Below are 131,997 nucleotides of genomic sequence, written 5' to 3' on the forward strand. Positions count from 1 at the left end.
CGTGCTCCTCCAATCAGGTTTCTGCTCTCCCACCTCCCGTGCTCCTCCAATCAGGTTTCTGCTCTCCCACCTCCCGTGCTCCTCCAATCAGGTTTCTGCTCTCCCACCTCCCGTGCTCCTCCAATCAGGTTTCTGCTCTCCCACCTCCCGTGCTCCTCCAATCAGGTTTCTGCTCTCCCACCTCCCGTGCTCCTCCAATCAGGTTTCTGCTCTCCCACCTCCCGTGCTCCTCCAATCAGGTTTCTGCTCTCCCACCTCCCGTGCTCCTCGATGCAGGTTTCTGCAAACAGATACACCCTCCGTGCTCCTCGAAGCCGGTTTCCACCCTGCATCCTATCTGGAAATCGCACCGTCTCGGATCGCAAAGACCCTGCAGCGGGTAGTGAGGTCAGCTGAGAAGATCATCAGGGTCTCTCTTCCCGCCATCACGGACATTTACACTACACGCTGCATCCGCAAAGGAAACAGCATTATGAAGGACCCCTCATACAAACTCTTCTCCCTCCTGCCATCTGTGAAAAGGCTCCGAAGCATTCAGGCTCTCACGACCAGACTTTGTCACAGTTTCTTCCCCCAAGCTATCAGACTCCTCAATACCCAGAGCCTGGACTGACACCTTACTGCCCTACTGTCCTGTTTATTATTTATTGTAATGCCTGCACTGTTTTGTGCACTTTATGCAGTCCTGGGTAGGTCTGTAGTCCAGTGTAGCTGTTTTTTTTCCTCTCTGTGTTGTTTTTTACGTAGTTCAGTATCATCTGGCAGATACACTCAGCTCCGCATTCACAGGGGATCCTGTAAACACCAGCCGGCAGTGTCCCAGGACACCTTTGACCAGTATAAGCTGTGGTTTGAGCTTCCCTACAGGTTTGTAGATGGTATTAATCCAATATTTCTTTGGGGTGGGGGTGGTAAAGGACCCCACTTGTGTACTTTAGGAAGCCCGTAAAGTTTTGGTGGAACCGGGGCCTGAGGCAGAAATGGCTTGCGTCTGTCTGATTTCTTCAGTAAAGCAGAGGTCCCCTTCGCAATCGAATGCCTGGATCTCGTTGTGGAACCCGGTAGGCGGGATCGCCCGGAATCCGTTGGGCTTTCCTGCGGTTGTCCTTCGAGGGCACTTCCCTTGCCCGCGCAAGGGATCGGCAATTGTCAGCCAGCACCGAATCTGCGTGTGAGTTTGTGCATTTCAGCTTCCTGGGTGTCAACCTCCCGGACGATCTCACCTGGTCCGAACAAGAGGGCAAGACAGCGGCTGCATTTCATTACCATTTTGATGACTAACCAGGACGATTGGACGATGGGGGCATAAACCCCACCGGACTAGACACGCCCAGGTGTCGTCCCCGAAGAAGATGGTGGAGTTTGTTATCGAGGCATCGGTTATAATCGCCACCTGTGCCCGGCTGGAAGCCCAAGAAGAGTTTACTCGTCTTTCCTTCGAGAGTAATAAGACCAATAAAATCGAAAGAGTACAGAGTAAGTTTACGAGGATGTTGCCAGGACTTGAGGGAAGGTTGAAGAGGTGAGGACTTTATTCCCTGGAGCGTAATAGGAGAATAAGGGGAGATTTGACAAAATTTGATTGGCGTACAGATAGGGTAAATGAAAACAGGCATCACCCACTGAGGCAGGGCGAGACTAGAGGTTATGGGTTAAGGGTGAAAGGTGGACTATTCAACAGGAACCTGAGGGGGGGTCTTCTACCCTCAGAGAGTGTGGAATAAGCTGCCAGCAGAAGCAGCGTACGGGTTTGATCGCAACGTTTAAGGGGAGTTTGGATAGGAACATGGATGTGTGGAGGGCTGCAGTTCAGGTCAATGGGGACTAGGCAGAATATTAGATGGGCTGAAGGGCCTGTTTCTGCTCCCAATGACTCAATTAAATAAATTAGCAAATGAGTAATTCTTTAGCTGGATTTTCAAAGGTACTGGATGAAGGTCTGGACTGGTGGCTGCTGGGTGCCGTCGCCATGACTACGGTTCAGTCGCAGACACAGGTACCTTTGTGAAACCCAGTACCTGGCTGTGCTTGTTCGGATGGGAGCGGCCGAGTTAACTCTCGACAAACCACCCAAACCTGGTTTGCATCCCGGCTCGTTACCGCTCCCTGACTGATCACACGTTTGCTCAGAGGCCTTGCTCGCCGGCGGTCGCGCAGGGCAGGCCCGGCGGCTGACGCAGTCGTCAGCTAGCGCCAGTCTGGGCTCGAATCCCGCCGCTGCGTGCAAGGGGACGGTCCGTTTCACGTTCCTGGGTGCCAGGATCTAACCTGGGCCTGACGTCTCCAAGCAGCTACAGAAAAGGCAAACAGCGGCCATATTGCAAGGGGAGTTTGAGGAGACTTGGTTTGTCACCTAAAACACTCACAAATTCCTACAGACGGAGAGCATTCTGACTGGCTGCATCACTGTCTGGTATGGAGGGGTGGGGTGGGCTACTGCACAGGAACGGAATAAGCTGCGGAGAGTTGTAAACTCAGTCAGCTCCATCACGGGCACCGGCCTCCGTGGTGTCCAAGATATCTTCAAGGAGCGGAGCCTCAGAAAGGCAGCGTTTGTCATTAAAGACCCCCTCCACCCAGAACATGCCCTGAAGGAGGTACAGGAGCCTGAAGGCACACAGTCAACGATTCAGGGACAGATTCTTCCCCTCTGCCATCAGGGAGGAGGTACAGGAGCCTGAAGACACACACTCAGCGATTCAGGAACAGCTTCTTCCCCTCTGCCATCAGGGAGGAGGTACAGGAGCCTGAAGACACACACTCAGCGATTCAGGAACAGCTTCTTCCCCTCTGCCATCAGGGAGGAGGTACAGGAGCCTGAACACACACACTCAACGATTCAGGAACAGCTTCTTCCCCTCTGCCATCAGGGAGGAGGTACAGGAGCCTGAAGACACACACTCAACGATTCAGGAACAGCTCTTTCCCCTCTGCCATCAGGGAGGAGGTACAGGAGCCTGAAGACACACACTCAACGATTCAGGAACAGCTTCTTCCCCTCTGCCATCAGGGAGGAGGTACAGGAGCCTGAAGACACACACTCAGCGATTCAGGAACAGCTTCTTCCCCTCTGCCATGAGGGAGGGAGTACAGGAGCCTGAAGACACACACTCAGCGATTCAGGAACAGCTTCTTCCCCTCTGCCATCAGGGAGGAGGTACAGGAGCCCGAAGACACACACTCAACGATTCAGGAACAGCTTCTTCCCCTCTGCCATCAGGGAGGAGGTACAGGAGCCCGAAGACACACACTCAACGATTCAGGAACAGCTTCTTCCCCTCTGCCATCAGGGAGGAGGTACAGGAGCCCGAAGACACACACTCAGTGATTCAGGAACAGCTTCTTCCCCTCTGCCATCAGGGAGGAGATACAGGACCCTGAAGACACACACTCAGCGATTCAGGAACAGCTTCTTCCCCTCTGCCATCAGGGAGGAGGTACAGCAGCCTGAAGACACACACTCAGCGATTCAGGAACAGCTTCTTCCCCTCTGCCATCAGGGAGGAGGTACAGGAGCCTGAACGCACACACTCAACGATTCAGGAACAGCTTCTTCCCCTCTGCCATCAGGGAGGAGGTACAGGAGCCTGAAGACACACACTCAACGATTCAGGAACAGCTCTTTCCCCTCTGCCATCAGGGAGGAGGTACAGGAGCCTGAAGACACACACTCAACGATTCAGGAACAGCTTCTTCCCCTCTGCCATCAGGGAGGAGGTACAGGAGCCCGAAGACACACACTCAACGATTCAGGAACAGCTTCTTCCCCTCTGCCATCAGGGAGGAGGTACAGGAGCCCGAAGACACACACTCAGCGATTCAGGAACAGCTTCTTCCCCTCTGCCATCAGGGAGGAGATACAGGACCCTGAAGACACACACTCAGCGATTCAGGAACAGCTTCTTCCCCTCTGCCATCAGGGAGGAGGTACAGCAGCCTGAAGACACACACTCAGCGATTCAGGAACAGCTTCTTCCCCTCTGCCATCAGGGAGGAGATACAGGAGCCTGAAGACACACACTCAGTGATTCAGGAACAGCTTCTTCCCCTCTGCCATCAGGGAGGGGGTACAGGAGCCTGAAGACACACACTCAATGATTCAGGAACAGCTTCTTCCCCTCTGCCATCAGGGCGGAGGTACAGGAGCCCGAAGACACACACTCAGCGATTCAGGAACAGCTTCTTCCCCTCTGCCATCAGGGAGGGGGTACAGGAGCCTGAAGACACACACTCAACGATTCAGGAACAGCTTCTTCCCCTCTGCCATCAGGGAGGAGGTACAGGAGCCTGAACGCACACACTCAACGATTCAGGAACAGCTTCTTCCCCTCTGCCATCAGGGAGGAGGTACAGGAGCCTGAAGACACACACTCAACGATTCAGGAACAGCTCTTTCCCCTCTGCCATCAGGGAGGAGGTACAGGAGCCTGAAGACACACACTCAACGATTCAGGAACAGCTTCTTCCCCTCTGCCATCAGGGAGGAGGTACAGGAGCCTGAAGACACACACTCAGCGATTCAGGAACAGCTTCTTCCCCTCTGCCACCAGGGAGGGGGTACAGGAGCCTGAAGACACACACTCAACGATTCAGGAACAGCTTCTTCCCCTCTGCCATCAGGGAGGAGGTACAGGAGCCTGAAGACACACACTCAGCGATTCAGGAACAGCTTCTTCCCCTCTGCCATGAGGGAGGGAGTACAGGAGCCTGAAGACACACACTCAGCGATTCAGGAACAGCTTCTTCCCCTCTGCCATCAGGGAGGAGGTACAGGAGCCCGAAGACACACACTCAACGATTCAGGAACAGCTTCTTCCCCTCTGCCATCAGGGAGGAGGTACAGGAGCCCGAAGACACACACTCAACGATTCAGGAACAGCTTCTTCCCCTCTGCCATCAGGGAGGAGGTACAGGAGCCCGAAGACACACACTCAGTGATTCAGGAACAGCTTCTTCCCCTCTGCCATCAGGGAGGAGATACAGGACCCTGAAGACACACACTCAGCGATTCAGGAACAGCTTCTTCCCCTCTGCCATCAGGGAGGAGGTACAGCAGCCTGAAGACACACACTCAGCGATTCAGGAACAGCTTCTTCCCCTCTGCCATCAGGGAGGAGATACAGGAGCCTGAAGACACACACTCAGTGATTCAGGAACAGCTTCTTCCCCTCTGCCATCAGGGAGGGGGTACAGGAGCCTGTAGACACACACTCAATGATTCAGGAACAGCTTCTTCCCCTCTGCCATCAGGGCGGAGGTACAGGAGCCCGAAGACACACACTCAGCGATTCAGGAACAGCTTCTTCCCCTCTGCCATCAGGGAGGGGGTACAGGAGCCTGAAGACACACACTCAACGATTCAGGAACAGCTTCTTCCCCTCTGCCATCAGGGAGGGGGTACAGGAGCCGGAAGACACACACTCAGCGATTCAGGAACAGCTTCTTCCCCTCTGCCATCAGGGAGGGGGTACAGGAGCCTGAAGACACACACTCAGTGATTCAGGAACAGCTTCTTCCCCTCTGCCGTCTGATTTCTGATTGGACACTGAACCCATGAACACTACCTCACCACTTTTTTATTTCTGTTTTGCACTATTTATTTAATTTAACTATTTTCTATATATACTCACTGCAATTGGTGATTTTTTTTCCTCCACATTATATCTTTCATCGTGTTCCTGCCGTAAAGTCAACAGAATTTCACAACGCGTGCTGGTGACATTGAACCCGGCTCCGATTCTGATCCCCCCCCCCATTCCGAAGGCGTGCAGGGTGGGTTTCGGTTTGGAACACAGAACGCAGATCACTGCAGCGCAGTGCGGGCCGCGTCGTTACGCCGACCTTCAAACTGACTCCGAGGTCAGCGCAACCCTGCGCTCCCTCGTGGCCCTCCATTTCCCTACCCCTTGGCACCGCTTTCCCCCAGGAGCCTCACGATCGCGCCTCCTGGTGCCAGCGAGCTTTGGGAACGCGACGTTGGCGCCAGATAAAGTTAGTCTGTCCGTCTACCTGTTAATCAGACGTGGGCCTCACTGCCGACACCTTAGCGCCACGCACATCTACCCCACCCGCTCAAAAACGAGGCGCCCCGTCCGCCAGGGCGGGCCGTGGACGTTGCATCCTCGCTGTCCAGGTACGCAGGCCCGTGTAGCGGGCTCCCCCTCTCCGCGCATCCGATGAACGGCGGAGACCGACGGGATTTGGCGCTGGTGAGTGTTGAACTCGGCGTTGGACTGCCCGAGGGGCTCCAGCTCCAGACTCTCCCCAAAGCCTCCCCCACGAACCTGTGGAATTTGCTGCCAGGTCATTCGGTATATTGAAGGCAGAGGCTGATAGATTCTTGGGCAGCCGGGGCATGAAGGGATACGGGGAGAAGGCAGGAGACTGGGTCGGAGAGGGAAAAATGGATCAGCCATGATGAAATGGCGGAGCAGACTCGATGGGCCAAATGGCCTAATTCTGCTCCTCTACCTCACGGTTGAAGGCAGCGGGGCTTTGAGATCGGAGTTTTCCCTCTCCTCGAGGAGCTGCCGAGCCCGGTCTGCCCGAAGCGACCCGCTTTGAGGCGCGTAACCCTTCTCCCGTCAGTAGAGCCGGTTCCACCGGGCTTGGTGGCTGAGCCACCCGCGGAGGCCGGGAGCTTTGTGTCTACTTCTGCACGCTGGCGATCAGGAAGTCGCTTTTCGTCGATTCTACCGTGAATGCCTGCAAGAAAATAAATCTCGGGGTGGTATATACAAAATACACAAGATGCCGGAGGAACTCCGCAGGCCGGGCAGCGTCTGCAGAAAAGAGTCAACTGTCGACATCTCGGGCCGAGGCCCTCCTTCAGGACTGGGCCCGAAACGTCGACAGTTCACTCTTTTCCATGGATTCTGCCTGACCTGGCGAGTTCCTTCAGGACTGGGCCCGAAACGTCGACAGTTCACTCTTTTCCACGGATTCTGCCTGACCTGGCCAGTTCCTTCAGGACTGGGCCCAAAACGTCGACAGTTCACTCTTTTCCACAGATTCTGCCTGACCTGGTGAGTTCCTTCAGGACTGGGCCCGAAACGTCAGTCAGTCCGGAGCTTCGAGCAGCGTCCAGTCAGAGATGGGAAAATGCAGCTCCTTTGGGAAGTCTGATCGAGGGGGGAAGGCAGTCCCGAGCTTCGAGCAGCGTCCAGTCAGAGATGGGGAAATGCAGCTCCTTCGGGAAGTCTGATCGAGGGGGGAAGGCAGTCCCGAGCTTCGAGCAGCGGCCAGTCAGAGATAGGGAAATGCAGCTCCTTCGAGAAGTCTGATCGAGGGGGCTTCGAGCAGTGGCCATTGTTGGAGCAGTCAGCTCCAGAGTGGAGTTCTGGGGCCTCTCGTTCTCTGAGCCCTCGGTTGGGAGAGGCTTCAGGCAGAGAAGGCAAAATAAAAGCACTGTGGGTGCAGATTCTTTTCCTTAGCCGGAGGCTACTGTTGCTCCTTCTTTACTGTTGTAGGATAGTGTAACGCTCCTCCTGAGAGATGTGGGAAGGTGGGGAGACCTCCAGAGTCCCTGGCGGCTACAACTGCGAGAAGCGCCTCCGGCTGCAGCTTCTAACAATCCGTGCGAGGTTGGAGCTGGATGAGCTCCGGATCAGTCAGGAGGCTGAGGGGGTGATAGGTAGGGTATATAGAGAGGCAGTTACACCCAAGGTGCAGGACACGGGAGACTGGGTGACAGTCAGGAACGGGAAAGGGGTAAAACAGCCATTGTATCACTTTGGATACCGTTGGGAGGGGGGTGACTTGGCCGAGGAAAGTCACAGTGGTTGGGTCTCTGTCACTGAGTCTGTCTCTGTGACTCAGAAGGGAAGCGGGGGGGGGGAAGAGTCACAGAGTGGTGATAGGAGATCCAGTAGATAGGGGAACGGACTGGAGGTTCTGTGGCCGAGAACGAGATTCCTGGATGGTATGCTGCCTCCCGGGTGCCAGGGTTTGGGATATCTCGGATAAAATCCTCAGCACTCTTAAGTGGGAGGGTGAACAGCCGGAGGCCGTGGCCCGTGTAGGTACCGTTGGTGGGTAGGGAGAGTGACGAGGTTCCGCAGAGGGAGTTCAGGGAGTCAGGTGCTAAGTTAAGGGGCAGGACCGCCAGGCTTGTGATCTCAGGATTGCAACCCGTGCCGTGTGCCAGTGAGGATAGAACGAGGAAGATGAACACGTGGCTAAGGAGTTGGTGTAGGAGGGAGGGCATCAGATTTTTGGATCACTGGCCTCTCTTCCAGGGATGTGGGACCTGTACAGGGGGGACGGTTTGCACCTGAACTGGAGGGGGAACTGATATCCCAGCGGGCAGGTTTGTTAACGCTGCACGGGGGTGGGGTTTAAACGCGAGTTGCAGGGGGGGTGGGACCCAGAGTGCCAGAACGGATTGTGGAGAGGCAGATGTCGGTGAGACCTCAGAGAGGGTCAGGAGTCGGGAAGGTCGAGCGTGGTGCGACTAGTGTCCCGAGGTGTGTACAGTTCAATGCAAGAAGTATCGTAGGAAAGGCGGGTGAGTCTGGAGCTTGGACCAATTATGACGTTGTAGCCTTAGACAGACTTGGTTGCAGGAGGGTCAGGACGGGCAGCTCAATGCTCAGGAGTTCATTTCAAGTCAGGTCAGGTCACCGTTTGTTGTCATTTCGACCATAACTGCTGGTGCAGTACACAGTAAAAATGAGGCAACGATTTTCAGGTCCATGGTGTTACATGACACAGTACAAAAACTAGACTGAACTACTTAAAAACAACACAGAGAGAAAAAAAAACTAGACTACAGACCTACCCAGGACTGCATAAAGTGCACAAAAACAGAGCAGGCGTTACAATAAATAATAAACAGGACAATAGGGCAGTAAGGTGTCAGTCCAGGCTCTGGGTATTGAGGAGTCTGATAGCTTGGGGGAAGAAACTGTTACATAGTCTGGTCGTGAGAGCCCGAATGCTCCGGTGCCTTTTCCCAGACGGCAGGAGGGAGAAGAGTTTGTATGAGGGGTGCGTGGGGTCCTTCATAATGCTGTTTGCTTTGCGGATGCAGCGTGTGGTGTAAATGTCTGTAATGGCGGGAAGAGAGACCCCGATGATCTTCTCAGCTGACCTCACTATCCGCTGCAGGGTCTTGTGATCCGAGACGGTGCAATTTCCGATCCAGGCAGTGATGCAGCTGCTCAGGATGCTCTCAATACAACCCCTGTAGAATGTGATGGGGGGGTGATTCACTGCTCTCAATACAACCCCTGTAGAATGTGATGGGGGGGAGATTCACTGCTCTCGATACAACCCCTGTAGAATGTGATGGGGATGGGGGTGGGGGGAGATTCACTGCTCTCGATACAACCCCTGCAGAATGTGATGAGGATGGGGGGGGGGGAGATTCACTGCTCTCGATACAACCCCTGTAGAATGTGATGGGGATGGGGGGGGAGATTCACTGCTCTCGATACAACCCCTGTAGAATGTGATGAGGATGGGGGGGGGGGAGATTCACTGCTCTCGATACAACCCCTGTAGAATGTGATGAGGATGGGGGGGGGGGAGATTCACTGCTCTCGATACAACCCCTGTAGAATGTGATGAGGATGGGGGGGGGGGGAGATTCACTGCTCTCGATACAACCCCTGTAGAATGTGATGAGGATGGGGGGGGAGATTCACTGCTCTCGATACAACCCCTGTAGAATGTGATGGGGATGGGGGGGGGGGGGGAGATTCACTGCTCTCGATACAACCCCTGTAGAATGTGATGGGGATGGGGGGGGAGATTCACTGCTCTCGATACAACCCCTGTAGAATGTGATGAGGATGGGGGGGGGGGAGATTCACTGCTCTCGATACAACCCCTGTAGAATGTGATGAGGATGGGGGGGGGGGGAGATTCACTGCTCTCGATACAACCCCTGTAGAATGTGATGAGGATGGGGGGGGAGATTCACTGCTCTCGATACAACCCCTGTAGAATGTGATGGGGATGGGGGGGGGGGGGGAGATTCACTGCTCTCGATACAACCCCTGTAGAATGTGATGGGGATGGGGGGGGAGATTCACTGCTCTCGATACAACCCCTGTAGAATGTGATGGGGATGGGGGGGGAGATTCACTGCTCTCGATACAACCCCTGTAGAATGTGATGGGGATGGGGGTGGGGGGAGATTCACTGCTCTCGATACAACCCCTGTAGAATGTGACGAGGATGGGGGGGGAGATTCACTGCTCTAGATACAACCCCTGTAGAATGTGATGGGGATGGGGGGGTGGGAGATGGACTTTCCTCAGCCTTTGCAGAAAGTAGAGACGCTGCTGGGCTTTCTTTGCTTTGGAGCTGGTGTTGAGGGACCAGGTGAGATTCTCCGCCAGGTGAACACCAAGAAATTTGGTGCTGGTAACGATCTCTACCGAGGAGCCGTTGGTCTGTTAATCTGTTGATTTAGACCAGAGAGAGTGGGGGGGATGAAGGGAGGAGGGGTGGCGTTACTAGCCAGAGAAGATGTCTCAGCAGTCCTCAGTCAGGACGAACAGGAAACTTGTCTGGTGAGGCGTTATGTGCGGACTTGAGAAATAAGAATCGTATGGGGCTGTATTACAGACCACCCAACAGTCCAGGGGGATTTAGAGGAACAAATCTGTAAAGAGATTACAGACTGTTTCAAGAAACATAAGGTTGTGTTGGCAGGTGGTTTGAACTTCCCAGCTTTTTGCCGGGGCTCGCAGACGGTAAAAGGTCTGGGTGGGAAAGAGGTTGTTCAGAGGGTGTTCAGGAAAGTTTTCGTAGTCAGTTCGTAGAAGACCCAGCGAGACGCTGGATCTGCTGTTTGGGAACGGGCGGGGCAGGTGACTGCAGTTACTGTAGGTGAGCACAATACCATTAGCCTGAAAGTAAATCTGCAAAGTGATTGGTCTGGTCCTCGGGCTGAGATTCTACACGAGAAAGGCCAATTTGGATGATATCGGAAAGGATCTGGCAAGAGAGGATTGGGACGGGCCGTTCTCTGGCAGGGGTAAGTGGGAGGCCTTCAAAAGTGAAATTTTGAGAGGACAAAGCTCATACGTGCCTGTCAGAATAAAACGCAGGGGTGACGACTGTAGGGAACCTTGGTCTTCAGGAGACATTGAGGCCCTGTTCAAGGAAAAAAGGAGTTGCATTGAAGGCATAGGCAGATGGAAACAAATGAGGTGCTTATGGGGTACAGGAAATGCACGGGAACGCTTAGGAAGGAAATCAGGAGGGCTAAGGGAAGGCACGGGGTTGCTCTAGCAGACGAGGTGAAGGAGAATCCTGAGAGATTCTACAGATCTGTTCAGAGCAAAAGGATCGCAAGGGATAAAATTTGTCCTCTGGAAGATCAGAGTGTGGTGCTAAAAGAGCTGGGTGAGATCTTAAATGGATTTTTGCATCTGGAGATAGGAGCGTGGGCTCAGGAAACTTCCACAGAGTCTGTAGAAGCGACGCAAAACTGCATCGACTTTTCATGGGCCTGGAGGAGGTGTTTGCTGTCTAGAGGCAAATCAGGGTGGAGAAACCCCCGGGGGCTGACAAGGTGTGCCCTCAGACCCTGCGTGAGGCAAGTGCAGGAATTGCCGGGGCCCCTGGCAGAGATACTTAAATCATCCTTAGCGACAGGTAAGCTGTGGGAAGATTAGACAATAGCTAATGTTCATCCACTGTTTAAGAGCTGCATAGAGCTGTTTTGCTCTATGAGAAAAACGGGAAATGATAGGCCGGTGGGCCTGACATCAGTTGTGTGGAAGTTATTGGAAGGTATTCTGTGGGACTGGATATATGAGTATTTGGATCGGCATGGACTGATTAGGGACAGTCAGCATGGTTTTGTGCGTGACAGATCATGTCTAACCAATCTTATAGAGGTTTTTGAGGAGATTACCGGGAAAATTGATGAAGACAAGGGAGTGGAGGTTGTCTACTTGGACTCTAGCGAGGCATTTGACAAGGTCCCACATCAGAGCTCAGTCAAGAAGGTTCAGTCACTCAAACTGGGATAATAAATTGGATGAGACATTGCCGGAGAGTGGTAGTAGAGAATTCCCTCTCTGACTGGCAGCCTGTGACTAGTGGAGTGCCACAGGGAACGGTACTGGGCCTGTTGTTGTTTGTCATCTGTATCAACGATCTGAATGATAATGTGGTTCACTGGATCAGTAAATTTGTGGATGACACCAAGATTGGGGGTGTATGGACAGTAGGGAAGACTATCAGAGCTTGCAGTGGGATCTGGACCAGCTGGAACAACGGGCTGGAAAATGGCAGGTGGAATTTAATGCAGACAAGTGAGAGGTTTTGCACCAGTAGGACCAACCTGGGTAGGTCTTACACTGAACGGTCGGGCACTGAGGAGTGCGATAGAACAGAGGGATCTGGGGATACAGGTGCATAACTTCTTGAAAGTGGCAGCAAAGGTAGACGGTTGTAAAGAAGGCACATTGGCCTTCATAAATCAAAGTATTGGGTACAGGAGATGGGATGTTATGTTGAAGTTGTACAAGACGTCGGTGAGGCCTAATTTGGAGTATTGTGTGCAGTTTTGGTCACCGACCTACAGGAAAGATGTAAACAAGGTTGAAAGAATACAGAGAAAATTTGCAGGGATGTTGCCGGGTTTGGGGGACCTGAGTTATAGGGAAAGATTGGACAGGTTAGGACTTTATTCCTTGGAATGTAGAAGACAGTGAGGAGATTTGATTGAGGTAATCAAAATTATGAGGGTAAATGCAAGCAGGTATTTTCCACTGAGGCTGGGTGGGCCTACAACCAGAGGTCGAGGGTTAAGGGTGAAAGGTGAAAAGTTTAAGGGGAACCTGAGGGGAAACTTTATTCACTTGGCGGGTGGTGAGAGCGTGGGAACGAGCTGCCAGCACAAGTGGTGCATGCGAGCCCGATTTCAACGTTTGAGAGAAGTTTGGTTAGGTATGTGGACGGTAGGGGTACGGAGGGCTGTGGTCCCGGTGGGAATGGGCTATGTAAATGGTTCGGCATGGACCAGATGGGCCGAAGGGCCTACTATTCTCTGACTCAATAATTGAACTATAATTGAAGCATTGAATTTCCATTTCTCTTAGTCAATCCGCGTTCCGCCTCAGCTATCTACCGAATGGAGGTTCTGACATGTCTTACAAGATGACAGAAGTATCCGAACTACCTCATCGATATAAACAAAAGACAGAGCTTTCAAGTCAGCAATTCCATCTCAAGTCATGTTATTCCAGTCAATGCTGGTGTGACATCTGTCATCCGTTGTTAACAGTTCGAGGGTGTTCTTGGCACAGGTACAAATCACCGACTGTTCAATAGTCAGAGAGCCTTCAGCTGAGGCTTGTGGGCATTATCGTATTCGGTCACCTTCAGCACGAGCGTCGACTTCTGTAACTTTTAGTAATTTCTCACCCCTCCCCTTTCTCTCGTTTACTGCTTCCCCCCTCTTGCCCCTTTTCTTCTCCCCTGCCCATCGCCTCCCTCTGGTGCCCCTCCTCCTTCCCTCTCTCCCACGGCCCACTCTCCTCTCCTATCAGATTCCTCCTTCCTCAGCCCTTCGCCTTTTCCACCAATCTCCTGCCAGCTTCTTACTTCACCCCCATCACCTGCTCTCATCTACCACTCGCCGGCTTGCCCTGCTCCGCTCCCCACCCCCCCACCGACCTTCTTATTCTATAGTAAAAAGGAAAGCATCTACAGATGGGGGTGGGCCCTGCTTCAAGGAGGTGACACCCGCCATCAACAACCCCCCCCCCCACCACCATCCGGGCCAGGACACCCTTCACTCAGCTCCCACTGGGCAGGAGGTGCAGAGGCCTGTACCCACACCACCAGGATCAGGAGCAGTGACTTCCCGATCTATTGACCCCACCATCCGGGCCAGGGGACCTTCACTCAGCTCCCACTGGGCAGGAGGTGCAGAGGCCTGACGACCCACACCACCAGGTTCAGGAGCAGTGACTTCCCGATCTACTGACCCCACCATCCGAGCCAGGACACCTTCACTCAGCTCCCACTGGGCAGGAGATGCAGAGGCCTGACGACCCACACCACCAGGTTCAAGAGCAGTGACTTCCCGATCTACTGACCCCACCATCCGGGCCAGGGGACCTTCACTCAGCTCCCACTGGGCAGGAGGTGCAGAGGCCTGACGACCCACACCACCAGGTTCAGGAGCAGTGACTTCCCGATCTACTGACCCCACCATCCGGGCCAGGACACCTTCACTCAGCTCCCACTGGGCAGGAGGTGCAGAGGCCTGTACCCACACCACCAGGTTCAGGAGCAGTGACTTCCCGATCTATTGACCCCACCATCCGGGCCAGGGGACCTTCACTCAGCTCCCACTGGGCAGGAGGTGCAGAGGCCTGTACCCACACCACCAGGTTCAGGAGCAGTGACTTCCCGATCTATTGACCCCACCATCCGGGCCAGGGCACCTTCACTCAGCTCCCACTGGGCAGGAGGTGCAGAGGCCTGACGTCCCACACCACCAGGTTCAGGAGCAGTGACTTCCCGATATACTGACCCCACCATCCGGGCCAGGACACCTTCGCTCAGCTCCCACTGGGCAGGAGGTGCAGAGGCCTGACGTCCCACACCACCAGGTTCAGGAGCAGTGACTTCCCGATCTATTGACCCCACCATCTGGGCCAGGCCACCTTGGCTCAGCTCCCACTGGGCAGGAGGTGCAGAGGCCTGTACCCACACCACCAGGTTCAGGAGCAGTGACTTCTCGATCTACTGACCCCACCATCCGGGCCAGGCCACCTTGGCTCAGCTCCCACTGGGCAGGAGGTGCAGAGGCCTATACCCACACCACCAGGATCAGGAGCAGTGACTTCCCGATCTATTGACCCCACCATCCGGGCCAGGCCACCTTCACTCAGCTCCCACTGGGCAGGAGGTGCAGAGGCCTGTACCCACACCACCAGGTTCAGGAGCAGTGACTTCCCGATCTACTGACCCCACCATCCGGGCCAGGCCACCTTGGCTCAGCTCCCACTGGGCAGGAGGTGCAGAGGCCTGTACCCACACCACCAGGTTCAGGAGCAGTGACTTCCCGATCTATTGACCCCACCATCTGGGTCAGGACACCTTCGCTCAGCTCCCACTGGGCAGGAGATGCAGAGGCCTGACGTCCCACGCCACCAGGTTCAGGAGCAGTGACTTCCCGATCTATTGACCCCACCATCCGGGCCAGGCCACCTTCGCTCAGCTCCCACTGGGCAGGAGATGCAGAGGCCTGACGTCCCACGCCACCAGGTTCAGGAGCAGTGACTTCCCGATATACTGACCCCACCATCCGGGCCAGGACACCTTCACTCAGCTCCCACTGGGCAGGAGGTGCAGAGGCCTGTACCCACACCACCAGGTTCAGGAGCAGTGACTTCCCGATCTATTGACCCCACCATCCGGGCCAGGCCACCTTCGCTCAGCTCCCACTGGGCAGGAGATGCAGAGGCCTGACGTCCCACGCCACCAGGTTCAGGAGCAGTGACTTCCCGATATACTGACCCCACCATCCGGGCCAGGCCACCTTCACTCAGCTCCCACTGGGCAGGAGGTGCAGAGGCCTGTACCCACACCACCAGGATCAGGAGCAGTGACTTCCCGATATACTGACCCCACCATCCAGGCCAGGCCACCTTCACTCAGCTCCCACTGGGCAGGAGGTGCAGAGGCCTGTACCCACACCACCAGGTTCAGGAGCAGTGACTTCCCGATCTACTGACCCCACCATCCGGGCCAGGCCACCTTGGCTCAGCTCCCACTGGGCAGGAGGTGCAGAGGCCTGTACCCACACCACCAGGTTCAGGAGCAGTGACTTCCCGATCTATTGACCCCACCATCCGGGTCAGGACACCTTCGCTCAGCTCCCACTGGGCAGGAGATGCAGAGGCCTGACGTCCCACGCCACCAGGTTCAGGAGCAGTGACTTCCCGATCTATTGACCCCACCATCCGGGCCAGGCCACCTTCGCTCAGCTCCCACTGGGCAGGAGATGCAGAGGCCTGACGTCCCACGCCACCAGGTTCAGGAGCAGTGACTTCCCGATATACTGACCCCACCATCCGGGCCAGGACACCTTCGCTCAGCTCCCACTGGGCAGGAGGTGCAGAGGCCTGACGTCCCACACCACCAGGTTCAGGAGCAGTGACTTCCCGATCTATTGACCCCACCATCTGGGCCAGGCCACCTTGGCTCAGCTCCCACTGGGCAGGAGGTGCAGAGGCCTGTACCCACACCACCAGGTTCAGGAGCAGTGACTTCTCGATCTACTGACCCCACCATCCGGGCCAGGCCACCTTGGCTCAGCTCCCACTGGGCAGGAGGTGCAGAGGCCTGTACCCACACCACCAGGATCAGGAGCAGTGACTTCCCGATCTATTGACCCCACCATCCGGGCCAGGCCACCTTCACTCAGCTCCCACTGGGCAGGAGGTGCAGAGGCCTGTACCCACACCACCAGGTTCAGGAGCAGTGACTTCCCGATCTACTGACCCCACCATCCGGGCCAGGCCACCTTGGCTCAGCTCCCACTGGGCAGGAGGTGCAGAGGCCTGTACCCACACCACCAGGTTCAGGAGCAGTGACTTCCCGATCTATTGACCCCACCATCCGGGTCAGGACACCTTCGCTCAGCTCCCACTGGGCAGGAGATGCAGAGGCCTGACGTCCCACGCCACCAGGTTCAGGAGCAGTGACTTCCCGATCTATTGACCCCACCATCCGGGCCAGGCCACCTTCGCTCAGCTCCCACTGGGCAGGAGATGCAGAGGCCTGACGTCCCACGCCACCAGGTTCAGGAGCAGTGACTTCCCGATATACTGACCCCACCATCCGGGCCAGGACACCTTCACTCAGCTCCCACTGGGCAGGAGGTGCAGAGGCCTGTACCCACACCACCAGGTTCAGGAGCAGTGACTTCCCGATCTATTGACCCCACCATCCGGGCCAGGCCACCTTCGCTCAGCTCCCACTGGGCAGGAGATGCAGGGGCCTGACGTCCCACGCCACCAGGTTCAGGAGCAGTGACTTCCCGATATACTGACCCCACCATCCGGGCCAGGCCACCTTCACTCAGCTCCCACTGGGCAGGAGGTGCAGAGGCCTGTACCCACACCACCAGGATCAGGAGCAGTGACTTCCCGATATACTGACCCCACCATCCAGGCCAGGCCACCTTCACTCAGCTCCCACTGGGCAGGAGGTGCAGAGGCCTGTACCCACACCACCAGGTTCAGGAGCAGTGACTTCCCGATCTACTGACCCCACCATCCGGGCCAGGCCACCTTGGCTCAGCTCCCACTGGGCAGGAGGTGCAGAGGCCTGTACCCACACCACCAGGTTCAGGAGCAGTGACTTCCCGATCTACTGACCCCACCATCCGGGCCAGGCCACCTTCGCTCAGCTCCCACTGGGCAGGAGATGCAGAGGCCTGACGTCCCACGCCACCAGGTTCAGGAGCAGTGACTTCCCGATATACTGACCCCACCATCCGGGCCAGGCCACCTTCACTCAGCTCCCACTGGGCAGGAGGTGCAGAGGCCTGTACCCACACCACCAGGATCAGGAGCAGTGACTTCCCGATATACTGACCCCACCATCCAGGCCAGGCCACCTTCACTCAGCTCCCACTGGGCAGGAGGTGCAGAGGCCTGTACCCACACCACCAGGTTCAGGAGCAGTGACTTCCCGATCTACTGACCCCACCATCCGGGCCAGGCCACCTTGGCTCAGCTCCCACTGGGCAGGAGGTGCAGAGGCCTGTACCCACACCACCAGGTTCAGGAGCAGTGACTTCCCGATCTATTGACCCCACCATCCAGGTCAGGACACCTTCGCTCAGCTCCCACTGGGCAGGAGATGCAGAGGCCTGACGTCCCACGCCACCAGGTTCAGGAGCAGTGACTTCCCGATCTATTGACCCCACCATCCGGGCCAGGCCACCTTCGCTCAGCTCCCACTGGGCAGGAGATGCAGAGGCCTGACGTCCCACGCCACCAGGTTCAGGAGCAGTGACTTCCCGATATACTGACCCCACCATCCGGGCCAGGACACCTTCGCTCAGCTCCCACTGGGCAGGAGATGCAGAGGCCTGACGTCCCACGCCACCAGGTTCAGGAGCAGTGACTTCCCGATCTATTGACCCCACCATCCGGGCCAGGCCACCTTCGCTCAGCTCCCACTGGGCAGGAGATGCAGAGGCCTGACGTCCCACGCCACCAGGTTCAGGAGCAGTGACTTCCCGATATACTGACCCCACCATCCGGGCCAGGCCACCTTCACTCAGCTCCCACTGGGCAGGAGGTGCAGAGGCCTGTACCCACACCACCAGGATCAGGAGCAGTGACTTCCCGATATACTGACCCCACCATCCAGGCCAGGCCACCTTCACTCAGCTCCCACTGGGCAGGAGGTGCAGAGGCCTGTACCCACACCACCAGGTTCAGGAGCAGTGACTTCCCGATCTACTGACCCCACCATCCGGGCCAGGCCACCTTGGCTCAGCTCCCACTGGGCAGGAGGTGCAGAGGCCTGTACCCACACCACCAGGTTCAGGAGCAGTGACTTCCCGATCTACTGACCCCACCATCCGGGCCAGGCCACCTTCACTCAGCTCCCACTGGGCAGGAGGTGCAGAGGCCTGTACCCACACCACCAGGATCAGGAGCAGTGACTTCCCGATATACTGACCCCACCATCCGGGCCAGGCCACCTTGGCTCAGCTCCCACTGGGCAGGAGGTGCAGAGGCCTGTACCCACACCACCAGGTTCAGGAGCAGTGACTTCCCGATCTACTGACCCCACCATCCGGGCCAGGACACCTTCACTCAGCTCCCACTGGGCAGGAGATGCAGAGGCCTGTACCCACACCACCAGGTTCAGGAGCAGTGACTTCCCGATCTACTGACCCCACCATCCGGGCCAGGCCACCTTCGCTCAGCTCCCACTGGGCAGGAGATGCAGAGGCCTGACGTCCCACGCCACCAGGTTCAGGAGCAGTGACTTCCCGATATACTGACCCCACCATCCGGGCCAGGCCACCTTCACTCAGCTCCCACTGGGCAGGAGGTGCAGAGGCCTGTACCCACACCACCAGGTTCAGGAGCAGTGACTTCCCGATCTACTGACCCCACCATCCGGGCCAGGCCACCTTGGCTCAGCTCCCACTGGGCAGGAGGTGCAGAGGCCTGTACCCACACCACCAGGTTCAGGAGCAGTGACATCCCGATCTACTGACCCCACCATCCGGGCCAGGCCACCTTCGCTCAGCTCCCACTGGGCAGGAGATGCAGAGGCCTGACGTCCCACGCCACCAGGTTCAGGAGCAGTGACTTCCCGATATACTGACCCCACCATCCAGGCCAGGCCACCTTCACTCAGCTCCCACTGGGCAGGAGGTGCAGAGGCCTGTACCCACACCACCAGGTTCAGGAGCAGTGACTTCCCGATCTACTGACCCCACCATCCGGGCCAGGCCACCTTGGCTCAGCTCCCACTGGGCAGGAGGTGCAGAGGCCTGTACCCACACCACCAGGATCAGGAGCAGTGACTTCCTGATCTACTGACCCCACCATCCGGGCCAGGCCACCTTCGCTCAGCTCCCACTGGGCAGGAGGTGCAGAGGCCTGACGACCCACACCACCAGGTTCAGGAGCAGTGACTTCCCGATATACTGACCCCACCATCCGGGCCAGGCCACCTTCACTCAGCTCCCACTGGGCAGGAGGTGCAGAGGCCTGACGACCCACACCACCAGGTTCAGGAGCAGTGACTTCCCGATCTATTGACCCCACCATCCGGGCCAGGCCACCTTCACTCAGCTCCCACTGGGCAGGAGGTGCAGAGGCCTGACGTCCCACGCCACCAGGTTCAGGAGCAGTGACTTCCCGATATACTGACCCCACCATCCGGGCCAGGCCACCTTCACTCAGCTCCCACTGGGCAGGAGGTGCAGAGGCCTGTACCCACACCACCAGGATCAGGAGCAGTGACTTCCCGATATACTGACCCCACCATCCAGGCCAGGCCACCTTCGCTCAGCTCCCACTGGGCAGGAGGTGCAGAGGCCTGACGTCCCACGCCACCAGGTTCAGGAGCAGTGACTTCCCGATATACTGACCCCACCATCCGGGCCAGGCCACCTTCACTCAGCTCCCACTGGGCAGGAGGTGCAGAGGCCTGACGTCCCACACCACCAGGTTCAGGAGCAGTGACTTCCCGATATACTGACCCCACCATCCGGGCCAGGCCACCTTCACTCAGCTCCCACTGGGCAGGAGATGCAGAGGCCTGACGACCCACACCACCAGGTTCAGGAGCAGTGACTTCCCGATCTATTGACCCCACCATCCGGGTCAGGCCACCTTCACTCAGCTCCCACTGGGCAGGAGATGCAGAGGCCTGACGTCCCACGCCACCAGGTTCAGGAGCAGTGACTTCCCGATATACTGACCCCACCATCCGGGCCAGGACACCTTCGCTCAGCTCCCACTGGGCAGGAGGTGCAGAGGCCTGTACCCACACCACCAGGTTCAGGAGCAGTGACTTCCCGATCTACTGACCCCACCATCCGGGCCAGGCCACCTTCACTCAGCTCCCACTGGGCAGGAGGTGCAGAGGCCTGTACCCACACCACCAGGTTCAGGAGCAGTAACTTCCCGATCTACTGACCCCACCATCCGGGCCAGGCCACCTTGGCTCAGCTCCCACTGGGCAGGAGATGCAGAGGCCTGACGTCCCACACCACCAGGTTCAGGAGCAGTGACTTCCCGATCTATTGACCCCACCATCCGGGCCAGGCCACCTTCGCTCAGCTCCCACTGGGCAGGAGATGCAGAGGCCTGACGTCCCACGCCACCAGGTTCAGGAGCAGTGACTTCCCGATATACTGACCCCACCATCCGGGCCAGGACACCTTCACTCAGCTCCCACTGGGCAGGAGGTGCAGAGGCCTGTACCCACACCACCAGGATCAGGAGCAGTGACTTCCCGATATACTGACCCCACCATCCAGGCCAGGCCACCTTCACTCAGCTCCCACTGGGCAGGAGGTGCAGAGGCCTGTACCCACACCACCAGGTTCAGGAGCAGTGACTTCCCGATCTATTGACCCCACCATCCGGGCCAGGCCACCTTGGCTCAGCTCCCACTGGGCAGGAGGTGCAGAGGCCTGTACCCACACCACCAGGATCAGGAGCAGTGACTTCCTGATCTACTGACCCCACCATCCGGGCCAGGCCACCTTCGCTCAGCTCCCACTGGGCAGGAGGTGCAGAGGCCTGACGACCCACACCACCAGGTTCAGGAGCAGTGACTTCCCGATATACTGACCCCACCATCCGGGCCAGGCCACCTTCACTCAGCTCCCACTGGGCAGGAGATGCAGAGGCCTGACGTCCCACACCACCAGGTTCAGGAGCAGTGACTTCCCGATCTATTGACCCCACCATCCGGGCCAGGCCACCTTCGCTCAGCTCCCACTGGGCAGGAGATGCAGAGGCCTGATGTCCCACGCCACCAGGTTCAGGAGCAGTGACTTCCCGATATACTGACCCCACCATCCGGGCCAGGACACCTTCACTCAGCTCCCACTGGGCAGGAGGTGCAGAGGCCTGTACCCACACCACCAGGATCAGGAGCAGTGACTTCCCGATATACTGACCCCACCATCCAGGCCAGGCCACCTTCGCTCAGCTCCCACTGGGCAGGAGGTGCAGAGGCCTGACGTCCCACGCCACCAGGTTCAGGAGCAGTGACTTCCCGATATACTGACCCCACCATCCGGGCCAGGCCACCTTCACTCAGCTCCCACTGGGCAGGAGGTGCAGAGGCCTGTACCCACACCACCAGGATCAGGAGCAGTGACTTCCCGATCTATTGACCCCACCATCCGGGCCAGGCCACCTTCACTCAGCTCCCACTGGGCAGGAGATGCAGAGGCCTGACGTCCCACGCCACCAGGTTCAGGAGCAGTGACTTCCCGATATACTGACCCCACCATCCGGGCCAGGACACCTTGGCTCAGCTCCCACTGGGCAGGAGGTGCAGAGGCCTGTACCCACACCACCAGGTTCAGGAGCAGTGACTTCCCGATCTATTGACCCCACCATCCGGGCCAGGCCACCTTCACTCAGCTCCCACTGGGCAGGAGATGCAGAGGCCTGACGTCCCACGCCACCAGGTTCAGGAGCAGTGACTTCCCGATATACTGACCCCACCATCCGGGCCAGGACACCTTCACTCAGCTCCCACTGGGCAGGAGGTGCAGAGGCCTGACGTCCCACACCACCAGGTTCAGGAGCAGTGACTTCCCGATATACTGACCCCACCATCCAGGCCAGGCCACCTTCACTCAGCTCCCACTGGGCAGGAGGTGCAGAGGCCTGTACCCACACCACCAGGATCAGGAGCAGTGACTTCCTGATCTACTGACCCCACCATCCGGGCCAGGCCACCTTCGCTCAGCTCCCACTGGGCAGGAGGTGCAGAGGCCTGACGACCCACACCACCAGGTTCAGGAGCAGTGACTTCCCGATATACTGACCCCACCATCCGGGCCAGGCCACCTTCACTCAGCTCCCACTGGGCAGGAGATGCAGAGGCCTGACGTCCCACACCACCAGGTTCAGGAGCAGTGACTTCCCGATCTATTGACCCCACCATCCGGGCCAGGCCACCTTCGCTCAGCTCCCACTGGGCAGGAGATGCAGAGGCCTGATGTCCCACGCCACCAGGTTCAGGAGCAGTGACTTCCCGATATACTGACCCCACCATCCGGGCCAGGACACCTTCACTCAGCTCCCACTGGGCAGGAGGTGCAGAGGCCTGTACCCACACCACCAGGATCAGGAGCAGTGACTTCCCGATATACTGACCCCATCATCCAGGCCAGGCCACCTTCGCTCAGCTCCCACTGGGCAGGAGGTGCAGAGGCCTGACGTCCCACGCCACCAGGTTCAGGAGCAGTGACTTCCCGATATACTGACCCCACCATCCGGGCCAGGACACCTTGGCTCAGCTCCCACTGGGCAGGAGGTGCAGAGGCCTGTACCCACACCACCAGGTTCAGGAGCAGTGACTTCCCGATCTATTGACCCCACCATCCGGGCCAGGCCACCTTCACTCAGCTCCCACTGGGCAGGAGATGCAGAGGCCTGACGTCCCACGCCACCAGGTTCAGGAGCAGTGACTTCCCGATATACTGACCCCACCATCCAGGCCAGGACACCTTCACTCAGCTCCCACTGGGCAGGAGGTGCAGAGGCCTGTACCCACACCACCAGGATCAGGAGCAGTGACTTCCCGATATACTGACCCCACCATCCGGGCCAGGCCACCTTGGCTCAGCTCCCACTGGGCAGGAGATGCAGAGGCCTGACGTCCCACGCCACCAGGTTCAGGAGCAGTGACTTCCCGATCTACTGACCCCACCATCCGGGCCAGGCCACCTTCACTCAGCTCCCACTGGGCAGGAGGTGCAGAGGCCTGTACCCACACCACCAGGTTCAGGAGCAGTAACTTCCCGATCTACTGACCCCACCATCCGGGCCAGGCCACCTTGGCTCAGCTCCCACTGGGCAGGAGGTGCAGAGGCCTGTACCCACACCACCAGGTTCAGGAGCAGTGACTTCCCGATCTATTGACCCCACCATCCGGGCCAGGCCACCTTCACTCAGCTCCCACTGGGCAGGAGGTGCAGAGGCCTGTACCCACACCACCAGGTTCAGGAGCAGTAACTTCCCGATCTACTGACCCCACCATCCGGGCCAGGCCACCTTGGCTCAGCTCCCACTGGGCAGGAGGTGCAGAGGCCTGTACCCACACCACCAGGTTCAGGAGCAGTAACTTCCCGATCTACTGACCCCACCATCCGGGCCAGGCCACCTTGGCTCAGCTCCCACTGGGCAGGAGGTGCAGAGGCCTGTACCCACACCACCAGGTTCAGGAGCAGTGACTTTCCGATCTACTGACCCCACCATCCGGGCCAGGCCACCTTCACTCAGCTCCCACTGGGCAGGAGGTGCAGAGGCCTGACGTCCCACACCACCAGGTTTGGCGCCTGCAGAGGGCTTAATGAACTCTTCAGGCCAAGTCCCTCCACCAGGATTGGAAAGGAGAGGAGTCGGGGAGGGTGAGGGGAGGACGAAGTTGGTGGTAGGTGGTGGAAGAGGGGCAGGGGTGAAGTGAGGAGCTGGGGAAGAGATCGAGGGCCAGGGAAGGGGGCGAGTCTGATGGGAGAGGACAGAAGACCAGGGAAGGGGGAGGAGTCAACCTTTCATCAGGACTGACGAAGATCTGAAAATCTGAAGATCAAATAATAGAAAGCGCAGGCTGTGCCCAGCGACCCAGATCGGTTACAAACACGGGAGATTCTGTGGAGCAACACACACACGCACAAAAAGCTGGAGGAACTCAACTCGGGAAGGAGTTTCAAACTTGTTTACCACCGCGCCCCCTCCCTGTCCAGAAGACCCTTGCGTTGCCCAAAGAGTTTTAGCTCTTCGAGTCGATGATCTCTCATCAGAACGCAGGAAAGCCAGGCACACGCATGTTTGAAATTGCAGAGAGGGGAGGAGGGCCGGGCAATACACAGGGGTGTGTATCGTTGGGTGGGGACCAGGAGAGGCTGGGTGACAGAGAGTTTATTGATGACAAGGAGGAGGTGACTGCAACTGCCAACGAACAAATGAACTGCCTGAGGGTGAAGTCAGCAGAGGGAGGGAGAGAGAGAGAAACAGACAGGGAGGGAGAGAGAGGGAGAGAGAGAGAAACAGACAGGGAGGGAGAGAGAGAGAAACAGACAGGGAGGGAGAGAGAGAGAAACAGACAGGGAGGGAGAGAGAGGGAGAGAGAAACAGACAGGGAGGGAGAGAGAGGGAGAGAGAGGGACACAGACAGGGAGGGAGAGAGAGGGAGAGAGAGAGAGAAACAGACAGGGAGGGAGAGAGAGGGAGAGAGAGAGAAACAGACAGGGAGGGAGAGAGAGGGAGAGAGAGGGAAACAGACAGGGAGGGAGAGAGAGGGAGAGAGAGGGAAACAGACAGGGAGAGGGAGAGAGGGAGAGAGAGAGAAACAGACAGGGAGGGAGAGAGAGAGAAACAGACAGGGAGGGAGAGAGAGGGAGGGAGAGAGGGAAACAGACAGGGAGGGAGAGAGAGGGAGAGAGAGGGAAACAGACAGGGAGAGGGAGAGAGGGAGAGAGAGAAACAGGGAGGGAGAGAGAGGGAAAGGGAGGGAGGGGGAGAGGGAGAGAGGGACAGACAGAGAGAGGGAAAGGGAGGGGGAGGGAGAGAGAGAGAAACAGGGAGGGAGAGAGAGGGAAAGGGAGGGAGGGAGAGAGGGAGAGAGGGACAGAGAGAGGGAGAGGGAGGGAGAGAGAGGGAGGGAGAGGGAGGGGAGAGGGAGAGAGGGGAGAGGGGGAGAGAGAGGGAGAGGTAGGGGAGAGGGAGTGAGAGGGAGAGAGAGAGGGAGAGAGAGAGAGGGAGAGGGAGTGAGAGGGAGAGAGGGGAGAGGGGGAGAGAGGGAGAGAGAGAGGGAGAGGGAGGGGAGAGGGAGTGAGAAGGTCAAACTGTAAACGCAGTGAAATTGGACCGCACGCTGTTATCCAAAATCGGAACTTAGAGAAAATGCTGGCTACGCCCATCGGATCGGATTAAGTTCAAACCCAAGAGATTCTGCACAGATGCTGGAAATCCAGAGCAACACACACACAGAGACACAGACAAAGGGCGGCACTCGACAGCACCGGCGACCCGGGTTCGAGTGCCACCGCTGCCCGTACGAAGTTCGTACATTCTCCCTCCCAGCCTATCCTGTGACCGCTCAGGTGCCCTCCCACAGTCCAACAACGTACGGTCGGAGGGTTAATCGGTCACTGTAGATTCTCCCGTCATTAGGCTGGGGTTAAGTCGGGGTGGCATGACATAATACTGAAGGAACTCAACGTCTGTGGAGAAGAATAGAGAGAATGAAGACCAAGTTTAATATGCCGTAAAATCTGTGGACGTCTGTGGAGAAGAATAGAGAGAATGAAGACCAAGTTTAATATGCTGTAAAATCTGTGGTCACGTACAGAATATAGTATTAATGGTAAGACTCTTGGCAGTGTGGAGGATCAGAGGGGTCTTGGGGTCTGAGTCCATAGGACTCTCAAAGCAGCTGCACAGGTTGACTCCACGGTTAAGAAGGCGTACGGTGTGTTGGCCTTCTGAAAGAATGAGATGAGGCAGACACACCCATGTGACCAATTAACCTTCTGGACCAATCAGATTAGGCAGTTACAGCCATGTGACCAATTAACCTGCTGGACCAATCAGATGAGGCAGTTACAGCCATGTGACCAATTAACCTGCTGGACCAATGAGAGGAAGCAATTACAGCCATGTGACCAATTAATCTTGGCAATGAGAAGTGGAGGGGAGGAAGATGTACAAGGTGGCAGGAGATAGGTGGAGCAGAGAAGGGGCGGGGAGGAAGACGTACAAGGTGGCAGGTGATAGGTGGAGCTGAGAAGGGGCGGGGAGGAAGACGTACAAGGTGGCAGGTGATAGGTGGAGCCGGGAGAGGGGGCGGGGAGGAAGACGTACAAGGTGGCAGGTGATAGGTGGAGCTGAGAAGGGGCGGGGAGGAAGACTTACAAGGTGGCAGGTGATAGGTGGAGCTGAGAAGGGGCGGGGAGGAAGACTTACAAGGTGGCAGGTGATAGGTGGAGCTGAGAAGGGGTGGGGAGGAAGACTTACAAGGTGGCATGTGATAGGTGGAGCTGGGAAGGGGCAGGGAGGAAGATGTACAAGGTGGCAGGTGATAGGTGGAGCTGGGAGAGGGGGCGGAAGGAGGTGCTGGGGGAAGAGGTAAAGGGTTGGAGAAGAGGAGTGTCAAATAGGAGAGGAGAGAAGACCAGGAAAGGGAGACAGGAGCACCACAGGGAGCGGATGGGCAGGTAAGGAAAGAGGGGGCTGCAGTAGCAGGTCTGGGCGAAGAGTCGAGGGGAGAAAAGACCGCGGGAGCTGTAAGGGAGAGTACCACGGACGATTCAGACTTTTTCAGGGTAGGCATCCCGCAAAGAGAGCGGCATCACAGACACAAGAAAACCTGCAGACGCCGGAAAGCTTTCGAATGATTGTACACACGAAACAGCGATTACGATGCATGCTAAGCTTGGCGATTACCTTGCAGACGATCGTCACCGGTCCAGGGGGAGAAGTGAGAGAGCGGTTGTCGCTGCTTCTCTCCGGCCGGGAGTGTTCGCGTTTCTGTAGGAACCGCTCGCTTAACTCGCTCCCCCGTCAGCGGGCCTGCGAATTCTATTGGCTTGTGCTCCTTTGGCACTTGAAGGGGGCAGTGGGAAGAGAACTGCCCTTCTCAAACTCACCATGCCTGCCTGCGCGGTGCTACGGTTAAACGCGAACGCTCCCGAGAGAAAGGCCAACAGCTGGGCACCGAGGGTGTCACCTCGATGGGCTTTGAAACGCCGGTATGCTAACGGCCAGGCTCAATGGACAGCCCAGAGGTCCAATATTCACATGGCAAAACAACCATATATATCTTGTATGCACACAGCACGGTACGGCCCGCGGTATAGCGGCATTAGTACCAGACTTCCAGGCAGATGGTCCCCGGTTCGAAACCAGCCGGCTCCTCGCACACTTTCCAACCGTGCTGGTGCCTCGGCCAAAAAATGCTCTGCAAATGGGGGGGATAATTGCCTGACGCACTGGAAGGAGCTGGAAGGAAAAGCAATGGTATGAATAATTGTTACATTACAGGACACGATCAAACGATTTACTAAATCGGATGTGACTTTGTGGTGGCCTCGATAGAGCTGAGGTGGAGAGTATGATTCCTGTAGTGGGGGAGTCTAGGACCAGAGGACACAGATAGAGTGGATGTGGAGAGGGTGTTTCCTATCGTGGGGGAGTCTAGGACCAGAGGACACAGATAGAGAGGATGTGGAGAGGATGTTGCCTATAGTGGGGGTGTCTAGGACCAGAGGACACAGATAGAGTGGATGTGGAGAGGATGTTTCCTATCGTGTGGGAGTCAAGGACCAGAGGACACAGATAGAGAGGATGTGGAGAGGATGTTTCCTATAGTGGGGGTGTCTAGGACCAGAGGACACAGATAGAGTGGATGTGGAGAGGATGGTTCCTATATTGGGGGAGTCTAGGACCAGAGGACACAGATAGAGTGGATGTGGAGAGGATGATTCCTATAGTGGGGGAGTCTAGGACCAGAGGACACAGAGTGTATGTGGAGAGGCTGTTTCCTATCGTGAGGGAGTCTAGGACCAGAGGACACAGATAGAGAGGATGTGGAGAGGATGTTTCCTATAGTGGGGGTGTCTAGGACCAGAGGACACAGATAGAGTGGATGTGGAGAGGATGGTTCCTATATTGGGGGAGTCTAGGACCAGAGGACACAGATAGAGTGGATGTGGAGAGGATGTTTCCTATAGTGGGGGAGTCTAGGACCAGAGGACACAGATAGAGTGGATGTGGAGAGTATGATTCCTGTAGTGGGGGAGTCTAGGACCAGAGGACACAGATAGAGTGGATGTGTAGAACATGTTTCCTATAGTGGGGGAGTCTAGGACCAGAGGAGACAGATAGAGTGGATGTGGAGAGGAAGTTTCCTATAGTGGAGGAGTCTGCGACCAGAGGACACAGATGGAGTGGATGTGGAGAGGATGTTTCCTATAGTGGGGGAGTCTAGGACCAGAGGTCACAGATAGAGTGGATGTGGAGAGGATGTTTCCTATAGTGGGGGAGTCTAGGACCAGAGGACACAGATAGAGTGGATGTGGAGAGGATGTTTCCGATAGTGGAGGAGTCTGCGACCAGAGGACACAGATAGAGTGGATGTGGAGAGGATGTTTCCTGTAGTGGGGGAGTCTAGGACCAGAGGACACCAATTGATTGGATGTTAAGAAGATGTTTCCTATGGTGGGGAAGTCTAGGAACAGAGAACACAGATAGAGTGGATGTGGAGAGGATGTTTCCTATAGTGGGGGAGTCTAGGACCAGAGGAGACAGATAGAGTGGATGTGGAGAGGATGTCTCCTCTAGTGGAGGAGTCTAGGACCACAGATAGAGTGGATGCGGAGAGGATGTTTCCCATAGTGGGGGAGTCTGCGACCAGAGGACACAGATGGAGTGGATGTGGAGAAGATGTATCTTGTAGTGGGGGACCAGAGGACAAAGATATAGTGGAAGTGGAGAGGATGTTTCCTGCAGTGAGGGAGTCTAGGACCAGAGAACACAGATAGAGTGGATGTGGAGAGGATGTTTCCTATAGTGGGGGAGTCTAGGACCAGAGGACACAGATAGAGTGGATGTGGAGAGGATGTTTCCTATAGTGTGGGAGTCTAGGACCAGAAGACACAGATAGAGTGGATGTGGAGAGGATGTTTCTGATAGTGTGGGAGTCTAGGACCACAGGACACCAATAGAGTGGATGCTGAGAGGATGTTTCCTGTGGTGGGGGAGTCTAGGACCAGAGGACACAGATAGTGTGGATGTGGAGAGGAAGTTTCTTGTAGTTTGTGTGTCTAGGACCAGAGGACACCGATAGAGTGGATGTGTAGAACATGTTTCCTATAGCGGGGGAGTCTAGGACCAGAGGACACAGATAGAGTGGATGTGGAGAGGATGTTTCCTATCGTGGGGGAGTCTAGGAACAGAGAACACAGATAGAGTGGATGTGGAGAGGATGTTTCCTGCAGTGGGGGAGTCTAGGACCAGAGGAGACAGATAGAGTGGATGCGGAGAGGATGTTTCCCATAGTGGGGGAGTCTGCGACCAGAGGACACAGATGGAGTGGATGTGGAGAAGATGTATCTTGTAGTGGGGGAATCTAGGACCAGAGGTCACAGATAGAGTGGATGTGGAGAGGATGTTTCCTATAGTGGGGGAGTCTAGGACCAGAGAACACAGATAGAGTGGATGTTGAGAAGATGTTTCCTCTAGTGGAGGAGTCTAGGACCAGAGGGCACAGATAGAGTGGATGTGGAGAGGATGATTCCTATAGTGGGGGAGTCTAGGACCAGAGGGCACAGATAGAGTGGATGTGGAGAGGGTTTCCTATAGTGGGGGACTCGAGGACCACAGATAGAGTGGATGTGGAGAGGATGTTTCCTGTGGTGGGGGAGTCTAGGACCAGAGGACACAGATAGCGTTGATGTGGAGAGGATGTTTCCTGTAGTGGGGGAGTCTTGGACCAGAGGGCACAGATAGAGTGGATGTGGAGAGGATGTTTCCTATAGTGGGGGAGTCTAGGACCAGAGGACACAGATAGCGTTGATGTGGAGAGGATGTTTCCTGTAGTGGGGGAGTCTAGGACCAGAGGGCACAGATAGAGTGGATGTGGAGAGGATGTTTCCTATAGTGGGGGAGTCTAGGACCAGAGGACACAGATAGCGTTGATGTGGAGAGGATATTTCCTGTAGTGGGGGAGTCTAGGACCAGAGGGCACAGATAGAGTGGATGTGGAGAGGATGTTTCCTATAGTGGGGGAGTCTAGGACCAGAGGACACAGATAGCGTTGATGTGGAGAGGATGTTTCCTGTAGTGGGGGAGTCTAGGACCAGAGGACACAGATAGAGTGGATGTGGAGTGGATGTTTCCTATAGTGGGGGAGTCCAGGACCAGAGGACACAGATAGAGTGGATGTGGAGAGGAAGTTTCCTATAGTGGGGGGAGTCTAGGACCAGAGGACAAGATAGAGAGGATGTGGAGTGGATGTTTCCTATAGTGGGGGACTCGAGGACCACAGATAGAGTGGATGTGGAGAGGATATTTCCTGTGGTGGGGGAGTCTAGGACCAGAGGACACAGATAGAGTGGATGTGGAGAGGATGTTTCCTATAGTGGGGGAGTATAGGACCAGAGGACACAGATAGAGTGGATGTGGAGAGGATGTTTCCTATAGTGGGGGAGTCTAGGACCAGAGGACACAGATAGAGTGGATGTGGAGAGGATGTTTCCTATAGTGTGGGAGTCTAGGACCAGAATACACAGATAGAGTGGATGTGGAGAGGATATTTCTGATAGTGTGGGAGTCTAGGACCACAGGACACCAATAGAGTGGATGCTGAGAGGATGTTTCCTGTGGTGGGGGAGTCTAGGACCAGAGGACACAGATGGAGTGGATGTTGAGAGGATGTTTCCTATAGTGGGGGTGTCTAGGACTAGAGGACACAGATAGAGTGGATGTGGAGAGGAAGTTTCCTGTGTGGCGGAGTCTAGGACCAGATGACACAGATAGTGTGGATGTGGAGAGGAAGTTTCTTGTAGTTTGTGTGTCTAGGACCAGAGGACACCGATAGAGTGGATGTGGAGAGGATGTTTCCTGTAGTGGGGGAATCTAGGACCAGAGGACACAGATAGAGAGGATGTGGAGAGGATGTTTCCTGTAGTGGGGGAATCTAGGACCAGAGGACACAGATAGAGAGGATGTGGAGAGGATGTTTCCTATACTAGGGGTGTCCAGGGCCAGAGGACACCGATAGAAAGGACGTAGGGAGTCTAGGACCAGAGGACACAGATAGAGAGGTTGTGGAGAGGATGTTTCCTATAGTGGGGGAGTCTAGGACCTGAGGACACAGATAGAGTGGATGTGGAGAGGATGTTTCCTGCAGTGGTGGATTCTGGGACCAGAGGACACTGACAGAGTGGATGTAGAGAGGATGTTTCCTGCAGTGTGAAAGTCTAGGACCAGAGGACACCAATTGATTGGATGTTAAGAAGATGTTTCCTGTGAGGGGGGGAGTCTAGGAACAGGGAACACAGATAGAGTGGATGTTTAGAGGATGTTTCCTGCAGTGGGGGAGTCTTGGACTAGAGGACACAGGTAGAGTGGATGCGGAGAGGATGTTTCCGGCAGTAGGGGAGTCTAGGACCAGAGGACCAAGATAGAGTGGATGTGGAGAGGATGTTTCCTATAGTGGGGGAGTCTAGGACCAGAGGGCACAGATAGAGTGGATGTGGAGAGGATGTTTCCTATAGTGGGGGAGTCTAGGACCAGAGGACACAGATAGCGTTGATGTGGAGAGGATGTTTCCTGTAGTGGGGGAGTCTAGGACCAGAGGACACAGATAGAGTGGATGTGGAGTGGATGTTTCCTATAGTGGGGGAGTCCAGGACCAGAGGACACAGATAGAGTGAATGTGGAGAGGAAGTTTCCTATAGTGGGGGGAGTCTAGGACCAGAGGACAAGATAGAGAGGATGTGGAGAAGATGTATCTTGTAGTGGGGGAATCTAGGACCAGAGGTCACAGATAGAGTGGATGTGGAGAGGATGTTTCCTATAGTGGGGGAGTCTAGGACCAGAGAACACAGATAGAGTGGATGTTGAGAAGATGTTTCCTCTAGTGGAGGAGTCTAGGACCAGAGGGCACAGATAGAGTGGATGTGGAGAGGATGTTTCCTATAGTGGGGGAGTCTAGGACCAGAGGGCACAGATAGAGTGGATGTGGAGAGGATGTTTCCTATAGTGGGGGAGTCTAGGACCAGAGGACACAGATAGCGTTGATGTGGAGAGGATGTTTCCTGTAGTGGGGGAGTCTAGGACCAGAGGACACAGATAGAGTGGATGTGGAGTGGATGTTTCCTATAGTGGGGGAGTCCAGGACCAGAGGACACAGATAGAGTGGATGTGGAGAGGAAGTTTCCTATAGTGGGGGGAGTCTAGGACCAGAGGACAAGATAGAGAGGATGTGGAGTGGATGTTTCCTATAGTGGGGGACTCGAGGACCACAGATAGAGTGGATGTGGAGAGGATATTTCCTGTGGTGGGGGAGTCTAGGACCAGAGGACACAGATAGAGTGGATGTGGAGAGGATGTTTCCTATAGTGGGGGAGTATAGGACCAGAGGACACAGATAGAGTGGATGTGGAGAGGATGTTTCCTATAGTGGGGGAGTCTAGGACCAGAGGACACAGATAGAGTGGATGTGGAGAGGATGTTTCCTATAGTGTGGGAGTCTAGGACCAGAATACACAGATAGAGTGGATGTGGAGAGGATATTTCTGATAGTGTGGGAGTCTAGGACCACAGGACACCAATAGAGTGGATGCTGAGAGGATGTTTCCTGTGGTGGGGGAGTCTAGGACCAGAGGACACAGATGGAGTGGATGTTGAGAGGATGTTTCCTATAGTGGGGGTGTCTAGGACTAGAGGACACAGATAGAGTGGATGTGGAGAGGAAGTTTCCTGTGTGGCGGAGTCTAGGACCAGATGACACAGATAGTGTGGATGTGGAGAGGAAGTTTCTTGTAGTTTGTGTGTCTAGGACCAGAGGACACCGATAGAGTGGATGTGGAGAGGATGTTTCCTGTAGTGGGGGAATCTAGGACCAGAGGACACAGATAGAGAGGATGTGGAGAGGATGTTTCCTGTAGTGGGGGAATCTAGGACCAGAGGACACAGATAGAGAGGATGTGGAGAGGATGTTTCCTATACTAGGGGTGTCCAGGGCCAGAGGACACCGATAGAAAGGACGTAGGGAGTCTAGGACCAGAGGACACAGATAGAGAGGTTGTGGAGAGGATGTTTCCTATAGTGGGGGAGTCTAGGACCTGAGGACACAGATAGAGTGGATGTGGAGAGGATGTTTCCTGCAGTGGTGGATTCTGGGACCAGAGGACACTGACAGAGTGGATGTAGAGAGGATGTTTCCTGCAGTGTGAAAGTCTAGGACCAGAGGACACCAATTGATTGGATGTTAAGAAGATGTTTCCTGTGATGGGGGAGTCTAGGAACAGGGAACACAGATAGAGTGGATGTTTAGAGGATGTTTCCTGCAGTGGGGGAGTCTTGGACTAGAGGACACAGGTAGAGTGGATGCGGAGAGGATGTTTCCGGCAGTAGGGGAGTCTAGGACCAGAGGACCAAGATAGAGTGGATGTGGAGAGGATGTTTCCTATAGTGGGGGAGTCTAGGACCAGAGGACACAGACAGAGTGGATGTGGAAAGGATATTTCCTGCAGTGTGAGAGTCCAGTAACAGAGGACACCAATAGAGTGGATGTTGAGAGGATGGTTCCTATGGTGGGGGAGTTTCGGACCAGAGAACCCAGCTAGAGTGGATGTGGAGAGGATGTTTCCTATGATGGGGGAGTCTAGGACCAGAGGACACCGATAGAGTAGATGTGGAGAGGATGATTCCTGTCGTGGGGTAGTCTAGGACCAGAGTACACAGACAGAGTGGATGTGGAGAGGATGTTTCCTATAGTGGGGGAGTCTAGGACCTGAGGACACAGATAGAGTGGATGTGGAGAGGATGTTTCCTGCAGTGGGGGATTCTGGGACCAGAGGACACTGAGAGAGTGGATGTAGAGAGGATGTTTCCTGTAGTGTGAAAGTCTAGGACCAGAGGACACCAATTGATTGGATGTTAAGAAGATGTTTCCTGTGGTGGGGAAGTCTAGGAACAGAGAACACAGATAGAGTGGATGTGGAGAGGATGTTTCCTCTAGTGGAGGAGTCTAGGACCACAGATAGAGTGGATGCGGAGAGGATGTTTCCCATAGTGGGGGAGTCTGCGACCAGAGGACACAGATAGAGTGGATGTGGAGAGGATGATTCCTATAGTGGGGGTCTAGGACCAGAGGACACAGAGTGTATGTGGAGAGGATATTTCCTATCGTGGGGGAGACTAGGACCAGAGGACACAGATAGAGTGGACGTGGAGAGGATGTTTCCTATAGTGTGGGAGTCTAGGACCAGAGAACACAGATAGAGAGGATGTGGAGAGGATGTTTCCTCTAGTGGGGGAGTCTAGGACCAGAGGACACAGATAGAATGGATGTGGAGAGGATGTTTCCGATAGTGTGGGAGTCTAGGACCAGAGGGCACAGATAGAGTGGATGTGGAGAGGAAGTTTCCTATAGTGGGGGAGTCTAGGACCAGAGGACACAGAGTGTATGTGGAGAGGATGTTTCCTATCGTGGGGGAGTCTAGGACCAGAGGACACAGATAGAGAGGATGTGGAGAGGATGTTTCCTATAGTGGGGGTGTCTAGGACCAGAGGACACAGATAGAGTGGATGTGGAGAGTATGATTCCTGTAGTGGTGGAGTCTAGGACCACAGGACACAGATAGAGTGGATGTGTAGAACATGTTTCCTATAGCGGGGGAGTCTAGGACCAGAGGACAAGATAGAGAGGATGTGGAGAGGATGTTTCCTGTAGTGAGGGAGTCTAGGACCAGAGGACAAAGATATAGTGGAAGTGGAGAGGATGTTTCCTGCAGTGAGGGAGTCTAGGACCAGAGAACACAGATAGAGTGGATGTGGAGAGGATGTTTCCTATAGTGGGGGAGTCTAGGACCAGAAGACACAGATAGAGTGGATGTGGAGAGGATGTTTCTGATAGTGTGGGAGTCTAGGACCACAGGACACCAATAGAGTGGATGCTGAGAGGATGTTTCCTGTGGTGGGGGAGTCTAGGACCAGAGGACACAGATAGTGTGGATGTGGAGAGGAAGTTTCTTGTAGTTTGTGTGTCTAGGACCAGAGGACACCGATAGAGTAGATGTGGACAGGATGTTTGCTATAGTGGGGGTGTCTAGAACAAGAGGACACCGATAGAGTGGATGTGGAGAGGATGTTTCCTGTGGTGGGGGCGTCTTGGACCAGAGTACACAGAGAGACTGGCTGTGGAGAGGATGTTTCCAGTAGAGGAGGAGTCTAAGACGAGAGGATACAGATAGATTGGATGTGCAGAGCATGTTTCCTACAGTTGGGGAGACTGCGACCAGAGGACACAGTTAGAGTGGATGTGGAGAGGATGTTTCCTGCAGTGGGGGATTCTGGGACCAGAGGACACTGAGAGAGTGGATGTAGAGAGGATGTTTCCTGTAGTGTGAAAGTCTAGGACCAGAGGACACCAATTGATTGGATGTTAAGAAGATGTTTCCTGTGGTGGGGAAGTCTAGGAACAGAGAACACAGATAGAGTGGATGTGTAGAACATGTTTCCTATAGCGGGGGAGTCTAGGACCAGAGGACACAGATAGAGTGGATGTGGAGAGGATGTTTCCTATCGTGGGGGAGTCTAGGAACAGAGAACACAGATAGAGTGGATGTGGAGAGGATGTTTCCTATAGTGTGGGAGTCTAGGACCACAGGACACCAATAGAGTGGATGTTGAGAGGATGTGTCCTGCAGTGGGGGAGTCCAGGACCAGAGAACACAGAGAGAGTGGATGTTGAGAAGATGTTTCCTCTAGAGGAAGAGTCTAGGACCAGAGGGCACAGATAGAGTGGATGTGGAGAGGATGATTCCTATAGTGGGGGAGTCTAGGACCAGAGAACACAGATAGAGTGGATGTTGAGAAGATGTTTCCTCTAGTGGAGGAGTCTAGGACCAGAGGGCACAGATAGAGTGGATGTGGAGAGGATGATTCCTATAGTGGGGGAGTCTAGGACCAGAGGGCACAGATAGAGTGGATGTGGAGAGGAAGTTTCCTATAGTGGGGGACTCGAGGACCACAGATAGAGTGGATGTGGAGAGGATGTTTCCTGTGGTGGGGGAGTCTAGGACCAGAGGACACAGATAGCGTTGATGTGGAGAGGATGTTTCCTGTAGTGGGGGAGACTTGGACCAGAGGGCACAGATAGAGTGGATGTGGAGAGGATGTTTCCTATAGTGGGGGAGTCTAGGACCAGAGGACACAGATAGCGTTGATGTGGAGAGGATGTTTCCTGTAGTGGGGGAGTCTAGGACCAGAGGGCACAGATAGAGTGGATGTGGAGAGGATGTTTCCTATAGTGGGGGAGTCTAGGACCAGAGGACACAGATAGCGTTGATGTGGAGAGGATGTTTCCTGTAGTGGGGGAGTCTAGGACCAGAGGGCACAGATAGAGTGGATGTGGAGAGGATGTTTCCTATAGTGGGGGAGTCTAGGACCAGAGGACACAGATAGCGTTGATGTGGAGAGGATGTTTCCTGTAGTGGGGGAGTCTAGGACCAGAGGACACAGATAGAGTTGATGTGGAGTGGATGTTTCCTATAGTGGGGGAGTCCAGGACCAGAGGACACAGATAGAGTGGATGTGGAGAGGAAGTTTCCTATAGTGGGGGGAGTCTAGGACCAGAGGACAAGATAGAGAGGATGTGGAGAGGATGTTTCCTATAGTGGGGGACTCGAGGACCACAGATAGAGTGGATGTGGAGAGGATGTTTCCTGTGGTGGGGGAGTCTAGGACCAGAGGACACAGATAGAGTGGATGTGGAGAGGATGTTTCCTATAGTGGGGGAGTATAGGACCAGAGGACACAGATAGAGTGGATGTGGAGAGGATGTTTCCTATAGTGGGGGAGTCTAGGACCAGAGGACACAGATAGAGTGGATGTGGAGAGGATGTTTCCTATAGTGTGGGAGTCTAGGACCAGAAGACACAGATAGAGTGGATGTGGAGAGGATATTTCTGATAGTGTGGGAGTCTAGGACCACAGGACACCAATAGAGTGGATGCTGAGAGGATGTTTCCTGTGGTGGGGGAGTCTAGGACCAGAGGACACAGATGGAGTGGATGTTGAGAGGATGTTTCCTATAGTGGGGGTGTCTAGGACTAGAGGACACAGATAGAGTGGATGTGGAGAGGAAGTTTCCTGTGTGGCGGAGTCTAGGACCAGATGACACAGATAGTGTGGATGTGGAGAGGAAGTTTCTTGTAGTTTGTGTGTCTAGGACCAGAGGACACCGATAGAGTGGATGTGGAGAGGATGTTTCCTGTAGTGGGGGAATCTAGGACCAGAGGACACAGATAGAGAGGATGTGGAGAGGATGTTTCCTGTAGTGGGGGAATCTAGGACCAGAGGACACAGATAGAGAGGATGTGGAGAGGATGTTTCCTATACTAGGGGTGTCCAGGGCCAGAGGACACCGATAGAAAGGACGTAGGGAGTCTAGGACCAGAGGACACAGATAGAGAGGTTGTGGAGAGGATGTTTCCTATAGTGGGGGAGTCTAGGACCTGAGGACACAGATAGAGTGGATGTGGAGAGGATGTTTCCTGCAGTGGTGGATTCTGGGACCAGAGGACACTGACAGAGTGGATGTAGAGAGGATGTTTCCTGCAGTGTGAAAGTCTAGGACCAGAGGACACCAATTGATTGGATGTTAAGAAGATGTTTCCTGTGATGGGGGAGTCTAGGAACAGGGAACACAGATAGAGTGGATGTTTAGAGGATGTTTCCTGCAGTGGGGGAGTCTTGGACTAGAGGACACAGGTAGAGTGGATGCGGAGAGGATGTTTCCTGCAGTAGGGGAGTCTAGGACCAGAGGACCAAGATAGAGTGGATGTGGAGAGGATGTTTCCTATAGTGGGGGAGTCTAGGACCAGAGGACACAGACAGAGTGGATGTGGAAAGGATATTTCCTGCAGTGTGAGAGTCCAGTAACAGAGGACACCAATAGAGTGGATGTTGAGAGGATGGTTCCTGTGGTGGGGGAGTTTCGGACCAGAGAACCCAGCTAGAGTGGATGTGGAGAGGATGTTTCCTATGATGGGGGAGTCTAGGACCAGAGGACACCGATGGAGTAGATGTGGAGAGGATGATTCCTGTCGTGGGGTAGTCTAGGACCAGAGTACACAGACAGAGTGGATGTGGAGAGGATGTTTCCTATAGTGGGGGAGTCTAGGACCTGAGGACACAGATAGAGTGGATGTGGAGAGGATGTTTCCTGCAGTGGGGGATTCTGGGACCAGAGGACACTGAGAGAGTGGATGTAGAGAGGATGTTTCCTGTAGTGTGAAAGTCTAGGACCAGAGGACACCAATTGATTGGATATTAAGAAGATGTTTCCTGTGGTGGGGAAGTCTAGGAACAGAGAACACAGATAGAGTGGATGTGGAGAGGATGTTTCCTCTAGTGGAGGAGTCTAGGACCACAGATAGAGTGGATGCGGAGAGGATGTTTCCCATAGTGGGGGAGTCTGCGACCAGAGGACACAGATAGAGTGGATGTGGAGAGGATGATTCCTATAGTGGGGGTCTAGGACCAGAGGACACAGAGTGTATGTGGAGAGGATATTTCCTATCGTGGGGGAGACTAGGACCAGAGGACACAGATAGAGTGGACGTGGAGAGGATGTTTCCTATAGTGTGGGAGTCTAGGACCAGAGAACACAGATAGAGAGGATGTGGAGAGGATGTTTCCTCTAGTGGGGGAGTCTAGGACCAGAGGACACAGATAGAATGGATGTGGAGAGGATGTTTCCGATAGTGTGGGAGTCTAGGACCAGAGGGCACAGATAGAGTGGATGTGGAGAGGAAGTTTCCTATAGTGGGGGAGTCTAGGACCAGAGGACACAGAGTGTATGTGGAGAGGATGTTTCCTATCGTGGGGGAGTCTAGGACCAGAGGACACAGATAGAGAGGATGTGGAGAGGATGTTTCCTATAGTGGGGGTGTCTAGGACCAGAGGACACAGATAGAGTGGATGTGGAGAGTATGATTCCTGTAGTGGTGGAGTCTAGGACCACAGGACACAGATAGAGTGGATGTGTAGAACATGTTTCCTATAGCGGGGGAGTCTAGGACCAGAGGACAAGATAGAGAGGATGTGGAGAGGATGTTTCCTGTAGTGAGGGAGTCTAGGACCAGAGGACAAAGATATAGTGGAAGTGGAGAGGATGTTTCCTGCAGTGAGGGAGTCTAGGACCAGAGAACACAGATAGAGTGGATGTGGAGAGGATGTTTCCTATAGTGGGGGAGTCTAGGACCAGAAGACACAGATAGAGTGGATGTGGAGAGGATGTTTCTGATAGTGTGGGAGTCTAGGACCACAGGACACCAATAGAGTGGATGCTGAGAGGATGTTTCCTGTGGTGGGGGAGTCTAGGACCAGAGGACACAGATAGTGTGGATGTGGAGAGGAAGTTTCTTGTAGTTTGTGTGTCTAGGACCAGAGGACACCGATAGAGTAGATGTGGACAGGATGTTTGCTATAGTGGGGGTGTCTAGAACAAGAGGACACCGATAGAGTGGATGTGGAGAGGATGTTTCCTGTGGTGGGGGCGTCTTGGACCAGAGTACACAGAGAGACTGGCTGTGGAGAGGATGTTTCCAGTAGAGGAGGAGTCTAAGACGAGAGGATACAGATAGATTGGATGTGCAGAGCATGTTTCCTACAGTTGGGGAGACTGCGACCAGAGGACACAGTTAGAGTGGATGTGGAGAGGATGTTTCCTGCAGTGGGGGATTCTGGGACCAGAGGACACTGAGAGAGTGGATGTAGAGAGGATGTTTCCTGTAGTGTGAAAGTCTAGGACCAGAGGACACCAATTGATTGGATGTTAAGAAGATGTTTCCTGTGGTGGGGAAGTCTAGGAACAGAGAACACAGATAGAGTGGATGTGTAGAACATGTTTCCTATAGCGGGGGAGTCTAGGACCAGAGGACACAGATAGAGTGGATGTGGAGAGGATGTTTCCTATCGTGGGGGAGTCTAGGAACAGAGAACACAGATAGAGTGGATGTGGAGAGGATGTTTCCTATAGTGTGGGAGTCTAGGACCACAGGACACCAATAGAGTGGATGTTGAGAGGATGTGTCCTGCAGTGGGGGAGTCCAGGACCAGAGAACACAGAGAGAGTGGATGTTGAGAAGATGTTTCCTCTAGAGGAAGAGTCTAGGACCAGAGGGCACAGATAGAGTGGATGTGGAGAGGATGATTCCTATAGTGGGGGAGTCTAGGACCAGAGAACACAGATAGAGTGGATGTTGAGAAGATGTTTCCTCTAGTGGAGGAGTCTAGGACCAGAGGGCACAGATAGAGTGGATGTGGAGAGGATGATTCCTATAGTGGGGGAGTCTAGGACCAGAGGGCACAGATAGAGTGGATGTGGAGAGGAAGTTTCCTATAGTGGGGGACTCGAGGACCACAGATAGAGTGGATGTGGAGAGGATGTTTCCTGTGGTGGGGGAGTCTAGGACCAGAGGACACAGATAGCGTTGATGTGGAGAGGATGTTTCCTGTAGTGGGGGAGACTTGGACCAGAGGGCACAGATAGAGTGGATGTGGAGAGGATGTTTCCTATAGTGGGGGAGTCTAGGACCAGAGGACACAGATAGCGTTGATGTGGAGAGGATGTTTCCTGTAGTGGGGGAGTCTAGGACCAGAGGGCACAGATAGAGTGGATGTGGAGAGGATGTTTCCTATAGTGGGGGAGTCTAGGACCAGAGGACACAGATAGCGTTGATGTGGAGAGGATGTTTCCTGTAGTGGGGGAGTCTAGGACCAGAGGGCACAGATAGAGTGGATGTGGAGAGGATGTTTCCTATAGTGGGGGAGTCTAGGACCAGAGGACACAGATAGCGTTGATGTGGAGAGGATGTTTCCTGTAGTGGGGGAGTCTAGGACCAGAGGACACAGATAGAGTTGATGTGGAGTGGATGTTTCCTATAGTGGGGGAGTCCAGGACCAGAGGACACAGATAGAGTGGATGTGGAGAGGAAGTTTCCTATAGTGGGGGGAGTCTAGGACCAGAGGACAAGATAGAGAGGATGTGGAGAGGATGTTTCCTATAGTGGGGGACTCGAGGACCACAGATAGAGTGGATGTGGAGAGGATGTTTCCTGTGGTGGGGGAGTCTAGGACCAGAGGACACAGATAGAGTGGATGTGGAGAGGATGTTTCCTATAGTGGGGGAGTATAGGACCAGAGGACACAGATAGAGTGGATGTGGAGAGGATGTTTCCTATAGTGGGGGAGTCTAGGACCAGAGGACACAGATAGAGTGGATGTGGAGAGGATGTTTCCTATAGTGTGGGAGTCTAGGACCAGAAGACACAGATAGAGTGGATGTGGAGAGGATATTTCTGATAGTGTGGGAGTCTAGGACCACAGGACACCAATAGAGTGGATGCTGAGAGGATGTTTCCTGTGGTGGGGGAGTCTAGGACCAGAGGACACAGATGGAGTGGATGTTGAGAGGATGTTTCCTATAGTGGGGGTGTCTAGGACTAGAGGACACAGATAGAGTGGATGTGGAGAGGAAGTTTCCTGTGTGGCGGAGTCTAGGACCAGATGACACAGATAGTGTGGATGTGGAGAGGAAGTTTCTTGTAGTTTGTGTGTCTAGGACCAGAGGACACCGATAGAGTGGATGTGGAGAGGATGTTTCCTGTAGTGGGGGAATCTAGGACCAGAGGACACAGATAGAGAGGATGTGGAGAGGATGTTTCCTGTAGTGGGGGAATCTAGGACCAGAGGACACAGATAGAGAGGATGTGGAGAGGATGTTTCCTATACTAGGGGTGTCCAGGGCCAGAGGACACCGATAGAAAGGACGTAGGGAGTCTAGGACCAGAGGACACAGATAGAGAGGTTGTGGAGAGGATGTTTCCTATAGTGGGGGAGTCTAGGACCTGAGGACACAGATAGAGTGGATGTGGAGAGGATGTTTCCTGCAGTGGTGGATTCTGGGACCAGAGGACACTGACAGAGTGGATGTAGAGAGGATGTTTCCTGCAGTGTGAAAGTCTAGGACCAGAGGACACCAATTGATTGGATGTTAAGAAGATGTTTCCTGTGATGGGGGAGTCTAGGAACAGGGAACACAGATAGAGTGGATGTTTAGAGGATGTTTCCTGCAGTGGGGGAGTCTTGGACTAGAGGACACAGGTAGAGTGGATGCGGAGAGGATGTTTCCTGCAGTAGGGGAGTCTAGGACCAGAGGACCAAGATAGAGTGGATGTGGAGAGGATGTTTCCTATAGTGGGGGAGTCTAGGACCAGAGGACACAGACAGAGTGGATGTGGAAAGGATATTTCCTGCAGTGTGAGAGTCCAGTAACAGAGGACACCAATAGAGTGGATGTTGAGAGGATGGTTCCTGTGGTGGGGGAGTTTCGGACCAGAGAACCCAGCTAGAGTGGATGTGGAGAGGATGTTTCCTATGATGGGGGAGTCTAGGACCAGAGGACACCGATGGAGTAGATGTGGAGAGGATGATTCCTGTCGTGGGGTAGTCTAGGACCAGAGTACACAGACAGAGTGGATGTGGAGAGGATGTTTCCTATAGTGGGGGAGTCTAGGACCTGAGGACACAGATAGAGTGGATGTGGAGAGGATGTTTCCTGCAGTGGGGGATTCTGGGACCAGAGGACACTGAGAGAGTGGATGTAGAGAGGATGTTTCCTGTAGTGTGAAAGTCTAGGACCAGAGGACACCAATTGATTGGATATTAAGAAGATGTTTCCTGTGGTGGGGAAGTCTAGGAACAGAGAACACAGATAGAGTGGATGTGGAGAGGATGTTTCCTCTAGTGGAGGAGTCTAGGACCACAGATAGAGTGGATGCGGAGAGGATGTTTCCCATAGTGGGGGAGTCTGCGACCAGAGGACACAGATAGAGTGGATGTGGAGAGGATGATTCCTATAGTGGGGGTCTAGGACCAGAGGACACAGAGTGTATGTGGAGAGGATATTTCCTATCGTGGGGGAGACTAGGACCAGAGGACACAGATAGAGTGGACGTGGAGAGGATGTTTCCTATAGTGTGGGAGTCTAGGACCAGAGAACACAGATAGAGAGGATGTGGAGAGGATGTTTCCTCTAGTGGGGGAGTCTAGGACCAGAGGACACAGATAGAATGGATGTGGAGAGGATGTTTCCGATAGCGTGGGAGTCTAGGACCAGAGGACACAGAGTGTATGTGGAGAGGATGTTTCCTATCGTGGGGGAGTCTAGGACCAGAGGACACAGATAGAGAGGATGTGGAGAGGATGTTTCCTATAGTGGGGGTGTCTAGGACCAGAGGACACAGATAGAGTGGATGTGGAGAGTATGATTCCTGTAGTGGTGGAGTCTAGGACCACAGGACACAGATAGAGTGGATGTGTAGAACATGTTTCCTATAGCGGGGGAGTCTAGGACCAGAGGACACAGATAGAGTGGATGTGGAGAGGATGTTTCCTGTAGTGAGGGAGTCTAGGACCAGAGGAGACAGAGTGTATGTGGAGAGGATGTTTCCTATCGTGGGGGAGTCTAGGACCAGAGGACACAGATAGAGAGGATGTGGAGAGGATGTTTCCTATAGTGGGGGAGTCTAGGACCAGAGGACACAGATAGAGAGGATGTGGAGAGGATGTTTCCTATAGTGGGGGTGTCTAGGACCAGAGGACACAGATAGAGTGGATGTGGAGAGGATGGTTCCTATATTGGGGGAGTCTAGGACCAGAGAACACAGATAGAGTGGATGTGGAGAGGATGTTTCCTATAGTGGGGGAGTCTAGGACCAGAGGACACAGATAGAGTGGATGTGGAGAGTATGATTCCTGTAGTGGTGGAGTCTCGGACCAGAGGACACAGATAGAGTGGATGTGTAGAACATGTTTCCTATAGCGGGGGAGTCTAGGACCAGAGGACACAGATAGAGTGGATGTGGAGAGGATGTTTCCTGTAGTGAGGGAGTCTAGGACCAGAGGAGACAGATAGAGTGGATGTGGAGAGGAAGTTTCCTGCAGTGGGGGATTCTGGGACCAGAGGACACTGAGAGAGTGGATGTAGAGAGGATGTTTCCTGTAGTGTGAAAGTCTAGGACCAGAGGACACCAATTGATTGGATGTTAAGAAGATGTTTCCTGTGGTGGGGAAGTCTAGGAACAGAGAACACAGATAGAGTGGATGTGGAGAGGATGTTTCCTCTAGTGGGGGAGTCTGCGACCAGAAGACACAGATAGTGTGGATGTGGAGAAGATGATTCCTATAGTGGGGGTCTAGGACCAGAGGACACAGAGTGTATGTGGAGAGGATATTTCCTATCGTGGGGGAGACTAGGACCAGAGGACACAGATAGAGTGGACGTGGAGAGGATGTTTCCTGTAGTGGGGGAGTCTAGGACCAGAGGTCACAAATAGAGTGGATGTGGAGAGGATGTTTCCTATAGTGTGGGAGTCTAGGACCAGAGAACACAGATAGAGTGGATGTGGAGAGGATGTTTCCTCTAGTGGAGGAGTCTAGGACCAGAGGACACAGATAGAGTGGATGTGGAGAGGATTTTTCCGATAGTGTGGGAGTCTAGGACCAGAGGGCACAGATAGAGTGGATGTGGAGAGGAAGTTTCCTATAGTGGGGGAGTCTAGGACCAGAGGACACAGAGTGTATGTGGAGAGGATGTTTCCTATAGTGGGGGTGTCTAGGACCAGAGGACACAGATAGAGTGGATGTGGAGAGGATGGTTCCTATATTGGGGGAGTCTAGGTCCAGAGAACACAGATAGAGTGGATGTGGAGAGGATGTTTCCTATAGTGGGGAAGTCTAGGACCAGAGGACCCAGATAGAGTGGATGTGGAGAGTATGATTCCTGTAGTGGTGGAGTCTAGGACCAGAGGACACAGATAGAGTGGATGTGTAGAACATGTTTCCTATAGCGGGGGAGTCTAGGACCAGAGGACACAGATAGAGTGGATGTGGAGAGGATGTTTCCTGTAGTGAGGGAGTCTAGGACCAGAGGAGACAGATAGAGTGGATGTGGAGAGGAAGTTTCCTATGGTGGGGGAGTCTAGGACCAGAGGACACAGATAGAGTGGATGTGGAGAGGATGATTCCTATAGTGGGGGAGTCTAGGACCAGAGGACACAGATAGAGTGGATGTGGAGAGGATGATTCCAATAGTGGGGGAGTCTAGGACCAGAGGAGACAGATAGAGTGGATGTGGAGAGGAAGTTTCCTATAGTGGAGGAGTCTGCGACCAGAGGACACAGTTGGAGTGGATGTGGAGAGGATGTTTCCTATAGTGGGGGAGTCTAGGACCAGAGGACACAGATAGAGTGGATGTGGAGAGGAAGTTTCCTATAGTGGAGGAGTCTGCGACCAGAGGACACAGATGGAGTGGATGTGGAGAGGATGTTTCCTATAGTGGGGGAGTCTAGGACCAGAGGTCACAGATAGAGTGGACGTGGAGAGGATGTTTCCTATAGTGGGGGAGTCTAGGACCAGAGGACACAGATAGAGTGGATGTGGAGAGGAAGTTCCCTATAGTATGAAAGTCTAGGACCAGAGTACACTGAGAGAGTGGATGTAGAGAGGATGTTTCCTGTAGTGTGAAAGTCTAGGACCAGATGACACCAATTGATTGGATGTTAAGAAGATGTTTCCTGTGGTGGGGAAGTCTAGGAACAGAGAACACAGATAGAGTGGATGTGGAGAGGATGTTTCCTCTAGTGGAGGAGTCTAGGACCACAGATGGAGTGGATGCGGTGAGGATGTTTCCCATAGTGGGGGAGTCTGCGACCAGAGGACACAGATGGAGTGGATGTGGAGAAGATGTATCTTGTAGTGGGGGAATCTAGGACCAGAGGTCACAGATAGAGTGGATGTGGAGAGGATGTTTCCTATAGTGTGGGAGTCTAGGACCACAGGACACCAATAGAGTGGATGTTGAGAGGATGTTTCCTGTGGTGGGGGAGATTAGGACCAGAGGACACAGATAGAGTGGACGTGGAGAGGATGTTTCCTGTAGTGGGGGAGTCTGGCACCAGAGGTCACAGATAGAGTGGATGTGGAGAGGATGTTTCCTATAGTGTGGGAGTCTAGGACCACAGGACACCAATAGAGTGGATGTTGAGAGGATGTTTCCTGCAGTGGGGGAGTCTAGGACCAGAGGACACAGAGAGAGTGGATGTTGAGAGGATGTTTCCGATAGTGTGGGAGTCTAGGACCAGAGGACACCAATAGATTGGATGTTGAGAGGATGTTTCCTGTGGTGGGGGAGTCCAGGACCAGAGGACACTGATAGACTGGATGTGGAGAGGATGTTTCCTGTAGTGAGGGAGTCTAGGACAAGAGGGCACACATAGAGTGGATGTGGAGAGGATGATTCCTATAGTGGGGGAGTCTAGGACCAGAGGGCACAGATAGATTGGATGTTGAGAGGAAGTTTCCTATAGTGGGGGAGTCTAGGACCAGAGGTCACAGATAGAGTGGATGTGGCGAGGATGATTCCTATAGTGGGGGAGTCTAGGACCATAGGACACAGATAGAGTGGATGTGTAGAACATGTTTCCTATCGTGGGGGAGTCTAGGACCAGAGGACACAGATAGAGTGGATGTGGAGAGGATGTTTCCTGTAGTGAGGGAGTCTAGGACCAGAGGAGACAGATAGAGTGGATGTGGAGAGGAAGTTTCCTATAGTGGGGGAGTCTAGGACCAGAGGACACAGATAGAGTGGATGTGGAGAGGATGATTCCTATAGTGGGGGAGTCTAGGACCAGAGGACACAGATAGAGTGGATGTGGAGAGGATGATTCCTATAGTGGGGGAGTCTAGGACCAGAGGACACAGATAGAGTGGATGTGGAGAGGATGTTTCCTATAGTGGGGGAGTCTAGGACCAGAGGAGACAGATAGAGTGGATGTGGAGAGGAAGATTCCTATAGTGGAGGAGTCTGCGACCAGAGGACACAGATGGAGTGGATGTGGAGAGGATGTTTCCTATAGTGGGGGAGTCTAGGACCAGAGGTCACAGATAGAGTGGACGTGGAGAGGATGTTTCCTATAGTGGGGGAGTCTAGGACCAGAGGACACAGATAGAGTGGATGTGGAGAGGAAGTTTCCTATAGTGTGAAAGTCTAGGACCAGAAAACACTGAGAGAGTGGATGTAGAGAGGATGTTTCCTGTAGTGTGAAAGTCTAGGACCAGAGGACACCTATTGATTGGATGTTAAGAAGATGTTTCCTGTGGTGGGGAAGTCTAGGAACAGAGAACACAGATAGAGTGGATGTGGAGAGGATGTTTCCTCTAGTGGAGGAGTCTAGGACCACAGATAGAGTGGATGCGGAGAGGATGTTTCCCATAGTGGGGGAGTATGCGACCAGAGGACACAGATGGAGTGGATGTGGAGAAGATGTATCTTGTAGTGGGGGAATCTAGGACCAGAGGTCACAGATAGAGTGGATGTGGAGAGGATGTTTCCTATACTGGGGGAGATTAGGACCAGAGGACACAGATAGAGTGGACGTGGAGAGGATGTTTCCTGTAGTGGGGGAGTCTAGGACCAGAGGTCACAGATAGAGTAGATGTGGAGAGGATGATTCCTGTCGTAGGGTAGTATAGGACCAGAGGACACCGATAGAGTGGATGTGGTGAGGATATTTCCTATACTTGGGGAGACTGCGACAAGAGGATACAGATAGAGTGGATGTGGAGAGGATGTTTCCTGCAGTGGGGGATTCTGCGACCAGAGGACACTGAGAGAGTGGATGTAGAGAGGATGTTTCCTGTAGTGTGAAAGTCTAGGACCAGAGGACACCAATTGATTGGATGTTAAGAAGATGTTTCCTGTGGTGGGGAAGTCTAGGAACAGAGAACACAGATAGAGTGGATGTGGAGAGGATGTTTCCTCTAGTGGAGGAGTCTAGGACCACAGATAGAGTGGATGCGGAGAGGATGTTTCCTATAGTGGGGGTCTAGGACCAGAGGACACAGAGTGTATGTGGAGAGGATATTTCCTAACGTGGGGGAGACTAGGACCAGAGGACACAGATAGAGTGGACGTGGTGAGGATGTTTCCTATAGTGTGGGAGTCTAGGACCAGAGAACACAGATAGAGAGGATGTGGAGAGGATGTTTCCGATAGTGTGGGAGTCTAGGACCAGAGGGCACAGATAGAGTGGATGTGGAGAGGAAGTTTCCTATAGTGGGGGAGTCTAGGACCAGAGGACACAGAGTGTATGTGGAGAGGATGTTTCCTATCGTGGGGGAGTCTAGGACCAGAGGACACAGATAGAGAGGATCTGGAGAGGATGTTTCCTATAGTGGGGGTGTCTAGGACCAGAGGACACAGATAGAGTGGATGTGGAGAGTATGATTCCTGTAGTGGTGGAGTCTAGGACCACAGGACACAGATAGAGTGGATGTGGAGAGGATGTTTCCTATAGTGGGGAAGTCTAGGACCAGAGGACACAGATAGAGTGGATGTGGAGAGTATGATTCCTGTAGTGGTGGAGTCTAGGACCAGAAGACACAGATAGAGTGGATGTGTAGAACATGTTTCCTATAGCGGGGGAGTCTAGGACCAGAGGACACAGATAGAGTGGATGTGGAGAGGATGTTTCCTGTAGTGAGGGAGTCTAGGACCAGAGGAGACAGATAGAGTGGATGTGGAGAGGAAGTTTCCTATAGTGGGGGAGTCTAGGACCAGAGGACACAGATAGAGTGGATGTGGAGAGGATGATTCCTATAGTGGGGGAGTCTAGGACCAGAGAACACAGAGAGAGTGGATGTTGAGAGGATTTTTCCGATAGTGTGGGAGTCTAGGACCAGAGGACACCAATAGATTGGATGTTGAGAGGATGTTTCCTGTGGTGGGGGAGTCCAGGACCTGAGGACACAGATAGAGTGGATGTGGAGAGGATGATTCCTGTAGTGGTGGAGTCTAGGACCAGAGGACACAGATAGAGTGGATGTGTAGAACATGTTTCCTATAGTGGGGGAGTCTAGGACCAGAGGACACAGATAGAGTGGATGCGGAGAGGATGTTTCCCATAGTGGGGGAGTATGCGACCAGAGGACACAGATGGAGTGGATGTGGAGAAGATGTATCTTGTAGTGGGGGAATCTAGGACCAGAGGTCACAGATAGAGTGGATGTGGAGAGGATGTTTCCTATACTGGGGGAGATTAGGACCAGAGGACACAGATAGAGTGGACGTGGAGAGGATGTTTCCTGTAGTGGGGGAGTCTAGGACCAGAGGTCACAGATAGAGTAGATGTGGAGAGGATGATTCCTGTCGTGGGGTAGTATAGGACCAGAGGACACCGATAGAGTGGATGTGGTGAGGATATTTCCTATACTTGGGGAGACTGCGACAAGAGGATACAGATAGAGTGGATGTGGAGAGGATGTTTCCTGCAGTGGGGGATTCTGCGACCAGAGGACACTGAGAGAGTGGATGTAGAGAGGATGTTTCCTGTAGTGTGAAAGTCTAGGACCAGAGGACACCAATTGATTGGATGTTAAGAAGATGTTTCCTGTGGTGGGGAAGTCTAGGAACAGAGAACTCAGATAGAGTGGATGTGGAGAGGATGTTTCCTCTAGTGGAGGAGTCTAGGACCACAGATAGAGTGGATGCGGAGAGGATGTTTCCTATAGTGGGGGTCTAGGACCAGAGGACACAGAGTGTATGTGGAGAGGATATTTCCTAACGTGGGGGAGACTAGGACCAGAGGACACAGATAGAGTGGACGTGGTGAGGATGTTTCCTATAGTGTGGGAGTCTAGGACCAGAGAACACAGATAGAGAGGATGTGGAGAGGATGTTTCCGATAGTGTGGGAGTCTAGGACCAGAGGGCACAGATAGAGTGGATGTGGAGAGGAAGTTTCCTATAGTGGGGGAGTCTAGGACCAGAGGACACAGAGTGTATGTGGAGAGGATGTTTCCTATCGTGGGGGAGTCTAGGACCAGAGGACACAGATAGAGAGGATCTGGAGAGGATGTTTCCTATAGTGGGGGTGTCTAGGACCAGAGGACACAGATAGAGTGGATGTGGAGAGTATGATTCCTGTAGTGGTGGAGTCTAGGACCACAGGACACAGATAGAGTGGATGTGGAGAGGATGTTTCCTATAGTGGGGAAGTCTAGGACCAGAGGACACAGATAGAGTGGATGTGGAGAGTATGATTCCTGTAGTGGTGGAGTCTAGGACCAGAAGACACAGATAGAGTGGATGTGTAGAACATGTTTCCTATAGCGGGGGAGTCTAGGACCAGAGGACACAGATAGACTGGATGTGGAGAGGATGTTTCCTGTAGTGAGGGAGTCTAGGACCAGAGGAGACAGATAGAGTGGATGTGGAGAGGAAGTTTCCTATAGTGGGGGAGTCTAGGACCAGAGGACACAGATAGAGTGGATGTGGAGAGGATGATTCCTATAGTGGGGGAGTCTAGGACCAGAGAACACAGAGAGAGTGGATGTTGAGAGGATTTTTCCGATAGTGTGGGAGTCTAGGACCAGAGGAAACCAATAGATTGGATGTTGAGAGGATGTTTCCTGTGGTGGGGGAGTCCAGGACCAGAGGACACAGATAGAGTGGATGTGGAGAGGATGATTCCTGTAGTGGTGGAGTCTAGGACCAGAGGACACAGATAGAGTGGATGTGTAGAACATGTTTCCTATAGTGGGGGAGTCTAGGACCAGAGGACACAGATAGAGTGGATGTGGAGAGGATGTTTCCTGTAGTGAGGGAGTCTAGGACCAGAGGAGACAGATAGAGTGGATGTGGAGAGGAAGTTTCCTATAGTGGGGGAGTCTAGGACCAGAGGACACAGATAGAGTGGATGTGGAGAGGATGATTCCTATAGTGGGGGAGTCTAGGACCAGAGGACACAGATAGAGTGGATGTGGAGAGGATTATTCCTATTGTGGGGGAGTCTAGGACCAGAGGAGACAGATAGAGTGGATGTGGAGACGAAGTTTCCTCTAGTGGAGGAGTCTGCGACCAGAGGACACAGATGGAGTGGATGTGGAGAGGATGTTTCCTATAGTGGGGGAGTCTAGGACCAGAGGAGACAGATAGAGTGGATGTGGAGAGGAAGTTTCCTATAGTGGAGGAGTCTGCGACCAGAGGACACAGATGGAGTGGATGTGGAGAGGATGTTTCCTATAGTGGGGGAGTCTAGGACCAGAGGTCACAGATAGAGTGGACGTGGAGAGGATGTTTCCTATAGTGGGGGAGTCTAGGACCAGAGGACACAGATAGAGTGGATGTGGAGAGGAAGTTTCCTATAGTGTGAAAGTGTAGGACCAGAGGACACTGAGAGATTGGATGTAGAGAGGATGTTTCCTGTAGTGTGAAAGTCTGGGACCAGAGGACACCAATTGATTGGATGTTAAGAAGATGTTTCCTGTGGTGGGGAAGTCTAGGAACAGAGAACACAGATAGAGTGGATGTGGAGAGGATGTTTCCTCTAGTGGAGGAGTGTAGGACCACAGATAGAGTGGATGCGGAGAGGATGTTTCCCATAGTGGGGGAGTCTGCGACCAGAGGACACAGATGGAGTGGATGTGGAGAAGATGTATCTTGTAGTGGGGGAATCTAGGACCAGAGGTCACGGATAGAGTGCATGTGGAGAGGATGTTTCCTGTGGTGGGGGAGATTAGGACCAGAGGACAGAGATAGAGTGGACGTGGAGAGGATGTTTCCTGTAGTGGGGGAGTCTAGGACCAGAGGTCACAGATAGAGTAGATGTGGAGAGGATGATTCCTGTCGTGGGGTAGTATAGGACCAGAGGACACCGAAAGAGTGGATGTGGTGAGGATATTTCCTATACTTGGGGAGACTGCGACAAGAGGATACAGATAGAGTGGATGTGGAGAGGATGTTTCCTGCAGTGTGGGATTCTGCGACCAGAGGACACTGAGAGAGTGGATGTAGAGAGGATGTTTCCTGTAGTGTGAAAGTCTAGGACCAGAGGACACCAATTGATTGGATGTTAAGAAGATGTTTCCTGTGGTGGGGAATTCTAGGAACAGAGAACACAGATAGAGTGGATGTGGAGAGGATGTTTCCTGTGGTGGGGGAGTCTAGGACCAGAGGACACAGATAGCGTGGATGTGGAGAGGATGTTTCCTGTAGTGGGGGAGTCTAGGACCAGAGGACACAGATGGAGAGGATGTGGAGAGGATGTTTCCTATAGTGGGGGACTCGAGGACCACAGATAGAGTGGATGTGGAGAGGATGTTTCCTGTGCTGGGGGAGTCTAGGACCAGAGGACACAGATAGAGTGGATGTGGAGAGGATGTTTCCTATAGTGGGGGAGTCTAGGACCAGAGGACACAGATAGAGAGGATGTGCAGAGGATGTTTCCTATAGTGGGGGACTCGAGGACCACAGAAAGAGTGGATGTGGAGAGGATGTTTCCTGTAGTGGGGGAGTCTAGGACCAGAGGACACAGATAGAGAGGATGTGGAGAGGATGTTTCCTATAGTGGGGGAGTCTAGTACCAGAGGTCACAGATAGAGTGGATGTGGAGAGGATGTTTCCTATAGTGGGGGAGTCTAGGACCCGAGGACACAGATAGAGTGGATGTGGAGAGGATGATTCTTGTAGTGGGGAAGTCTAGGACCAGAGGACAAAGATATAGTGGAAGTGGAGAGGATGTTTCCTGCAGTGAGGGAGTCTAGGACCAGAGAACACAGATAGAGTGGATGTGGAGAGGATGTTTCCTATAGTGGGGGAGTCTAGGACCAGAGGACACAGATAGAGTGGATGTGGAGAGGATGTTTCCTATAGTGTGGGAGTCTAGGACCAGAAGACACAGATAGAGTGGCTGTGGAGAGGATGTTTCTGATAGTGTGGGAGTCTAGGACCACAGGACACCAATAGAGTGGATGCTGAGAGGATGTTTCCTGTGGTGGGGGAGTCTAGGACCAGAGGACACAGATAGTGTGGATGTGGAGAGGATGTTTCCTGTAGTGGGGGAGTCTAGGACCAGAGGACACAGATAGAGAGGATGTGGAGAGGATGTTTCCTATAGTGGGGGACTCGAGGACCACAGATAGAGTGGATGTGGAGAGGATGTTTCCTGTGGTGGGGGAGTCTAGGACCAGAGGACACAGATGGAGTGGATGTTGAGAGGATGTTTCCTATAGTGGGGGTGTCTAGGACTAGAGGACACAGATAGAGTGGATGTGGAGAGGAAGTTTCCTGTGTGGCGGAGTCTAGGACCAGATGACACAGATAGTGTGGATGTGGAGAGGAAGTTTCTTGTAGTTTGAGTGTCTAGGACCAGAGGACACCGATAGAGTAGATGTGGACAGGATGTTTGCTATAGTGGGGGTGTCTAGAACAAGAGGACACCGATAGAGTGGATGTGGAGAGGATGTTTCCTGTGGTGGGGGCGTCTTGGACCAGAGTACACAGAGAGACTGGCTGTGGAGAGGATGTTTCCAGTAGAGGAGGAGTCTAAGACGAGAGATTACAGATAGATTGGATGTGCAGAGCATGTTTCCTACAGTTGGGGAGACTGCGACCAGAGGACACAGTTAGAGTGGATGTGGAGAGGATGTTTCCTGTAGTGGGGGAATCTAGGACCAGAGGACACAGATAGAGTGGATGTGGAGAGGATGTTTCCTGCAGTGGTGGAGTCTAGGACCAGAGGACACAGATAGAGAGGATGTGGAGAGGATGTTTCCTGCAGTGGTGGATTCTGGGACCAGAGGACACTGACAGAGTGGATGTAGAGAGGTTGTTTCCTGCAGTGTGAATGTCTAGGACCAGAGGACACCAATTGATTGGATGTTAAGAAGATGTTTCCTGTGATGGGGGAGTCTAGGAACAGGGAACACAGATAGAGTGGATGTGGAGAGGATGTTTCATGCAGTGGGGGAGTCTAGGACCAGAGGACACAGATAGAGTGGATGTTGAGAGGATGTTTCCTAACAGTGGGGGAGTCTTGGACTAGAGGACACAGGTAGAGTGGATGTGGAGAGGATGTTTCCTGCAGTAGGGGAGTCTAGGACCAGAGGACCAAGATAAAGTGGATGTGGAGAGGATGTTTCCTATAGTGGGGGAGTCTAGGACCAGAGGACAGAGACAGAGTGGATGTGGAAAGGACATTTCCTGCAGTGTGAGAGTCCAGTAACAGAGGACACCAATAGAGTGGATGTGGAGAGGATGTTTCCTGTGGTGGGGGAGTCTAGGACCTGAGGACACAGATAGAGTGGATGTGGAGAGGATGTTTCCTCTAGTGGAGGAGTCTAGGACCAGAGGACACAGATAGAGTGGATGCGGAGAGGATGTTTCCCATAGTGGGGGAGTCTGCGACCAGAGGACACAGATAGAGTGGATGTGGAGAGGATGATTCCCATAGTGGGGGTCTAGGACCAGAGGACACAGAGTGTATGTGGAGAGGATATTTCCTATCGTGGGGGAGACTAGGACCAGAGGACACAGATAGAGTGGACGTGGAGAGGATGTTTCCTGTAGTGGGGGAGTCTAGGACCAGAGGTCACAGATAGAGTGGATGTGGAGAGGATGTTTCCTATAGTGTGGGAGTCTAGGACCAGAGAACACAGATAGAGTGGATGTGGAGAGGATGTTTCCTCTAGTGGAGGAGTCTAGGACCAGAGGACACAGATAGAGTGGAGGTGGAGAGGATGTTTCCGATAGTGTGGGAGTCTAGGACCAGAGGGCACAGATAGAGTGGATGTGGAGAGGAAGTTTCCTATAGTGGGGGAGTCTAGGACCAGAGGACACAGAGTGTATGTGGTGAGGATGTTTCCTATCGTGGGGGAGTCTAGGACAAGAGGACACAGATAGAGAGGATGTGGAGAGGATGTTTCCTCTACTAGGGGTGTCCAGGGCCAGAGGACACCGATAGAAAGGACGTAGGGAGTCTAGGACCAGAGGACACAGATTGAGAGGTTGTGGAGAGGATGTTTCCTATAGTGGGGGAGTCTAGGACCTGAGGACACAGATAGAGTGGATGTGGAGAGGATGTTTCCTGCAGTGGTGGATTCTGGGACCAGAGGACACTGACAGAGTGGATGTAGAGAGGTTGTTTCCTGCAGTGTGAATGTCTAGGACCAGAGGACACCAATTGATTGGATGTTAAGAAGATGTTTCCTGTGATGGGGGAGTCTAGGAACAGGGAACACAGATAGAGTGGATGTGGAGAGGATGTTTCATGCAGTGGGGGTGTCTAGGACCAGAGGACACAGATAGAGTGGATGTTGAGAGGATGTTTCCTAACAGTGGGGGAGTCTTGGACTAGAGGACACAGGTAGAGTGGATGTGGAGAGGATGTTTCCTGCAGTAGGGGAGTCTAGGACCAGAGGACCAAGATAGAGTGGATGTGGAGAGGATGTTTCCTATAGTGGGGGAGTCTAGGACCAGAGGACAGAGACAGAGTGGATGTGGAAAGGACATTTCCTGCAGTGTGAGAGTCCAGTAACAGAGGACACCAATAGAGTGGATGTTGAGAGGATGGTTCCTGTCGTGGGGTAGTCTAGGTCCAGAGTACACAGACAGAGTGGATGTGGAGAGGATGTTTCCTATAGTGGGGGAGACTAGGACCTGAGGACACAGATAGAGTGGATGTGGAGAGGATGTTTCCTATAGTGGAGGAGTCTAGGACCAGAGGACACAGATAGAGTGGATGCGGAGAGGATGTTTCCCATAGTGGGGGAGTCTGCGACCAGAGGACACAGATAGAGTGGATGTGGAGAGGATGATTCCTATAGTGGGGGTCTAGGACCAGAGGACACAGAGTGTATGTGGAGAGGATATTTCCTATCGTGGGGGAGACTAGGACCAGAGGACACAGATAGAGTGGACGTGGAGAGGATGTTTCCTGTAGTGGGGGAGTCTAGGACCAGAGGTCACAGATAGAGTGGATGTGGAGAGGATGTTTCCTATAGTGTGGGAGTCTAGGACCAGAGAACACAGATAGAGTGGATGTGGAGAGGATGTTTCCTCTAGTGGAGGAGTCTAGGACCAGAGGACACAGATAGAGTGGATGTGGAGAGGATGTTTCCGATAGTGTGGGAGTCTAGGACCAGAGGGCACAGATAGAGTGGATGTGGAGAGGAAGTTTCCTATAGTGGGGGAGTCTAGGACCAGAGGACACAGAGTGTATGTGGTGAGGATGTTTCCTATCGTGGGGGAGTCTAGGACCAGAGGACACAGATAGAGAGGATGTGGAGAGGATGTTTCCTATAGTGGGGGTGTCTAGGACCAGAGGACACAGATAGAGTGGATGTGGAGAGGATGATTCCTATAGTGGGGGAGTCTAGGACCAGAGGAGACAGATAGAGTGGATGTGGAGAGGAAGTTTCCTATAGAGGAGGAGTCTGCGACCAGAGGACACAGATAGAGTGGATGTGGAGAGGATGTTCCCTATAGTGTGGGAGTCTAGGACCAGAGAACACAGATAGAGTGGATGTGGAGAGGATGTTTCCTCTAGTGGAGGAGTCTAGGACCAGAGGACACAGATAGAGTGGATGTGGAGAGGATGTTTCCGATAGTGTGGGAGTCTAGGACCAGAGGACACAGAGTGTATGTGGTGAGGATGTTTCCTATAGTGGGGGTGTCTAGGACCAGTGGACACAGATAGAGTGGATGTGGAGAGGATGATTCCTATAGTGGGGGAGTCTAGGACCAGAGGACACAGAGTGCATGTGGAGAGGATATTTCCTATCGTGGGGGAGTCTACGACCAGAGGACACAGATAGAGAGGATGTGGAGAGGATGTTTCCTATAGTGGGGGTGTCTAGGACCAGAGGACACAGATAGAGTGGATGTGGAGAGGATGGTTCCTATATTGAGGGAGTCTAGGACCAGAGAACACAGATAGAGTGGATGTGGAGAGGATGTTTCCTATAGTGGGGGAGTCTAGGACCAGAGGACACAGATAGAGTGGATGTGGAGAGTATGATTCCTGTAGTGGTGGAGTCTAGGACCAGAGGACACAGATAGAGTGGATGTGTAGAACATGTTTCCTATAGTGGGGGAGTCTAGGACCAGAGGACAGAGATAGAGTGGATGTGGAGAGGATGTTTCCTGTAGTGAGGGAGTCTAGGACCAGAGGAGACAGATAGAGTGGATGTGGAGAGGAAGTTTCCTATAGTGGGGGAGTCTAGGACCAGAGGACACAGATAGAGTGGATGTGGAGAGGATGATTCCTATAGTGGGGGAGTCTAGGACCAGAGGACACAGATAGAGTGGATGTGGAGCGGATGATTCCTATAGTGGGGGAGTCTAGGACCAGAGGAGACAGATAGAGTGGATGTGGAGAGGAAGTTTCCTATAGTGGAGGAGTCTGCGACCAGAGGACACAGGTGGAGTGGATGTGGAGAAGATGTTTCCTATAGTGGTGGAGTCTAGGACCAGAGGAGACAGATAGAGTGGATGTGGAGAGGAAGTTTCCTCTAGTGGAGGAGTCTAGGACCACGTATAGAGTGGATGCGGAGAGGATGTTTCCCGTAGTGGGGGTGTCTACGACCAGAGGACACAGATAGAGTGGACGTGGAGAGGATGTTTCCTGTAGTGGGGGAGTCTAGGACCAGAGGTCACAGATAGAGTGGATGTGGAGAGGATGTTTCCTATAGTGTGGGAGTCTAGGACCACAGGACACCAATTGATTGGATGTTAAGAAGATGTTTCCTGTGGTGGGGAATTCTAGGAACAGAGAACACAGATAGAGTGGATGTGGAGAGGATGTTTCCTGTGGTGGGGGAGTCTAGGACCAGAGGACACAGATAGCGTGGATGTGGAGAGGATGTTTCCTGTAGTGGGGGAGTCTAGGACCAGAGGACACAGATGGAGAGGATGTGGAGAGGATGTTTCCTATAGTGGGGGACTCGAGGACCACAGATAGAGTGGATGTGGAGAGGATGTTTCCTGTGGTGGGGGCGTCTTGGACCAGAGTACACAGAGAGACTGGCTGTGGAGAGGATGTTTCCAGTAGAGGAGGAGTCTAAGACGAGAGGTCACAGATAGATTGGAAGTGCAGAGCATGTTTCCTACAGTTGGGGAGACTGCGACCAGAGGACACAGTTAGAGTGGATGTGGAGAGGATGTTTCCTGTAGTGGGGGAATCTAGGACCAGAGGACACAGATAGAGAGGATGTGGAGAGGATGTTTCCTGCAGTGGTGGAGTCTAGGACCAGAGGACACAGATAGAGAGGATGTGGAGAGGATGTTTCCTGCAGTGGTGGATTCTGGGACCAGAGGACACTGACAGAGTGGATGTAGAGAGGTTGTTTCCTGCAGTGTGAATGTCTAGGACCAGAGGACACCAATTGATTGGATGTTAAGAAGATGTTTCCTGTGATGGGGGAGTCTAGGAACAGGGAACACAGATAGAGTGGATGTGGAGAGGATGTTTCATGCAGTGGGGGAGTCTAGGACCAGAGGACACAGATAGAGTGGATGTTGAGAGGATGTTTCCTAACAGTGGGGGAGTCTTGGACTAGAGGACACAGGTAGAGTGGATGTGGAGAGGATGTTTCCTGCAGTAGGGGAGTCTAGGACCAGAGGACCAAGATAAAGTGGATGTGGAGAGGATGTTTCCTATAGTGGGGGAGTCTAGGACCAGAGGACAGAGACAGAGTGGATGTGGAAAGGACATTTCCTGCAGTGTGAGAGTCCAGTAACAGAGGACACCAATAGAGTGGATGTGGAGAGGATGTTTCCTGTGGTGGGGGAGTCTAGGACCTGAGGACACAGATAGAGTGGATGTGGAGAGGATGTTTCCTCTAGTGGAGGAGTCTAGGACCAGAGGACACAGATAGAGTAGATGCGGAGAGGATGTTTCCCATAGTGGGGGAGTCTGCGACCAGAGGACACAGATAGAGTGGATGTGGAGAGGATGATTCCCATAGTGGGGGTCTAGGACCAGAGGACACAGAGTGTATGTGGAGAGGATATTTCCTATCGTGGGGGAGACTAGGACCAGAGGACACAGATAGAGTGGACGTGGAGAGGATGTTTCCTGTAGTGGGGGAGTCTAGGACCAGAGGTCACAGATAGAGTGGATGTGGAGAGGATGTTTCCTATAGTGTGGGAGTCTAGGACCAGAGAACACAGATAGAGTGGATGTGGAGAGGATGTTTCCTCTAGTGGAGGAGTCTAGGACCAGAGGACACAGATAGAGTGGAGGTGGAGAGGATGTTTCCGATAGTGTGGGAGTCTAGGACCAGAGGGCACAGATAGAGTGGATGTGGAGAGGAAGTTTCCTATAGTGGGGGAGTCTAGGACCAGAGGACACAGAGTGTATGTGGTGAGGATGTTTCCTATCGTGGGGGAGTCTAGGACAAGAGGACACAGATAGAGAGGATGTGGAGAGGATGTTTCCTCTACTAGGGGTGTCCAGGGCCAGAGGACACCGATAGAAAGGACGTAGGGAGTCTAGGACCAGAGGACACAGATTGAGAGGTTGTGGAGAGGATGTTTCCTATAGTGGGGGAGTCTAGGACCTGAGGACACAGATAGAGTGGATGTGGAGAGGATGTTTCCTGCAGTGGTGGATTCTGGGACCAGAGGACACTGACAGAGTGGATGTAGAGAGGTTGTTTCCTGCAGTGTGAATGTCTAGGACCAGAGGACACCAATTGATTGGATGTTAAGAAGATGTTTCCTGTGATGGGGGAGTCTAGGAACAGGGAACACAGATAGAGTGGATGTGGAGAGGATGTTTCATGCAGTGGGGGTGTCTAGGACCAGAGGACACAGATAGAGTGGATGTTGAGAGGATGTTTCCTAACAGTGGGGGAGTCTTGGACTAGAGGACACAGGTAGAGTGGATGTGGAGAGGATGTTTCCTGCAGTAGGGGAGTCTAGGACCAGAGGACCAAGATAGAGTGGATGTGGAGAGGATGTTTCCTATAGTGGGGGAGTCTAGGACCAGAGGACAGAGACAGAGTGGATGTGGAAAGGACATTTCCTGCAGTGTGAGAGTCCAGTAACAGAGGACACCAATAGAGTGGATGTTGAGAGGATGGTTCCTGTCGTGGGGTAGTCTAGGTCCAGAGTACACAGACAGAGTGGATGTGGAGAGGATGTTTCCTATAGTGGAGGAGTCTAGGACCAGAGGACACAGATAGAGTGGATGCGGAGAGGATGTTTCCCATAGTGGGGGAGTCTGCGACCAGAGGACACAGATAGAGTGGATGTGGAGAGGATGATTCCTATAGTGGGGGTCTAGGACCAGAGGACACAGAGTGTATGTGGAGAGGATATTTCCTATCGTGGGGGAGACTAGGACCAGAGGACACAGATAGAGTGGACGTGGAGAGGATGTTTCCTGTAGTGGGGGAGTCTAGGACCAGAGGTCACAGATAGAGTGGATGTGGAGAGGATGTTTCCTATAGTGTGGGAGTCTAGGACCAGAGAACACAGATAGAGTGGATGTGGAGAGGATGTTTCCTCTAGTGGAGGAGTCTAGGACCAGAGGACACAGATAGAGTGGATGTGGAGAGGATGTTTCCGATAGTGTGGGAGTCTAGGACCAGAGGGCACAGATAGAGTGGATGTGGAGAGGAAGTTTCCTATAGTGGGGGAGTCTAGGACCAGAGGACACAGAGTGTATGTGGTGAGGATGTTTCCTATCGTGGGGGAGTCTAGGACCAGAGGACACAGATAGAGAGGATGTGGAGAGGATGTTTCCTATAGTGGGGGTGTCTAGGACCAGAGGACACAGATAGAGTGGATGTGGAGAGGATGATTCCTATAGTGCGGGAGTCTAGGACCAGAGGAGACAGATAGAGTGGATGTGGAGAGGAAGTTTCCTATAGAGGAGGAGTCTGCGACCAGAGGACACAGATAGAGTGGATGTGGAGAGGATGTTTCCTATAGTGTGGGAGTCTAGGACCAGAGAACACAGATAGAGTGGATGTGGAGAGGATGTTTCCTCTAGTGGAGGAGTCTAGGACCAGAGGACACAGATAGAGTGGATGTGGAGAGGATGTTTCCGATAGTGTGGGAGTCTAGGACCAGAGGACACAGAGTGTATGTGGTGAGGATGTTTCCTATCGTGGGGGAGTCTAGGACCAGAGGACACAGATAGAGAGGATGTGGAGAGGATGTTTCCTATAGTGGGGGTGTCTAGGACCAGAGGACACAGATAGAGTGGATGTGGAGAGGATGATTCCTATAGTGGGGGAGTCTAGGACCAGAGGACACAGAGTGCATGTGGTGAGGATATTTCCTATCGTGGGGGAGTCTACGACCAGAGGACACAGATAGAGAGGATGTGGAGAGGATGTTTCCTATAGTGGGGGTGTCTAGGACCAGAGGACACAGATAGAGTGGATGTGGAGAGGATGGTTCCTATATTGAGGGAGTCTAGGACCAGAGAACACAGATAGAGTGGATGTGGAGAGGATGTTTCCTATAGTGGGGGAGTCTAGGACCAGAGGACACAGATAGAGTGGATGTGGAGAGTATGATTCCTGTAGTGGTGGAGTCTAGGACCAGAGGACACAGATAGAGTGGATGTGTAGAACATGTTTCCTATAGTGGGGGAGTCTAGGACCAGAGGACAGAGATAGAGTGGATGTGGAGAGGATGTTTCCTGTAGTGAGGGAGTCTAGGACCAGAGGAGACAGATAGAGTGGATTTGGAGAGGAAGTTTCCTATAGTGGGGGAGTCTAGGACCAGAGGACACAGATAGAGTGGATGTGGAGAGGATGATTCCTATAGTGGGGGAGTCTAGGACCAGAGGACACAGATAGAGTGGATGTGGAGAGGATGATTCCTATAGTGGGGGAGTCTAGGACCAGAGGAGACAGATAGAGTGGATGTGGAGAGGAAGTTTCCTATAGTGGAGGAGTCTGCGACCAGAGGACACAGGTGGAGTGGATGTGGAGAGGATGTTTCCTATAGTGGTGGAGTCTAGGACCAGAGGAGACAGATAGAGTGGATGTGGAGAGGATGTTTCCTATAGTGGGGGTGTCTAGGACCAGAGGACACAGATAGAGTGGATGTGGAGAGGATGGTTCCTATATTGAGGGAGTCTAGGACCAGAGAACACAGATAGAGTGGATGTGGAGAGGATGTTTCCTATAGTGGGGGAGTCTAGGACCAGAGGACACAGATAGAGTGGATGTGGAGAGTATGATTCCTGTAGTGGTGGAGTCTAGGACCAGAGGACACAGATAGAGTGGATGTGTAGAACATGTTTCCTATAGTGGGGGAGTCTAGGACCAGAGGACACAGATAGAGTGGATGTGGAGAGGATGATTCCTATAGTGGGGGAGTCTAGGACCAGAGGAGACAGATAGAGTGGATGTGGAGAGGAAGTTTCCTATAGTGGAGGAGTCTGCGACCAGAGGACACAGATAGAGTGGATGTGGAGAGGATGTTTCCTATAGTGTGGGAGTCTAGGACCACAGGACACCAATAGAGTGGATGTTGAGAGGATGTTTCCTGCAGTGGGGGAGTCTAGGACCAGAGAACACAGAGAGAGTGGATGTGTAGAACATGTTTCCTATAGTGGGGGAGTCTAGGACCAGAGGACACAGATAGAGTGGATGTGGAGAGGATGATTCCTATAGTGGGGGAGTCTAGGACCAGAGGAGACAGATAGAGTGGATGTGGAGAGGAAGTTTCCTATAGTGGAGGAGTCTGCGACCAGAGGACACAGATAGAGTGGATGTGGAGAGGATGTTTCCTATAGTGTGGGAGTCTAGGACCACAGGACACCAATAGAGTGGATGTTGAGAGGATGTTTCCTGCAGTGGGGGAGTCTAGGACCAGAGAACACAGAGAGAGTGGATGTTGAGAGGACGTTTCCGATAGTGTGGGAGTCTAGGACCAGAGGACACCAACAGAGTGGATGTTGAGAGGATGTTTCCTGCAGTGGGGGAGCCTAGGACCAGAGGGCACAGATAGAGTGGATGTGGAGAGGAAGTTTCTTGTAGTTTGGGTGTCTAGGACCAGAGGACACCGATAGAGTAGATGTGGACAGGATGTTTGCTATAGTGGGGGTGTCTAGAACAAGAGGACACCGATAGAGTGGATGTGGAGAGGATGTTTCCTGTGGTGGGGGCGTCTTGGACCAGAGTACACAGAGAGACTGGCTGTGGAGAGGATGATTCCTATAGTGGGGGAGTCTAGGACCAGAGGAGACAGATAGAGTGGATGTGGAGAGGAAGTTTCCTATAGTGGAGGAGTCTGCGACCAGAGGACACAGGTGGAGTGGATGTGGAGACGATGTTTCCTATAGTGGTGGAGTCTAGGACCAGAGGAGACAGATAGAGTGGATGTGGAGAGGAAGTTTCCTATAGTGGAGGAGTCTGCGACCAGAAGACACAGATGGAGTGGATGTGGAGAGGATGCTTCCTATAGTGGGGGAGTCTAGGACCAGAGGTCACAGATAGAGTGGACGTGGAGAGGATGTTTCCTATAGTGGGGGAGTCTAGGACCAGAGGACACAGATAGAGTGGATGTGGAGAGGAAGTTTCCTAGAGTGTGAAAGTCTAGGACCAGAGGACACCAATTGATTGGATGTTAAGAAGATGTTTCCTGTGGTGGGGAAGTCTAGGAACAGAGAACACAGATAGAGTGGATGTGGAGAGGATGTTTCCTCTAGTGGAGGAGTCTAGGACCACGTATAGAGTGGATGCGGAGAGGATGTTTCCCGTAGTGGGGGAGTCTGCGACCAGAGGACACAGATAGAGTGGACGTGGAGAGGATGTTTCCTGTAGTGGGGGAGTCTAGGACCAGAGGTCACAGATAGAGTGGATGTGGAGAGGATGTTTCCTATAGTGTGGGAGTCTAGGACCACAGGACACCAATAGAGTGGATGTTGAGAGGATGTTTCCTGCAGTGGGGGAGTCTAGGACCAGAGAACACAGAGAGAGTGGATGTTGAGAGGACGTTTCCGATAGTGTGGGAGTCTAGGACCAGAGGACACCAACAGAGTGGATGTTGAGAGGATGTTTCCTGCAGTGGGGGAGCCTAGGACCAGAGAACACAGATAAAGTGGATGTGGAGAGGATGTTTCCTCTAGTGGAGGAGTTTAGGACCACAGATGGAGTGGATGTGGAGAAGATGTATCTTGTAGTCGGGGAATCTAGGACCACAGGACACCAATAGAGTGGATGTTGAGAGGATGTTTCCTCTAGTGGGGGAGTCTAGGACCAGAGGACACAGATAGAGAGGATGTGGAGAGGATGTTTCCTATAGTGGGGGACTCGAGGACCACAGATAGAGTGGATGTTGAGAGGATGTTTCCTATAGTGGGGGTGTCTAGGACTAGAGGACACAGATAGAGTGGATGTGGAGAGGAAGTTTCCTGTGTGGCGGAGTCTAGGACCAGATGACACAGATAGTGTGGATGTGGAGAGGAAGTTTCTTGTAGTTTGTGTGTCTAGGACCAGAGGACACCGATAGAGTAGATGTGGACAGGATGTTTGCTATAGTGGGGGTGTCTAGAACAAGAGGACACCGATAGAGTGGATGTGGAGAGGATGTTTCCTGTGGTGGGGGCGTCTTGGACCAGAGTACACAGAGAGACTGGCTGTGGAGAGGATGTTTCCAGTAGAGGAGGAGTCTAAGACGAGAGGATACAGATCGATTGGATGTGCAGAGCATGTTTCCTACAGTTGGGGAGACTGCGACCAGAGGACACAGTTAGAGTGGATGTGGAGAGGATGTTTCCTGTAGTGGGGGAATCTAGGACCAGAGGACACAGATAGAGAGGATGTGGAGAGGATGTTTCCTGTACTAGGGGTGTCCAGGGCCAGAGGACACTGATAGAAAGGACGTAGGGAGTCTAGGACCAGAGGACACAGATAGAGAGGTTGTGGAGAGGATGTTTCCTATAGTGGAGTAGGACCAGAGGACACAGATAGAGAGGTTGTGGAGAGGATGTTTCCTATAGTGGGGGAGTCTAGGACCTGAGGACACAGATAGAGTGGATGTGGAGAGGATGTTTCCTGCAGTGGTGGATTCTGGGACCAGAGGACACTGACAGAGTGGATGTAGAGAGGATGTTTCCTGCAGTGTGAAAGTCTAGGACCAGAGGACACCAATTGATTGGATGTTAAGAAGATGTTTCCTGTGATGGGGGAGTCTAGGAACAGGGAACACAGATAGAGTGGATGTGGAGAGGATGTTTCATGCAGTGGGGGAGTCTTGGACTAGAGGACACAGGTAGAGTGGATGTGGAGAGGATGTTTCCTGCAGTAGGGGAGTCTAGGACCAGAGGACCAAGATAGAGTGGATGTGGAAAGGATGTTTCCTATAGTGGGGGAGTCTAGGACCAGAGGACAGAGACAGAGTGGATGTGGAAAGGATATTTCCTGCAGTGTGAGAGTCCAGTAACAGAGGACACCAATAGAGTGGATGTTGAGAGGATGGTTCCTGTGGTGGGGGAGTTTCGGACCAGAGAACCCAGCTAGAGTGGATGTGGAGAGGATGTTTCCTATGATGGGGGAGTCTAAGACCAGAGGACACCGATAGAGTAGATGTGGAGAGGATGATTCCTGTCGTGGGGTAGTCTAGGACCAGAGTACACAGACAGAGTGGATGTGGAGAGGATGTTTCCTATAGTGGGGGAGTCTAGGACCTGAGGACACAGATAGAGTGGATGTGGAGAGGATGTTTCCTCTAGTGGAGGAGTCTAGGAGCAGAGGACACAGATAGAGTGGATGCGGAGAGGATGTTTCCCATAGTGGGGGAGTCTGCGACCAGAGGACACAGATAGAGTGGATGTGGAGAGGATGATTCCTATAGTGGGGGTCTAGGACCAGAGGACACAGAGTGTATGTGGACAGGATATTTCCTATCGTGCGGGAGACTAGGACCAGAGGACACAGATAGAGTGGATGTGGAGAATATGTTTCCTGTAGTGGGGGAGTCTAGGACCAGAGGTCACAGATAGAGTGGATGTGGAGAGGATGTTTCCTATAGTGGGGGAGTCTAGGACCAGAGGACACAGATAGAGTGGATGTGGAGAGGTTGTTTCCTATAGTGTGGGAGTCTAGGACCAGAGAACACAGATAGAGTGGATGTGGAGAGGATGTTTCCTCTAGTGGAGGAGTCTAGGACCAGAGGACACAGATAGAGTGGATGTGGAGAGGATGTTTCCGATAGTGTGGGAGTCTAGGACCAGAGGGCACAGATAGAGTGGATGTGGAGAGAATGTTTCCTGTAGTGAGGGTGTCTAGGACCATAGGAGACAGATAGAGTGGATGTGGAGAGGAAGTTTCCTATAGTGGGGGAGTCTAGGACCAGAGGACACAGATAGAGTGGATGTGGAGAGGATGATTCCTATAGTGGGGGAGTCTAGGACCAGAGGACACAGATAGAGTGGATGTGGAGAGGATGATTCCTATAGTGGGGGAGTCTAGGACCAGAGGAGACAGATAGAGTGGATGTGGAGAGGAAGTTTCCTATAGTGGAGGAGACTGCGACCAGAGGACACAGATGGACTGGATGTGGAGAGGATGTTTCCTATAGTGGGGGAGTCTAGGACCAGAGGAGACAGATAGAGTGGATGTGGAGAGGAAGTTTCCTATAGTGGGGGAGTCTAGGACCAGAGGACACAGATAGAGTGGATGTGGAGAGGATGATTCCTATAGTGGGGGAGTCTAGGACCAGAGGACACAGATAGAGTGGATGTGGAGAGGATGATTCCTATAGTGGGGGAGTCTAGGACCAGAGGAGACAGATAGAGTGGATGTGGAGAGGAAGTTTCCTATAGTGGAGGAGTCTGCGACCAGAGGACACAGGTGGAGTGGATGTGGAGAGGATGTTTCCTATAGTGGTGGAGTCTAGGACCAGAGGAGACAGATAGAGTGGATGTGGAGAGGAAGTTTCCTATAGTGGAGGAGTCTGCGACCAGAGGACACAGATGGAGTGGATGTGGAGAGGATGCTTCCTATAGTGGGGGAGTCTAGGACCAGAGGTCACAGATAGAGTGGACGTGGAGAGGATGTTTCCTATAGTGGGGGAGTCTAGGACCAGAGGACACAGATAGAGTGGATGTGGAGAGGAAGTTTCCTAGAGTGTGAAAGTCTAGGACCAGAGGACACTGAGAGAGTGGATGTAGAGAGGATGTTTCCTGTAGTGTGAAAGTCTAGGACCAGAGGACACCAATTGATTGGATGTTAAGAAGATGTTTCCTGTGGTGGGGAAGTCTAGGAACAGAGAACACAGATAGAGTGGATGTGGAGAGGATGTTTCCTCTAGTGGAGGAGTCTAGGACCACGTATAGAGTGGATGCGGAGAGGATGTTTCCCGTAGTGGGGGTGTCTACGACCAGAGGACACAGATGGAGTGGATGTGGAGAAGATGTATCTTGTAGTGGGGGAATCTAGGACCACAGGACACCAATAGAGTGGATGTTGAGAGGACGTTTCCTGTGGTGGGGGAGATTAGGACCAGAGGACACAGATAGAGTGGACGTGGAGAGGATGTTTCCTGTAGTGGGGGAGTCTAGGACCAGAGTTCACAGATAGAGTGGATGTGGAGAGGATGTTTCCTATAGTGTGGGAGTCTAGGACCACAGGACACCAATAGAGTGGATGTTGAGAGGATGTTTCCTGCAGTGGGGGAGTCTAGGACCAGAGAACACAGAGAGAGTGGATGTTGAGAGGACGTTTCCGATAGTGTGGGAGTCTAGGACCAGAGGACACCAACAGAGTGGATGTTGAGAGGATGTTTCCTGCAGTGGGGGAGCCTAGGACCAGAGAACACAGATAAAGTGGATGTGGAGAGGATGTTTCCTCTAGTGGAGGAGTCTAGGACCACAGATGGAGTGGATGTGGAGAAGATGTATCTTGTAGTCGGGGAATCTAGGACCACAGGACACCAATAGAGTGGATGTTGAGAGGACGTTTCCTGTGGTGGGGGAGATTAGGACCAGAGGACACAGATAGAGTGGACGTGGAGAGGATGTTTCCTGTAGTGGGGGAATCTAGGACCAGAGGTCACAGATAGAGTGGATGTGGAGAGGATGTTTCCTATAGTGTGGGAGTCTAGGACCACAGGACACCAATAGAGTGGATGTTGAGAGGATGTTTCCTCTAGTGGGGGAGTCTAGGACCAGAGGACACAGATAGAGAGGATGTGGAGAGGATGTTTCCTATAGTGGGGGACTCGAGGACCACAGATAGAGTGGATGTTGAGAGGATGTTTCCTATAGTGGGGGTGTCTAGGACTAGAGGACACAGATAGAGTGGATGTGGAGAGGAAGTTTCCTGTGTGGCGGAGTCTAGGACCAGATGACACAGATAGTGTGGATGTGGAGAGGAAGTTTCTTGTAGTTTGTGTGTCTAGGACCAGAGGACACCGATAGAGTAGATGTGGACAGGATGTTTGCTATAGTGGGGGTGTCTAGAACAAGAGGACACCGATAGAGTGGATGTGGAGAGGATGTTTCCTGTGGTGGGGGCGTCTTCGACCAGAGTACACAGAGAGACTGGCTGTGGAGAGGATGTTTCCAGTAGAGGAGGTGTCTAAGACGAGAGGATACAGATCGATTGGATGTGCAGAGCATGTTTCCTACAGTTGGGGAGACTGCGACCAGAGGACACAGTTAGAGTGGATGTGGAGAGGATGTTTCCTGTAGTGGGGGAATCTAGGACCAGAGGACACAGATAGAGAGGATGTGGAGAGGATGTTTCCTATACTAGGGGTGTCCAGGGCCAGAGGACACTGATAGAAAGGACGTAGGGAGTCTAGGACCAGAGGACACAGATAGAGAGGTTGTGGAGAGGATGTTTCCTATAGTGGAGTAGGACCAGAGGACACAGATAGAGAGGTTGTGGAGAGGATGTTTCCTATAGTGGGGGAGTCTAGGACCTGAGGACACAGATAGAGTGGATGTGGAGAGGATGTTTCCTGCAGTGGTGGATTCTGGGACCAGAGGACACTGACAGAGTGGATGTAGAGAGGATGTTTCCTGCAGTGTGAATGTCTAGGACCAGAGGACACCAATTGATTGGATGTTAAGAAGATGTTTCCTGTGATGGGGGAGTCTAGGAACAGGGAACACAGATAGAGTGGATGTGGAGAGGATGTTTCATGCAGTGGGGGAGTCTTGGACTAGAGGACACAGGTAGAGTGGATGTGGAGAGGATGTTTCCTGCAGTAGGGGAGTCTAGGACCAGAGGACCAAGATAGAGTGGATGTGGAAAGGATGTTTCCTATAGTGGGGGAGTCTAGGACCAGAGGACAGAGACAGAGTGGATGTGGAAAGGATATTTCCTGCAGTGTGAGAGTCCAGTAACAGAGGACACCAATAGAGTGGATGTTGAGAGGATGGTTCCTGTGGTGGGGGAGTTTCGGACCAGAGAACCCAGGTAGAGTGGATGTGGAGAGGATGTTTCCTATGATGGGGGAGTCTAAGACCAGAGGACACCGATAGAGTAGATGTGGAGAGGATGATTCCTGTCGTGGGGTAGGCTAGGACCAGAGTACACAGACAGAGTGGATGTGGAGAGGATGTTTCCTATAGTGGGGGAGTCTAGGACCTGAGGACACAGATAGAGTGGATGTGAAGAGGATGTTTCCTCTAGTGGAGGAGTCTAGGAGCAGAGGACACAGATAGAGTGGATGCGGAGAGGATGTTTCCCATAGTGGGGGAGTCTGCGACCAGAGGACACAGATAGAGTGGATGTGGAGAGGATGATTCCTATAGTGGGGGTCTAGGACCAGAGGACACAGAGTGTATGTGGACAGGATATTTCCTATCGTGCGGGAGACTAGGACCAGAGGACACAGATAGAGTGGACGTGGAGAATATGTTTCCTGTAGTGGGGGAGTCTAGGACCAGAGGTCACAGATAGAGTGGATGTGGAGAGGATGTTTCCTATAGTGTGGGAGTCTAGGACCAGAGAACACAGATAGAGTGGATGTGGAGAGGATGTTTCCTCTAGTGGAGGAGTCTAGGACCAGAGGACACAGATAGAGTGGATGTGGAGAGGATGTTTCCGATAGTGTGGGAGTCTAGGACCAGAGGGCACAGATAGAGTGGATGTGGAGAGAATGTTTCCTGTAGTGAGGGAGTCTAGGACCATAGGAGACAGATAGAGTGGATGTGGAGAGGAAGTTTCCTATAGTGGGGGAGTCTAGGACCAGAGGACACAGATAGAGTGGATGTGGAGAGGATGATTCCTATAGTGGGGGAGTCTAGGACCAGAGGACACAGATAGAGAGGATGTGGAGAGGATGATTCCTATAGTGGGGGAGTCTAGGACCAGAGGAGACAGATAGAGTGGATGTGGAGAGGAAGTTTCCTATAGTGGAGGAGACTGCGACCAGAGGACACAGATGGAGTGGATGTGGAGAGGATGTTTCCTATAGTGGGGGAGTCTAGGACCAGAGGAGACAGATAGAGTGGATGTGGAGAGGAAGTTTCCTATAGTGGAGGAGTCTGCGACCAGAGGACACAGATGGAGTGGATGTGGAGAGGATGCTTCCTATTGCGGGGGAGTCTAGGACCAGAGGTCACAGATAGAGTGGACGTGGAGAGGATGTTTCCTATAGTGGGGGAGTCTAGGACCAGAGGACACAGATAGAGTGGATGTGGAGAGGAAGTTTCCTATAGTGTGAAAGTCTAGGACCAGAGGACACTGAGAGAGTGGATGTAGAGAGGATGTTTCCTGTAGTGTGAAAGTCTAGGACCAGAGGACACCAATTGATTGGATGTTAAGAAGATGTTTCCTGTGGTGGGGAAGTCTAGGAACAGAGAACACAGACAGAGTGGATGTGGAGAGGATGTTTCCTCTAGTGGAGGAGTCTAGGACCACAGATAGAGTGGATGCGGAGAGGATGTTTCCCATAGTGGGGGAGTCTGCGACCAGAGGACACAGATAGAGAGGTTGTGGAGAGGATGTTTCCTATAGTGGAGTAGGACCAGAGGACACAGATAGAGAGGTTGTGGAGAGGATGTTTCCTATAGTGGGGGAGTCTAGGACCTGAGGACACAGATAGAGTGGATGTGGAGAGGATGTTTCCTGCAGTGGTGGATTCTGGGACCAGAGGACACTGACAGAGTGGATGTAGAGAGGATGTTTCCTGCAGTGTGAAAGTCTAGGACCAGAGGACACCAATTGATTGGATGTTAAGAAGATGTTTCCTGTGATGGGGGAGTCTAGGAACAGGGAACACAGATAGAGTGGATGTGGAGAGGATGTTTCATGCAGTGGGGGAGTCTTGGACTAGAGGACACAGGTAGAGTGGATGTGGAGAGGATGTTTCCCATAGTGGGGGAGTCTGCGACCAGAGGACACAGATAGAGAGGTTGTGGAGAGGATGTTTCCTATAGTGGAGTAGGACCAGAGGACACAGATAGAGAGGTTGTGGAGAGGATGTTTCCTATAGTGGGGGAGTCTAGGACCTGAGGACACAGATAGAGTGGACGTGGAGAGGATGTTTCCTGTAGTGGGGGAGTCTAGGACCAGAGGTCACAGATAGAGTGGATGTGGAGAGGATGTTTCCTATAGTGTGGGAGTCTAGGACCACAGGACACCAATAGAGTGGATGTTGAGAGGATGTTTCCTGCAGTGGGGGAGTCTAGGACCAGAGAACACAGAGAGAGTGGATGTTGAGAGGATGTTTCCGATAGTGTGGGAGTCTAGGACCAGAGGACACCAATAGAGTGGATGTTGAGAGGATGTTTCCTGTGGTGGGGTAGTCCAGGACCAGAGGACACAGATAGAGTGGATGTGGAGAGGATGTTTCCTGTAGTGGGGGAGTTTAGCACCAGAGGACACAGATAGAGTGGATGTGGAGAGGATGATTCCTATAGTGGGGGAGTCTAGGACCAGAGGGCACAGATAGAGTGGATGTGGAGAGGATGATTCCTATAGTGGGGGAGTCTAGGACCAGAGGGCACAGATAGAGTGGATGTGGAGAGGAAGTTTCTTGTAGTTTGGGTGTCTAGGACCAGAGGACACCGATAGAGTAGATGTGGACAGGATGTTTGCTATAGTGGGGGTGTCTAGAACAAGAGGACACCGATAGAGTGGATGTGGAGAGGATGTTTCCTGTGGTGGGGGCGTCTTGGACCAGAGTACACAGAGAGACTGGCTGTGGAGAGGATGTTTCCAGTAGAGGAGGAGTCTAAGACGAGAGGTCACAGATAGATTGGAAGTGCAGAGCATGTTTCCTACAGTTGGGGAGACTGCGACCAGAGGACACAGTTAGAGTGGATGTGGAGAGGATGTTTCCTGTAGTGGGGGAATCTAGGACCAGAGGACACAGATAGAGAGGATGTGGAGAGGATGTTTCCTATACTAGGGGTGTCCAGGGCCAGAGGACACCGATAGAAAGGACGTAGGGAGTCTAGGACCAGAGGACACAGATAGAGAGGTTGTGGAGAGGATGTTTCCTATAGTGGGGGAGTCTAGGACCTGAGGACACAGATAGAGTGGATGTGGAGAGGATGTTTCCTGCAGTGTGAAAGTCTAGGACCAGAGGACACCAATTGATTGGATGTTAAGAAGATGTTTCCTGTGATGGGGGAGTCTAGGAACAGGGAACACAGATAGAGTGGATGTGGAGAGGATGTTTCATGCAGTGGTGGAGTCTAGGACCAGAGGACACAGATAGAGTGGATGTTGAGAGGATGTTTTCTGCAGTGGGGGAGTCTTGGACTAGAGGACACAGGTAGAGTGGATGTGGAGAGGATGTTTCCTGCAGTAGGGGAGTCTAGGACCAGAGGACCAAGATAGAGTGGATGGGGAGAGGATGTTTCCTATAGTGGGGGAGTCTAGGACCAGAGGACACAGACAGAGTGGATGTGGAAAGGATATTTCCTGCAGTGTGAGAGTCCAGTAACAGAGGACACCAATAGAGTGGATGTTGAGAGGATGGTTCCTGTGGTGGGGGAGTTTCGGACAAGAGAACCCAGGTAGAGTGCATGTGGAGAGGATGTTTCCTATGATGGGGGAGTCTAGGACCAGAGTACACAGACAGAGTGGATGTGGAGAGGATGTTTCCTATAGTGGGGGAGTCTAGGACCAGAGTACACAGACAGAGTGGATGTGGAGAGGATGTTTCCTCTAGTGGAGGAGTCTAGGACCAGAGGACACAGATAGAGTGGATGCGGAGAGGATGTTTCCCATAGTGGGGCAGTCTGCGACCAGAGGACACAGGTAGAGTGGATGTGGAGAGGATGATTCCTATAGTGGGGGTCTAGGACCAGAGGACACAGAGTGTATGTGGAGAGGATATTTCCTATCGTGGGGGAGACTAGGACCAGAGGACACAGATAGAGTGGACGTGGAGAGGATGTTTCCTGTGTTGGGGGAGTCTAGGACCAGAGGACACAGATAGAGTGGATGTGGAGAGGATGTTTCCTCTAGTGGAGGAGTCTAGGACCAGAGGACACAGATAGAATGGATGTGGAGAGGATGTTTCCGATAGTGTGGGTGTCTAGGACCAGAGGGCACAGATAGAGTGCTTGTGGAGAGGAAGATTCCTATAGTGGGGGAGTCTAGGACCAGAGGACACAGAGTGTATGTGGTGAGGATGTTTCCTATCGTGGGGGAGTCTAGGACCAGAGGACACAGATAGAGAGGATGTGGAGAGGATGTTTCCTATAGTGGGGGTGTCTAGGACCAGAGGACACAGATAGAGTGGATGTGGAGAGGATGATTCCTATAGTGGGGGAGTCTAGGACCAGAGGACACAGAGTTATGTGTAGAGGATATTTCCTATCGTGGGGGAATCTAGGACCAGAGGACACAGATAGAGAGGATGTGGAGAGGATGTTTCCTATAGTGGGGGTGCCTAGGGCCAGAGGACACAGATAGAGTGGATGTGGAGAGGATGGTTCCTATATTGGGGGAGTCTAGGACCAGAGAACACAGATAGAGTGGATGTGGAGAGGATGTTTCCTATAGTGGGGGAGTCTAGGACCAGAGGACACTGATAGAGTGGATGTGGAGAGGATGTTTCCTATAGTGGGGGAGTCTAGGACCAGAGGACACTGATGGAGTGGATGTGGAGAGTATGATTCCTGTAGTGGTGGAGTCTAGGACCAGAGGACACAGATAGAGTGGATGTGTAGAACATGTTTCCTATAGTGGGGGAGTCTAGGACCAGAGGACACAATAGAGTGGATGTGGAGAGGATGTTTCCTGTAGTGAGGGAGTCTAGGACCAGAGGAGACAGATAGAGTGGATGTGGAGAGGAAGTTTCCTATAGTGGGGGAGTCTAGGACCAGAGGACACAGATAGAGTGGATCTGGAGAGGATGATTCCTATAGTGGGGGAGTCTAGGACCAGAGGAGACAGATAGAGTGGATGTGGAGAGGAAGTTTCCTATAGTGGAGGAGTCTGCGACCAGAGGACACAGATGGATTGGATGTGGAGAGGATGCTTCCTATAGTGGGGGAGTCTAGGACCAGTGGACACAGATAGAGTGGATGTGGAGAGGAAGTTTCCTATAGTGTGAAAGTCTAGGACCAGAGGACACTGAGAGAGTGGATGTAGAGAGGATGTTTCTTGTAGTGTGAAAGTCTAGGACCAGAGGACACCAATTGATTGGATGTTAAGAAGATGTTTCCTGTGGTGGGGAAGTCTAGGACCAGAGGTCACAGATAGAGTGGACGTGGAGAGGATGTTTCCTATAGTGGGGGAGTCTAGGACCAGAGGACACAGATAGAGTGGATGTGGAGAGGAAGTTTCCTATAGTTTGAAAGTCTAGGACCAGAGGACACAGATAGAGTGGATGTGGAGAGGATGATTCCTATAGTGGGGGTCTAGGACCAGAGGACACAGAGTGTATGTGGAGAGGATATTTCCTATCGTGGGGGAGACTAGGACCAGAGGACACAGATAGAGTGGACGTGGAGAGGATGTTTCCTGTGGTGGGGGAGTCTAGGACCAGAGGACACAGATAGAGTGGATGTGGAGAGGATGTTTCCTCTAGTGGAGGAGTCTAGGACCAGAGGACACAGATAGAGTGGATGTGGAGAGGATGTTTCCGATAGTGTGGGTGTCTAGGACCAGAGGGCACAGATAGAGTGCTTGTGGAGAGGAAGTTTCCCATAGTGGGGCAGTCTGCGACCAGAGGACACAGGTAGAGTGGATGTGGAGAGGATGATTCCTATAGTGGGGGTCTAGGACCAGAGGACACAGAGTGTATGTGGAGAGGATATTTCCTATCGTGGGGGAGACTAGGACCAGAGGACACAGATAGAGTGGACGTGGAGAGGATGTTTCCTGTGTTGGGGGAGTCTAGGACCAGAGGACACAGATAGAGTGGATGTGGAGAGGATGTTTCCTCTAGTGGAGGAGTCTAGGACCAGAGGACACAGATAGAATGGATGTGGAGAGGATGTTTCCGATAGTGTGGGTGTCTAGGACCAGAGGGCACAGATAGAGTGCTTGTGGAGAGGAAGTTTCCTATAGTGGGGGAGTCTAGGACCAGAGGACACAGAGTGTATGTGGTGAGGATGTTTCCTATCGTGGGGGAGTCTAGGACCAGAGGACACAGATAGAGAGGATGTGGAGAGGATGTTTCCTATAGTGGGGGTGTCTAGGACCAGAGGACACAGATAGAGTGGATGTGGAGAGGATGATTCCTATAGTGGGGGAGTCTAGGACCAGAGGACACAGAGTTATGTGTAGAGGATATTTCCTATCGTGGGGGAGTCTAGGACCAGAGGACACAGATAGAGAGGATGTGGAGAGGATGTTTCCTATAGTGGGGGTGCCTAGGGCCAGAGGACACAGATAGAGTGGATGTGGAGAGGATGGTTCCTATATTGGGGGAGTCTAGGACCAGAGAACACAGATAGAGTGGATGTGGAGAGGATGTTTCCTATAGTGGGGGAGTCTAGGACCAGAGGACACTGATAGAGTGGATGTTGAGAGGATGTTTCCTATAGTGGGGGAGTCTAGGACCAGAGGACACTGATGGAGTGGATGTGGAGAGTATGATTCCTGTAGTGGTGGAGTCTAGGACCAGAGGACACAGATAGAGTGGATGTGTAGAACATGTTTCCTATAGTGGGGGAGTCTAGGACCAGAGGACACAATAGAGTGGATGTGGAGAGGATGTTTCCTGTAGTGAGGGAGTCTAGGACCAGAGGAGACAGATAGAGTGGATGTGGAGAGGAAGTTTCCTATAGTGGGGTATTTTGCACCAGAGGACCGAGACAGAGAGGATGTGGAGAGAATGTTTCCTATAGTGGGGGTGTCGAGGACCAGAGGACATCGATAGAGTAGATGTGGAGAGGATGTTTACTGTCGTGGGGTATTCTAGGTGCCGAGGACACGGATAGAGTGGATGTGGAGAGGATGTTTCCTACAGTGGGGGAGTCTAGGAACAGAGGGCACAGATAGAGTGGATGTGGAGAGGATGTTTCCTATAGTGGGGGAATCTAGGACCAGAGGACACATATAGAGTGGATATGGAGAGGATGTTTCCAGTAGTGGGAGAGTCTAGGACCAGAGGACACAGACAGAGTGGATATGGAGGGGATGTTTCCAGTAGTGGGAGAGTCTAGGACCACAGGACGCCGATAGAGTTGATGTGGAGAGGATGTTTCCTATAGTGTGGGAGTCTGCGTCCAGACAACACAGCGTGGATGTGGACAGGATGTTTCCTATAGTGGGGGACTCTAGGACCAGATTACCCAGATAGAGTGGATATGGAGAGGATGTTTTCGATAGTGGGGGAGTCTGCGACCAGACGACACAGAGTGGGTGTGGGGAGGATGTTTCCTATAGTGGGAGTCTAGGACCAGAGGACACAGATAGAGTTGGTGTGCAGAGGATGTTTCCTATAGTGGGGAGTCTTGGATCAGACGACACAGACAGAGTGGATGTGGAGAAGCTGCTTCCTATAGTGGGGCCGTCTGCGACCAGTCGACACAGATAGAGTGGATTTGAGAGAATGTTTCCTATAGTGGGGGAGTTTAGGTCCAGAGGACACAGATAGAGTGGATGTGGAGAGGATGTTTCCTAAAGTGGGGGAATCTAGGACCAGACGACACAGAGTGGCTGTGGAGAGGATGTTTCCTATAGTGGGGGAGTCTAGGACCAGAGGACACAGATAGAGTGGATGTGGAGAGGGTGTTTCCTATAGTGGCGGAATCTAGGACTAGAGGGCACAGATAGAGTGGATGTAGAGAGGATGTTTCCTGTGGTGGGAGAGTCTAGGACCAGAGGACACAGACAGTGTGGATGTGGAGAGGATGTTTCTTATAGTGGAGGAATCTAGGACCAATGGACACAGATAGAGTGGATATGGAGAGGGTGTTTCCTATAGTGGGGGTGTCTAGGACCAGAGGACACAGATAGAGTGGGTGTGCAGAGGCTGTCTCCTATAGTTCGTGAGTGTAGGACCAGAGCGCACAGAAAACGTGGATGTGGAGAGGGTGTTTCCTATACTGTGGGAGTCTAGGAATAGAGGACACCAACAGAGTGGCTGTGGAGAGGATGTTTCCTATAGTGGGGGAGTCTAGGAATACAGGACACAGATAGAGTGGATGTGGAGAGGATGTTTCCTGTGGTGGGAGAGTCTAGGACCAGAGGACACAGACAGTGTGGATGTGGAGAGGATGTTTCTTATAGTGGAGGAATCTAGGACCAATGGACACAGATAGAGTGGATATGGAGAGGGTGTTTCCTGTAGTGTGGGAGCCTAGGACCAGAGGACACAGATAGAGTGGATGTGGAGAGGATGTTTCCTAAAATGGGGGAGTCTAGGACCAGAGGACACAGATACAGTGGATGTGGAGAGGATGTTTCCTATAGTGGGGGAGTCTAGGAATACAGGACACAGATAGAGTTGATGTGGAGAGGATGTTTACTGTAGTGGGGGAGTTCTAGTACCAGAGGACACAGACAGAGTGGATGTGGAGAGGAGGTTTCCTATACTGGGGGAGTCTAGGACCAGAGGACACAGACAGAGTGGATGTGTAGAGGATGTTTCCTATAGTGGGGGAGTCTGCGACCGAACGAATCAGAGTGGATCTGATGAGGATGTTTACTGTGGTGGGGGTTTCTAGGACCGGATTACCCAGATAGAGTCGATATGGAGAGGATGTTTTCGATAGTGGGGGAGTCTAGGACCCGAGGACACAGACAGAGTGGATATGGAGAGGATTTTTCAGATAGTGGGAGAGTCTAGGACCAGAGGACACAGACAGAGTGGATGTGGAGAGGCTGTTTTCTATAGTGGCGGAATCTAGGACCAGAGGGCACAGATAGAGTGGATATGGAGAGGATGTTTCCTATAGTGGGAGTGCCTAGGACCAGTGGACACAAATAGAGTGGATGTGGAGAGAATGTTTCCTATAGTGGGGGAGTCTACGACCAGAGGACACCGATAGAGTGGATGTGGAGAGGATGTTTCCTGTAGTGGGGGAGTCTAGGACCCGAGGACACAGACAGAGTGGATGTGGCGAGGATGATTCCTATAGTGGGGGTCTAGGACCAGAGGACACAGAGTGTATGTGGAGAGGATATTTCCTATCGTGGGGGAGACTAGGACCAGAGGACACAGATAGAGTGGACGTGGAGAGGATGTTTCCTATAGTGGGGTAATCTAGGACCAGAGGACACAGACAGAGTTGAAGTGGAGTGGATGTTTCCTATAGTGAGGGAATCTAGGACCAGAGGACACAGACAGAGTGGATATGGAGGGGATGTTTCCTGTAGTGGCTGAGTCTAGGACCAGAGAACACAGATAGAGTGGATGTAGAGAGGATGTTTCCTATAGTGGGGGAGTCTAGGACCAGAGGACAAAGATAGAGTGGATGTGGAGAGGATGTTTACTGTAGTGGGGGAGTTCTAGTACCAGAGGACACAGACAGAGTGGAAGTGGAGAGGAGGTTTCCTATACTGGGGGAGTCTAGGACCAGAGGACACAGACAGAGTGGATGTGTAGAGGATGTTTCCTATAGTGGGGGAGTCTGCGACCGAACGAATCAGAGTGGATCTGATGAGGATGTTTACTGTGGTGGGGGTTTCTAGGACCGGATTACACAGATAGAGTCGATATGGAGAGGGTGTTTTCGATAGTGGGGGTGTCTAGGACCAGAGGACACCGATAGAGTGGATGTGGAGAGGATGTTTCCTGTAGTGGGGGAGTCTAGGACCCGAGGACACAGACAGAGTGGATGTGGAGAGGCTGTTTTCTATAGTGGCGGAATCTAGGACCAGAGGGCACAGATAGAGTGGATATGGAGAGGATTTTTCAGATAGTGGGAGAGTCTAGGACCAGAGGACACAGACAGAGTGGATGTGGAGAGGCTGTTTTCTATAGTGGCGGAATCTAGGACCAGAGGGCACAGATAGAGTGGATATGGAGAGGATGTTTCCTATAGTGGGAGTGTCTAGGACCAGTGGACACAAATAGAGTGGATGTTGAGAGGATGTTTCCTATAGTGGGGGAGTCTACGACCAGAGGACACAGATAGAGTGGATATGGAGAGGATGTTTCCAATATTGGGGGAGTCTAGGACCAGAGGACACAAATAGAGTGGATGTGGAGAGGATGTTTCCTATAGTGCGGGAGTCTAGGACCAGAGGACACAAATAGAGTGGATGTGGAGAGGATGTTTCAGATAGTGGGAGAGTCTAGGACCAGAGGACACAGACAGAGTGGATGTGGAGAGGATGTTTCCTTTAGTGGGGGAGTCTGGGACTGGAGGACACAGACAGAGTGGATATGGAGAGGATGTTTCAGATAGTGGGAGAGTCTAGGACCAGAGGACACAGACAGAGTGGATGTGGAGAGACTGTTTCCAATAGTGAGGGAATCTAGGACCAGTGGACACAGATAGAGTGGAAATGGAGAGGATGTTTACAATAGTTGGGGTGTCTAGGACCAGAGGACACAAATAGAGTGGATGTTGAGAGGATGTTTCCTATAGTGGCTGAGTCTAGGACCAGAGAACACAGATAGAGTGGATGTGGAGAGGATGTTTCCTATAGAGTGGGGGGGGGGAGTCTAGGACCAGAGGACACAGACAGAGTGGATGTGGAGAGGATGTTTCCTTTAGTGGGGGAGTCTAGGACCAGAGGACACAGATAGAGTGGATGTGGAGAGGATGTTTCCTATAGTGGGGTAATCTAGGACCAGAGGACACAGACAGAGTTGAAGTGGAGTGGATGTTTCCTATAGTGAGGGAATCTAGGACCAGAGGACACAGACAGAGTGGATATGGAGGGGATGTTTCCTGTAGTGGCTGAGTCTAGGACCAGAGAACACAGATAGAGTTGATGTGGAGAGGATGTTTCCTATAGTGGGGGAGTCTAGGACCAGAGGACACAGATAGAGTGGAAGTGGAGAGGATGTTTCCGATAGTGTGGGTGTCTAGGACCAGAGGGCACAGATAGAGTGCTTGTGGAGAGGAAGTTTCCTATAGTGGGGGAGTCTAGGACCAGAGGACACAGAGTGTATGTGGTGAGGATGTTTCCTATCGTGGGGGAGTCTAGGACCAGAGGACACAGATAGAGTGGATGTGGAGAGGATGTTTCCTATAGAGTGGGGGGGGGGGGAGTCTAGGACCAGACGAGACAGAGTGGATGTGGAGAGGATATTTCCTTTAGTGGGGGAGTCTAGGACCAGAGGACACAGATAGAGTGGATGTGGAGAGGAAGTATCCTGTAGTGTGGGAGCCAAGGACCGGAGTGCACAGATAGAGTGGACGTGGAGAGGATGTTTCCTATAGTGGGGTATTTTGCACCAGAGGACCGAGACAGAGAGGATGTGGAGAGAATGTTTCCTATAGTGGGGGTGTCGAGGACCAGAGGACATCGATAGAGTAGATGTGGAGAGGATGTTTACTGTCGTGGGGTATTCTAGGTGCCGAGGACACGGATAGAGTGGATGTGGAGAGGATGTTTCCTACAGTGGGGGAGTCTAGGAACAGAGGGCACAGATAGAGTGGATGTGGAGAGGATGTTTCCTATAGTGGGGGAATCTAGGACCAGAGGACACATATAGAGTGGATATGGAGAGGATGTTTCCAGTAGTGGGAGAGTCTAGGACCAGAGGACACAGACAGAGTGGATATGGAGGGGATGTTTCCAGTAGTGGGAGAGTCTAGGACCACAGGACGCCGATAGAGTTGATGTGGAGAGGATGTTTCCTATAGTGTGGGAGTCTGCGTCCAGACAACACAGCGTGGATGTGGACAGGATGTTTCCTATAGTGGGGGACTCTAGGACCAGATTACCCAGATAGAGTGGATATGGAGAGGATGTTTTCGATAGTGGGGGAGTCTGCGACCAGACGACACAGAGTGGGTGTGGGGAGGATGTTTCCTATAGTGGGAGTCTAGGACCAGAGGACACAGATAGAGTTGGTGTGCAGTGGATGTTTCCTATAGTGGGGAGTCTTGGATCAGACGACACAGACAGAGTGGATGTGGAGAAGCTGCTTCCTATAGTGGGGCCGTCTGCGACCAGTCGACACAGATAGAGTGGATTTGAGAGAATGTTTCCTATAGTGGGGGAGTTTAGGTCCAGAGGACACAGATAGAGTGGATGTGGAGAGGATGTTTCCTAAAGTGGGGGAATCTAGGACCAGACGACACAGAGTGGCTGTGGAGAGGATGTTTCCTATAGTGGGGGAGTCTAGGACCAGAGGACACAGATAGAGTGGATGTGGAGAGGGTGTTTCCTATAGTGGCGGAATCTAGGACTAGAGGGCACAGATAGAGTGGATGTAGAGAGGATGTTTCCTGTGGTGGGAGAGTCTAGGACCAGAGGACACAGACAGTGTGGATGTGGAGAGGATGTTTCTTATAGTGGAGGAATCTAGGACCAATGGACACAGATAGAGTGGATATGGAGAGGGTGTTTCCTATAGTGGGGGTGTCTAGGACCAGAGGACACAGATAGAGTGGGTGTGCAGAGGCTGTCTCCTATAGTTCGTGAGTGTAGGACCAGAGCGCACAGAAAACGTGGATGTGGAGAGGGTGTTTCCTATACTGTGGGAGTCTAGGAATAGAGGACACCAACAGAGTGGCTGTGGAGAGGATGTTTCCTATAGTGGGGGAGTCTAGGAATACAGGACACAGATAGAGTGGATGTGGAGAGGATGTTTCCTGTGGTGGGAGAGTCTAGGACCAGAGGACACAGACAGTGTGGATGTGGAGAGGATGTTTCTTATAGTGGAGGAATCTAGGACCAATGGACACAGATAGAGTGGATATGGAGAGGGTGTTTCCTGTAGTGTGGGAGCCTAGGACCAGAGGACACAGATAGAGTGGATGTGGAGAGGATGTTTCCTAAAATGGGGGAGTCTAGGACCAGAGGACACAGATACAGTGGATGTGGAGAGGATGTTTCCTATAGTGGGGGAGTCTAGGAATACAGGACACAGATAGAGTTGATGTGGAGAGGATGTTTACTGTAGTGGGGGAGTTCTAGTACCAGAGGACACAGACAGAGTGGATGTGGAGAGGAGGTTTCCTATACTGGGGGAGTCTAGGACCAGAGGACACAGACAGAGTGGATGTGTAGAGGATGTTTCCTATAGTGGGGGAGTCTGCGACCGAACGAATCAGAGTGGATCTGATGAGGATGTTTACTGTGGTGGGGGTTTCTAGGACCGGATTACCCAGATAGAGTCGATATGGAGAGGATGTTTTCGATAGTGGGGGAGTCTAGGACCCGAGGACACAGACAGAGTGGATATGGAGAGGATTTTTCAGATAGTGGGAGTGTCTAGGACCAGAGGACACAGACAGAGTGGATGTGGAGAGGCTGTTTTCTATAGTGGCGGAATCTAGGACCAGAGGGCACAGATAGAGTGGATATGGAGAGGATGTTTCCTATAGTGGGAGTGCCTAGGACCAGTGGACACAAATAGAGTGGATGTGGAGAGAATGTTTCCTATAGTGGGGGAGTCTACGACCAGAGGACACAGATAGAGTGGATATGGAGAGGATGTTTCCAATAGTGGGGGAGTCTAGGACCAGAGGACACAGATAGAGTGGATGTGGAGAGGATGTTTCAGATAGTGGGAGAGTCTAGGACCAGAGGACACAGACAGAGTGGATGTGGAGAGGATGTTTCCTGTATTGGGGTATTTTGCTCCAGAGGACAGAGATAGAGAGGATGTGGAGAGGATGTTTCCTATAGTGGGGAACTCTAGGACCAGAGGACACAGATAGAGTGGATGTGGAGAGGATGTTTCCTATAGTGAGGGAATCTAGGACCAGAGGACACAGACAGAGTGGATATGGAGAGGATGTTTCAGATAGTGGGAGAGTCTAGGACCAGAGGTCACAGATAGAGTGGATGTGGAGAGGCTGTTTCCAATAGTAGCGGAATCTAGGACCAGAGGGCACAGATAGAGTGGATGTGGAGAGGCTGTTTCCAATAGTGGCGGAATCTAGGACCAGTGGACACAGATAGAGTGGAAATGGAGAGGATGTTTACAATAGTTGGGGTGTCTAGGACCAGAGGACACAAATAGAGTGGATGTTGAGAGGATGTTTCCTATAGTGGGGGAGTCTGCGACCAGACGACACAGAGTGGATGTGGAGAGAATGTTTCCTATATTGGGGGAGTCTACGACCAGAGGACACAGATAGAGTGTATATGGAGAGGATGTTTCCAATAGTGGGGGAGTCTAGGACCAGAGGACACAATTAGAGTGGATGTGGAGAGGATGTTTCCTATAGTGGGGTAATCTAGGACCAGAGGACACAGACAGAGTTGAAGTGGAGTGGATGTTTCCTATAGTGGGGGAATCTAGGACCAGAGGACACAGACAGAGTGGATATGGAGGGGATGTTTCCTGTAGTGGCTGAGTCTAGGACCAGAGAACACAGATAGAGTGGATGTGGAGAGGATGTTTCCTATACTGGGGGAGTCTAGGACCAGAGGACACAGACAGAGTGGATGTGGAGAGGATGTTTCCTATAGTGGGGGAGTCTAGGACCAGAGGACACAGATAGAGTGGATGTGGAGAGGATGTTTCCTATAGAGTGGGGGGGGGGAGTCTAGGACCAGACGAGACAGAGTGGATGTGGAGAGGATATTTCCTTTAGTGGGGGAGTCTAGGACCAGAGGACACAGATAGAGTGGATGTGGAGAGGATGTTTCCTATAGTGGGGGAGTCTAAGACCAGAGGACACAGATAGAGTGGATGTGGAGAGGAAGTATCCTGTAGTGTGGGAGCCAAGGACCGGAGTGCACAGATAGAGTGGACGTGGAGAGGATGTTTCCTATAGTGGGGTATTTTGCACCAGAGGACAGAGACAGAGAGGATGTGGAGAGGATGTTTCCTATAGTGGGGGTGTCGAGGACCAGAGGACATCGATAGAGTAGATGTGGAGAGGATGTTTACTGTCGTGGGGTATTCTAGGTGCCGAGGACACGGATAGAGTGGATGTGGAGAGGATGTTTCTTATAATGGGGGAGTCTGCGACCAGACGACACAGAGTGGATGTGGAGAGGATGTTTCCTATAGTGGGGGAGACTCGGAACAGAGGGCACAGATAGAGTGGATGTGGAGAGGATGTTTCCTATAGTGGGGGAATCTAGGACCAGAGGACACATATAGTGTGGATATGGAGAGGATGTTTCCAGTAGTGGGAGAGTCTAGGACCAGAGGACACAGACAGAGTGGGTGTGCAGAGGCTGTCTCCTATAGTTGGTGAGTGTAGGACCAGAGGGCACAGAAAACGTGGATGTGGAGAGGGTGTTTCCTATACTGTGGGAGTCTAGGAATAGAGGACACCAACAGAGTGGCTGTGGAGAGGATGTTTCCTATAGTGGGGGAGTCTAGGAATACAGGACACAGATAGAGTGGATGTGGAGAGGATGTTTCCTAAAATGGGGGAGTCTAGGACCAGAGGACACAGATACAGTGGATGTGGAGTGGATGTTTCCTATAGTGGGGGAGTCTAGGAATACAGGACACAGATAGAGTGGATGTGGAGAGGATGTTTCCTATAGTGGGGGTGTCTAGGACCAGAGGACGTCGGTAGAGTAGATGTGGAGAGGATGTTTCCTGTCATGGGGTATTCTAGGTGCATAGGACACCGATAGAGTGGAAGTGGAGAGGATGTTTCCTATAGTGGGGGAGTCTACGACCAGAGGACACAGATAGAGTGGATGTGGAGAGGATGTTTCCTATAGTGGGGGAGTCTAGGTCCAGAGAACACTGATAGAGTGGATGTGGAGAGGATGTTTCCTGTATTGGGGTATTTTGCTCCAGAGGACAGAGATAGAGAGGATGTGGAGAGGATGTTTCCTATAGTGGGGGACTCTAGGACCAGAGGACACAGATAGAGTGGATGTGGAGAGGATGTTTCCTATAGTGGGGTAATCTAAGACCAGAGGACACAGACAGAGTGGATGTGGTGAGGATGTTTCCTGTGGTGGGGGTTTCTAGGACCGGATTACCCAGATAGAGTCGATATGGAGAGGATGTTTTCGATAGTGAGGGTGTCTAGGACCAGAGGACACCGATAGAGTGGATGTGGAGAGGATGTTTCCTGTAGTGGGGGAGTCTAGGACCCGAGGACACAGATAGAGTGGATGTGGAGAGGATGGTTCCTGCAGTGGGGGAGTCTGGGACCAGAGGACACAGACAGAGTGGATATGGAGAGGATGTTTCAGATAGTGGGAGAGTCTAGGACCAGAGGACACAGATAGAGTGAATGTGGAGAGGATGTTTCCTATAGTGGGGGAGTCTGCGACCAAAGGACACCGATAGAGTGGATGTGGTGAGGATGTTTCCTATAGTGGGAGTGCCTAGGACCAGTGGACACAGATAGAGTGGAAATGGAGAGGATGTTTACAATAGTTGGGGAGTCTAGGACCAGAGGACACAAATAGAGTGGATGTTGAGAGGATGTTTCCTATAGTGGGGGAGTCTGCGACCAGACGACACAGATAGAGTGGATGTGGAGAGGATGTTTCCTATAGTGGGGTAATCTAGGACCAGAGGACACAGACAGAGTGGATGTGGAGAGAATGTTTCCTATAGTGGGGGAGTCTACGACCAGAGGACACAGATAGAGTGGATATGGAGAGGATGTTTCCAATAGTGGGGGAGTCTAGGACCAGAGGACACAATTAGAGTGGATGTGGAGAGGATGTTTCCTATAGTGGGGTAATCTAGGACCAGAGGACACAGACAGAGTGGATATGGAGAGGATGTTTCCTGTAGTGGCTGAGTCTAGGACCAGAGAACACAGATAGAGTGGATGTGGAGAGGATATTTCCTATAGAGTGGGGGGGGGGAGTCTAGGACCAGAGGACACAGACAGAGTGGATGTGGAGAGGATGTTTCCTATAGTGGGGGAGTCTAGGACCAGAGGACACAGATAGAGTGGATGTGGAGAGGATGTTTCCTATAGAGTGGGGGGGGGGGGAGTCTAGGACCAGACGAGACAGAGTGGATGTGGAGAGGATGTTTCCAATAGTGGGGGAGTCTAGGACCAGAGGACACAGATAGAGTGGATATGGAGAGGATGTTTCAGATAGTGGGAGAGTCTAGGACCAGAGGACACAGATAGAGTGGATGTGGAGAGGATGTTTCCTGCAGTTGGGTATTTTGCACCAGAGGACAGAGACAGAGAGGATGTGGAGAGGATGTTTCCTATAGTGTGGGAGGCAAGGACCGGAGTGCACAGATAGAGTGGATGTGGAGAGGATGTTTCCTATAATGGGGGAGTCTGCGACCAGACGACACAGATAGAGTGGATGTTGAGAGGATGTTTCCTATAGTGGGGGAGTCTAGGACCAGAGGACACAGAGTGGATGTGGAGAGGATGTTTCCTATAGTGGGGGAGTCTAGGACCACAGGACGCCGATAGAGTTGATGTGGAGAGGATGTTTCCTATAGTGGGGGAGTCTGCGTCCAGACAACACAGAGTGGATGTGGACAGGATGTTTCCTATAGTGGGGGACTCTAGGACCAGAGGACACAGATAGAGTGGATGTGGAGAGGGTGTTTCCTATAGTGTGGGTTTCTAGGACCAGATTACCCAGATAGAGTGGATATGGAGAGGATGTTTTCGATAGTGGGGGAGTCTGCGACCAGACGACACAGAGTGGGTGTGGGGAGGATGTTTCCTATAGTGGGAGTCTAGGACCAGAGGACACAGATAGAGTTGGTGTGCAAAGGATGTTTCCTATAGTGGGGAGTCTTGGATTAGACGACACAGACAGAGTGGATGTGGAGAAGCTGCTTCCTATAGTGGGGCCGTCTGCGACCAGTCGACACAGATAGAGTGGATTTGAGAGAATGTTTCCTATAGTGGGGGAGTTTAGGTCCAGAGGACACAGATAGAGTGGATGTGGAGAGGATGTTTCCTAAAGTGGGGGAATCTAGGACCAGACGACACAGAGTGGCTGTGGAGAGGATGTTTCCTATAGTGGGGGAGTCTAGGACCAGAGGACACAGACAGTGTGGATGTGGAGAGGATGTTTCTTATAGTGGAGGAGTCTAGGACCAGAGGGCACATAAAACGTGGATGTGGAGAGGATGTTTCCTATAGTGGGGGAGTCTAGGACCAGAGGACACAGACAGTGTGGATGTGGAGAGGATGTTTCTTATAGTGGAGGAGTCTAGGACCAGAGGGCACATAAAACGTGGATTTGAGAGAATGTTTCCTATAGTGGGAGAGTTTAGGTCCAGAGGACACAGATAGAGTGGATGTGGAGAGGATGTTTCCTAAAGTGGGGGAATCTAGGACCAGACGACACAGAGTGGCTGTGGAGAGGATGTTTCCTATAGTGGGGGAGTCTAGGACCAGAGGGCACATAAAACGTGGATGTGGAGAGGATGTTTCCTATAGTGGGTGTGTCTAGGACCAGAGGACGTCGGTAGAGTAGATGTGGAGAGGATGTTTCCTGTCGTGGGGTATTCTAGGTGCATAGGACACCGATAGAGTGGAGGTGGCAGGATGTTTCCTATATTGGGGGAGTCTAGGACCAGAGGACACAGACAGAGTGGATGTGGAGAGGATGTTTCCTGTGGTGGGGGAGTCTAGGACCAGAATACACAGATAGAGTGGATCTGGAGAGGATGTTTCCTATAGTGTGGGAGTCTGCGACCAGACGACACAGATAGAGTGGATGTTGAGAGGATGTTTCCAGTATTGGGAGAGTCTAGGACCAGAGGACACAGACAGTGTGGATATGGAGGGGATGTTTCCAGTAGTGGGAGAGTCTAGGACCAGAGGACACAGACAGAGTGGATATGGAGGGGATGTTTCCAGTAGTGGGAGAGTCTAGTACCAGAGACAACAGACAGTGTGGATGTTTCCTATAGTGGGGGACTCTAGGACCAGAGGACACAGATAGAGAGGATATGGAGAGGATGTCTTCGATAGTGGGGGAGTCTGCGACCAGACGACACAGAGTGGGTGTGGAGAGGATGTTTCCTATAGTGGGGGAGTCTAGGACCACAGATAGAGTGGGTGTGCAGAGGATGTTTCCTATAGTGGGGAGTCTTGAATCAGACGACACAGACAGAGTGGATGTGGAGAGGATGTTTCCAGTAGTGGCGGAGTCTAGGACCAGAGGACACAGACAGAGTGGATGTGGAGAGGATGTTTCATATAGTGGGGTATTCTAGAACCAGAGGACACAGATACAGTGGATGTGGAGAGTATGTTTCCTATAGTGGGGGAGTCTAAGACCAGAGGACACAGATGGAGTGGATGTGGAGAGGATGTTTCCTGTAGTGGGAGAGTCTAGGACCAGAGGACACAGATAGAGTGGATGTGGAGAGGATGTTTCCTGTAGAGGGGGATTCTAGGACCAGAGGACAAAGATAGAGAGGACGTGGAGAGGATGATTCCTATAGAGGAGGAGTCTAGGTCCAGAGGACACGGATAGAGTGGATGTGGAGAGAATGTTTCCTGTAGTGTTGGAGCCTAGTACGAGAGGACACCGATAGAGTGGATGTGGAGAGGATGTTTCCAATACTGGGGTATTTTGCACCAGAGGACAGAGATAGAGAGGATGTGGAGAGGATGTTTCCTATAGTGGGGGTGTCTAGGACCAGAGGACACAGATAGAGTGGATGTTGAGAGGGTGTTTCCTGTGGTGGGGGAGTTTAGGACCAGAGGACACAGACAGAGTGGATGTGGAGAGGATGTTTCCTATGGTCGGGGAGTCTGCGACCAGACGACGCAGATAGAGTGGATGTGGAGAGGATGTTTCCTATAGCTGGGGAGTCAACGACCAGACGACACAGAGTGGATGTGGAGAGAATGTTTCCTATAGTGGGGGAATCTAGGACCAGAGGACACCGACAGTGTTGATGTGGAGAGGATGTTTCCTATAGTGGGGGAGTCTGCGACCAGACGACTCAGAGTGGATGTGGTGAGGATGTTTCCTGTGGTGGGGGTTTCTAGGACCGGATTACCCAGATAGAGTGGATATGGAGAGGATTTTTTCGATAGTGAGGGTGTCTAGGACCAGAGGACACAGACAGAGTGGATGTGGAGAGGATGTTCCCTGTGGTGGGGGAGTCCGGGACCAGAGGGCACCGATAGTGTGGATGTGGAGAGGGTGTTTCCTGGGGTGGGGGAGTCTAGGACCAGATGGCACAGATAGAGTGGATGTGGAGAGGAAGTTTCCTATAGTGGAGGAGTCTGCGACCAGAGGACTCCGATAGAGTGGATATGGAGAGGATGTTTCCAATACTGGGGTATTTTGCACCAGAGGACAGAGATAGAGAGGATGTGGAGAGGATGTTTCCTATAGTGGGGGTGTCTAGGACCAGAGGACACAGATAGAGTGGATGTTGAGAGGGTGTTTCCTGTGGTGGGGGAGTTTAGGACCAGAGGACACAGACAGAGTGGATGTGGAGAGGAAGTTTCCTATAGTGGAGGAGTCTGCGACCAGACGACACAGATAGAGTGGATGTTGAGAGGGTGTTTCCTGTGGTGGGGGAGTCTAGGACCAGAGGACACAGATAGAGTGGATGTGGAGAGGATGTTTCCTATAGTGGGGGAATCTAGGACCAGAGGGCACAGATAGAGTGGATGTGGAGAGGATGTTTCCAGTAGTGGGAGAGTCTAGGACCAGAGGACACAGACAGAGTGGATATGGAGAGGATGTTTCCAATACTGGGGTATTTTGCACCAGAGGACAGAGATAGAGAGGATGTGGAGAGGATGTTTCCTATAGTGGGGGTGTCTAGGACCAGAGGACACAGATAGAGTGGATGTTGAGAGGGTGTTTCCTGTGGTGGGGGAGTCTGCGACCAGACGACACAGATAGAGTGGATGTGGAGAGGATGTTTCCTATAGTGGGGGAGTCAACGACCAGACGACACAGAGTGGATGTGGAGAGAATGTTTCCTATAGTGGGGGAATCTAGGACCAGAGGACACCGACAGTGTTGATGTGGAGAGGATGTTTCCTATAGTGAGGGAGTCTAGGACCAGAGGATACAGATAGATTGGATGTGGAGAGGATGTTTCATATAGTGGGGGAGTCTGCGACCAGACGACACAGATAGAGTGGATGTTGAGAGGGTGTTTCCTGTGGTGGGGGAGTCTAGGACCAGAGGACACAGATAGAGTGGATGTGGAGAGGATGTTTCCTATAGTGGGGGAATCTAGGACCAGAGGGCACAGATAGAGTGGATGTGGAGAGGATGTTTCCAGTAGTGGGAGAGTCTAGGACCAGAGGACACAGACAGAGTGGATATGGAGGGGATGTTTCCAGTAGTGGGAGAGTCTAGGACCAGAGACAACAGGCAGTGTGGATGTGGAGAGGATATTTCCTGTGGTGTGGGAGTCTAGGACCACAGGACGCTGATAGAGTTGATGTGGAGAGGATGTTTCCTATAGTGGGGGAGACTGCGACCAGACAACACAGAGTGGATGTGGACAGGATGTTTCCTATAGTGGGGGACTCTAGGACCTGAGGACACAAATAGAGTGGATGCGGAGAGGGTGTTTCCTATAGTGTGGGTTTCTAGGAACAGATTACCCAGGTAGAGTGGATATGGAGAGCATGTTTTCGATAGTGGGGGAGTCTGCGACCAGACGACACAGAGTGGGTGTGGAGAGGATGTTTCCTATAGTGGGAGTCTAGGACCAGAGGACACAGATAGAGTTGGTGTGCAGAGGATGTTTCCTATAGTGGGGAGTCTTGGATCAGACGACACAGACAGAGGGGATGTGGAGAAGCTGCTTCCTATAGTGGGGCCGTCTGCGACCAGTCGACACAGATAGAGTGGATTTGAGAGGATGTTTCCTATAGTGGGGGAGACTAGGACCAGAGGACACAGATAGAGTGGATGTGGAGAGGGTGTTTCCTATAGTGGGGGAGTTTAGGTCCAGAGGACACAGATAGAGTGGATGTGGAGAGGATGTTTCCTATAGTGGGGGAGTCTAGGACCAGAGGACACAGATAGAGAAGATGTGGAGAGGATGTTTCCTGTAGTGGGGTATTCTAGAACCAGAGGACACAGATAGAGTGGATGTGGAGAGGATGTTTCCTATAGTGGGGGAGTCTAAGACCAGAGGACACAGATGGAGTGGATGTGGAGAGGATGTTTCCTGTAGTGGGAGAGTCTAGGACCAGAGGACACGGATAGAGTGGATGTGGAGAGGATGCTTCCTGTAGAGGGGGATTCTAGGACCAGAGGACAAAGATAGAGAGGACGTGGAGAGGATGATTCCTATAGAGGAGGAGTCTAGGTCCAGAGGACACGGATAGAGTGGATGTGGAGAGAATGTTTCCTGTAGTGTTGGAGCCTAGGACGAGAGGACACAGACAGAGTGGATGTGGAGAGGATGTTTCCTATGGTCGGGGAGTCTGCGACCAGACGACACAGATAGAGTGGATGTGGAGAGGATGTTTCCTATAGTGGGGGAGTCACCGACTAGACGACACAGAGTGGATGTGGAGAGAATGTTTCCTATAGTGGGGGAATCTAGGACCAGAGGACACCGACAGTGTTGATGTGGAGAGGATGTTTCCTATAGTGGGGGAGTCTGCGACCAGACGACTCAGAGTGGATGTGGTGAGGATGTTTCCTGTGGTGGGGGTTTCTAGGACCGGATTACCCAGATAGAGTGGATATGGAGAGGATTTTTTCGATAGTGAGGGTGTCTAGGACCAGAGGACACAGACAGAGTGGATGTGGAGAGGATGTTCCCTGTGGTGGGGGAGTCCGGGACCAGAGGGCACCGATAGTGTGGATGTGGAGAGGGTGTTTCCTGGGGTGGGGGAGTCTAGGACCAGAGGACACAGATAGAGTGGATGTGGAGAGGATGTTTCCTGTAGTGGGGGAGTCTTGGACCAGAGGACTCCGATAGAGTGGATATGGAGAGGATGTTTCCAATACTGGGGTATTTTGCACCAGAGGACAGAGATAGAGAGGATGTGGAGAGGATGTTTCCTATAGTGGGGGTGTCTAGGACCAGAGGAAACAGATAGAGTGGATGTTGAGAGGGTGTTTCCTGTGGTGGGGGAGTTTAGGACCAGAGGACACAGACAGAGTGGATGTGGAGAGGATGTTTCCTATGGTCGGGGAGTCTGCGACCAGACGACACAGATAGAGTGGATGTGGAGAGGATGTTTCCTATAGTGGGGGAGTCAACGACCAGACGACACAGAGTGGATGTGGAGAGAATGTTTCCTATAGTGGGGGAATCTAGGACCAGAGGACACCGACAGTGTTGATGTGGAGAGGATGTTTCCTATAGTGAGGGAGTCTAGGACCAGAGGATACAGATAGATTGGATGTGGAGAGGATGTTTCATATAGTGGGGGAGTCTGCGACCAGACGACACAGATAGAGTGGATGTTGAGAGGGTGTTTCCTGTGGTGGGGGAGTCTAGGACCAGAGGACACTGATAGAGTGGATGTGGAGAGGATGTTTCCTATAGTGGGGGAATCTAGGACCAGAGTGCACAGATAGAGTGGATGTGGAGAGGATGTTTCCAGTAGTGGGAGAGTCTAGGACCAGAGGACACAGACAGAGTGGATATGGAGGGGATGTTTCCAGTAGTGGGAGAGTCTAGGACCAGAGACAACAGGCAGTGTGGATGTGGAGAGGATATTTCCTGTGGTGTGGGAGTCTAGGACCACAGGACGCTGATAGAGTTGATGTGGAGAGGATGTTTCCTATAGTGGGGGAGACTGCGACCAGACAACACAGAGTGGATGTGGACAGGATGTTTCCTATAGTGGGGGACTCTAGGACCTGAGGACACAAATAGAGTGGATGCGGAGAGGGTGTTTCCTATAGTGTGGGTTTCTAGGAACAGATTACCCAGGTAGAGTGGATATGGAGAGCATGTTTTCGATAGTGGGGGAGTCTGCGACCAGATGACACAGAGTGGGTGTGGAGAGGATGTTTCCTATAGTGGGAGTCTAGGACCAGAGGACACAGATAGAGTTGGTGTGCAGAGGATGTTTCCTATAGTGGGGAGTCTTGGATCAGACGACACAGACAGAGGGGATGTGGAGAAGCTGCTTCCTATAGTGGGGCCGTCTGTGACCAGTCGACACAGATAGAGTGGATTTGAGAGGATGTTTCCTATAGTGGGGGAGACTAGGACCAGAGGACACAGATAGAGTGGATGTGGAGAGGGTGTTTCCTATAGTGGGGGAGTTTAGGTCCAGAGGACACAGATAGAGTGGATGTGGAGAGGATGTTTCCTAAAGTGGGGGAATCTAGGACCAGACGACACAGAGTGGCTGTGGAGAGGATGTTTCCTATAGTGGGGGAGTCTAGGACCAGAGGACACAGATAGAGTGGATGTGGAGAGGGTGCTTCCTATAGTGGCGGAATTTAGGACTAGAGGACTCAGATAGACTGGATGTGGAGAGGATGTTTCCTATAGTGGGGGAGTCTAAGACCAGAGGACACAGATGGAGTGGATGTGGAGAGGATGTTTCCTATAGTGGGGGAGTCTAGGACCAGAGGACTCAGATAGAGAAGATGTGGAGAGGATGTTTCCTGTAGTGGGGTATTCTAGAACCAGAGGACACAGATAGAGTGGATGTGGAGAGGATGTTTCCTATAGTGGGGGAGTCTAAGACCAGAGGACACAGATGGAGTGGATGTGGAGAGGATGTTTCCTGTAGTGGGAGAGTCTAGGACCAGAGGACACAGATAGAGTGGATGTGGAGAGGATGCTTCCTGTAGAGGTGGATTCTAGGACCAGAGGACACGGATAGAGTGGATGTGGAGAGAATGTTTCCTGTAGTGTTGGAGCCTAGGACGAGAGGACACCGATAGAGTGGATGTGGAGAGGATGTTTCCAATACTGGGGTATTTTGCACCAGAGGACAGAGATAGAGAGGATGTGGAGAGGATGTTTCCTATAGTGGGGGTGTCTAGGACCAGAGGACACAGATAGAGTGGATGTTGAGAGGGTGTTTCCTGTGGTGGGGGAGTTTAGGACCAGAGGACACAGACAGAGTGGATGTGGAGAGGATGTTTCCTATGGTCGGGGAGTCTGCGACCAGACGACACAGATAGAGTGGATGTGGAGAGGATGTTTCCTATAGTGGGGGAGTCAACGACTAGACGACGCAGAGTGGATGTGGAGAGAATGTTTCCTATAGTGGGGGAATCTAGGACCAGAGGACACCGACAGTGTTGATGTGGAGAGGATGTTTCCTATAGTGGGGGAGTCTGCGACCAGACGACTCAGAGTGGATGTGGTGAGGATGTTTCCTGTGGTGGGGGTTTCTAGGACCGGATTACCCAGATAGAGTGGATATGGAGAGGATTTTTTCGATAGTGAGGGTGTCTAGGACCAGAGGACACAGACAGAGTGGATGTGGAGAGGATGTTCCCTGTGGTGGGGGAGTCCGGGACCAGAGGGCACCGATAGTGTGGATGTGGAGAGGGTGTTTCCTGGGGTGGGGGAGTCTAGGACCAGATGGCACAGATAGAGTGGATGTGGAGAGGATGTTTCCTGTAGTGGGGGAGTCTTGGACCAGAGGACTCCGATAGAGTGGATATGGAGAGGATGTTTCCAATACTGGGGTATTTTGCACCAGAGGACAGAGATAGAGAGGATGTGGAGAGGATGTTTCCTATAGTGGGGGTGTCTAGGACCAGAGGACACAGATAGAGTGGATGTTGAGAGGGTGTTTCCTGTGGTGGGGGAGTTTAGGACCAGAGGACACAGACAGAGTGGATGTGGAGAGGAAGTTTCCTATAGTGGAGGAGTCTGCGACCAGAGGACTCCGATAGAGTGGATATGGAGAGGATGTTCCCTGTGGTGGGGGAGTCCGGGACCAGAGGGCACCGATGGTGTGGATGTGGCGAGTGTGTTTCCTGGGGTGGGGGAGTCTAGGACCAGATGGCACAGATAGAGTTGATGTGGAGAGGATGTTTCCTGTAGTGGGGGATTCTAGGACCAGAGGACACAGTTTGAGTGGATGTGGAGAGGGTGTTTCCTATAGTGGCGGAATCTAGGAACAGAGGGCACAGATAGAGTGGATGTGGAGAGGATGTTTCCTATAGTGGGGGAATCTAGGACCAGAGGTCACAGATAGAGTGGATATGGAGAGGATGTTTTCAGTAGTGGGAGAGTCTAGGACCAGAGGACACAGACAGAGTGGATGTGGAGAGGATATTTCCTGTGGTGTGGTAGTCTAGGTCCAGAGGACAGAGACAGAGTGGATGTGGAGAAGATGTTTCCTATAGTGGGGGAGTCTGCGACCTGACGACACAGATAGAGTGGATGTGTCGAGGATGTTTCCTATAGTGGGCGGGGGGGGAGTCTAGGACCAGACGACACAGAGTGGATGTGGAGAGGATGTTTCCTATAGTGGGGGAGTCTAGGACCAGATGACACAGAGTGGATATGGAGAGGATGTTTCCTATAGTGGGGGAGTCTAGGACCAGAGGACACAGAGTGGATGTGGAGAGGATGTTTCCTATAGTGGGGGAGTCTAGGACCAGAGGACACAGACAGAGTGGATGTGGAGTGGGTGTTTCCTATAGTGTGGGTTTCTAGGACCAGATTACCCAGATAGAGTGGGTGTGGAGAGGATGTTTCCTATAGTGGGGGAGTCTAGGACCAGATGTCACAGATAGAGTTGATGTGGAGAGGATGTTTCCTGTAGTGGGGGATTCTAGGACCAGACAACAGTTTGAGTGGATGTGGAGAGGATGTTTCCAGTAGTGGGAGAGTCTAGGACCAGAGGACACAGACAGAGTGGATATGGAGGGGATGTTTCCAGTAGTGGGAGAGTCTAGGACCAGAGACAACAGGCAGTGTGGATGTGGAGAGGATATTTCCTGTGGTGTGGGAGTCTAGGACCACAGGACGCTGATAGAGTTGATGTGGAGAGGATGTTTCCTATAGTGGGGGAGACTGCGACCAGACAACACAGAGTGGATGTGGACAGGATGTTTCCTATAGTGGGGGACTCTAGGACCTGAGGACACAAATAGAGTGGATGCGGAGAGGGTGTTTCCTATAGTGTGGGTTTCTAGGAACAGATTACCCAGGTAGAGTGGATATGGAGAGCATGTTTTCGATAGTGGGGGAGTCTGCGACCAGATGACACAGAGTGGGTGTGGAGAGGATGTTTCCTATAGTGGGAGTCTAGGACCAGAGGACACAGATAGAGTTGGTGTGCAGAGGATGTTTCCTATAGTGGGGAGTCTTGGATCAGACGACACAGACAGAGGGGATGTGGAGAAGCTGCTTCCTATAGTGGGGCCGTCTGTGACCAGTCGACACAGATGGAGTGGATGTGGAGAGGATGTTTCCTATAGTGGGGGAGTCTAGGACCAGAGGACTCAGATAGAGAAGATGTGGAGAGGATGTTTCCTGTAGTGGGGTATTCTAGAACCAGAGGACACAGATAGAGTGGATGTGGAGAGGATGTTTCCTATAGTGGGGTATTTTGCACCAGAGGACAGAGATAGAGAGGATGTGGAGAGGATGTTTCCTATAGTGGGGGTGTCTAGGACCAGAGGAAACAGATAGAGTGGATGTTGAGAGGGTGTTTCCTGTGGTGGGGGAGTTTAGGACCAGAGGACACAGACAGAGTGGATGTGGAGAGGATGTTTCCTATGGTCGGGGAGTCTGCGACCAGACGACACAGATAGAGTGGATGTGGAGAGGATGTTTCCTATAGTGGGGGAGTCAACGACCAGACGACACAGAGTGGATGTGGAGAGAATGTTTCCTATAGTGGGGGAATCTAGGACCAGAGGACACCGACAGTGTTGATGTGGAGAGGATGTTTCCTATAGTGAGGGAGTCTAGGACCAGAGGATACAGATAGATTGGATGTGGAGAGGATGTTTCATATAGTGGGGGAGTCTGCGACCAGACGACACAGATAGAGTGGATGTTGAGAGGGTGTTTCCTGTGGTGGGGGAGTCTAGGACCAGAGGACACTGATAGAGTGGATGTGGAGAGGATGTTTCCTATAGTGGGGGAATCTAGGACCAGAGTGCACAGATAGAGTGGATGTGGAGAGGATGTTTCCAGTAGTGGGAGAGTCTAGGACCAGAGGACACAGACAGAGTGGATATGGAGGGGATGTTTCCAGTAGTGGGAGAGTCTAGGACCAGAGACAACAGGCAGTGTGGATGTGGAGAGGATATTTCCTGTGGTGTGGGAGTCTAGGACCACAGGACGCTGATAGAGTTGATGTGGAGAGGATGTTTCCTATAGTGGGGGAGACTGCGACCAGACAACACAGAGTGGATGTGGACAGGATGTTTCCTATAGTGGGGGACTCTAGGACCTGAGGACACAAATAGAGTGGATGCGGAGAGGGTGTTTCCTATAGTGTGGGTTTCTAGGAACAGATTACCCAGGTAGAGTGGATATGGAGAGCATGTTTTCGATAGTGGGGGAGTCTGCGACCAGATGACACAGAGTGGGTGTGGAGAGGATGTTTCCTATAGTGGGAGTCTAGGACCAGAGGACACAGATAGAGTTGGTGTGCAGAGGATGTTTCCTATAGTGGGGAGTCTTGGATCAGACGACACAGACAGAGGGGATGTGGAGAAGCTGCTTCCTATAGTGGGGCCGTCTGTGACCAGTCGACACAGATAGAGTGGATTTGAGAGGATGTTTCCTATAGTGGGGGAGACTAGGACCAGAGGACACAGATAGAGTGGATGTGGAGAGGGTGTTTCCTATAGTGGGGGAGTTTAGGTCCAGAGGACACAGATAGAGTGGATGTGGAGAGGATGTTTCCTAAAGTGGGGGAATCTAGGACCAGACGACACAGAGTGGCTGTGGAGAGGATGTTTCCTATAGTGGGGGAGTCTAGGACCAGAGGACACAGATAGAGTGGATGTGGAGAGGGTGCTTCCTATAGTGGCGGAATTTAGGACTAGAGGACTCAGATAGACTGGATGTGGAGAGGATGTTTCCTATAGTGGGGGAGTCTAAGACCAGAGGACACAGATGGAGTGGATGTGGAGAGGATGTTTCCTATAGTGGGGGAGTCTAGGACCAGAGGACTCAGATAGAGAAGATGTGGAGAGGATGTTTCCTGTAGTGGGGTATTCTAGAACCAGAGGACACAGATAGAGTGGATGTGGAGAGGATGTTTCCTATAGTGGGGGAGTCTAAGACCAGAGGACACAGATGGAGTGGATGTGGAGAGGATGTTTCCTGTAGTGGGAGAGTCTAGGACCAGAGGACACAGATAGAGTGGATGTGGAGAGGATGCTTCCTGTAGAGGTGGATTCTAGGACCAGAGGACACGGATAGAGTGGATGTGGAGAGAATGTTTCCTGTAGTGTTGGAGCCTAGGACGAGAGGACACCGATAGAGTGGATGTGGAGAGGATGTTTCCAATACTGGGGTATTTTGCACCAGAGGACAGAGATAGAGAGGATGTGGAGAGGATGTTTCCTATAGTGGGGGTGTCTAGGACCAGAGGACACAGATAGAGTGGATGTTGAGAGGGTGTTTCCTGTGGTGGGGGAGTTTAGGACCAGAGGACACAGACAGAGTGGATGTGGAGAGGATGTTTCCTATGGTCGGGGAGTCTGCGACCAGACGACACAGATAGAGTGGATGTGGAGAGGATGTTTCCTATAGTGGGGGAGTCAACGACTAGACGACGCAGAGTGGATGTGGAGAGAATGTTTCCTATAGTGGGGGAATCTAGGACCAGAGGACACCGACAGTGTTGATGTGGAGAGGATGTTTCCTATAGTGGGGGAGTCTGCGACCAGACGACTCAGAGTGGATGTGGTGAGGATGTTTCCTGTGGTGGGGGTTTCTAGGACCGGATTACCCAGATAGAGTGGATATGGAGAGGATTTTTTCGATAGTGAGGGTGTCTAGGACCAGAGGACACAGACAGAGTGGATGTGGAGAGGATGTTCCCTGTGGTGGGGGAGTCCGGGACCAGAGGGCACCGATAGTGTGGATGTGGAGAGGGTGTTTCCTGGGGTGGGGGAGTCTAGGACCAGATGGCACAGATAGAGTGGATGTGGAGAGGATGTTTCCTGTAGTGGGGGAGTCTTGGACCAGAGGACTCCGATAGAGTGGATATGGAGAGGATGTTTCCAATACTGGGGTATTTTGCACCAGAGGACAGAGATAGAGAGGATGTGGAGAGGATGTTTCCTATAGTGGGGGTGTCTAGGACCAGAGGACACAGATAGAGTGGATGTTGAGAGGGTGTTTCCTGTGGTGGGGGAGTTTAGGACCAGAGGACACAGACAGAGTGGATGTGGAGAGGAAGTTTCCTATAGTGGAGGAGTCTGCGACCAGAGGACTCCGATAGAGTGGATATGGAGAGGATGTTCCCTGTGGTGGGGGAGTCCGGGACCAGAGGGCACCGATGGTGTGGATGTGGCGAGTGTGTTTCCTGGGGTGGGGGAGTCTAGGACCAGATGGCACAGATAGAGTTGATGTGGAGAGGATGTTTCCTGTAGTGGGGGATTCTAGGACCAGAGGACACAGTTTGAGTGGATGTGGAGAGGGTGTTTCCTATAGTGGCGGAATCTAGGAACAGAGGGCACAGATAGAGTGGATGTGGAGAGGATGTTTCCTATAGTGGGGGAATCTAGGACCAGAGGTCACAGATAGAGTGGATATGGAGAGGATGTTTTCAGTAGTGGGAGAGTCTAGGACCAGAGGACACAGACAGAGTGGATGTGGAGAGGATATTTCCTGTGGTGTGGTAGTCTAGGTCCAGAGGACAGAGACAGAGTGGATGTGGAGAAGATGTTTCCTATAGTGGGGGAGTCTGCGACCTGACGACACAGATAGAGTGGATGTGTCGAGGATGTTTCCTATAGTGGGCGGGGGGGGAGTCTAGGACCAGACGACACAGAGTGGATGTGGAGAGGATGTTTCCTATAGTGGGGGAGTCTAGGACCAGATGACACAGAGTGGATATGGAGAGGATGTTTCCTATAGTGGGGGAGTCTAGGACCAGAGGACACAGAGTGGATGTGGAGAGGATGTTTCCTATAGTGGGGGAGTCTAGGACCAGAGGACACAGACAGAGTGGATGTGGAGTGGGTGTTTCCTATAGTGTGGGTTTCTAGGACCAGATTACCCAGATAGAGTGGGTGTGGAGAGGATGTTTCCTATAGTGGGGGAGTCTAGGACCAGATGTCACAGATAGAGTTGATGTGGAGAGGATGTTTCCTGTAGTGGGGGATTCTAGGACCAGACAACAGTTTGAGTGGATGTGGAGAGGATGTTTCCAGTAGTGGGAGAGTCTAGGACCAGAGGACACAGACAGAGTGGATATGGAGGGGATGTTTCCAGTAGTGGGAGAGTCTAGGACCAGAGACAACAGGCAGTGTGGATGTGGAGAGGATATTTCCTGTGGTGTGGGAGTCTAGGACCACAGGACGCTGATAGAGTTGATGTGGAGAGGATGTTTCCTATAGTGGGGGAGACTGCGACCAGACAACACAGAGTGGATGTGGACAGGATGTTTCCTATAGTGGGGGACTCTAGGACCTGAGGACACAAATAGAGTGGATGCGGAGAGGGTGTTTCCTATAGTGTGGGTTTCTAGGAACAGATTACCCAGGTAGAGTGGATATGGAGAGCATGTTTTCGATAGTGGGGGAGTCTGCGACCAGATGACACAGAGTGGGTGTGGAGAGGATGTTTCCTATAGTGGGAGTCTAGGACCAGAGGACACAGATAGAGTTGGTGTGCAGAGGATGTTTCCTATAGTGGGGAGTCTTGGATCAGACGACACAGACAGAGGGGATGTGGAGAAGCTGCTTCCTATAGTGGGGCCGTCTGTGACCAGTCGACACAGATGGAGTGGATGTGGAGAGGATGTTTCCTATAGTGGGGGAGTCTAGGACCAGAGGACTCAGATAGAGAAGATGTGGAGAGGATGTTTCCTGTAGTGGGGTATTCTAGAACCAGAGGACACAGATAGAGTGGATGTGGAGAGGATGTTTCCTATAGTGGGGGAGTCTAAGACCAGAGGACACAGATGGAGTGGATGTGGAGAGGATGTTTCCTGTAGTGGGAGAGTCTAGGACCAGAGGACACAGATAGAGTGGATGTGGAGAGGATGCTTCCTGTAGAGGTGGATTCTAGGACCAGAGGACACGGATAGAGTGGATGTGGAGAGAATGTTTCCTGTAGTGTTGGAGCCTAGGACGAGAGGACACCGATAGAGTGGATGTGGAGAGGATGTTTCCAATACTGGGGTATTTTGCACCAGAGGACAGAGATAGAGAGGATGTGGAGAGGATGTTTCCTATAGTGGGGGTGTCTAGGACCAGAGGACACAGATAGAGTGGATGTTGAGAGGGTGTTTCCTGTGGTGGGGGAGTTTAGGACCAGAGGACACAGACAGAGTGGATGTGGAGAGGATGTTTCCTATGGTCGGGGAGTCTGCGACCAGACGACACAGATAGAGTGGATGTGGAGAGGATGTTTCCTATAGTGGGGGAGTCAACGACTAGACGACGCAGAGTGGATGTGGAGAGAATGTTTCCTATAGTGGGGGAATCTAGGACCAGAGGACACCGACAGTGTTGATGTGGAGAGGATGTTTCCTATAGTGGGGGAGTCTGCGACCAGACGACTCAGAGTGGATGTGGTGAGGATGTTTCCTGTGGTGGGGGTTTCTAGGACCGGATTACCCAGATAGAGTGGATATGGAGAGGATTTTTTCGATAGTGAGGGTGTCTAGGACCAGAGGACACAGACAGAGTGGATGTGGAGAGGATGTTCCCTGTGGTGGGGGAGTCCGGGACCAGAGGGCACCGATAGTGTGGATGTGGAGAGGGTGTTTCCTGGGGTGGGGGAGTCTAGGACCAGATGGCACAGATAGAGTGGATGTGGAGAGGATGTTTCCTGTAGTGGGGGAGTCTTGGACCAGAGGACTCCGATAGAGTGGATATGGAGAGGATGTTTCCAATACTGGGGTATTTTGCACCAGAGGACAGAGATAGAGAGGATGTGGAGAGGATGTTTCCTATAGTGGGGGTGTCTAGGACCAGAGGACACAGATAGAGTGGATGTTGAGAGGGTGTTTCCTGTGGTGGGGGAGTTTAGGACCAGAGGACACAGACAGAGTGGATGTGGAGAGGAAGTTTCCTATAGTGGAGGAGTCTGCGACCAGAGGACTCCGATAGAGTGGATATGGAGAGGATGTTCCCTGTGGTGGGGGAGTCCGGGACCAGAGGGCACCGATGGTGTGGATGTGGCGAGTGTGTTTCCTGGGGTGGGGGAGTCTAGGACCAGATGGCACAGATAGAGTTGATGTGGAGAGGATGTTTCCTGTAGTGGGGGATTCTAGGATCAGAGGACACAGTTTGAGTGGATGTGGAGAGGGTGTTTCCTATAGTGGCGGAATCTAGGAACAGAGGGCACAGATAGAGTGGATGTGGAGAGGATGTTTCCTATAGTGGGGGAATCTAGGACCAGAGGTCACAGATAGAGTGGATATGGAGAGGATGTTTTCAGTAGTGGGAGAGTCTAGGACCAGAGGACACAGACAGAGTGGATGTGGAGAGGATATTTCCTGTGGTGTGGTAGTCTAGGTCCAGAGGACAGAGACAGAGTGGATGTGGAGAAGATGTTTCCTATAGTGGGGGAGTCTGCGACCTGACGACACAGATAGAGTGGATGTGTCGAGGATGTTTCCTATAGTGGGCGGGGGGGGAGTCTAGGACCAGACGACACAGAGTGGATGTGGAGAGGATGTTTCCTATAGTGGGGGAGTCTAGGACCAGATGACACAGAGTGGATATGGAGAGGATGTTTCCTATAGTGGGGGAGTCTAGGACCAGAGGACACAGAGTGGATGTGGAGAGGATGTTTCCTATAGTGGGGGAGTCTAGGACCAGAGGACACAGACAGAGTGGATGTGGAGTGGGTGTTTCCTATAGTGTGGGTTTCTAGGACCAGATTACCCAGATAGAGTGGGTGTGGAGAGGATGTTTCCTATAGTGGGGGAGTCTAGGACCAGATGGCACAGATAGAGTTGATGTGGAGAGGATGTTTCCTGTAGTGGGGGATTCTAGGACCAGACAACAGTTTGAGTGGATGTGGAGAGGGTGTTTCCTATAGTGGCGGAATCTAGGAACAGAGGGCACAGATAGAGTGGATGTGGAGAGGATGTTTCCTATAGTGGGGGAGTCTAGGACCAGAGGACACAGAGTGGATGTGGAGAGGATGTTTCCTATAGTGGGGGAGTCTAGGACCAGAGGACACAGACAGAGTGGATGTGGAGAGGGTGTTTCCTATAGTGTGGGTTTCTAGGACCAGATTACCCAGATAGAGTGGGTATGGAGAGGATGTTTCCTATAGTGGGAGAGTCTAGAACCAGAGGATACAGATAGAGTGGGTGTGGAGAGGATGTTTCCTATAGTGAGGGAGTCTAGGACCAGAGGATACAGATAGATTGGGTGTGGAGAGGATGTTTCCTATAGTGAGGGAGTCTAGAACCAGAGGATACAGATAGATTGGATGTGGAGAGGATGTTTCCTATAGTGAGGGAGTCTAGGACCAGAAGATACAGATAGATTGGATGTGGAGAGGATGTTTCCTATACTGGGGGTGTCTAGTACCAGAGGAGACAGATAGAGTGGATGTGGAGAGGAAGTTTCCTATAGTGGAGGAGTCTGCGACCAGAGGACACAGATGGAGTGGATGTGGAGAGGATGTTTCCTATAGTGGGGGAGTCTAGGACCAGAGGAGACAGATAGAGTGGATGTGGAGAGGAAGTTTCCTATAGTGGAGGAGTCTGCGACCAGAGGACACAGATGGAGTGGATGTGGAGAGGATGTTTCCTATAGTGGGGGAGTCTAGGACCAGATGACACAGAGTGGATATGGAGAGGATGTTTCCTATAGTGGGGGAGTCTAGGACCAGAGGACACAGAGTGGATGTGGAGAGGATGTTTCCTATAGTGGGGGAGTCTAGGACCAGAGGACACAGACAGAGTGGATGTGGAGAGGGTGTTTCCTATAGTGTGGGTTTCTAGGACCAGATTACCCAGATAGAGTGGGTGTGGAGAGGATGTTTCCTATAGTGGGGGAGTCTAGGACCAGATGGCACAGATAGCGTTGATGTGGAGAGGATGTTTCCTGTAGTGGGGGATTCTAGGACCAGAGGACACAGTTTGAGTGGATGTGGAGAGGGTGTTTCCTATAGTGGCGGAATCTAGGAACAGAGGGCACAGATAGAGTGGATGTGGAGAGGATGTTTCCTATAGTGGGGGAGTCTAGGACCAGAGGACACAGAGTGGATGTGGAGAGGATGTTTCCTATAGTGGGGGAGTCTAGGACCAGAGGACACAGACAGAGTGGATGTGGAGAGGGTGTTTCCTGTAGTGTGGGTTTCTAGGACCAGATTACCCAGATAGAGTGGGTGTGGAGAGGATGTTTCCTATAGTGGGAGAGTCTAGAACCAGAGGATACAGATAGAGTGGGTGTGGAGAAGATGTTTCCTATAGTGGGGGAGTCTAGGACCAGAGGATACAGATAGATTGGATGTGGAGAGGATTTTCCTATAGTGGGAGAGTCTAGAACCAGAGGATACAGATAGAGTGGGTGTGGAGAGGATGTTTCCTATAGTGAGGGAGTCTAGGACCAGAGGATACAGATAGATTGGATGTGGAGAGGATGTTTCCTATAGTGGGAGAGTCTAGAACCAGAGGATACAGATAGATTGGATGTGAAGAGGATGTTTCCTATAGTGAGGGAGTCTAGGACCAGAGGATACAGATAGATTGGATGTGGAGAGGATGTTTCCTATAGTGAGGGAGTCTAGGACCAGAGGATACAGATAGATTGGATGTGGAGAGGATGTTTCCTATACTGGGGGTGTCTAGTACCAGAGAACACCGATAGAGTGGATGTGGAGAGGATGTTTCCTATAGTGGGGGAGTCTGCGACCAGTGGACAGAAATAGAGTGGATGTGGAGAGGATGTTTCCTGTGGCAGGGGGGTCTGCGACCAGACGACACAGAGTGGATGTGGAGAGGATGTTTCCTATACTGGGGGTGTCTAGTACCAGAGGAGACAGATAGAGTGGATGTGGAGAGGAAGTTTCCTATAGTGGAGGAGTCTGCGACCAGAGGACACAGATGGAGTGGATGTGGAGAGGATGTTTCCTATAGTGGGGGAGTCTAGGACCAGAGGAGACAGATAGAGTGGATGTGGAGAGGAAGTTTCCTATAGTGGAGGAGTCTGCGACCAGAGGACACAGATGGAGTGGATGTGGAGAGGATGTTTCCTATAGTGGGGGAGTCTAGGACCAGAGGACACAGAGTGGATGTGGAGAGGATGTTTCCTATAGTGGGGGAGTCTAGGACCAGAGGACACAGACAGAGTGGATGTGGAGAGGGTGTTTCCTGTAGTGTGGGTTTCTAGGACCAGATTACCCAGATAGAGTGGGTGTGGAGAGGATGTTTCCTATAGTGGGAGAGTCTAGGACCAGAGGACACAGAGTGGATGTGGAGAGGATGTTTCCTATAGTGGGGGAGTCTAGGACCAGAGGACACAGACAGAGTGGATGTGGAGAGGGTGTTTCCTGTAGTGTGGGTTTCTAGGACCAGATTACCCAGATAGAGTGGGTGTGGAGAGGATGTTTCCTATAGTGGGAGAGTCTAGAACCAGAGGATACAGATAGAGTGGGTGTGGAGAAGATGTTTCCTATAGTGGGGGAGTCTAGGACCAGAGGATACAGATAGATTGGATGTGGAGAGGATTTTCCTATAGTGGGAGAGTCTAGAACCAGTGGATACAGATAGAGTGGGTGTGGAGAGGATGTTTCCTATAGTGAGGGAGTCTAGGACCAGAGGATACAGATAGATTGGATGTGGAGAGGATGTTTCCTATAGTGGGAGAGTCTAGAACCAGAGGATACAGATAGATTGGATGTGGAGAGGATGTTTCCTATAGTGAGGGAGTCTAGGACCAGAGGATACAGATAGATTGGATGTGGAGAGGATGTTTCCTATAGTGAGGGAGTCTAGGACCAGAGGATACAGATAGATTGGATGTGGAGAGGATGTTTCCTATACTGGGGGTGTCTAGTACCAGAGAACACCGATAGAGTGGATGTGGAGAGGATGTTTCCTATAGTGGGGGAGTCTGCGACCAGTGGACAGAAATAGAGTGGATGTGGAGAGGATGTTTCCTGTGGCAGGGGGGTCTGCGACCAGACGACACAGAGTGGATGTGTAGAGGATGTTTCCTATAGTGGGGGAATCTAGGACCAGAGGACACAGATAGAGTGTATGTGGTGAAGATGTTTCCTATTGTGGGGGAGTCTAGGACCAGAGGACAGATAGAGTGGATGTGGAGAGTATGTTTCCTATAGCGGGGGAATTTTGGACCAGAGGACACAGATAGAGTGGATGTGGAGAGGGTGTTTCCTATAGTGGGGTATCTAGGACCGGAGGGCCCAGACAGAGTGGATGTGGAGAGGATGTTTCCTGTAGGGGGGGAATCTAGGACCAGAGGACACAGACAGAGTGGATGTGGAGAGGATGTTTCCTATAGTGGGGGAGTCTAGGACCAGACGACACAGAGTGGATGTGGAGAGTATGTTTCCTATATTGGGGTATCTAGGACCGGAGGGCACAGACAGGGTGGATGTGGAGAGGATGTTTCCTGTAGTGGGGGAGTCTAGGATCAGAGGACACAGATAGAGTGGATGTGCAGAGGATGTTTCCTATAGTGAGAGAGTCTAGAACCAGAGGATACAGAGAGATTGGATGTGGAGAGGATGTTTCCTGTGGCAGGGGGGTCTGCGACCAGACGACACAGAGTGGCTGTGGAGAGCATGTTTCCTATAGTGGGGGAGTCTAGGACCAGAGGACACAGATAGAGTGTATGTGGTGAAGATGTTTCCTATTGTGGTGGAGTCTAGGACCAGAGGACAGATAGAGTGGATGTGGAGAGTATGTTTCCTATAGCGGGGGATTCTAGGACCAGAGGGCACCGTTAGAGTGGATGTGGTCTCAGAATAGAGGGGCATCCTTTCCGAATGGAGACGAGGAGGGATTTCTCGAGCCAGGGCACGGTGGACATGTGGAACTCCCTGCCATGGCCAGCGGCCGGGTCAATGGGTTTGTTTAAACCGGAGGTTGATAGGGTAACTGGGAGGAGGCAGGAGAATGGGGTTGAGAGGGGTGATACGTCAGCCACGATGGAATGGGGGAGCATGCTCGACGGGCTGAATGGCCTAATTGCTCTCCTATCCCTGATGACCTGTGGCGAGCGGGAGAATGTGCAACGCGCCCGATCTGGAGGCGGAGTGGGCCACAGCAGCGGAATAGCAGGAATGCACATCCGTCGCCCCTGGTTTAGCGGTGTGTCTCCGTTAACAATAAATGTACTTTAAACTTTCAGCTTCATAACCCGGCTTTTCCGATCGTGCCAAGTTTAAGCTGCCTGGTTCTGAGCATGCTAGCCCAGGGGTTCATTTCGCCATCCTGCCTGAGTGCTGCTCCCTGCAACTCACAGGCTTTCTTTAAACTGCGGACTGTCCAGCACTCCGGTGGAGGGGGGGCATACAGCTGAGATGGTGGACGTGCCTGCATTCCTCAACGAATTCCTGCATCGAAAGCCACTCCCTTCTGGGCCGAGTGAGCCTCTGCTCTCCGGCCCCCCGACAGAATCCAGTTGTGCATTCCTGGCTCCTGAATCAGCGAGGCTGGGAGGGGCTGCGAGCCGCCCAGCTTCCCTCGGTGATTCAGTGGAAAAAATGCTGTGTTATCTGCCTTCCGCAACCTTAGTCACTGGCGTTTCCTTCGAGGGGAGCTCTGCTCCCTGCTCCCTCGCTGTGCCTGCTGCATCCCTCTGAAAGTGTGGCCCTTTCTGCTCCACAGTGAATGGGAGGCTGAGGCCAGGAAACCCCTTCCTCTGATGGGAAGCTGCCTCCATTTTCTTCTCTCTCTGTCTCCCTCTCTCTCTCTATATATATCTCACTCTCTCTCTTTCACTCTAACTGTATTTCTCTCTCACTCTCACTCTATCTCTCACTGTCTCTCTCTATCTATCTCTCACTGTTTCTATTTCTCTCTCTATCTCTATTTCTCTCTCCCTCTCTCTATTTCTCTCTCTCTCTCTCTCTCTCATTCTATCTCTCTCTCTCTCTCTCACCCTCGCTCTCTCGTTCATTAATCAGAATCGTCAGCTAAAAGTTTACCACTTACACTCAATTTAAGGCCGTAAGTCATGGGAGCTTGATTCGGCCACTCGGCCCATCGTTGCCCGTGGCTGGTTTAGACCAGAGAGCACAGACACGGGAGCTGAACCAGGCCACTCGGCCCATCGTTGCCCGTGGCTGGTTTAGACCAGAGAGCACATACATGGGAGCTGAACCAGGCCACTCGGCCCATCGTTGCCCGTGGCTGGTACAGACCAGAGACCAGAGACACGGGAGCTGAACCAGGCCACTCGGCCCATCGTTGCCCGTGGCTGGTTTAGACCAGAGACCACAGACACAGGAGCTGAACCAGGCCACCCGGCCCATCATTGCCCGTGGCTGGTTTAGACCAGAGACCAGAGACACGGGAGCTGAACCAGGCCACTCGGCCCATCGTTGCCCGTGGCTGGTTTAGACCAGAGACCAGAGACACGGGAGCTGAACCAGGCCACCCAGCCCATCGTTGCCCGTGGCTGGTTTAGACCAGAGACCACAGACATGGGAGCTGAACCAGGCCACTCGGCCCATCGTTGCCCGTGGCTGGTTTAGACCAGAGACCAGAGACACGGGAGCTGAACCAGGCCACCCAGCCCATCGTTGCCCGTGGCTGGTTTAGACCAGAGACCACAGACACGGGAGCTGAACCAGGCCACCCAGCCCATCGTTGCCCGTGGCTGGTTTAGACCAGAGACCAGAGACACGGGAGCTGAACCAGGCCACTCGGCCCATCGTTGCCCGTGGCTGGTTTAGACCAGAGAGCACAGACACGGGAGCTGAACCAGGCCACTCGGCCCATCGTTGCCCGTGGCTGGTTTAGACCAGAGAGCACAGACACGGGAGCTGAACCAGGCCACTTGGCCCATCGTTGCCCGTGGCTGGTTTAGACCAGAGAGCACAGACAGGGGAGCTGAACCAGGCCACTCGGCCCATTGTTGCCCGTGGCTGGTTTAGACCAGAGAGCACAGACAGGGGAGCTGAACCAGGCCACTCGGCCCATCGTTGCCCGTGGCTGGTTCAGACCAGAGACCAGAGACATGGGAGCTGAACCAGTCCACTCGGCCCATTGTTGCCCGTGGCTGGTTTAGACCAGAGACCAGAGACACGGGAGCTGAACAAGGCCACCCAGCCCATCGTTGCCCGTGGCTGGTTCAGACCAGAGACACGGGAGCTGAACCAGGCCACTCGGCCCATCGTTGCCCGTGGCTGGTTCAGACCAGAGACCAGAGACACGGGAGCTGAACCAGGCCACCCAGCCCATCGTTGCCCGTGGCTGGTTCAGACCAGAGACACGGGAGCTGAACCAGGCCACTCGGCCCATCGTTGCCCGTGGCTGGTTTAGACCAGAGACCAGAGACACGGGAGCTGAACCAGGCCACCCGGCCCATCATTGCCCGTGGCTGGTTCAGACCAGAGACCAGAGACACGGGAGCTGAACCAGGCCACTCGGCCCATCGTTGCCCGTGGCTGGTTTAGACCAGAGACCAGAGACACGGGAGCTGAACCAGGCCACCCAGCCCATCGTTGCCCGTGGCTGGTTCAGACCAGAGACCAGAGACACGGGAGCTGAACCAGGCCACTCGGCCCATCGTTGCCCGTGGCTGGTTCAGACCAGAGACCAGAGACACGGGAGCTGAACCAGGCCACCCAGCCCATCGTTGCCCGTGGCTGGTTCAGACCAGAGACCAGAGACACGGGAGCTGAACCAGGCCACTCGGCCCATCGTTGCCCGTGGCTGGTTCAGACCAGAGACCAGAGACACGGGAGCTGAACCAGGCCACTCGGCCCATCGTTGCCCGTGGCTGGTTCAGACCAGAGACCAGAGACACGGGAGCTGAACCAGGCCACTCGGCCCATCGTTGCCCGTGGCTGGTTCAGACCAGAAACCAGACACACGGGAGCTGAACCAGGCCACTCGGCCCATCGTTGCCCGTGGCTGGTTTAGACCAGAGACCAGAGACACGGGAGCTGAACCAGGCCACCTGGCCCATCATTGCCCGTGGCTGGTTTAGACCAGAGACCAGAGACACGGGAGCTGAACCAGGCCACCCGGCCCATCGTTGCCCGTGGCTGGTTTAGACCAGAGAGCACATACATGGGAGCTGAACCAGGCCACTCGGCCCATCGAGCCTGCTCTGACATTCCATCATGGCTGGCTTATTATTCCCATTCTCCCGCCTTCCCCCTGCCCCTGACTAAATAAGAACTGATCAACCTCAGTTTTAAATACACCCACTGACTCGCCCTCGGAACCAGCTCCACAGTCTCACCACCTGAAGGAACTCCTCCCTGTCTCTCCTCTGAAGGGAAGCCCCTGTATTCTGTGCCCTCTTGGTGCTTGACTCCCCGCCCGCCCCCTCTCCTCTGAAGGGACATCCTCTCCACATCCACTCCTTCCGGGCTTCCTAATTTTCAGTGAGGCTCCACCCCGCCCCTCATTCTTCTGATCTCCAGCGAGTACAGGCCTGGAGCCATCCCGATCGGTTAACCCTTCTGTTCCCGGGATCGTTCTCTCCGGTGCCAGCTCATTCTCTCTCACCTTTCTAGGCTTTCTGAGGAGATGTGCAACCCCCCCCCCCCACCCTCACTCTAACCATCTTTCTGCGGGAAGCGCCATCGAGGACGTCCTGTCTGGCACGAAGGTTGCGAGGTAGGGGACCGCCAGGTCTCTGGTATCCGCCGGGGCCTCCCTTCCCCACCGTTAGTGACATTTTCCGGGAACGAGTCCGAAGAAACTGCGAGGGTTCCCCCGCCACCCGTCCCATGATCTCTTTTGACCCAGGAGCATCGGGACTGGGACCGCCAGGCCGGCTAACAGCTCCCCCCACCCCCCCCGGGCGGTGAGGCCAATGAGTGCCCTCCAGCCTCGTCGCTGGGGTAACGAGCTGTTCACCGGTTACCTGCGGCGTGAGCTTCGCCTGGCGTCTTGGAGAGCATCTTGCCAGCTGACCGGTGGTAACATCTCGTTGGCTGTCACTAACGCACCGTGGGCACAGCTGTGATCCGGGCGTGTCTACACGTTGAACACAGGCCAGGCCATTCGGCCCACCGTGTCTGTGCTGAGCCAGCTAAAATTCAAAACCACCCAAACACTAACCCCTCCCACCTACACCATGTCCACATCCCTCCATTTTCCTCACATCCATCTGCTGATCCAAACGTCTCCTAAAAGCCTCCAATGTATTTGCCTCCACCACCAGGCCAGGCATCCTGAATAAAAAAAATTTACCCCTCACATCCCCCCCCCCCTCACCTTCAATGCATGCCCTCTGGTATTAGACATTCCAACCCTGGGGAACAGATACTCCCTGTCCACTCTATCGATGCCTCTCATCATCGTGTAAACCTCTACCAGATCTCCCCTCAGCCTCCGACACTCCGGAGAAAACAGCCCAGGCTTGTCCAGCCTCTCCCAATAGCACAGGCCCTCCTGGTAAATCTCTCCTGCATATATATAAATATAGACATGACATCTGTTCACAGTACTCCAAACGCAGTCTGGCCAATGCCCCTTACCTCTTCTCACCTGAAGACTACTTCCCCCTGGCCCACCCTCCTCTCCCGTCAGATTCCGTCCTCTCCAGCCCTTGACCTTTCCCACCCACCGGGCTTCACCCATCACCGTCCAGCTATCCTCCTTCCCCTCCTCCTCCACCTTTTTATTCTGGCCTCTCCCCCCCTTCCTTCTCGGTCCCGATGAAGGGTGTCGGCCCGAAATGTCGACTGTTTATTGCCCTCCACAGACGCTGCCCGACCTGCTGAGTCCCTCCAGCATTTTGTGTGTGTGTGTGTGTCTCTGGATTTCCAGCGTCTGCAGGCTTTCCCCTGTTTATAATACCTCATAACTCCTCAGTTGTTGACAGCCCTGAACTTTCTCTGTGACTCCACACTCTGTGTGATCTTGCTGTAAGTGTGCCTGGCTTTCATCTGCAGCACACACATCTTTAATATCTCCATTTTTCCCTTTTCATGGTTCTTCTGAAAACCCTGACCTGGAGTTACACGCTGACTGTGGTTCTTTGCGGGAATGGGACCCGCTCTCGGCACGCCGAGGGCTCGGCCTAAGAGTTGGGCTCGCCTTTGGAGGCCTGGGACCTCGGGGCCCTGGAGACGGGCGGATCGAGGGTCGGTGTGTCGTCGGGGGAGTCGGAAGATCTATGGCTGTGTGTCCGGAGACCTGAGTTCTTCGGGCACAGAGCTCGAAAACAGCGAAGGAACTGACTTTTAACATCGTAAGCCAGCGAGCTGATTGTTACGTCTCACCTCTCGCTGTGAAACGGGGGCACCATGCTCCCTTATTAGGGAGAGAGAGAGAGAGAGAGAGAGAGCCTGTGGTATGTTGAATACTGGGTGAACAATGTAGTCTTTGGGATAACTGCATCTGAGTCTTTACCGTTGCTTTGTCACCCTTGAGTGCTCAGTGGCGGGTGCTGATGTAGTTTTTTCCGGGGGGAGGGGGGATCGTTGCTTGCTGCCGTTTACTCGCGGGAGGGAGGGGAGCTGGGAGGGGACTTTGGGTTTGTCGTTCCTCTGTTTTCGTGGATGGTTGCGAAGAAAAAGCATTTCAGGATGTATATTGTATACATTTCTCTGACAGTAAACGCGCCTTTGAAAGCTTTGGAAATGCCAGAGGAACTCAGCAGGCCGGGCGGCTCCCGTGGAAAGCGGTGAACAGCCGACGTTTCGGGCCGGGACCCTTCCCCAGCCGCTGGGAGGGAAGATGAGGAGTCAGAGCTCGAAGGTGAGGGGAGGGGAGGACGAAGTAGGAGGTGGTAGGTGACGGGGGATGGAGGGGGAGGGGTGGTCAATCAGTAAAAGAGATACAGGGTTGGAGAGAGGGAGAGAGAAATAATATAGGAAATTGAGAATGTGTGGAAGTTGGGGGGAAATGGGACTAATGATGTGATCACTCGAGTTGAGTGCACTGGCGGGTCCTCGGACCGGCGCGAGATTCACACGACCGGGATGTCGGGGTGGACTCGCTGACCGGAGGACTTTGCTGAACGTGGGGAGGCCGACGCACGGGCAGGCTCCTCACCGTCCCCGGCAGGCCGGGGCATGGAGTGCCTCCCTGCGCCGTTCTCTTCCACTGCCTCCACCGCTGAGGTGTGGGTCGAATGGCTGTCTCCCCGGACCCTCCCCCTGGGTGACCCTGTCAGGGGCTGCCTGGATCCCCAGAGCTCACAACCCTCTCCACCTCGGAGAAGGGTCATCGTGGGAATGGTTGCTGTTGAAGGGCCTGTTTCTGTGAATGGCTCTGTTGCCCCCCCCCCTCCAATTTCCTCTCCAGTTCTGACAAAGGGTCTGGGCCCAAACCATTTATTCCCCTCCTCCCCTGCCGCCTGACCTGGTGAGATCCTCCTACATTTAGAAAAGTATAGCAAACAGGCCCTTCGGCGCACCTGATGTACGCCAAACCATTTAAACCGCCCACTCCCATCGACCTACACTGCACCCCTACCATCCACCTACCGATCCAAACTTCTCTTAAACGGGGAAATCGAGTTTGCCTCCTCTGGGCAGCTTGTCCTACACTCTCACCACCCTCTGAGTGAAGAAGTTTCCCCTCAGGTCCCCCTTAACCTCCTCACCTTTCACCTTAACCCGTGACCTCTGGCTGTCGTCTCGGTGGAAAAAGCCTGCTTTCATTTGCCCTATCTATATACCCCTTCTGTGTGATCTCCGGCACTCTGCAGAACCTTTTGCGCCCTTTACCGTCACCGATATTCACCGTGAAATCTCCTGGTCAGTGACAACAGGAGCGACAGATTACGATGAGTTGCAATAAATAATCAATGATGATCAAAAATCAATCAATAAATAGATCAATAAATGCAGAAGCTGAATAACGAGCCGTGGGTTCCCGGACCGTTCGGAAATCTGACGGCGGAGAGGAAGAAGATCCGGCATTCCTCTGAGGCGATTTTGTGGAACGGTGAGATCTTCTTGGTGTTAACATTTAATTCCAAATCTTCATCACACCAGCAGAGTTTGAGGAGAGTCAGCCAGCCCCAGCATGGACCGTGAGGTGATGCCTCCAAACGGGGGGAACGAGAGGGGGGTGTCGAGGGAAGATGGCGCCAGTGGTTTTTGCAGACCCAGGCGACTACTTTCAGTTTATCCACGACACGGATTATTCCTCCTTCCTTACAGCTCTCTTTCCTGTCCTGTTGTGGTCAGGGTTCTGTCTCGGCTCTTGATCTACACTTCAGACCGCGGATCCCCCCCCCAGCTCCCGCAAGCGGAGGGTTTCTCGGAATGCCCTGGAAGGCATGTGCCTTCGAGGAGCAGGTCGTCTCCGGCTCCGCGGGAGACTGAAACATCGCGACAGCGGGCGATCCCTCGCTCCCTCCGGTTTAATGGTGAGCGAGAGCCTGTTGGTCCTCCGATCGGGGAGGCGGGGCAGAAGACCGTAACCTGGGAACCGCGAGCTGCTGGTCTCCACTCTCGCGCTCTCTCTCGGGCTTTGTACTTTCTATCATCCACTCCATGGGGTTCCTTGTTTTGCGGCTGCCTGTGAAGAGTAAGAATTTCAGGTTGTACACTGATATAGAACAAAGGACATAGAAACATGGAAACAGAAACCCTACAGCACAATACAGGCCCTTCGGCCCACAAAGTTGTGCCGAACACGTCCCTACCTTAGAAATTACTAGGCTTACCCATAGTCCTCTATTTTATTAAGCTCCATGTACCTATCGAAAAGCTTCTTAAAAGACCCTATCGTATCCGCCTCCATCACCGTCGCCGGCAGCCCATTCCACACACTCACCACTCTCTGAGTAAAAAACTTACCCCTGACATCTCCTCTGTACCTACTCCCCAGCACCTTAAACCTGTGTCCTCTTGTGGCAACCATTTCAGCCCTGGGAAAAAGCCTCTGACTATCCACACCATCAATGCCTCTCATCATCTTGTACACCCCTATCAGGTCACCTCTCATCCTCCGTCGCTCCAAGGAGAAAAGGCCGAGTTCACTCAACCTATTCTCATAAGGCATGCTCCCCAATCCGGGCAACATCCTTGTAAATCTCCTCTGCACCCTTTCTATGGCTTCCACATCCTTCCTGTAGTGAGGCGACCAGAACTGAGCACAGTACCCCAAGTGGGGTCTGACCAGGGTCCTATATAGCTGCAACATTACCTCTCGGCTCCTAAACTCAATCCCATGATTGATGAAGGCCAATACACCGTATGCCTTCTGAACCACAGAGTTAACCTGCGCAGCAGCTTTGAGTGTCCTATGGACTCGGACCCCAAGATCCCTCTGATCCTCCACACTGCCAAGAGTCTTACCATTAATACTATATTCTGCCATCATATTTGACCTACCAAAATGAACCACTTCACACTTACCTGGGTTGAAATCCACCTGCCACTTCTCAGCCCAGTTTTGCATCCTATCAGTGTCCCGTTGTAACCTCTGACAGCCCTCCACACTATCCACAACATCTCCAACCTTTGTGTCATCAGCAAACTTACTAACCCATCCCTCCACTTCCTCATCCAGGTCATTTATAAAAAGTAAGGGTCCCAGAACAGATCCCTGAGGCACTCCACTGGTCACCAACCTCCATGCAGAATATGACCTGTCTACAACCACTCTTTGCCTTCTGTGGGCAAGCCATTTCTGGATCCACAAAGCAATGTCCCCTTGGATCCCATGCCTCCTTACTTTCTCAATAAGCCTTGCATGGGCTACCTTATCAAATACCTTGCTGAAATCCATATACACTGCATCTACAGCTCTACCTTCATCAATGTGTTTAGTCACATCCTCAAAGGACCCGACGGAAAACCCCGGCGATTCTGGACGATGTTTCTCACCCTCTGCACGCCACCTTGGCTGAACGGAGGAACACTTTCAGTGACAGACTGAGACAACTGCGCTGCTCCAAAGAGCGATATACGAGGTCATTCCTACCCTCGACCGTCGGGCTCGATAATGAGCCGACCTACAGCCGGGGAAGTGATGACCCCCCCCCCCTCCTGTTAGACTGTCTGAGGTAACTTATATTTAACTCTTTCTTACTTTTCTTCTAATATTTGTATACCAGTGCACTTGTAACGCTACTGTGACATTTTAATTTCCTTTGTGATCAATAAAGTTTTATATATGTAAATATTGCCTATTATATCTTAGATTATACGTATGTAGTTCTGCGCTGCAAAACAATACATTTTTATGATATTTACAAATTTTATAAAAAAGTACAGCACAGTACGGGCCCTTCGGCCCACAATGTTGTGCTAACCCTTAAACTCTGGCTCCCATATATCCCCCCACATTAAATTCCTCCATATACCTGTCTACCATTTTAATGTGCTTTATGTTCCTATGACTCTGCCTGTAGTTTAAACGGCTCAGCAGGGACGAGATGGGCTGCAGAGTGAAGAATTAACCTGTTTGCCGGAAGTTTCTTCACAAGCTGTTCGACAGTCAAAATGAAAGTGCAAATCTTTGCAGTAAAGCATTGTAACCAGTTTCTCTTTCTTTGTGCTCTGAGCTGGACCTTCTCCAGTTGGAAGGGCCGGTCCTGCAGCTCACCAGCATTTTCCCAGAGGGAGAATTTCAAAGATGTCACACCCCTTTCAAAGATGTTTGCATTGGGCTGTGGAATTGTTTTTCTCATTCGTAGTTTCACCTTTCCTGAAACTTGAATGTAGTTTTGTATGATGAAACGCAAGAGATTTTGCATGGGATGGTGCGGAGGGAGATTCACTCTGTGTCTGACCCCGGGAGTATGTGATGGGACGGTGTGGAGGGAGATTCACTCTGTGTCTGACCCCGGGAGTGTGCGATGGGACGGTGCAGAGGGAGATTCACTCTGTGTCTGACCCCGGGAGTGTGCGATGGGACGGTGCGGAGGGAGATTCACTCTGTGTCTGACCCCGGGAGTGTGTGATGGGACGGTGTGGAGGGAGATTCACTCTGTGTCTGACCCCGGGAGTGTGTGATGGGACGGTGTGGAGGGAGATTCACTCTGTGTCTGACCCCGGGAGTGTGTGATGGGACGGTGTGGAGGGAGATTCACTGTGTGTCTGACCCTGGGAGTGTGTGATGGGACGGTGTGGAGGGAGCTTCACTCTGTGTGTGACCCCGGGTGTGTGCGATGGGACAGTGTGGAGGGAGCTTCACTCTGTGTCTGACCCCGGGAATGTGTGATGGGACGGTGTGGAGGGAGTTTCACTCTGTGTCTGACTCCGGGAGTGTGTGATGGGACGGTGTGGAGGGAGATTCACTCTGTGTCTGACTCCGGGAGTGTGTGATGGGACAATGTGGAGGGAGATTCACTCTGTGTCTGACCCCGGGAGTGTGTGATGGGACGGTGTGGAGGGAGCTTCACTCTGTGTCTGACCCCGTGAGTGTGTGATGGGACGGTGTGGAGGGAGATTCACTCTGTGTTTGACCCCGGGTGTGTGTGATGGGACGGTGTGGAGGGAGCTTCACTCTGTGTCTGACCCCGGGAGTGTGTGATGGGACGGTGTGGAGGGAGATTCACTCTGTGTCTGACCCCGGGTGTGTGCGATGGGACGGTGCAGAGGGAGATTCACTCTGTGTCTGACCCCGGGAGTGTGCGATGGGACGGTGTGGAGGGAGCTTCACTCTGTGTCTGACCCCGGGAGTGTGTGATGGGACAGTGTGGAGGGAGCTTCACTCTGTGTCTGACCCCGGGAGTGTGTGATGGGACAGTGTGGAGGGAGCTTCACTCTGTGTCTGACCCCGGGAGTGTGCGATGGGACGGTGCAGAGGGAGATTCACTCTGTGTCTGACCCCGGGAGTGTGCGATGGGACGGTGTGGAGGGAGCTTCACTCTGTGTCTGACCCCGGGAGTGTGTGATGGGACGGTGTGGAGGGAGATTCACTCTGTGTCTGACCCCGGGAGTGTGTGATGGGACGGTGTGGAGGGAGATTCACTGTGTGTCTGACCCCGGGAGTGTGTGATGGGACGGTGTGGAGGGAGTTTCACTCTGTGTCTGAGTCCGGGAGTGTGTGATGGGACGGTGTGGAGGGAGATTCACTCTGTGTCTGACTCCGGGAGTGTGTGATGGGACAATGTGGAGGGAGATTCACTCTGTGTCTGACCCCGGGAGTGTGTGATGGGACGGTGTGGAGGGAGATTCACTCTGTGTCTGACCCCGGGAGTGTGTGATGGGATGGTGTGGAGGGAGATTCAGTCTGTGTCTGAGCCCGGGAGTGTATAATGGGACGGTGTGGAGGGAGCTTCACTCTGTGTCTGACCCCGGGAGTGTGTGATGGGACGGTGTGGAGGGAGATTCACTCTGTGTCTGACCCCAGGAGTGTGTTATGGGACGGTGCGGAGGGAGATTCACTCTGTGTTTGACCCCGGGTGTGTGTGATGGGACGGTGTGGAGGGAGCTTCACTCTGTGTTTAACTGGGAGTGTGTGATGGGACGGTGTGGAGGGAGCTTCACTCTGTCTGACCCCGGGAGTGTGTGATGGGACAGTGCGGAGGGAGCTTCACTCTGTGTCTGACCCCAGGAGTGTGTGATGGGACGGTGTGGAGGGAGATTCACTCTGTGTCTGACCCCGGGAGTGTGTGATGGGACAGTGTGGAGGGAGCTTCACTCTGTGTCTGACCCCGGGAGTGTGCGATGGGACGGTGCAGAGGGAGATTCACTCTGTGTCTGACCCCGGGAGTGTGCGATGGGACGGTGTGGAGGGAGCTTCACTCTGTGTCTGACCCCGGGAGTGTGTGATGGGACGGTGTGGAGGGAGATTCACTCTGAGTCTGACCCCGGGAGTGTGTGATGGGACAGTGTGGAGGGAGATTCACTCTGTGTCTGACCCCGGGAGTGTGTGATGGGACGGTGTGGAGGGAGATTCACTCTGTTTCTGACCCCGGGAGTGTGTGATGGGACGGTGTGGAGGGAGATTCACTCTGTGTCTGACTCCGGGAGTGTGTGATGGGACGGTGTGGAGGGAGATTCACTCTGTGTCTGACTCCGGGAGTGTGTGATGGGACGGTGTGGAGGGAGCTTCACTCTGTGTTTAACTTGGAGAATTGTAAATCCAGAGCAAGTGCTGGAGGAAGTCAGCAGGCCGGGCAGCATCCGTGGAGAGGGATGAACAGTCGACGTTTTGGGCTGGGTCCCTTCATCAGGACCGGAACAGATGGCAGAGAAGATGAGGCGGAGAGCGATGACCTGCAGACGAGGGGTGAGACCAGGCGAGGGGAAGGTTGGTGGTTGGGGAGGGGGTGAGAAGTGAGAATCTAGGAGGTGGTTGCTGGAAAAGGTGAAGGGCTTTAAAGGAAGGAATCTGATAGGAGAGGAGAGTGGGCCTTGGGGCTGCTCAACGTTTCGGATGCTGGTGAGGGAGGTGCTGTTGCGGGCAGATGCAGCATTTCGAGGCCCAAAGTAAATTTATTTTCAAAGCGCATAAACGGTCGATAATCCTGTACTATCTCGAGATTCATTTCCTTGCCGCTATTTACAGGAAACTGAAGGAAGGCCATGGAATTACTTGAAAAAATATAATGGCGACGAGAGGGCGTACAGCAGCGAGATGTACCAGCTGGTTGAGTGGTGTCGCAGCAACAACCTGGCATTCAACGTCCGTAAGACCAAAGAGCTGATGGTGGACTTCAGGAAGCGTAAGGTGGGGGAAACACATACCAATCTTCATAGAGGGATCAGAAGTGGAGAGAGTGAGCAATTTCCTGGATGTCAATATCTCCGAGGATCTAACCTGGTCGCAACATATCGATGAAGCTATAAAGAAGACTGTATTACATGAGCAGACTTGGGAGATTTGGTTTGTCACCTAAGACACTTGCAAATTTCTGCAGATGTACTGTGGAGAGCATTCTAATTGGCTGCATCACCGTCTGGTATGGCGCGGGGTGAGTGAAGCTACTTCATGGATTGAAACAAGCAGCAAAGAGTTGTAAACTCAGTCAGCTCCATCACGGGCACCAGCCTCCGAGTATCCAGGACGTCTTCAAGGAACGATGCCTCAGAAAGGTGGTGTCCATCATTAAGGACCCCCACCACCCAGGACGTGCCCTCTTCTCACTGCTACCATCAGGGAGGAGGTACAGGAGCCTGAAGGCACACACTCAACGATTCAGGAACAGCTTCTTCCCCTCTGCCATCAGGGAGGAGGTACAGGAGCCTGAAGACACACACTCAGCGATTCAGGAAATACTTCTTTCCCTCCGCCATCAGGGAGGAGGTACAGGAGCCTGAAGACACACACTCAACGATTCAGGAACAGCTTCTTCCCCTCCGCCAGCAGGGAGGAGGTACAGGAGCCTGAAGACACACACTCGGCGATTCAGGAACAGTTTCTTCCCCTCCACCATCAGGGAGGAGGTACAGGAGCCTGAAGACACATACTCAACGATTCAGGAACAGTTTCTTCCCCTCTGCCATCAGGGAGGAGGTACAGGAGCCTGAAGACACACACTCAACGATTCAGGAACAACTTCTTCCCCTCTGCCGTCCGATTCCTGAATGGACACTGAACCTGTGAACACTACCTCAATACTTTTTTTTTCTGTTTATTGCTATTTTTAATTGAACTATTTATTATATGGATATATACCTCCTGTAGATTTACCTATTTGTATATTTTTTTCGAGATTATGTATTGTATTAAAATGCCACTGCTAAGCTAACAAATTGCACGACACATGCCAGTGAAAATAAACCTGATTCTGATTTAACAAAGATTAACAAACAATGTTCAAAGCAAGACAAATTATGCCAATAAATAAATAATTCTGAGACCCTGAGGGTGAGTCTGTAGGTTGTGGAATCAGTTCAGTGTTGAGGTGAGTGAAGTTACCCTCACCGGTTCAGGAACCTGATGGTTGAGGGGTGATAACTGTCCCTGAACCTGGTGGTGTGGGACCTGATGGTCGAGGGGTGATAACTGTCCCTGAACCTGGTGGTGTGGGACCTGATGGTCGAGGGGTGATAACTGTCCCTGAACCTGGTGGTGTGGGACCTGATGGTTGAGGGGTGATAACTGTCCCTGAACCTGGTGGTGTGGGACCGGATGGTCGAGGGGTGATAACTGCCCCTGAACCTGGTGGTGTGGGACCTGATGGTTGAGGGGTGATAACTGTCCCTGAACCTGGTGGTGTGGGACCTGATGGTTGAGGGGTGATAACTGTCCCTGAACCTGGTGGTGTGGGACCTGACGGTTGAGGGATGATAACTGTCCCTGAACCTGGTGGTGTGGGACCTGATGGTTGAGGGATGATAACTGTCCCTGTACCTGGTGGTGTGGGACCTGACTGTTGAGGGGTGATAACTGTCCCTGAACCTGGTGGTGTGGGACCTGATGGTTGAGGGGTGATAACTGTCCCTGAACCTGGTGTTGTGGGACCTGACGGTTTAGGGGTGATAACTGTCCCTGAACCTGGTGGTGTGGGACCTGATGGTTGAGGGGTGATAACTGTCCCTGAACCTGGTGGTGTGGGACCTGATGGTCGAGGGCTGATAACTGTCCCTGAACCTGGTGGTGTGGGACCTGATGGTCGAGGGGTGATAACTGTCCCTGAACCTGGTGGTGTGGGACCTGACGGTTGAGGGGTGATAACTGTCCCTGAACCTGGTGGTGTGGGACCTGACGGTTGAGGGGTGATAACTGTCCCTGAACCTGGTGGTGTGGGACCTGACGGTTGAGGGGTGATAACTGTCCCTGAACCTGGTGGTGTGGGACCTGACGGTTGAGGGGTGATATCTGTCCCTGAACCTGGTGGGAACCAATCCAAACATAGCTAAGGGAGGGCCGGGGACAGTCCGCACCACCAGCGAGCACACCCACCATGTTCAAAACAGCGGTGACGGGCGGAAAGCGGACGCTTAGGACCGTGGTAGCGGGACGCAGTTTCTCTGCAGTCCGTACGTTCTCCCTGTGACTGTGTGTGTTTCCTCCCAAAGACAAAATGGTTTTATTTTTTATCGAGCAACTGCCCCCCCCCCCCCGCGATTTAACCCCAGCCCAATGACGGGACAACTTACAGTGACCGGTGGGCTGGGTTGGGTGAGAGGAGTCTAGCTGCGTGGAGACAGGTGAAGCCAGGAGGGTGGGAAAGGTCAAGGGCTGGAGAGGAAGGAATCTGATAGGAGAGGAGTGACGAAGGATCTGGCCCGAAACGTTGGCTGCTCATTTCAACGGATGCCGAGTTCCTCCAGCTTGTTTGTACGCGTTGATTTGACCATAGCATCTGCAGTGTACTTTGTGTTTACTGATAGGAGAGGAGAGTGGACCAGAGGAGAAAGGGGAAGAGGAGGGGACCCAGGGGGAGGTGAGAAGGCGAATAGAGGAATTTGTGGACCAGAAGAGGAAATCGAGGTTCATGCCATTGAGTTGGAGGCTACCCGGATGGAGTATGAGGTGTTGTGCCTCCACTTAGAGAAGTGAAATGTCAGAGTGGGGCGTAGAAGAAGAGGGAGATGGCAGCGGGGGGGGGAGATGGAAAAATCTTTTTTTAACCAGAAGGAGAAATCAATGTTCATACCCCCGGGCTTGAAGGGGAACGGGAGCTGGAATGCCTTGGCCAGCAGGGTGGAGGCTAGCGGGCACGGTACTTCTTGCAGACTGCCCCCGGTGCGCCGTCGGACCCAGACGACGGGTCCCGCTGCGCGCCTCCTTGCCCGTGCGGCGGTTAACGGAGAGAACGCCGGCCTGGTGCGCGGGGCTGGGTTTCAGGAATGCCCCCCCCCCCCCCGTCTCTGGAAGGGGAGGCAGCTAGGCCGGGTGCAGGCTGAACGCGCGCTGTGGGATAGCGGGACTTTCAGATAAAGTAGTCCCGCATTTAGGCCGAGGTGATTAACTACAAACACAGGCGATTCTGCAGATTACCAGCAGGATAAAATCTGCAGGCCTCACACAGAACTCAGTGGTCCGGGCGGCATCTCTGGAAAAGAGTAAACAGCCGACATTTCGGGCCGAGACCCTTCGGGAGGCCTACCATCATTCCATCATGGCCGACCCTTTCTCCAATGAACTTTCTCCATGGACTTCCCACCCTATGGATCATAGAAACATAGAAAACCTACAGCACAATACAGGCCCTTAGGCCTACAAAGTTGTGCTGAACACGTCCTCACCTTAGAAATTACTATGATAACAAATATCCCTCTATTTTCCTAAGCTCCATGTGCCTATTCTAAAAGTCTCTTAAAAGTCCCTATCGTATTCGTCTCCACCACCGTCACCGGCAGCCCATTCCACGCACTCACCACTCTCTGAGTCAAACACTTACCCCTGACATCTCCTCTGTACCTACTCCCCAGCACCTTAAACCTGTGCCCTCTTGTGGCAACCATTTCAGCCCCGGGAAAAAGCCTCTGACTATCCACACGATCATTCGGGAGGCTGAGGGGCAGATCGTCAGGGAGGTGGCTACACCCGAGGCGCGGGACACATGCGACCGCCGAGAGGGGGAAGGGGAGAGGCAGCCAGTGCAGTGCACCCTGCGCCCGTTCCCCTCTGCGGCAGGCGAGGCCAGAACTAGGGAGATTATACAGTGTAAGGTGGAATTATTGGACCGTCAGACACTCTTCCGGGGAGGGTGGGACCTGCACAGAAGGGACAGTTTGCACCTGAACCGGAGGGGGACGAATACCCTGGTGGGAAGGTTCACTAATGCAGAAGCGTGGGGTTTAAACTAGTTTCAGGGGGATGGGAACAGACAGTGGAGCGGTTCCGGAGAAAGATGTTGGTGAGCCTCCGTACAAAGTCTTGAATGAGAAGGTCGAGCACAGTGGGGCGAATGTTCCGAGCTGTCTTGACTTCAACGCGGGAAAGGCAGATGAGCCCAGGGCATGGATCAATAATGGAATCATTATTAGTCATCGGTGAGACTCGGCTGCAGGAGGGGCAGGACCGGCAGCTCGTTGTTCAGGAGTTCTGTTGATTTAGCGGGAGGGATGAAAGGAGGAGGGTCGGCCTTACTAGTCGGGGAAAATCTCACAGCAGTGCTCAGTCCGGACAGACTGGAGAGCTGATCTGGTGAGGCATTATGGGTGGAACTGAGGAAGAAGGAAGTTAAACACGAGGAAATCTGCAGATGCTGGAAATTCAAGCAACACGCACACAAAATGCTGGTGGAACGCAGCAGGCCAGGCAGGGAGAAGACCTGTCGACGAAGTTAATGGGATTATATTACAGACCTCCAAACAGCCCATGGAATTTAGAGGAGCAAATTTGTAGAGAGATTGCAGACTGTTGCAAGAAAGTTAACGTTGTGATAGTGGGTGGTTTTAACTTTGCAAGTTTCCTCAATCAGTACATAGAAGCCCCAACCAGAGAGAAGGTGACATTTGATTTGATGTTAGGGAATAAGACAGGGCAGGTGACAGAAATTTGAGTAGGGAAACACTTATAATACAATTTATGAGTTCATAATACCATTAGTTTCGAGGACAGGTCTGGTCTATGGATTGAGATTCTAAATTGGAGAGAGGCCAGTTTTGATGGTATCAGAAAGGGTCTGGCAGGGGTGGATTGGGACTGGCCGTTTTCTTGATAAATGGGAGGCTTTCAAAAGTGAGGTTTTGAGCGGACGGTGTTCCTTTTTCCGTCAAGACAAGGATGTCAAGTTTAAGGAATTTTGGTTTTTGAGAGATATTGAGGATCTGGTTCAGAATGGGAGGGAGTTGTGTCACAGGTGGGAACAAATGAGGTGCTTATGGGGTACAGGAAATGCACGGGAACGCTTAGGAAGGAAATCAGGAGGGCTAAGGGAAGGCACGGGATTGCCCTAGCAGACGAGGTGAAGGAGAATCCTGAGAGATTCTACAGATCTGTTCAGAGCAAAAGGATCGCCTGGATCAGAATAGCTCCTCTGGCAGACCAGAATGGGAATCCATGTGTGCGGCCTAAAGAGACGGGGGAGACCTGAAATGGATTTTTTTGCATCTGTGTTTATTCGGGAGACGGACACAGAGTCTGTAAATCTGAGGCAAAGCGGCATTGACTTTTCACGGGCCCTGTACAGATTACAGAGGAGGAGGTGTTTGCTGTCTTGAGGCAAATCAGGGTGGAGAAATCCCCAGGGCCCAACAAGGTGTGCCCTTGGACCCTGCGGGAGGCGAGTGCGGGAATTGCCCAATCCCTAGCCGAGATATTTAAAGCATCTTTAGTCACGGCTGAGGTACTGGAGCATTGGAGGGGAGCCAATGTTGTTCCGCTGTTTAAGAAAGGCTCAAAGAATAAACCAGGAAGTCCTAGGCTGGTGAGCCTGACATCGGCTGTGGGAAAGTTACTGGATGGTATCCTGAGAGACCGGATATACAAGTATTTGGATAAACATGGACTGATTAGGGACAGTCAACGTGGCTTTGTGCATGATAGATCAGGGCTAAGCTATCTTAGAGTTTTTCGAGGCAGTTACCAGGATAGTTGATGAAGGCAAGGCAGGGGGTGTTGTCTGCGTGGACTTTAGCGAGCTCTGACCAGAGGCCTGTGACTCGTGGAGTGCCGCAGGGATCGGTACTGGGTCCATTATTGTTTGTCATCTATACCAATGATCTGGGTGATAACGTGGTTAACGGGATCAGCAAATTTGTGGATGACACCGAGACTGGGGGTGTGGTGGACAGCGAGGAAGACTATCCTGGCTTCCCGAGGGATCTGGACCAGCTGGGAAAAAATGGGCAGAAAAAATAACAGGTGGACTCAATGCAGACAAGTGTGAGGTGTCAAACCAATCAAGGTCAGTCTTACGCAGTGAACGGTCGGGCACTGAGGAGTGAGGTAGAACAGAGGGATCTGGGAATACAGGCCCATAATTCATTGAAAGTGGAGTCACAGGTGGATTGGGTCGTAAAGAAAGCTTTTTGGCACATTGGCCTTCGTAAATCAATGTAGAGTACAGGGGATGGAATGTTATGTTGAAGTTGTAGAAGACGTCGGTGAGGCCTAATTTGGAGTATTGAGTGCAGTTTTGGTCACCGATCTACAGGAAAGATGTAAATAAGGTCGAAAGAGTGCAGAGAAAATTTACAAGGATGTTGCCGGGTCTGGAGGACCTGAGTTATAGGGAAAGATTGAACAGGTTAGGACTTTATTCCTTGGAATGTAGAAGATTGAGAGGAGATTTGAGAGAGGTATACAGAATTATGAGGGGTATAGATAGGGTAAATGCTTTTCCACTGTGTTTGTGTGGGATGACAATGAGAGGCCATGGGTTAAAGGTGAAAGGTGAGAGGTTAAAGGGGAACATGAGGGGAAACTCCTTCACTCAGAGGGTGGCGAGGGTGTGGAATGAGCTGTCGGCACAAGTGGTGGATGTGAGTTTGATTTCAATGTTTAGGAAGTTTGGACGGGTAGGAGGATGGGAGGGGTACGGAGGGCCGAGGTGCGGACGCAGGTTGACGGGACTGGGCAGATTAATGGTTTGGCGAGGACTAGATGGGCCAAAGGGACTGCCTTTCCAGTTTCTATGACACTGTGAAAGAAATTCCTCCTCCTCTCGGCTTTAAAGTTCCTTCGGATCCGAGAGCCGGATCTTACAGCCAGAGACCTCCACTCGATGCAGACTTTTCCGTATTTGGCAGGTGCGAATGAGGCCCTAACCCTTCCTTCCTCCGTCGAGGATCCTTCCCCTCATGCTCTCAATATTTATTGCTTATTGATTTGTTGTTATTAACAGCTAGTTGTCTTCTGCATTCCAGCGGAACACCCTAGTTAGGAGGTCTTTCATTGGTTCTGTGCGGTGAAAAAGGTACAACAGCGCCTCTTTCACCTCAGACCGTTGAGGAAGTTTGGTGTGGGCCCCCAAATCCTAAGGACTTTCTACAGGGGCATGATTGAGAGCATCCCGACTGGCTGTATCACTGCCCGGTACGGGAACTGTACCTCCCTCAATCGCAGGGGCATGATTGAGGGCATCCTGACTGACCGCATCACTGCCCGGTACGGGAACTGTACCTCCCTCAATCGCAGGGGCATGATTGAGAGCATCCTGACGGGCTGTATCACTGCCTGGTACGGGAACTGTACCTCCCTCAATCGCAGGACTCTGCAGAGAGTGGTGCGGACAGCCCAGCACATCTGTAGATGTGAACTTCCCACCATTCAGGACATTTACAGAGACAGGTGTGTAAAAAGGGCCCGAAGGATCACTGGGGACCCGAGTCACCCCAACCACAAACTGTTCCAGCTGCTACCGTTCGGGAAACGGTGCCGCAGCATAAAAGCCAGAACCGACAGGCTCCGGGACAGCTTCTTCCACCAGGCCATCAGACTGATGAACTTTATTGATCCCGGGGGGAATTGGGTTTTGTTACAGTCACACCAACCAAGAATAGTGAAGAAATATAGCAATATAAAACCATCAATAATTAAATAATAATGTTAATTATGCCAAGTGGAAATAAGTCCAGGACCAGCCTATTGGCTCAGGGTGTCTGACACTCCGAGGGAGGAGTTGTAAAGCTTGATGGCCACAGGCAGGAATGACTTCCTATGACGCTCAGTGTTACATCTCGGTGGAATGAGTCTCTGGCTGAATGTACTCCTGTGCCTAACCAGTACATTATGGAGTGGATGGGAGACATTGTCCAAGATGGCATACAACTTCGACAGCATCCTCTTTTCAGACACCACCGTCAGAGAGTCCAGTTCCACCCCCACATCATCACTGGCCTTACGAATGAGTTTGTTGATTCTGTTGGTGTCTGCTACCCTCAGCCTGCTCCCCCAGCACACAACAGCAATCATGATAGCACTGGCCACCACAGCCTCGTAGAACATCCTCAGCATCGTCCGGCAGATGTTAAAGGACCTCAGTCTCCTCAGGAAATAGAGACGGCTCTGACCCTTCTTGTAGACAGCCTCAGTGTTCTTTGACCAGTCCAGTTTATTGTCAATTCGTATCCCCAGGTATTTGTAATCCTCCACCATGTCCACACTGACCCCTCGGATGGAAACAGGGGTCACTGGTGCCTTAGCCCTCCTCAGGTCCACCACCAGCTCCTTAGTCTTTTTCACATTAAGCTGCAGATGATTCTGCTCACACCACGTGACAAAGTTTCCCACCGTCGCCCTGTACTCAGCCTCATCTCCCTTGCTGATGCATCCAACTATGGCAGAGACATCAGAAAACTTCGGACTGATGAACTCATGCTGACTTGAGTGTACTCTATATTACACTAACTGTTCTATTTATTATAAATTACTATGATTGCACATTTAGCTGGAGACATAAGGTAAAAATCTTTACTCATGTATGTGAAGGATGTAAGAAATGAAGCCAACTCAATTTGATTCAATTATGGTTATTATTCTATAGGTTTATTGAGTATGCCCGCAAGAAAATGAATCTCAGGGTTGTATACAGTGACGTATATCAGAATCAGGTTCAATAAGTTTGTTAAGTTTGTGGGAGCAGTATGATGAAATGCATAACCTAGAGAGAACTGTGAATTGCGGTAAGTATATAAATAGTTAAATTAAATAAGCAGTGCAAAAACAGAAATAAAAATATAGTGAGGTAGTGCTCGTGGGTTCAGTGTCCATTTAGAAACCAGATGGCAGAAGGGAAGAAGCTGTTCCTGAATCGCTGAGTGTGTGTCTCCAGGCTCCTGTACCTCCTCCCTGATGGCAGAGGGGAAGAAGCTGTTCCTGAATCGTTGAGTGTGTGTGTTCAGGCTCCTGTACCTCCTCCCTGATGGCAGAGGGGAAGAAGCTGTTCCTGAATCGCTGAGTGTGTGCCTTCAGGCTCCTGTACCCCCTCCCTGATGGCAGAGGGGAAGAAGCTGTTCCTGAATCGTTGAGTGTGTGTCTTCAGGCTGCTGTACCTCCTCCCTGATGGCAGAGGGGAAGAAGCTGTTCCTGAATCACTGAGTGTGTGTCTTCAGGTTCCTGTACCTCCTCCCTGATGGCAGAGGGGAAGAAGCTGTTCCTGAATCGTTGAGTGTGTGTCTTCAGATTCCTGTACCTCCTCCCTGATGGCAGAGGGGAAGAAGCTGTTCCTGAATCGTTGAGTGTGTGTCTTCAGGCTGCTGTACCTCCTCCCTGATGGCAGAGGGGAAGAAGCTGTTCCTGAATCACTGAGTGTGTGTCTTCAGGTTCCTGTACCTCCTCCCTGATGGCAGAGGGGAAGAAGCTGTTCCTGAATCGTTGAGTGTGTGTCTTCAGATTCCTGTACCTCCTCCCTGATGGCAGAGGGGAAGAAGCTGTTCCTGAATCGTTGAGTGTGTGTCTTCAGGCTCCTGTACCTCCTCCCTGATGGCAGAGGGGAAGAAGCTGTTTCTGAATCATTGAGTGTGTGTCTTCAGGCTCCTGTACCTCCTCCCTGATGGCAGAGGGGAAGAAGCTGTTCCTGAATCGCTGAGTGTGTGTCTTCAGGCTCCGGTACCTCCTCCCTGATGGTAGCAGTGAGAAGAGGGCACGTCCTGGGTGGTGGGGGTCCTTAATGATGGACGCTGCCTTTCTGAGGCATCGCTCCTTGAAGGTATCTTGGATACCAAGGAGACTGGTCCCCAAGTTGGAGCCGACTAATTTTACAGCTGTCTGTAGATTCTTTCGATCTGGTGCAGTAGCCCCTCTCTCCCCAATACTAGACGTTGATGCAGCCTGTCAGAATGCTCTCCATGGTACGTCTGTAGAAGTTCAAGTGTTCTTTAAGCGACAAACCGAATCTCCTCCAAGTCCCAATGAAATATGGCCGCTGTCTCGCCTTCTTTGTGGCTGCATCGACACGTCGGGCCCTGGTTAGATCCTCAGAGATGTCGACACCCAGGAACGTGAAGCTGCACACTCTCTCCACTCCTGCGAGGGTCGGTGCGTGTTTCCCCGTCCTACCCTTCCTGAAGCCCACAATCAGCTCTTCGGTCTTACTGGCAAGGTTGAAGGTTGCGGCTGCGACTCCGCTCAGCAAGTTGGTGCGTCCCACTCCTGTACGCCCTCCCGTCTTGCCTTCTCCGTGACGTCGGGGGCCAGGTTGGAGATGCCGACACCCCAGGAACTTGAAATTGCTCACTCCCTCTCCACGGGGAGAGCATGGAAACTCCTTCCGGGCAGGGGCAGGCGGGGTGCGGCTGAACCCCTGCAAGGAGCAGGGAATGAATCAAGATAACCACAGGATACTGCCGATGCCTGGCAGGAGCCAAATGTTTGCAGCAGCGGGCCCTGTAACTAAGAAACAAGCAAACCACAAAGATACTGGGCCTGTCACAAGATTCTCTGGGAGCGCACAGGCAGTGATTCATCAGCTGGACCTTCCATGTGTCGGAGCAATGTTTGCTTTGACAACTCTTTATAGTTCTGCCCCTCGTGAACCAAGCACAGCTCTTAGCTCATTCTCCCTTCCTGCAAGTCACACGGGGCTGCATATCCGCTCGGAAAGCATTGCAGAGAACCGGCTCAGCTCCCGCTCCAGCCTGGCTGGGGGGGGGCAGAGGTTCCCACCGGTTTTCCACACGCTCCCAGAGGGCGCTGCCTCGGGATAGAGCGGCGTCCCTTTAGAGCAGAGTTGAGGTGGGTGAGGGGTACATTTCTTTAGCCAGAGGGCGGTGAATCTGTGGAATTTGTGGCCATGGATGACGGTGCAGGCTGAGTCATTGAGGATATTTAAAGCGGAGGGTGATAAGTTCTTGATTAGTCAGGGCGTCAAAGGTCACGGGGGGAAGCCAGGGCAGTGTGGTTGAGAAGGGTAATAACTCAGCCATGATGGAACGGCAGACTCGATGGGCTGAATGGCCTAATTCTGACCCAGACGTTACGCTGATGGATCAGGCTGGCTTTTCTAGGTCCTTGGTAATCTACGTGGCTGGGGGCAGTTTGCCTGAACACGGACCCCAGACCGGGTGTGGCAAAGCTCTGGGAGAGCATACCTCGCGGTTAAATAATTCCCACTGCGCCACTTGTATGAAAGTAGATCGATGACAAGTTATTATCGTTATTAATGCTCTTCTAAAAACTATCCCCTCCAAAACTGCCAAAGGGTCCGGAGCCTCGCCCCTCCCAATGACCCAGAGAGCTCTGTGGGCTGGGGTCAGGGCTTTATGCTTTGGCTCCTGGTAGGGTCAAAGGGCAGAGGTCAGACTGAGAGTGGTCCAGGTT

At 52.6% G+C, this 131,997-nt stretch overlaps 1 long non-coding RNA gene across 3 annotated transcripts; it reads left to right on the plus strand.

Annotated features, from left to right (window-relative positions):
* The first annotated feature begins 26,826 nt into the window (after nucleotides 1–26,826).
* On the plus strand, nucleotides 26,827–121,695 carry LOC132383953 (uncharacterized). 3 transcript variants are annotated; one of them, XR_009508811.1, is made up of 4 exons: nucleotides 26,827–26,926; nucleotides 113,542–113,685; nucleotides 119,984–120,126; nucleotides 120,406–121,695. It is a non-coding gene; the product is annotated as an uncharacterized LOC132383953 (long non-coding RNA). The 3 variants fall into 3 exon arrangements; XR_009508810.1 differs by lacking the exon at nucleotides 26,827–26,926 and adding an exon at nucleotides 110,913–113,278; XR_009508809.1 differs by lacking the exon at nucleotides 26,827–26,926 and adding an exon at nucleotides 110,913–113,176.
* The last annotated feature ends 10,302 nt before the right edge of the window (nucleotides 121,696–131,997 follow it).

The sequence above is a fragment of the Hypanus sabinus genome, chromosome 31 (genome assembly GCF_030144855.1).
Source record: "Hypanus sabinus isolate sHypSab1 chromosome 31, sHypSab1.hap1, whole genome shotgun sequence".
Classification (NCBI taxonomy): domain Eukaryota; kingdom Metazoa; phylum Chordata; class Chondrichthyes; order Myliobatiformes; family Dasyatidae; genus Hypanus; species Hypanus sabinus.